Here is a 117013-nt window from a genome sequence, read left to right as displayed (position 1 = left end):
CCTTACGGCACATTACAACAGCTAGTGACCAAATTATGGTAAAGTATAAGGGCGTAATGGTGGGTTGGCTACACCTGTTGATGTAGACACAAACTGTCTTTTATTTACTTTCCCAGAGCTCACTGGCTGCTGGCTCCCTGCTGGCTGTTAGGGGAAGGTGTGCAGGTCTGACACAAGTGTGCTCAGTTTCAGTGGACGACCCGTATGGCTGTGAAACAGAAATACAAAAAGAGAGCGTGTGCTAGCGTTTGAAAAGCGCGGCGAAAACAGGGCCAAAAATGGCGTCCAAATCTTAGGTTGTCGGGGCTCTCTCTATCAAGGAACTCTGCCTGGGTGTGAGGGCACCCACTGCAGGGTTACCTCCCAACAGGGCCGTAGCCAGGACTTACATTTTGGGGCGGCTAGGCGCCCCTATCATGCTTTAGGGGGGGCTGTACAAGATCGAGTGGATCCTGACAAAACTGGGGGAGGCCTGGGTGAAGGTGGCCAGCATAGTGAGCCCAAAATGCTGGGGGGCCTGGGAATTTAAAAGAATTTAACCATATGGGGGAATGGGCAATTTTTGAGGCCTAAGAAATGATATACAGGAAAAAGATATTACTACATTCTATAGTGCAAATTATGATTGGAAAAGACATCACTATTTGCTGAAAAAGATAAAAATAAAAATTATATAAAAAATTCATTACAGATGAATATTTTAGAAAAATGCTTTTGAGTGTGTTATTCACAGAGGCACTTTGCTTAAGCTGGAAAAAAAATCAGATTTAATTGAACATTAGCGGGATCATGAATGTTGGAAATAAGGAAAAAAAATAATGTATTTATGCCATGGTACTGCATCATATTAATTATTGATGCTAGTTTACATATATATATATATATATATATATATATATATATATATATATATATATATATATATATATATATATATATATATATATATATATATATATATATATATATATATATCATTATGACGGCGCGAATTTTTGGTGATGCCAAGAAATCATTCAACTGCTGACATACATCAAAAATCTCTTTTACTATGTCCACTTTCTGACATACATGAACAACAACAAGGTGAAGTTGATGGTTAAAACAGTGTATGTATAATGTATGGGACATATCTCTCTGAACATGATCAGCGATTCGACGTTTTACCCCCGTGTTTGCCTGACATGACAGATGCACCATCACAACACTGTGCCAGTAATAGTTGAAGGTCGAGATCTTTCAATGCCTGCAGAAGCTGCTCAGTAAAATAGTCTGCGTCAAATCTTTCCAACTCATAGAGTCCGAGAAAAGTTTCAGTTGGTGGTCCATGCTTTTTGACAAATCTGATGACAACAGAAAGAAGCTCAACTCCAGCCGAATCTCTGGTCTCATCGCATTTAATTAATGGTGAACAACTCAGTGTCAGTCGTTTTTATGTCCTGTACACTTTTCTCCTTCAGCAACTGTGCCATCATTCCAATCACATCATTTTGAAAATGTGGAGATGTGTGCTTTGCATTTTCTGGAATTAATTTTAGCAAATTTTCCATCAATATTCATGGTGTACTCCATCAATTTCATAAACAATCCTGAATGGAGTCCACCAATGACCTCTTCTCTCCCTCTGAATGGCAATTCATTTGTTGTGAGAAGTTTTATGATTTCAAAAACTCTGGAGATATATAGTTCCGGTTATTTTTTACTTAGGTACCACAGAGAGATTCAGGTGCATTGCCTTCTTTCTCAAACTTTTTACGATTTTCCCACGAAACCACAGCAAGCATATGGGACTTTGATGCAGTGTTTGGAAAACCCTTTTTCTTTGTCTGTTGCGCTTTTCCCGTTTTTTAAACCTGTTGTGAATACCTTATTTCGATCATTACCAGAAAGATACTATCGACAAGGAAAGCAGAGCACGAATCTTTCTCCACAGAATATTCAAGCCAAGACAAGTCAGAGTACCATTAATTTGGTTTGGAACGAACGACTTTGTTTTCCAAACATAGTCTTCGGTGGGTTCACTACTTGAGATTGAGCAGGACTTTGGTCACCAAGATCGGACGGTGCCTGAGATTGAGCTATTCCACTAGAATCAGAGGTAGCCAACAGCTGATTTGAAGAGAAAGAATGCTGCTGAGAAGAGGGAGACTCAGTTGCAGACACTATCGCAGAAGCAACAGCCTCATCAGATGAAACTGTGGCTCTCTTCGTCCTTATCACAAAAGCATCCATTTTAGCTGTAATGGACACAAGATGTCAATTGTAAAACGAGCAATTTTGTTAGAAGACAAATATGCATATTATTGTGCTGGAAGCTTCCCCCGGGGTCTATGGGCTTCTGGAAGACTCCGGAAGGAGCGAGCAAGGGGCGGGGAGCAAGGCTCCGCCCGCGCCCCGCGGGGCACGGTCAGGCGCCAGGCGGGATCGAAGTGTTGCCAACTCACCCAGATTTTTGCTACATGTTCATTCTTGTATGACCGAACATACTGTAACGTTCTAGACTGTACTGCTCGGTATATATATATATATATATATATATATATATATATATATATATATATATATATATATATATATATATATATATATATATATATATATATATATATATATATATGAGAAGAGGGCGAGAGGAGTCAGTCACAGTCATAGTAAGTCATAGTCAGCTAGTAGTCAGTGAAGAGTCAGAGTGAATTGTACTAAGGAGGAATATTAGACTACAGGAGTTGTGCAAGGTGTGTTACATAATCTCCCTCCCACTGAGTCTCCTGACGGCGACACGGAACCCAAGTAACACGTCCGGCATAACATTTGGCGTCAGGAGTGTAGGCATTTTTTTTTCGCCATGGAGACTCGTTCCCAAGCTGCCCAGAGGGACGACGTGTTGACTGAACTCTTGGAGGCCTTGAGACTACAGGGGGAGAAACAAGAAAGAGCACATAAATAACTCAAAGAACAACAAGAAAGAGCACAGCCAACAACAAGAAAGAGCACAGCAACAACAAGAAAGAGCACAGCAACAACAAGAAGGAACACTCCAAGAACTCAAAGAACAACAAGAAAGAGCACAGCAACAATATCGTTTGATAAAGTTCCACACCATAAATTACTTTATAAATCAAAATAAACTTGAATTATAGGTATTGACGGTCAAGTACGCCTTCACGAGTGAGACTCCACCTACGTAGGAGGGGCTTCGGCATCAGCCTAAATAAAATAGACTATTGTATGCAAAGAGGGGAACGGAAGGCAGGAAGGAAGGGGAAAGCGTTAAATGACTCAGTACATATATACAGAGAGGGGCGGAAGGAAGGAAGGAAGGGTTGAGCGCTAAATGACTCGGTAAACACAGCTTCGAGCAGGCCCTTCCGGTAATGCGCTAAGGCGAAGAATAGAAACAGCGTGTCATGATGAGTGCGCGTGAGCGTGCAGGCGTGCTTGTTGGGAAGGAGAATGGGCAGCAGGAAGGCAGTAATTTGTCCCCTTCCCTACCAATGCTTACTTGCAACATGCCAGGATCTAAGGCCCAACAAGCACCGTATCGACCCGAGCGGGTCACCCCTTGCCCTTGGGGATGTGTAACCCGTAAATGATCCCCAAAATGACCCTTGAAGGTAAAGGTCGGTATTTTTAGACGCTTCCGCCTCACATTTCCAAGTTCCGAACATGGGATTAATCGGGTTGTCTTGTGTGTCTTTTCATGTTCATGGTAGAAGGGTCAAACTACCACCAGGGTCATTAAACTACCCCTGGAAATGCCTCAAACGCCTACGAAAGCCTTGTCAGACATGTGGGCATGGGCGCCCAAATACTTGATACTATGGACTTCAGGTCGGTATTCTTAAAAGCTTTCTTCTGTTACACCAATGATTTCTAAAGGTAAAAAAATCGGTTATAAGGACGCTCCTGTGAGTAGAGCAGAAACTTCGTCAAACTATATATATAGTAAAACCAGTTTTGCCAAATCGGTTTGCCGTTGGCTACCGGGGTCTCCCTCCCTACCACTCTGCCACATCTGTCTCCAATTATTGGATTATAGCCTAGATGCGAAGTGTATACAGGCCTCGCCTTTACTCTCTCTCTCTCTCTCTCTCTCTCTCTCTCTCTCTCTCTCTCTCTCTCTCTCTCTCTCTCTCTCTCTCTCTCTCTCGTCCGCTTTCTGCTTATAAGAAAACTTTAGGGTGCATGCACAGAGAACGCTGGTTTTCTCGGGCCAGTAACCAAAGCCGATCGACCTGTTCGGACTCGCGCTGGCTTCTGGCGCTGGTAGGTGATGCTCGCGCGAGAAAAGCAATGTTCTCTGTGCACGCACCCTGATATATTCTGTGCATATTTATTTCTATATTAAGGCTCGAGTTCATAGATTCCACAGAATTAAGAAAATGAAAAACGGTTGACTTTACGTACGACCTGTCAACCACCACCCGGGACCCCAAAATGCTGCGATTCACGCCAACCGCTTCCCGAGCACTTGGTCATGCATGCGATCGAACGGCTACCGGCAGTCGTTCAGTGTGCGTCCAGGTGGCTGGACGGCAACCGCGGTAATTAAGACTCGCACCTGGACCTTGACCTCACACTTGGACCCGTACCAAGAGGGAAGGACGATGCGTACCTAGAATGACAGCTAGCATTTTTGGAACCAAGGTCTGCGGGAGAGACGAAGGGAAGGCAAGGTCTAACCGCATCTTCCCTTTTACCTTCGAGGAAAATTATGTATATTTTCCAAATTTGGCGTGGCAAATAGTTGTGGTTGAGTTAAAACAACCTGAGAAAATATTTTCCTTAATTGGAAAGTTATATTATAGTTGCAGCGAGTATGTTTGTCTTGTTTACAACAACAGCAAGCGCCGTCAAAGCACAGAGGCACCAGCCAGCAGGCGGGAACCTTCGTAGCTCAAATTCTCGAATGATCTTTGGTTTTTCAAATTCTTTGATTGATAGCTCATTTCAGTTAAGACATCTGGCTCTGCAAATGCAAATAAAGGGTATCTTATTATTTACATTTCTGCCCGAAATCGTGCCAAATCTATTCTCCGACTACCCAAAAACTCTTTCATTAATAGAAAATGCCTAAACCTTGCTTTCTCTAACTCTTCCCGTGACTTCTGGCATCTAGCCAAAAACATCTCCTCCAACTTCACTTCTTCATCTTTCCCTCCACTCCTCAGTCCTGACGGCAACACTGCCGTCTCATCTATCTCTAAGGCTGAACTCTTCTCTCAAACTTTTTCTAAAAACTCCACTCTGGACGATTCTGGGCATATTCCTCCTACTCATCCCCCCTCTGACTCCTTTATACCTGTTATAAAGATTCTTCAAAATGATGTTTTCTATGCCCTCTCTGGCCTCAATCCTCAGAAGGCTTATGGACCTGATGGAGTGCCTCCTATTGTCCTTAAAAACTGTGCCTCCGTGCTGTCACCCTGCCTGGTCAAACTCTTTCGCCTCTGCCTGTCAACATCTACCTTTCCTTCTTGCTGGAAGTATGCCTTTATACAGCCTGTGCTTAAGAAGGGTGACCGCTCCAATCCCTCAAACTACCGTCCTATAGCTTTACTTTCATGTCTATCTAAAGCTTTTGAATCAATCCTTAACCGGAAGATTCAAAAGCACCTTTCCACTTCTGACCTTCTATCTGATCGCCAGTATGGGTTCCGCAAGGGGCGTTCTACTGGTGATCTCCTAGCCTTCTTAACTGACTCTTGGTCATCCTCTCTTAGCCGTTTCGGTGAAACTTTTGCTATTGCGCTGGACATATCAAAAGCTTTTGATAGGGTCTGGCACAAATCTTTGCTTTCCAAACTACCCTCCTACGGTTTCTATCCTTCTCTCTGTACCTTTATCTCCAGTTTCCTTTCTGACCGTTCTATTTCTGCCGTGGTAGAGGGTCACTGTTCTTCCCCTAAATCTATTAACAGTGGTGTCCCACAGGGTTCTGTCCTATCTCCCACTCTTTTTCTGTTGTTCATTGATGATCTTCTTTCCAAAACGAACTGTCCTATCCATTCCTACGCCGATGATTCCACTCTGCATTACTCAACTTCTTTTAATAGAAGACCCACCCTGCAGGAACTTAACGACTCAAGGCTGGAGGCTGCAGAACGCTTAGCCTCAGACCTTACTATTATTTCCGATTGGGGCAAGAAGAACCTGGTGTCCTTCAACGCCTCAAAAACACAGTTTCTCCACCTATCCACTCGACACAATCTTCCAAACAACTATCCCTATTCTTTGACAACACCCAGCTATCACCTTCCTCAACACTAAACATCCTCGGTCTATCCTTAACTCAAAATCTCAACTGGAAACTTCATATCTCATCTCTTACTAAATCAGCTTCCTCGAGGCTGGGCGTTCTGTACCGTCTCCGCCAGTTCTTCTCCCCTGCACAGTTGCTGTCCATATACAGGGTCCTTGTCCGCCCTCGTATGGAGTATGCATCTCATGTGTGGGGGGCTCCCTCACACAGCTCTTCTGGACAGAGTGGAGGCTAAGGCTCTTCGTCTCATCAGCTCTCCTCCTCATACTGATAGTCTTCTACCTCTTAAATTCCGCCGCAATGTTGCCTCTCTTTCTATCTTCTATCGATATTTCCACGCTGACTGCTCTTCTGAACTTGCTAACTGCATGCCTCCCCCCTCCGGCCCCCGCTGCACTCGACTTTCTACTCATGCTCATCCCTATACTGTCCAAACCCTTATGCAAGAGTTAACCAGCATCTTCACTCTTTCATCCTCACGCTGGTAAACTCTGTAAAAATATTCCTTCATCTTTATTTCATCCTGCCTACGACTTAACTCTTTCAAGAGGAGGGTATCAGGACACCTCTCCTCCGTATTTGATCTTGCTTTCCACCTCTTTTGTTTCTTTTTAGGAGCAGCGAGTAGCAGGCTTTTTTATTATTGTTTTCTTTTTTGTGTGCCCTTGAACTGCCTCCTTTGTTGTAAAAAAAATAAAATAACGATTAATGGAAAAAAACACATGAAATAGTAAATAATAACTGTTGAAGGCGAAGCTAGGCTATTTCGAATATTAGGCAACCCATGTTATTGATACATGCAACACATCAAAATTCCTAATGTATAGACACTTGCAGAGTCGTATGTCACTTTATATACCTGAATGAGATGAAATATGAGTATCTGAAAGGCTATAGATCGTTCGCGTATGATCAGACTATACTGTTTGATATAGAAGTTGTTTCTTAGTGTCCTTGTATGGTATATTATAGCTGCAAATTAATCTTCTGTTTGCGGTTCATATACGATGGTTTGAGGCCCCCCCTTAGGACATAAATTGCGCCCTTTCAAAGATTCACTGAGATCTGGGGGGGGAAGTATCATTCCTGTGAACACTACTACTGGCCTATTAATCATAATGATAATAATAATAACAATACTACTACTACTACTACTACAATTACTATTACCTACTACTACTACTACTACTACTACTACTATTAATAATAATAATAATAATAATAATAATAATAATAATAATAATAATAATAATAATAATAATAATAATAATAATAATAATAATAATAATAATAATAATAATAATAAAAGAAATAATAAACATACAAAACAAATAAAAGAAATTGCGAACATTATCGTATTTGTATTTGTAAAGAAAAAAAATGCGCGTCAAGCAGCGCCAGATAGATTCGGTGAATTCAAATCCAGTAACAGATCCTACCCTGAAAAAGATATATATATATATAATATGGTATGGTATGGCGCCCATATTATATATCAGCCCCCCCCCCCTTCACGGTTATTATCAGCAGTCACAGTAATGTTATTACCAAGTTATGTTACACATTTCTCTTTCTTAATTCTGTAAATTATTTGGGAAAGCAACAAAGCTATAGGTAACATATGAGAGGAAGAGACAGGTGTTGGGACTGTGTGCAGAGCAGAGGGAAGGAAAGGACCAGCGGGAGCCAACGCCAAAACGGACTCGCCAATCTGGTTTCACTAAAGGGGCCGTATTCTTATCGGGCTCCCATTATGACTGTTTTTCAAGTCCACAGAGAAGATCAATCGGACTTTCATGGGTGATTTTCCCGTTCAAGATGCAGAAGTCAGGTAAAAATATCACCAGCATGATCACAAAACAGTCCATGAAAATCCAAGCAACTTCTGAGAAATAAAAATAAAAATGACGCCTTGAAGTTCGCCTTGCCAAAGAAAAAAAATTATAAGAATTACAGAAACAACTCAATCATGTATTTAAATCCACACTATCTAAATTCCCATAAGTAGAATCCAATGAACTTCGTCAAAAAAGATAAACTTCAGTTCTGCTATTACCATAGCTGGGCGTTATCGCGATAAGTTATCGCGATACTTTATCGCTGATAACAAAATCGGGTTATCGGCCATCCGCTACTTATTTAAATATATATCGGTATCTTCGTTACTTTTGTAACCAAACTGGCGATAATCGCTACTTTTTTCCGACTCAGAAAAAAAACGTTGTCTCCTCCCTACACGTGGCCCGGGCGCCCGGTGTTGTATGAAAAAACTTCGGGGTATGAAATATCTTCGGTGAAGATATTTCATACTTTGATCATCACCATTAAAACACTAGGTTATTTTTTTTTATGTAAGACTCAAAAATCAATATATCAAAAAGAAAAATCATTTAACTTTGGCCCCCAAAATTATTATTCACTGCCTCAAATTTGATATTCCATATTCGTTTGTGAGCATCCCATGGTATTGAAGGCACCCGGTGTTGTGTTATTTGGTGTCCCATCGTCAAATGTTGGCGCTTTTGTTTACAAATACTGGTTTCTCGTGAACTACGCATGTTCAGACCAGTAAGTGTAGCCCTGTAGAGTCTCACAAAGCTTTTTAACACATTAAGACATACAGTACCACCATCCTCGCTGTTTCTAAAACGGCACTCTGTACATATAAATACAACTCGCACAGAGTGTCGTTCTAGAAACAGCGGGGATGGTGGAAGTGGTACTGTATGTCTGATTCAGCCTTCCAGCAACTCTTAATTACGGTTAAAAAGCTTTGTGAGACTGTACAGGTCTACGCTTGCTGGTCTGAGCATGCACAGTTCACTAGAGACCAGTGTTTGTAAACAAAAGCGCCAACATTTGACGGTGGGGACGCCAAATAACACAACACGGTTCAGGCGTTTCTAGTATTACCGTCCATAGGTACGTGTCAACTTGTGGTTTTCAGGTTTTGTAAGTTTTCTAAAATACAAGTAATGAAAATTTGAATTCATCTATGTTTTTTTATTGGAAATAATATAGTATCATTTTCGCCTATCGGACTTATCGCTATCGGAATTGTGGATTAATATCGGGTATCGGTTATCGGTTATCGGTTATCGCCTATATTTGTGTTTCCAGTTAACGAATATCGGTTATCGCCGATAAGGTTTCCCATTATCAGTTATCGGTTATCGGGAATAAGGTTTTCTGTTATCGTGCCCAGCTATGGCTGTTAGTGCCTACCGCCCACAGGGCCACTGGGACCTGCCTGAGCTGGTGGGCTGGTTCATTAACAATAATGTTCTTTCAGCTGTGATAAGTGAGTATCCTGCATTTGCCCCTAGATTGTAGTTCATATGTCCAGTCCCTTATGTCTGCTTCCTTAACTAAATCAAGGCCTTTATTTTTTTAGCACTTGTCCCCTACCATTGTATCTTTTTAGTTTCCTGGTGCTACTTACGCATGTATCCTTAGTTGTATAATCACACTCTGTACTGCCTGGGGGTTGGGATGGCATGCTCCTCCCTTCTCCTTTTCTGTTTACTTGCAACAATGAACTGTCAATCAAAAATACGTCTTACCGAGAAATGAAAAAAAGAAAAATCGACACAAATCTAAGAAAGTAAATATTTATACAAGTCCACATAATTTTCGTTCCTAACAAAACATTTCAGTGTACTTCAAAATATATGTATAAAAAAACACTAACAAACACGGTACTACACATCAACGCAGAGCTAGCGAGCCAACACACACACATTCAATCCCCCCCCCACACGCACACACACACACACACTCAACGGCCACTAACATAACCCTGAAGAAAAAAGAAATAATAAAGGTCTATATTATCAAACTCTTCCAAGCCTTAGGGTCATATTCATTCCGGCGCCCAAGTACATACATTTAACAAGGCTTTCGTGGGATTTGCGGGCATTTCCAGGGGTAGTTTTTTATGACCCTGGTGGTAGTCTGACCCTTCCTCTGTACCGTGAACGTAAAGAAACACCCATGGAGACGCGTTTGACCTCTTATTTTGCTTTTAGAAATGATGGATGCAAGAGAAGGGAGCGTCTAAAAATATCGACCTTAGTCCACATATTTCAAAAGGCTCTCGCAGAAGTTGTCGGGGTTCCCATGGGCGGTTTTCTTAGCCTGGCGGAAGTTTTACAAAGCTTCAGCGCCATGAACGGAACAAACACTCGTGACAACCCAACTTAGCACCTCGATCTCTGGCCCTGAAAAACGCTCGTAACAAGAGCCCCGGACCTAAGTTTATATATATACCAAGTCAAGTCACTCTGCTTCAAAACTGGGAGCGGTACGCGCAGGAGGCGGTTTTGGGGCGGAGCAGCGGGATGACGTCACTTGGAGCCAAAAAAAAAAAAAAAAAAAAAAACGCCAGTTCAGGGGTGACTAAAGTTGGGACCGTATGTGCACTCTGGATGTGCATTCTCGCCTCCTTTCACAGCGCGTTCAGGCAAGCCACTGACGAAGAAATATGTCTTTTTATTGTGCTATTGCGCGACTGTAATTTCAATGACTACAAACGGCGGTGTGGGGTGTGAGGGAGGTCATGTTGAAGTGATTGATTTAAATTAGTCCGCCTTTCCTCGTTTTCTCTAAATCCCTGTTTCTACATTCTCTAGTTTGGCTCCAAGCAGTGTCACGCATAAACCACGCCTCGGCCATGTCTCCTCCCACAAACCTGCGTATGACTTGACTTGGTGTATATAGGCTTAGCCCCGGACGTTTGATAATACGAGTGAGAGATGCAAGTAAAACCACAGAGAACCACCGCCTCGCCATCTCCTCCGAGCAAAGCGGAACTAATCCATCACATTGTACTCGTTTCTGATGAGTCATAATAGAACGCTTAATTGCTCCTAACTTCCTACATGTCCCCCCAACCCGGCCGGACTCCCGCACCTCTCCCCTCGCTGGAGAGTATAAAACACCACCACACCGCCATTCCGTCACTATCCCGTGTCCAACTCTTCAGGTGAGCTGTACACACACACACACACACACACACACACACACACACACACACACACACACACACACACGTGAGGAGAAAAAGGTCGGTACTAGACGTTTCCGCCGCTCAAATAAACTATTCCCAAAGGTCAAAAAGATCAGTCGGGTCCTTTTCAAATATGTTTCTTTAGGTTCATGATACAAAAGAAAGGTCAAACTACCACGAAGGTTATAAAACTACCCCTTTGAAATGCCCCCAAATTCTATGAAATCTATCAATCAATCAGTCAATCTGCTGACTGCTCTTCTGAACTTGCTAACTGCATGCCGCCCCCCCTCCCGTGGCCACGCTGCACTCAACTTTCTACTCAAGCTCATCCCTATATTGTCCAAATCCCTTATGCATAAGTAAACCAGCATCTTCATCTGTTTATCACTTCACCTTGTTATCTATGGAACTGCATTCCTTTCTCTGAATACTTTCTTCTGCCTTCGACTCGACCTCTTATTCTTGTTACTGTTATTGGAGCAGTTCCTAGCGGACTTTTTTTGGTTTGTCCTTGAGCTGCCTCCCTTGCTGTAAAAATAGTCAATGGGGGCATACACCGGAGGGCACGTCGCCTCATCCTCCCTACTACGCCAAGTCCGGGTCCCCGTGCGAGTCTCCATGCAGGCCCCCTTCCCATCCTGAGTACCTCACAAAAGAACATGTTGACATGCTCAAGCCACGAACTCCACTCCTCCACTCAGGATTGTCTCTTATAAGCAGGGCCGGCTTCTGGGTAACGTGCCGCGTGCCTGTATAGCCGGAGTTGCCGTTGACGGACTATACAGGTAATATATACTGAATCAGTCTGAGTAGTCGCCGGTTTGACACAAAGTCATCCCAGTGATGTCCCATGATTCTGCGCAGACATTTATTACCAGAGGCATCAATACGCCTCTCCAAGTTCCCATTTAGTGTTCATGTCTCACAGCCATAGAGTAATACAGGGAGTACAAGGGACTTGAAGATCCGGGTCTTTGTCCTTCTACACAGGTATCGACAACGACATATACTCGTGCTGAGCGAGTCCATAACACCGTGGGCCAAGCCAATCCCCCGTAAGACTTCCTAGCGAGATTCACCGTTATTATGAACTACGCTACCAAGGTATGTGTAAATTCCCGAGACATCAATGTCTTCGCCACACGTATGTATAAACTGCGCTGTTTCATCTAGCAAGCCTCCAAACCTTGGTCTTGGCCCAGGAGACCTTAAATCCTAAGGGCTTCGTCTCCAGCGACTCCGCCAGGATTACTGCATCATCGGTAAAAATGAGGTCAGTGACCCTGGTATTGCCAATGGATGCTCCACAATGACTAGTTCACAACTCTGCCAAGTGCCAAGTTCATGCAAGTGTTGAAAAGCGATGGGGAAAGGACACAGCCCTGCCTCACTCCCGCATTCACGGGAAAGAAGATGGACAAGTCCCTCCCACATTTCACAGCTCTGTCAGTCCCAGAATACAGGCCAGTCAGCAAACCAATAGTCCTTGCAGGAATCCCTCGGAGTGGCAGGAGATCCCAGAGTGCCTCGCGATGCACTGAGTCGCACGCCTTCTTGAGATATCGACATAGGCCGCGAGTATCCCCTGTCGAAACTCAAGTCGGCGCTCCACCTGTACACGAAGCGCTAGGATACGAGCAGTTGTTGACTTGCCAGGCGTAAACCCCAGACTGTTCAGGTCTCTGCAGCCTCAGCAGCTGGCTGTGAATTCGCATCAGCAATAGATGGGCAAGAATACCTTGCCTGGCACACTGAGCAGTGTAATATCACGGTAGTTGTTGCAGTCTTGACTGTATCCTTTCCCTTTCCAGATAGGGACGACCAACCCCTTCTTCCAGTCAGGAGGAATGGTACCAGAATGCCACACGGCACTCAAGACCGCATGCAACCCGCGGATCATGGCCTCACCCCCAGCTCTGAGCAGCTCCGCACTGATATTACAAATGCCAGGTGCCTTTCCACCTCTCAACTTTGCCACAGCCTCTCTGACCTCGGCAAGAGAGGGCGGGTTTTCGTCGATGGGTGGAATGGCATCCGCCACCCGCAACCCAGCAATTGGAAGATGCCCACTTGGAGGGTCCGCCGTGTAGGCTACAACTGCTCAAAGTACTCAGCCCAACGAGCCCTCTGACCATCTATATGTTCGACACAAGGCAGCCATCAGCTGTTCGGATAGCGCTCACCTGAGAGGGAGAGGGAGCGGAGCTTCTTCAAGGCTCAATAAGCGGGTCGAAGGTCATTCGCATTTAAATGGCTCTCGACTTTCTCAGCAAGACACATACCTCTCTTTTTCTTTCCTCTAGAGAGCCCTAGTTCTACGCGACAATTAAGCCCTACATTGGTCCCGATTCCCAGCAAGTCTAGCAGCGCGACTCACCTTGATATTCTCCAGCGTCTCTGCCGAGGCAAACCCACTCCTAGATCTCTGGCGCACTCCATTGCACTCCTTGGAAGTTTGCAGAGTCTCACGTTTGAAGGTATCCCACAGTTCTACAGGGTCCTCAAGAGAGCTGAGCACTGCGAACCGATTTGAGACTGTCACTGCATACTCCTGAGCACATGCCAGGTCCTTCAGCCACTCGAGATGGAACACAGCTAGTAGTGTTGCATCTCGAGATTCTTCTTGACCTGACATGAAGCTTGAGTGTTACAACAACAAACCTAATATCAGTTGCAAAGGATCCAGAAGTTCCAATGAAAACCCCCATGAAAGCCTTATCAAATATGTGTTTGGAGCCGAAATGTTTAACAATACAACCCAGAGAGAGAGAGAGAGAGAGAGAGAAAGTAACACCTTCCCCAGCCCCTTGCAGTAACAATGAAGGCCCTGGCGTGTGCGTCTGTGGTGGTGGTGCTGCTGCTGGCCGGCGTGCAGGCTCATTCCCCCCCTGGCGGCCGTGGCCCAACCTATGCGAGACTGTTCCTTGACTATTTCCGTGAGTATTGGGGAGAGAAAGTCAAGGGGGAGTGATGATGTGATTGGATGGTAACTCGGTCCATATTCTTAAACGTATCATCAGGCTCCCATTACCACTTTTCTCTAAGGCCACAGAATAGATTAACCTGGTTTTCATGAGTGATTTTTCCGCACAAGATGCAGAACTCGGCTAAAACTATCACCAGCATCACAAAACAATCCATGAAAATCTCAGCAGCTTCTAATTGAGGCTTTTCAAACAGAGGAACTGAGGCGCACGACGATATACGTTTAAGAATACGGGCTTAGAATAACATGTTTGAGGTTACCGTCTCCTGCAGGAAAGGTTGGATGATGAGGTTATGAAAGGCTGCTGATAGGTTTATGTGTGTGTGTGTGTTGCCACCACCACTATAGTGAAACCAGATTGGTGAGTCCGTTTTGGTGTTGGCTTCCGCAGGTCCCTGTCTCCTCTCCGCTCTGCCACACAGTCCCAACACCTATTTTCTCCCCCTCATATGTTAGTTATAGGTAACAAACGAAAGGAAGAGATAGGTGTTGGGGCTGTGTGGCAGAGCGGAGAGGAGAAAGGGACCTGCGGGAACCAACGCCGCAAACGGAGTTGCCAAGCTATATCTGGGTTTCACCATATCACCGATACCGCCATGTCGCTCCTCCCCTACACCAGTGTCTGAGTTCTGCGAGGGCATCGAGGACACGTGCCAAGAGAACATATGGGACTGCTTGAGGGACAGCAAGCCCGAGCCGATCCAAACGGAGGAGCAGCTCACCGCCCTCAAGAACAACCTGACAGCCTGCGCAGAGGGTATGAACGACACCGACGCCGACTTCTCCGACCTCACCCTCGGTAAGGCCTGTCCACCGATGCCAGATTATCATACTCGGAGGATCGTATTTACCGGTTTCTGGCCCATAACTGTTGCCAAGAAACACATAAAAGTAACCATTTTAACGATAACTATGTATGAAGGCAGTTATTGGGGTCGAGGAGGCAGTTTTTGGGTCGGAAATCGGCAAACACAGAGGCAACTAGATATTTCCAAGGGCTGAAAAGGAGATCACTCTAAAGCTAATGAGTGTTTCTTCAGATTCAAGGTACAGAAGTCAAGCTACCACTATGCTCATATAACCACCTAAGGAAATGACCGGAGCTCCGACGAAAGCCTTGTTAATCGCTTGGACACCGAGAGGTTTAATATCAATTGACTAGGCTTTCGTAGGAGTTAAGCCAGGTCATTTCCGTGGGTAGTTTTAGAACCCCTCTGGTGTGACCCTTCTTCTGTACCATGAACCTAAACTCATAAAGAAAACGCTCGCTAGAACCCGAGTGACCTTAAATTTTTGGCCTCTGGAAATAGTTGCTGAGGAGTGGAACGGTCTGATAATATTGACCTAACTAACGTGTTTTTCACCTCTTCCCCCTCCCATCCCCGGTGCTGCAGCCACCCTCCAGCAGCGGTCCAGGCGAGGTGAGCTCTTCAACCCTGGCTATGGCGTTAGCAGAGAAAACGTGGGCCCCCTCATCAGGTGCATGATGGAGAAGGACGGCAAGGTGTGTCCCTGATATGTGTGTGTGTGTGTGTGTGTGTGTGTGTGTGTGTGTGTGTGTGTGTGTGTGTGTGTCTCTCTCTCTCTCTCTCTCTCTCTCTCTCTCTCTCTCTCTCTCTCTCTCTCTCTCTCTCTCTCTCTCTCTCTCTCTCTCTCTCTCTCTCTCTCTCTCTCACCACCACCACAATCCCCACTTTTATCTTTGCTATTACTACTACTATTACCTGATACTTCTACTACTACTACTACTACTACTAATAATAATAATAATAATAATAATAATAATAATAATACCACCACCACCACCATCTCTTCACTCACCCACAGCTCGAAACCATCAAGACCTGCACCACCGGAATCTAAGTTCCTTCTGCTGCCGCCAGGAGTCCGCACAAACCCCTTGAAATGACTTCCGATGAATACACAACAGACCCAAGGACCCCCTACAGGACCATGAACTGAAACCCCTGCCTCTCTCTCTCTCTCTCTCTCTCTCTCTCTCTCTCTCTCTCTCTCTCTCTCTCTCTCTCTCTCTCTCTCTCTCTCGTTTATTTTCAATATGCGCAAACTAAAAAACAAAGCAGCGACAAAATTAAGAACCAAAGAAAAAGAAGAAAAAAAAATCTATCAACTGTGTCACCAGCTAATTCAGTAAAGTGAAGTAAAAGAAGATGAAAAAGAAGAAGAAGAAGAAGAAGAAGAAGAAGAAGAAGAAGAAGAAGAAAGCAAAGAAGAATCCATCCTGTGTCACCAACTGCCAAAGGCTATCAGCTACAAACAGATGCACTCACAAACACAACAGTAAAAACAACAACAACAAAAAAAAAATAAACTTCACACAATCAACTCGCAACAAATTCAAATCATTCAGTTTTTTGTTCATTGGCTTTGATCCTATTTGCTAAAATTTCACCTCTTTCAAAATCAATAAACGTTATCTGCTGCTTGTATGTGTTACTCTTTCACTTGATCATCGTCATCGTCTTCATCAACCATTATGAAGCCTCCCCAGCACAAAGGGCGGTATTCTCAGATGCTTACGCCTCTCACATCAACTATTTCCAAAGGCTACAAAGGAGATGCATTGGTTTCTAATGGGTGTTTCTTCACGTTCGCCGTACAGCAGAAGGGTCAACCTACAACCAGAGTCAGGAAACTACCCCTGGAAATGCCCAAAACTCCAATGAATGTCTTGTCAAATGTGTGTGCTTGGGTGACCATATGCTTAAGAATACACACTTTTGACCCTTCATCTTTACCACAAACCTAAAAAGACGCTTAGGAGAACCCGACTGATCTCTTTATGTGGACAGGAAATTGTTGTGAAAGGCGGAATTGTCTGCAAGTACCGACCAGAGAATAGGATCTTTCATGTAGTGTTACGCTAGAGAAGGGAGTGTGTACATATAACAAAGTACACTATAAGTTCCAAATTCTATGACCCCGACACCCTTAACACAAAGAACAATTAAAGTTAAAGGGGATAAAGTAGATATATTGTAGGACCATCCATGTTAGGTTGGAGAGGGGAGTATATACACTAAGTTCCAAATTCCATGACCCCCAACACCCCTAACACAAAGAAGAATAATTGTAATTACGAAAAAATGATTGGATGCGCATCAGGCAACACCGCTCGCTTCAAGGCCGCGTGTACTACAAGCATAGTTCTCAAAGTTCAACAAAACACTATGAAGCTTCCGACGATAAGTTTTCATTTTCGATTACTCTGAACCATAATTTACAATTCCTCATGCCTTACTGATTATAGAATCAAGGAATAATTACCTAGAAGAAAGTAACTTACTTTCTTGTATAATGATTTTGGTTGGAATGCGGACAAATGTCCATAAAGACCCTTTAACATCTATTTAAAAATACGAAGACTTGTCAAATTATTCCTCTTTACTGTCAATGAACAATGTTATATACACAAACAAAAATAAAGGGCGTATAAGCCCTCAAAAGAGCTTTCGTATATATACGTACTAAACACTTCCTTAAGAGGTACGAATATATACGTACTAAACACTGTACAGGTTAAAAATAATCCGTACGTCGTACATATCTGACGTTGTATGGGTTAAAAATTATAAAATACAAATACTTGCGCCATTATTTGCTTTAATATAGAGAAGAAAATAACATAGTACTCTTGGTATTATTCTAGATTAGCACCACTCTTAAAGACCGTTTTATGTCCGAAATCGTAATGATCCATGCGCGTTCTGGATATTACTGATTTAGTAACTAGTTTCTGTGGTGTAGTGTGAGGCAGCTATGAGGTTCAGTCTGCTCAGGAAGCCCTCGTGAAACAACAACAATGGACTTGGAAATTTTCAAGGCATCCCCACCATATTTAAGCTGTTGACGCAGTAAAATGGTATGAACGGTAACTAAGACTTTAACAAATGTGAAGCAAATGAAGTATCCTATGCACTCCGCATGCTATTTTTTGGGTGTATTAGAAGCAGTAGTAAGCTAGATTAACCGAATACCAGGTAAACTTGAAATGGATAAGCTTGGGTATGATTCTAAATAAATACTGTTACGCCACCCCCCTACCACACACCATCCACGGGCAGGCAGGCGGCGTGATCCCCACCAGAACAGCCACACGGGCACCAGTCACTCACAGCGGCCCACACAGAACACCGAGGGGAGGAGAGAACGGGGCAGGGCACAAAGGATACACGTTCAACACTAAGTTCTAGTTTAATGACAGGTTCCTCACACAGTACAGCAACTTTCAAGGCACAGAACAGTTAGTTAATCAGGCACAGTACAGGGGCACGGCAGACACGCACACCGGATGCACACAGCTCGCGAGCGGAGCAGCTCAACACTCTCTCAAGCCCAGACACGCGTCTTCTCCCCTACAACTCCTCAGCCACCCTTGCTCCCCCACTGCTCGACTCAGCACTTCCTGCCCGGCGGCCCGGCGGCCCCGGGCCCCCTCTGTCTCTCTTGTCCCAACAAGTAGAGTTGCACCATGCTGAGCTAACATTGCATCATGCTACAATTTCATCACATTACACATACAATCATTCACATACAGCACATTCGTAACACTATCTCCTCCTTCAGAAGGCAGTCGACCCGGCTGCCCCAACATTCAACAAACAAAACACATGAAATAAATCAAACTAATCAGTCCCCTGGGACATCACTAAAGTCTCTTAACCATCCCGGCCGACGCCTCTCTCGCCGAGGGCGCCGCTGGGATGCGGGCGGCGGTAGGCAGGCGGTGGCACCCAGAGCGGCGTCGTCGGCCCCAGGTACTTGCTCAGGGTCGTCACTGACATCTGCCGCTTCGCCCGCACCGCCCATGTTCTCGTTCGCCCCTTGGTCGACCTCTGACACGTCCTCGTCGCTGCTGCTGGGGCTTACGTCCTCTCCTGCGCCGGTCGTATGTCTCCTTCATGGCCTGGCCTGCCACCTTGAGCTTGCCCCGTACGCGTCGGTGCACCTCAGCCAGGCTTTCCTGCAGTGCCGCTGCGAAGCCAGAGGTGACGGTGGGCAAGCTCACGTCGGGAGGCCGCCCCGTGGCCAAATCCACCGGTAGCCTGAGCTCCCGGCCGAACACTGAACACAGAAAAATACATGCAATACACATAAATCAGTCTGTCCTCCATAGTCTCTTCTCGCGCCCCCAAGGGGCTCCGCCTGTCAGCCACGCCGTCGACCAGCCGCCAGTCCTCAGTGGGCTCTTCCACGCCATCCACTCCACGTGACGCTCGGGACAGTCGACACCGGCTCCTGGCCTCCACCCTCGGGGCAAGGTGCCCTCGCTCAGCCGTGACTACCTCCCCACGCAGCCATGCTCGAAAACCTCCTGGGAGCAAAGGGCACCTCTCCGGTCACCCTCTCCAGCTCCCGTCCGAGGCCACCACGAGCCTTACTGGCCTGCGTCAGGTAGTCGAGGCCCAGCAAGCACGGCTCGTCTCGATCGGCGACATCCATCGGCCGGCGCTCCACAGCGCTGCCTACGCCGATACGAGCCTCCACTGGCCCCTCCAGCAGCACACACTACCCCGGGTCAGGCCACGCCGAGCACTCCTCAGCCCCCGGTGTCCACTGTCACGCGTCGTGGCTACAACCGCTAAGCCTCCCACTGGCAACACGCTGGTCGGGCGGCGGCAGCTTACTCAGGGCGGGGCCCGAGGGCGGGAGACGGCTGGAAGTCGGCTCCCTTCTCCAGCCCGTCCGCGCTTTCCGCCCGCGCCGCGTTCCTGGGCCTGGGGCAGGCGCTCGAGCGGTGGCCAGACTGGCCACAGTCCTTGCAGCGAGGCTGGTGGGCATCGGGGCTCGGCCGGTCAAGGGAACGCGTCCTTCGCTCCCCCAGGCACCGACTGCAACTATGCCCCCTCTTGCCACAGCCCCCGCACGAGCCACGGAGACCCTCCGGGCTCACCTTCATCGACGCTGCCTTCATCTTCACCTTCGCCATCCGGCCCCGGAGGTCATGGCAGGGCGGGGCGGCCGCCGCTAGGCCGCTGATCGTCGTCAATGCCCCGAACTCCAAGGCCCTCGTCAGCGCGTCGTCGGTCCACGGCAGGGGGTGGGAGTCCTCGCCAGTCTCGTCCCTCAGCGCCCGGCAATCCGCACAGAAGCGCTGCGTGCCGTCCTTCTTCATATCCAGGACGACTGCTGAGGGCCACGGACTGTCTGTCCGCTCCATCACCCCCTGCGCCGCCAGCTCGTTGACGGCGCGCTGCAATTCCTCCCGCCTGGCCGGCACGACACGTCGGGGCGGGCTCCTGGTGGGCGCACCATTTCCCGTGCTGATGCCATGCTTCACCAACCCCGTGCAGCCCAGTAAGTCCAATCCACCCCCGCTGAACACTTCCGCGCACCGAGCCAGGGTGTGGCGCACCTTCGTCTGCGCCTCCGTCAGGTGAGCGGCGCTCCGGTGCGCCGAATCCTCCAGGAAGTTGGGCAGCGGCCTCACAGCGGCCGACTCCGCACTCCCAGACGCCTCCTCTTGTTGCTCCACCTCTACACAGGTGCCCAGCTTGGCACCAGCGGGTACTTTCCGAGCCTCGTCGGAGGAGTTAGCCACCAGCACCGTGACTGACTCCTCCCCCGCTCCTTCGAGACTCCGTCCGGCTGCCACACCATCAGGCAGCTGCAGGCCCTCCGTGGACTCCACCGTGCCTTCCGCTGGCATCGCGTCCGACCGGCAACACAGGACCCTGGCCTCCGTCCCCGGGGCAAGGTGCAGTCGCTCCGCCGCGACTACCTCTGCACAGCCGACCTTCAGGAGCAAAGGCGCCTGTCCGCGCAGCCTCTCCAGCTCCCGTCCAAGGTCGGCACAGGCCTCGCCCTGCGTCAGGTAGTCGAGGCCCAGCACGCACGGCTCGTCTCGATCGGCGACGTCCATCGGCCGGCGCTCCACAGCGCTGCCTACACCGATGCGAGCCTCCACTGGGCCCTCAGACTGCACGCAGTGCCCCGTGACGCCACACAGCCTCTGTGGCGCGTCCTGGAGTCGCATAGCGGCCAACATGTCAGGCCGCCCCAAGGTCCTCTCGGCGCTCCCCACCAAGCGGCCGGGCCCGTCCACTGAGCCCCGTAGCGCTGTTGTCAGCTGCAGCGCCTTCTCATCCTCGCCCCAGCTCTGGGCAGCAGCTGGCATCTTGAACTGGGCCTCCCATGCCAACTTCCCGTCGTGCTCCGCTGGCTTAAGCCTCCCTGAGCACGGTGAGGCCGAGGGGCCGCAGAGAGGAGCGGGCGGACCACGTGGGCTGCAAGCCGGCCGGCATGGCGGAGAGGGAGGCGGTGAGAGAGGCAACGAGGCAGGGTTAATGGGTCCGACTCCAGCACCAGCTGGACCCAAGGGAGCAGCTCCGACGGCTCCCCAGCCTCCTGCAGCCTCCACCGGCTCCGCCACGACGCCACCGGGCTTCAGGGGCCCTTGCCAGGGACCCCACGCGGAGCCCCGCCAGTCCGCCACCCGTGCACCCGCCGCCAGCACACGTGACCTGCGAGCCGGCTGGCATGGAGGAGAGGGTGGGGGTGAGGGAGGCAACGAGGCGGGGGCTCCCCAACCTCCTGCGGCAGCTACTGGTTCCGCCACGACGCTACCAGGCTCCAGGAGTCCTTGCCAGGGGCCCCTGATAGGCCCCAGCAGGACCGCCGCCCCGGCGCTTCCTGCCAGAACTGAGCCTTCTTCCTCCGCGTGCGACGGTGCCACCTCTCGCAGCTGCCTCTCCGCCTCCCTCAGGCCTCGGACCTCGCCTTCCTGGGTCCGCACCTCCTCCAGCCGTTCACTCCTCGCGCTGTCGCAGCCCTGGTCGGTGTACTGCTGGGTTTCCACCTTCAGCGACGAGAAACAGCTCTGGAGGACCTCGGCAAGATGGCGGGCCTGCTCGTGTGCCCTCTCTTCTGCCCTCTGAGCCTGCTCGCGAGCCCTCTCTTCTGCCCTCTGAGCCTGCTCGCATGCCCTCTCGTCTGCCCTCTGATCCAAATCCTGCCTCATACTGGCCAGCATGGCAGCGAACAATTCCATCTGGCCCGGCTTCACCTCACCCGGGTCAGCCTCGGCCTTGCCCGTCTCCTCACCCTCACGGCGATCACTGGGGGACGCCATGACACTCGGCGCGCTTCACTGTTCACTTATCCCACTCCTTTGACACCAAATGTTACGCCACCCCCCTACCACACACCATCCACGGGCAGGCAGGCGGCGTGATCCCCACCAGAACAGCCACACGGGCACCAGTCACTCACAGCGGCCCACACAGAACACCGAGGGGAGGAGAGAACGGGGCAGGGCACAAAGGATACACGTTCAACACTAAGTTCTAGTTTAATGACAGGTTCCTCACACAGTACAGCAACTTTCAAGGCACAGAACAGTTAGTTAATCAGGCACAGTACAGGGGCACGGCAGACACGCACACCGGATGCACACAGCTCGCGAGCGGAGCAGCTCAACACTCTCTCAAGCCCAGACACGCGTCTTCTCCCCTACAACTCCTCAGCCACCCTTGCTCCCCCACTGCTCGACTCAGCACTTCCTGCCCGGCGGCCCGGCGGCCCCGGGCCCCCTCTGTCTCTCTTGTCCCAACAAGTAGAGTTGCACCATGCTGAGCTAACATTGCATCATGCTACAATTTCATCACATTACACATACAATCATTCACATACAGCACATTCGTAACAATACCAAGCCGTCACCAGAGCCCCTAAAAAGCTTGGGGCATAATGCTGAATTAATACTGTACCAAGCCGTTACCTGAACCCCAAAAGCTTGTAATACATAAGCTTGTAATGGATAAACCGGTAAAGATTCCCAAATGAACACCTCTCTCTGACGGTAAAGATTCATTTTAGTACCGTGCCAGTATCTCATTATCTACTTAGTGAAAAATCACCATCTCTTCATATATCTTTTCTACAAACCTTCAATTAACAGTCATGGAAACGCTTTGAAATCAATTCAAGGACTTTTTTACTCTTGTAAATAGGGATGTTTACGAACGCGCGTCGCCTCCTCTGGCGGCGACCTGCAGCCGCCGCAGCCGTAAAGTACCTCCTGCAGAGGGTTTAGGGTCGGGGAGCATATTTAAACTCCTCCAACCGAACTTTACGACCTACTAACGGGGGGGCTGCGCCCCCCTCGACCCCCCTTCTAGTCAGGGGGGGGCGTAGGACCCCCCACCCAAATGTATATGTGACTTATTTCAGGAGGTATTTCTCGCAACACCGGCTGTGGGCTGCGCCCGTCGCCAGAGGAGGCGACGCGCTTTCGTAAACATTATCCCCTATTTGCAAGAGTAAAAAAAAAGTCCTTGAATTGGATTTTCGAAGCGTTTTCATGACTGTTGAAGGTTTTTAGAAAAGATACGTGAAAAGCTACTGATGTTTCATAAGGTAGGTAATGAGATACTGGCACGGTACTAAAACGAATCTTAACCGATAAACCTGCGCACTACGCAAGCTTGGGTGTAATTCTGAAATATTACCGAGCCGTGAGGCGCGCCCAGGGAAGGGTGTTCGGGGGTCACCGCCGCTCACAGTGCCTCTCTTCCTTCCGTCCCTCGTGCCCTGCGGTGCCTCCTCTGCCGCCCTCCTGACATAGCGTCCCGGGGCTCTCCAGCAGGGACTCACGGAACACTTTCACCCCCGCTTTCTCCGCGGCCACGAGCACCTTGATCTCGGTCTGGGGCAGCGTTTCTCTGACCGTAGTCTGCCACGGGAGGACTTTATCACTTTACCCCCGGGCTGACAGATCTCTCTCTCTCTCTCTCTCTCTCTCTCTCTCTCTCTCTCTCTCTCTCTCTCTCTCTCTCTCTCTCTCTCTTATCGCTTGATAAAGTTCCACACCATAAATTACTTTATAAGTCAAAATAAACTTGAATTATAGGTATTGACGGTCAAGTGCGCCTTCACGAGTGAGACTCCACCTACGTAGGAGGGGCTTCAGCATCAGCCTAAATAAAATAGACTATTGTATACAAAGAGGGGAACGGAAGGCAGGAAGGAAGGGGAAAGCGTTAAATGACTCAGTACATATATACAGAGAGGGGCGGAAGGAAGGAAGGAAGGGTTGAGCGCTAAATGACTCGGTAAACACAGCTTCGAGCAGGCCCTTCCGGTAATGCGCTAAGGCGAAGAATTGAAACAGCGTGTCATGATGAGTGCGCGTGAGCGTGCAGGCGTGCTTGTTGGGAAGGAGAATGGGCAGCAGGAAGGCAGTAATTTGTCCCCTTCCCTACCAGTGCTTACTTGCAACATGCCAGGATCTAAGGCCCAACAAGCACCGTGCCGACCCGAGCGGGTCACCCCTTGCCCTTGGGGATGTGTAACCCGTAAATGATCCCCAAAATGACCCTTGAAGGTAAAGGTCGGTATTTTTAGACGCTTCCGGCTCACATTTCGAAGTTCCGAACATGGGATTAATCGGGTTGTCTTATGTGTCTTTTCATGTTCATGGTAGAAGGGTCAAACTACCACCAGGGTCATTAAACTACCCCTGGAAATGCCTCAAACGCCTACGAAAGCCTTGTCAGACATGTGGGCATGGGCGCCCAAATACTTGATACTATGGACTTCAGGTCGGTATTCTTAAAAGCTTTCTTCTGTTACACCAATGATTTCTAAAGGTAAAAAAATCGGTTATAAGGACGCTCCTGTGAGTAGAGCAGAAACTTCGTCAAACTATATATATAGTAAAACCAGTTTTGCCAAATCGGTTTGCCGTTGGCTACCGGGGTCTCCCTCCCTACCACTCTGCCACATCTGTCTCCAATCATTGGATTATAGCCTAGATGCGAAGTGTATACAGGCCTCGCCTTTACTCTCTCTCTCTCTCTCTCTCTCTCTCTCTCTCTCTCTCTCTCTCTCTCTCTCTCTCTCGTCCGCTTTCTGCTTATAAGAAAACTTTAGGGTGCATGCACAGAGAACGCTGGTTTTCTCGGGCCAGTAACCAAAGCCGATCGACCTGTTCGGACTCGCGCTGGCTTCTGGCGCTGGTAGGTGATGCTCGCGCGAGAAAAGCAATGTTCTCTGTGCACGCACCCTGATATATTCTGTGCATATTTATTTCTATATTAAGGCTCGAGTTCATAGATTCCACAGAATTAAGAAAATGAAAAACGGTTGACTTTACGTACGACCTGTCAACCACCACCCGGGACCCCAAAATGCTGCGATTCACGCCAACCGCTTCCCGAGCACTTGGTCATGCATGCGATCGAACGGCTACCGGCAGTCGTCCAGTGTGCGTCCAGGTGGCTGGACGGCAACCGCGATAATTAAGACTCGCACCTGGACCTTGACCTCACACTTGGACCCGTACCAAGAGGGAAGGACGATGCGTACCTAGAATGACAGCTAGCATTTTTGGAACCAAGGTCTGCGGGAGAGACGAAGGGAAGGCAAGGTCTAACCGCATCTTCCCTTTTACCTTCGAGGAAAATTATGTATATTTTCCAAATTTGGCGTGGCAAATAGTTGTGGTTGAGTTAAAACAACCTGAGAAAATATTTTCCTTAATTGGAAAGTTATATTATAGTTGCAGCGAGTATGTTTGTCATGTTTACAACAACAGCAAGCGCCTTCAAAGCACAGAGACACCAGCCAGCAGGCGGGAACCTTCGTAGCTCAAATTCTCGAATGATCTTTGGTTTTTCAAATTCTTTGATTGATAGCTCATTTCAGTTAAGACATCTGGCTCTGCAAATGCAAATAAAGGGTATCTTATTATTTACATTTCTGCCCGAAATCGTGCCAAATCTATTCTCCGACTAACCAAAAACTCTTTCACTAATAGAAAATGCCTAAACCTTGCTTTCTCTAACTCTTCCCATGACTTCTGGCATCTAGCCAAAAACATCTCCTCCAACTTCGCTTCTTCATCTTTCCCTCCACTCCTCAGTCCTGACGGCAACACTGCCGTCTCATCTATCTCTAAGGCTGAACTCTTCTCTCAAACTTTTTCTAAAAACTCCACTCTGGACGATTCTGGGCATATTCCTCCTACTCATCCCCCCTCTGACTCCTTTATGCCTGTTATAAAGATTCTTCAAAATGATGTTTTCTATGCCCTCTCTGGCCTCAATCCTCAGAAGGCTTATGGACCTGATGGAGTGCCTCCTATTGTCCTTAAAATCTGTGCCTCCGTGCTGTCACCCTGCCTGGTCAAACTCTTTCGCCTCTGCCTGTCAACATCTACCTTTCCTTCTTGCTGGAAGTATGCCTTTATACAGCCTGTGCTTAAGAAGGGTGACCGCTCCAATCCCTCAAACTACCGTCCTATAGCTTTACTTTCTTGTCTATCTAAAGCTTTTGAATCAATCCTTAACCGGAAGATTCAAGCACCTTTCCACTTGACCTTCTATCTGATCGCCAGTATGGGTTCCGCAAGGGGCGTTCTACTGGTGATCTCCTAATTCTTCTTAACTGACCCTTGGTCATCCTCTTAGCCGTTTCAGTGAAACTTTTGCTATTGCGCTGGACATATCAAAAGCTTTTGATAGGGTCTGGCACAAATCTTTGCTTTCCAAACTACCCTCCTACGGTTTCTATCCTTCTCTCTGTACCTTTATCTCCAGTTTCCTTTCTGACCGTTCTATTTCTGCCGTGGTAGAGGGTCACTGTTCTTCCCCTAAATCTATTAACAGTGGTGTCCCACAGGGTTCTGTCCTATCTCCTCTTTTCTGTTGTTCATTGATGATCTTCTTTCCAAAACGAACTGTCCTATCCATTCCTACGCCGATGATTCCACTCTGCATTACTCAACTTCTTTTAATAGAAGACCCACCCTACAGGAACTTAACGACTCAAGGCTGGAGGCTGCAGAACGCCTAGCCTCAGACCTTACTATTAATTTAGATTGGGGCAAGAAGAAACTGGTCTCCTTCAACGCCTCAAAAAAACATAATCTCCACATATCCACTCGACACAATCTTCCAAACAACTATCCCCTATTCTTTGACAACACCCAGCTATCACCTTCCTCAACACTAAACATCCTCGGTCTATCCTTAACTCAAAATCTCAACTGGAAACTTCATATCTCATCTCTTACTAAATCAGCTTCCTCGAGGCTGGGCGTTCTGTACCGTCTCCGCCAGTTCTTCTCCCCTGCACAGTTGCTGTCCATATACAGTGGCCTTGTACGCCCTCGTATGGAGTATGCATATCATGTGGGGGGCTCCACTCACAGCTCTTCTGGACAGAGTGGAGGCTAAGGCTCTTCGTCTCATAAGCTCTCCTCCTCATACTGATAGTCTTCTACCTCTTAAATTCCGCCGCAATGTTGCCTCTCTTTCTATCTTCTATCGATATTTCCACGCTGACTGCTCTTCTGAACTTGCTAACTGCATGCCTTCCCCCCTCCCGCGACCCCGCTGCACTCGACTTTCTACTCATGCTCATCCCTATACTGTCCAAACCCCTTATGCAAGAGTTAACCAGCATCTTCACTCTTTCATCCCTCACGCTGGTAAACTCTGGAACAATCTTCCTTCATCTGTATTTCATCCTGCCTACGACTTAACTCTTTCAAGAGGAGGGTATCAGGACACCTCTCCTCCCGTATTTGATCTTGCTTTCGGCCACCTCCTTTGTTTCTTTTTTAGGAGCAGCGAGTAGCGGGCTTTTTTTTATTATTGTTTTCTTTTTTGTGTGTGCCCTTGAGCTGCCTCCTTTGTTGTAAAAAAAAAATAAAAAAAAATAACGATTAATAATGGAAAAAAACACATGAAATAGTAAATAATAACTGTTGAAGGCGAAGCTAGGCTATTTCGAATATTAGGCAACCCATGTTATTGATACATGCAACACATCAAAATTCCTAATGTATAGACACTTGCAGAGTCGTATGTCACTTTATATACCTGAATGAGATGAAATATGAGTATCTGAAAGGCTATAGATCGTTCGCGTATGATCAGACTATACTGTTTGATATAGAAGTTGTTTCTTAGTGTCCTAATGTCCTTGTATGGTATATTATAGCTGCAAATTAATCTTCTGTTTGCGGTTCATATACGATGGTTTGAGGCCCCCCCTTAGGACATAAATTGCGCCCTTTCAAAGATTCACTGAGGTCTGGGGGGGGAAGTATCATTCCTGTGAACACTACTACTGGCCTATTAATCATAATGATAATAATAATAACAATACTACTACTACTACTACTACAATTACTATTACCTACTACTACTACTACTACTACTATTAATAATAATAATAATAATAATAATAATAATAATAATAATAATAATAATAATAATAATAATAATAATAATAATAATAATAATAATAATAAAATAAATAATAAACATACAAAACAAATAAAAGAAATTGCGAACATTATCGTATTTGTATTTGTAAAGAAAAAAAAATGCGCGTCAAGCAGCGCCAGATGGATTCGGTGGATTCAAATCCAGTAACAGATCCTACCCTGAAAAAGATATATATATATATATATATATATATATATATATATATATATATATATATATATATATATATATATATATATATATATATATATATATATATATATATATATATATCTATATATATATATATATATTTATATATATATATATATATATATATATATATATATATATATATATATATATATATATATATATATATATATATATAATATGGTATGGTATGGCGCCCATATTGTATCAGCCCCCCCTTCACGGTTATTATCAGCAGTCACAGTAATGTTATTACCAAGTTATGTTACACATTTCTTTCTTAATTCTGTAAATTATTTGGGAAAGCAACAAAGCTATAGGTAACATATGAGAGGAAGAGACAGGTGTTGGGACTGTGTGCAGAGCAGAGGAAGGAAAGGACCAGCGGGAGCCAACGCCAAAACAGACTCATAATCTGGTTTCACTAAAGGGGCAGTATTCTTATCTGTCTCCCATTATGACTGTTTTTCAAGTCCACAGAGAAGATCAATCGGACTTTCATGGGTGATTTTCCCGTTCAAGATGCAGAAGTCAGGTAAAAATATCACCAGCATGATCACAAAACAGTCCATGAAAATCCCAGCAACTTCTGAGAAATAAAAATAAAAATGACGCCTTGAAGTTCGCCTTGCCAAAGAAAAAAATATATAAGAATTACAGAAACAACTCAATCATGTATTTAAATCCACAATATCTAAATTCCCATAAGTAGAATCCAATGAACTTCGTCAAAAAAGATAAACTTCAGTTCTGCTATTACCATAGCTGGGCGTTATCGCGATAAGTTATCGCGATACTTTATCGCTGATAACAAAATCGGGTTATCGGCCATCCGCTACTTATTTAAATAGATATCGGTATCTTCTTTAATTTTGTCACCAAACTGGCGATAATATCTACTTTTTTCCGAATCAGAAAAAAAACGTTGTCTCCTCCCTACACGTGGCCCGGGCGCCCGGTGTTGTATGAAAAAACTTCGGGGTATGAAATATCTTCGGTGAAGATATTTCATACTTTGATCATCACCATTAAAACACTAGGTTATTTTTTTTAATGTAAGACTCAAAAATCAATATATCAAAAAGAAAAATCATTTAACTTTGGCCCCCAAAATTATTATTCACTGCCTCAAATTTGATATTCCATATTCGTTTGTGAGCATGCCATGGTATTGAAGGCACCCGGTGTTGTGTTATTTGGTGTCCCATCGTCAAATGTTGGCGCTTTTGTTTACAAATACTGGTCTCTCGTGAACTACGCATGTTCAGACCAGTAAGTGTAGCCCTGTAGAGCCTCACAAAGCTTTTTAACACATTAAGACATACAGTACCACCATCCTCGCTGTTTCTAAAACGGCACTCTGTACATATAAATACAACTCGCACAGAGTGTCGTTCTAGAAACAGCGGGGATGGTGGAAGTGGTACTGTATGTCTGATTCAGCCTTCCAGCAACTCTTAATTACGGTTAAAAAGCTTTGTGAGACTGTACAGGTCTACGCTTGCTGGTCTGAGCATGCACAGTTCACGAGAGACCAGTGTTTGTAAACATAAGCGCCAACATTTGACGGTGGGGACATAAATAACAACAATTCAAACGTTCTAGTATTACCGTCCATAGGTACGTGTCAACTTGTGGTTTTCAGGTTTTGTAAGTTTTCTCAAATACAAGTAATGAAAATTTGAATTCATCTATGTTTTTATTGGAAATAATATAGTATCATTTTCGCCTATCGGACTTATCGCTATCGGAATTGTGGATTAATATCGGGTATCGGTTATCGGTTATCGGTTATCGCCTATATTTGTGTTTCCAGTTAACGAATATCGGTTATCGCCGATAAGGTTTCCCATTATCAGTTATCGGTTATCGGGAATAAGGTTTTCTGTTATCGTGCCCAGCTATGGCTGTTAGTGCCTACCGCCCACAGGGCCACTGGGACCTGCCTGAGCTGGTGGGCTGGTTCATTAACAATAATGTTCTTTCAGCTGTGATAAGTGAGTATCCTGCATTTGCCCCTAGATTGTAGTTCATATGTCCAGTCCCTTATGTCTGCTTCCTTAACTAAATCAAGGCCTTTATTTTTTTAGCACTTGTCCCCTACCATTGTATCTTTTTAGTTTCCTGGTGCTACTTCCACATGTATCCTTAGTTGTATAATCACACTCTGTACTGCCTGGGGGTTGGAATGGAATGCTCCTCCCTTCTCCTTTTCTGTTTACTTGCAACAATAAACTGTCAATCAAAAATACGTCTTACCGAGAAATGAAAAAAAGAAAAATCGACACAAATCTAAGAAAGTAAATATTTATACAAGTCCACATCATTTTCGTTCCTAACAAAACATTTCAGTGTACTTCAAAATATATGTATAAAAAAACCCACTAACAACAACGGTACTACACATCAACGCAGAGCTAGCAAGCCAACACACACACACATTCACTCCCCCCCGCCGCCCCCCCCCCACACACACACACGCACACACACACACACACACACTCAACGGCCACTAACATAACCCTGAAGAAAAAAGAAATAATAAAGGTCGATATTATCAAACTCTTCCAAGCCTTAGGGTCATATTCATTCCGGCGCCCAAGTACATACATTTAACAAGGCTTTCGTGGGATTTGCGGGCATTTCCAGGGGTAGTTTTTTTTATGACCCTGGTGGTAGTCTGACCCTTCCTCTGTACCGTGAACGTAAAGAAACACCCATGGAGACGCGTTTGACCTCTTATTTTGCCTTTAGAAATGATGGATGCAAGAGAAGGGAGCGTCTAACAATACCGACCTTAGTCCACATATTTCAAAAGGCTCTCGCAGAAGTTGTCGGGGTTCCCATGGGCGGTTTTCTAAGCCTGGCGGAAGTTTTACAAAGCTTCAGCGCCATGAACGGAACAAACACTCGTGACAACCCAACTTAGCACCTCTCTGGCCCTGAAAAACGCTCGTAACAAGAGCCCCGGACCTAAGTTTATATATATACCAAGTCAAGTCACTCTGCTTCAAAACTGGGAGCGTACGCGCAGGAGGCGGTTTTGGGGCGGAACAGCGGGATGACGTCACTTGGAGCCAAAAAAAAATAAAAAAATAAAAATAAATAAATAAACCGCCAGTTCAGGGGTTACTAAAGTTGGGGCCGTTTGTGCACTCTGGATGTGCATTCTCGCCTCCTTTCACAGCGCGTTCAGGCAAGCCACTGACGAAGAAATATGTCTTTTTATTGTGCTATTGCGCGACTGTGATTTCAATGACTACAAACGGCGGTGTGGGGTGTGAGGGAGGTCATGTTGAAGTGATTGATTTAAATTAGTCCGCCTTTCCTCGTTTTCTCTAAATCCCTGTTTCTACATTCTCTAGTTTGGCTCCAAGCAGTGTCACGCATAAACCACGCCTCGGCCATGTCTCCTCCCACAAACCTGCGTATGACTTGACTTGGTGTATATAGGCTTAGCCCCGGACGTTTGATAATACGAGTGAGAGATGCAAGTAAAACCACAGAGAACCACCGCCTCGCCATCTCCTCCGAGCAAAGCGGAACTAATCCATCACATTGTACTCGTTTCTGATGAGTCATAATAGAACGCTTAATTGCTCCTAACTTCCTACATGTCCCCCCAACCCGGCCGGACTCCCGCACCTCTCCCCTCGCTGGAGAGTATAAAACACCACCACACCGCCATTCCGTCACTATCCCGTGTCCAACTCTTCAGGTGAGCTGTACACACACACACACACACACACACACACACACACACACACACACGTGAGGAGAAAAAGGTCGGTACTAGACGTTTCCGCCGCTCAAATAAACTATTCCCAAAGGTCAAAAAGAAGATCAGTCGGGTCCTTTTCAAATATGTTTCTTTAGGTTCATGATACAAAAGAAAGGTCAAACTACCACGAAGGTTATAAAACTATCCCCTTGAAATGCCCCCAAATTCTATGAAATCTATCAATCAATCAGTCAATCTGCTGACTGCTCTTCTGAACTTGCTAACTGCATGCCACCCCCCCTCCCGTGGCCCCGCTGCACTCGACTTTCTACTCAAGCTCATCCCTATATTGTCCAAATCCCTTATGCATAAGTAAACCAGCATCTTCATCTTTTTTATCACTTCCCCTTGTAAACTCTGGAACAGCCTTCCTTTCTCTGTATACTTTCTTCTGCCTTCGACTCGACCTCTTATTCTTGTTACTGTTATTGGAGCAGTTCCTAGCGGACTTTTTTTGGTTTGTCCTTGAGCTGCCTCCCTTGCTGTAAAAATAGTCAATGGGGGCATACACCGGAGGGCACGTCGCCTCATCCTCCCTACTACGCCAAGTCCGGGTCCCCGTGCGAGTCTCCATGCAGGTCCCCTTCCCATCCTGAGTACCTCACAAAAGAACATGTTGACATACTCAAGCCACGAACTCCACTCCTCCACTCAGGATTGTCTCTTATAAGCAGGGCCGGCTTCTGGGTAACGTGCCGCGCGGCACGTTACCCAGAAGCCGGCTATACAGGCACGCGCGTGCCTGTATAGCCGGAGTTGCCGTTGACGGACTATACAGGTAATATATATTGAATCAGTCTGAGTAGTCGCCGATTTGACACAAAGTCATCCCAGTGATGTCCCATGATTCTGCGCAGACATTTATTACCAGAGGCATCAATACGCCTCTCCAAGTTCCCATTTAGTGTTCATGTCTCACAGCCATAGAGTAATACAGGGAGTACAAGGGACTTGAAGATCCGGATCTTTGTCCTACTACACAGGTATCGACAACGCCATATACTCGTGCTGAGCGAGTCCATAACACCGTAGGCCAAGCCAATCCTCCGTAAGACATCCTGGCGAGATCCACCGTTATTATGAACTACGCTACCAAGGTATGTGTAAATTCCTGAGACATCAATGTCTTCGCCACACGTATGTATAAACTGCACTGTTTCATCTAGCAAGCCTCCAAACCTTGGTCTTGGCCCAGGAGACCTTAAATCCTAAGGGCTTCGTCTCCAGCGACTCCGCCAGGATTACTGCATCATTGGTAAAAATGAGGTTAGTGACCCTGGTATTGCCAATGGATGCTCCACAATGACTAGTTCACAACTCTGCCAAGTGCCAAGTTCATGCAAGTGTTGAAAAGCGATGGGGAAAGGACACAGCCCTGCCTCACTCCCGCATTCACGGGAAAGAAGATGGACAAGTCCCTCCCATATTTCACAGCTCTGTCAGTCCCAGAATACAGGCCAGTCAGCAAACCAATAGTCCTTGCAGGAATCCCTCGGAGTGGCAGGAGATCCCAGAGTGCCTCGCGATGCACTGAGTCGCACGCCTTCTTGAGATATCGACATAGGCCGCGAGTATCCCCTGTCGAAACTCAAGTCGGTGCTCCACCAGTACACGAAGCGCTAGGACGCGGGCAGTTGTTGACTTGCCAGGCGTAAACCCAGACTGTTCAGGTCTCTGCAGCCTCAGCAGCTGGCTGCGAATTCGCATCAGCAATAGATGGGCAAGTATACATTGCCTGGCACACTGAGCAGTGTAATATCACGGTAGTTGTAGCAGTCTTGACTGTATCCTTTCCCTTTCCAGATAGGGACGACCAACCCCTTCTTCCAGCAGGAGGAATGGTACCAGAATGCCACACGGCACTCAAGACCGCATGCAACCCGCGGATCATGGCCTCACCCCCAGCTTTGAGCAGCTCCGCACTGATATTACAGATGCCAGGTGCCTTTCCACCTCTCAACTTTGCCACAGCCTCTCTGACCTCGGCAAGAGAGGGCGGGTTTTCGTCGATGGGTGGGATGGCATCCGCCACCCGCAACCCAGCAATTGGAAGATGCCCACTTGGAGGGTCCGCCGTGTAGGCTACAACTGCTCAAAGTACTCAGCCCAACGAGCCCTCTGACCATCTATGTTCGACACAAGGCACCCATCAGCTGTTCGGATAGCGCTCACCTGAGAGGGAGAGGGAGCGGAGCTTCTTTAAGGCTCAATAAGCGGGTCGAAGGTCATTCGCATTTAAATGGCTCTCGACTTTTTCAGCGAGACACTTGACATACCTCTCTTTTTCTTTCCTCTAGAGAGCCCTAGTTCTACGCGACAATTAAGCCCTACGTACATTGGTCCCGATTCCCAGCAAGTCTAGCAGCGCGACTCACCTTGATATTCTCCAGTGTCTCTGCCGAGGCAAATCCACTCCTTGGAAGCTTGCAGAGTCTCACGTTTGAAGGTATCCCACAGTTCTACAGGGTCCTCAAGAGAGCTGACCACTGCGAACCGATTTGAGACTGTCACTGCATACTCCTGAGCACATGCCAGGTCCTTCAGCCACTCGAGATGGAACACAGCTAGTAGTGTTGCATCTCGAGATTCTTCTTGACCTGACATGAAGCTTGAGTGTTGCAACAACAAACCTATGATCAGTTGCAAAGAATCCAGAAGTTCTAATGAAAACCCCCATGAAAGCCTTATCAAATATGTGTTTGGAGCCGAAATGTTTAACAATACAACCCAGAGAGAGAGAGAGAGAGAGAGAGAGAGAGAAAGTAACACCTTCCCCGTTCCCCCGCCCCTTGCAGTAACAATGAAGGCCCTGGCGTGTGCGTCTGTGGTGGTGGTGCTGCTGCTGGCCGGCGTGCAGACTCATTCCCCCCCTGGCGGCCGTGGCCCTCCCTATGCGAGACTGTTCCTTGACTATTTCCGTGAGTATTGGGGAGAGAAAGTCGAGGGGGAGTGATGATGTGATTGGATGGTATCTAGGTCCATATTCTTAAACGTATCATCAGGCTCCTATTACCCCTATTTTCCAAGGCCACAGAATAGATTAACCTGGTTTTCAAGGGGTGATTTTTCCGCACAAGATGCAGAAGTCGGGCAAAACTATCACTAGCATCACAAAACAATCCATGAAAATCTCAGCAGCTTCTAATTGAGGCTTTTCAAACAGAGCAACTGAGGCGCGCGACGATATACGTTTAAGAATACGGGCTTAGAATAACATGTTTGAGGTTACCGTCTCCTGCAGGAAAGGTTGGACGATGAGGTAATGAAAGGCTGCTGATAAATTTGTGTGTGTGTGTGTGTGTGTGTGTGTTTCCACCACCACTATAGTGAAACCAAATTGGTGAGTCCGTTTTGGTGTTGGCTTCCGCAGGTCCCTGTCTCCTCTCCGCTCTGCCACACAGTCCCAACACCTATTTTCTCCCCATCATATGTTAGCTATAGGTAACATACGAAGGGAAGATAGGTGTTGGGGCCGTGTGGCAGAGCGGAGACGAGAAAGGGACCTGCGGGAACCAACGCCACAAACGGAGTTGCTAAGCTATATCTGGGTTTCACCATATCACCGATACCGCCATGTCGCTCCTCCCCTACACCAGTGTCTGAGTTCTGCGAGGGCATCGAGGACACGTGCCAAGAGAACATATGGGACTGCTTGAGGGACAACAAGCCCGAGCCGATCCAAACGGAGGAGCAGCTCACCGCCCTCAAGAACAACCTGACAGCCTGCGCAGAGGGTATGAACGACACCGACGCCGACTTCTCCGACCTCACCCTCGGTAAGGCCTGTCCACCGATGCCAGATTATCGTACTCGGAGGATCGTATTTACCGGTTTCTGGCCCATAACTGTTGCCAAGAAGCACATAAAAGTAACCATTTTAACGATAACTATGTATGAAGGCAGTTATTGGGGTCGAGGAGGCAGTTTTTGGGTCGGAAATCGGCAAACAGAGGCAACTAGATATTTCCAAGGGCTGAAAAGGAGATCACTCTAAAGCTAATGAGTGTTTCTTCAGATTCAAGGTACAGAAGTCAAGCTACCACTATGCTCACATAACCACCTAAGGAAATGACCGGAGCTCCGACGAAAGCCTTGTTAATTGCTTGGGCACCGAAAGGTTTAATATCAACTGACTAGGCTTTCGTAGAAGTTAAGCCAGGTCATTTTCGTGGGTAGTTTTAGAACCCCTCTGGTATGACCCTTCTTCTGTACCATGAACCTAAACTCATAAAGAAAACGCTCGCTAGAACCCGAGTGACCTTAAATTTTTTGGCCTCTGGAAAGTTGCTGAGGAGTGGAACGGTCTGATAATATTGACCTAACTAACGCGTTTTTCACCTCTTCCCCCCCCCCCTCCCCGGTGCTGCAGCCACCCTCCAGCAGCGGTCCAGGCTAGGTGAGCTCTTCAACCCTGGCTATGGCGTTAGCAGTGAAAACGTGGGCCCCCTCATCAGGTGCATGATGGAGAAGGACGGCAAGGTGTGTCCCTGATATATGTGTGTGTGTGTGTGTGTGTGTGTGTGTGTGTGTGTGTGTGTGTGTGTGTGTGTCTCTCTCTCTCTCTCTCTCTCTCTCTCTCTCTCTCTCTCTCTCTCTCTCTCTCTCTCTCTCTCACCACCACCACAAACCCCACTTATATATTTGCTATAACTACTACTATTACCTGATACTCCTACTACTACTAATAATAATAATAATAATAATAATAATAATAATACCACCACCACCACCATCTCTTCACTCACCCACAGCTCGAAACCATCAAGACCTGCACCACCGGAATCTAAGTTCCTTCTGCTGCCGCCAGGAGTCCGCACAAACCCCTTGAAGGACTTCCGATGAATACACAACAGACCCAAGGACCCCCTACAGGACCATGAACTGAAACCCCTGCCTCTCTCTCTCTCTCTCTCTCTCGTTTACTTTCAATAAGCGCAAACTAAAAAACAAAGCAGCGACAAAATTAAGAACCAAAGAAAAAGAAGAAAAAAAATTCATCAACTGTGTCACCAGCTAATTCAATAAAGTGAAGTAGAAGAAGATGAAAAAGAAGAAGAAGAAGAAGAAGAAGAAGAAGAAAGCAAAGAAGAATCCATCCTGTGTCACCAACTGCCAAAGGCTATCAGCTACAAACAGATGCACTCACAAACACAACAGTAAAAACAACAAAAAAATAAATAAATAAATAAACTTCACACAATCAACTCGCAACAAATTCAAATCATTCAGTTTTTTGTTCATTGGCTTTGATCCTATTTGCTAAAATTTCACCTCTTTCAAAATCAATAAACGTTATCTGCTGCTTGTATGTGTTTCTCTTTCACTTGATCATCGTCATCGTCTTCATCAACCATTATGAAGCCTCCCCAGCACAAAGGGCGGTATTCTCAGATGCTTACGCCTCTCACATCAACTATTTCCAAAGGCTACAAAGGAGATGCATTGGTTTCTAATGGGTGTTTCTTCACGTTCGCCGTACAGCAGAAGGGTCAACCTACAACCAGAGTCAGGAAACTACCCCTGGAAATGCCCAAAACTCCAATGAATGTCTTGTCAAATGTGTGTGCTTGGGTGACCATATGCTTAAGAATACACACTTTTGACCCTTCATCTTTACCACAAACCTAAAAAGACGCTTAGGAGAACCCGACTGATCTCTTTATGTGGACAGGAAATTGTTGTGAAAGGCGGAATTGTCTGCAAGTACCGACCAGAGAATAGGATCTTTCATGTAGTGTTACGTTAGAGAAGGGAGTGTGTACATATAACAAAGTACACTATAAGTTCCAAATTCTATGACCCCGACACCCTTAACACAAAGAACAATTAAAGTTAAAGGGGATAAAGTAGATATATTGTAGGACCATCCATGTTAGGTTGGAGAGGGGAGTATATACACTGTAAGTTCCAAATTCCATGACCCCCAACACCCCTAACACAAAGAATAATAATTGTAATTACGAAAAAATGATTGGATGCGCATCAGGCAACACCGCTCGCTTCAAGGCCGCGTGTACTACAAACATAGTTCTCAAAGTTCAACAAGACACTATGAAGCTTCCGACGATTAGTTTTCATTTTCGATTACTCTGAACCATAATTTACAATTCCTCATCCCTTACTGATTATAGATTCAAGGAATAATTACCTAGAAGAAAGTAGCTTACTTTCTTGAATAATGATTTTGGTTGGAATGCGGACAAATGTCCAGAAAGGCCCTTTAACATCCATTTAAAAATACGAAGACTTGTCAAATTATTCCTCTTTACTGTCAATGAACAATGTTACATACACAAACAAAAATAAAGGGCGTATAAGTCGTCAAAAGAGCTTGCGTATATATACGTACTAAACACTACCTTAAGAGGTTCGTATATATACGTACTAAACACTGTACAGGTTAAAAATAATGCGTACGTCGTACATATCTGACGCTGTATGGGTTAAAAATTATAAAATACAAATAATTGCGCCATTATTTGCTTTAATATAGAGAAGAAAATAACATAGAACTCTTGTTATTATTCTAGATTGGCACCACTCTTAAAGACCGTTTTATGTCCGAAATCGTAATGATCCATGCGCGTTCTGGATGTTACTGATTTAGGAACTAGTTTCTGTGGTGTAGTGTGAGGCAGCTATGAGGTTCAGTCTGCTCAGGAAGCCCTCGTGAAACAACAACAATTGACTTGGAAATTTTCAAGGCATCCCCACCATATTTAAGCTGTAGACGCAGTAAAATGGTATGAACGGTAACTAAGACTTTAACAAATGTGAAGCAAATGAAGTATCCTATGCACTCCGCATGCTATTTTTTGGGTGTATTAGAAGCAGTAGTAAGCTAGATTAACCGAATACCAGGTAAACTTGAAATGGATAAGCTTGGGTATGATTCTAAATAAATACCAAGCCGTCACCAGAGCCCCTAAAAAGCTTGGGGCATAATGCTGAATTAATACTGTACCAAGCCGTTACCTGAACCCCAAAAGCTTGTAATACATAAGCTTGTAATGGATAAACCGGTAAAGATTCCCAAATGAACACCTCTCTCTGACGGTAAAGATTCATTTTAGTACCGTGCCAGTATCTCATTATCTACTTAGTGAAAAATCACCATCTCTTCATATATCTTTTCTACAAACCTTCAATTAACAGTCATGGAAACGCTTTGAAAATCCAATTCAAGGACTTTTTTTTACTCTTGTAAATAGGGGATGTTTACGAACGCGCGTCGCCTCCTCTGGCGGCGGCCGCGGCGACCCTGCAGCCGCCGCAGCCGTAAAGTACCTCGCAGAGGGTTTAGGGTCGGGGAGCATATTTAAACTACTCCAACCGAACTTTACGACCTACTAACGGGGGGGCTGCGCCCCCCTCGACCCCCCTTCTAGTCAGGGGGGGGCGTAGGACCCCCCACCCAAATGTATATGTGACTTATTTCAGCGAGGAGGTATTTCTCGCAACACCGGCTGCAGGGTCGCCGCGCCCGTCGCCAGAGGAGGCGACGCGCTTTCGTAAACATTATCCCCTATTTGCAAGAGTAAAAAAAAAGTCCTTGAATTGGATTTTCGAAGCGTTTTTATGACTGTTGAAGGTTTGTAGAAAAGATACGTGAAAAGCTACTGATGTTTCATAAGGTAGGTAATGAGATACTGGCACGGTACTAAAACGAATCTTAACCGATAAACCTGCGCACTACGCAAGCTTGGGTGTAATTCTGAAATATTACGGAGCCGTGAGGCGCGCCCAGGGAAGGGTGTTCGGGGGTCACCGCCGCTCACAGTGCCTCTCTTCCTTCCGTCCCTCGTGCCCTGCGGTGCCTCCTCTGCCGCCCTCCTGACACAGCGTCCCGGGGCTCTCCAGCAAGGACTCTCTTCTTCTTCTTCTTCTTTTGACCTGTGCCGCTTTGTATCGCTTCTTAGGTCCTCCTTTTTTCGTTCCGCTTTTCTTCTTTTTCACTTCTACACACTTTTCTTTTCAGTATACATCACTTTCTTAAGCACTTCATCCTGAAACTTAGGTTTCCTGTCCTTTCCTTTTCCAGATTTATTTGCCTATGTGCTTTGCTATTTTCCACTAGTACACTTTTCACTCCACTTTTACTGTTCAGATCTTTTTTTCCAAACACATGCCAAGAAAATTTTTGTGTGAGGTATTAATTTCACTGCTTCCTCCTTACTGCCATATAGTCCTAACACGGTACTTACTCCTCCGTCTTCCTCCTCCAATCTGCTGTGCCACTCCTCTTCCCCAATAATTTCCACTACTGAAGCCAATAGCCTTTGCCTCTCCATACCTGTCACAGGCCACTATCAGGTGCTCTATTGTTTCCTTTTCCCCTATACACAAGCTACAGTTTTGGTCCTGCTCGTCTCTGCTTCTCCCCTTTACTTCTAGAGTTCCAGACTCACGGAACACTTTCACCCCCGCTTTCTCCGCGGCCACGAGCACCTTGGTCTCGGTCTGGGGCAGCGTTTCTCTGACCGTAGTCTGCCACGGGAGGACTTTATCACTTTACCCCCGGGCTGACAGAGCTCTTTCTCTCTCTCTCTCTCTCTCTCTCTCTCTCTCTCTCTCTCTCTCTCTCTCTCTCTCTCTCTCACAGACACCCTCTCTCTCTCTCTCTCTCTCTCTCTCTCTCTCTCTCTCTCTCTCTCTCTCTCTCTCTCTCTCTCTCTCTCTCTCTCTCTCTCTCTCTCTCTCTCTCTCTCTCTCTCTCTCTCACAGACTCTCTCTCTCTCTCTCTCTCTCTCTCTCTCTCTCTCTCTCTCTCTCTCTCTCTCTCTCTCTCTCTCTCTCTCTCTCTCTCTCTCTCTCTCTCTCTCTCTTGAATATGGAATATAAATCTATAACTTTGGGGTAGACGTAGCTCCTGAGGTAAACTACTGGAGAGGAATTCTGTGGATACGTGACAGGTAATACAATAGTCACTCTTGCTAGTTTTCTATAGAGCGCGTCGTTTCTCACGCGTACGAAACAGGTACCGTCATCACAAGCACGACTGTCAACAGGCAGATATGAAAAGGTTTCCCTCTCCTGTGTGTAATACTTTGAAGGTATGTTTCAAATACTCTTACTTTATATCTTATGTAGCCTACTCATTATGTTCATAGTCACAGTATTAAGAGTTCCGCACCACAGGAAGTGTCCATGCAATAATGTTTTGTGTGGGGTACGTTTAGTGGTCATGAATGACACAACATTACATGAGCATTTCAGCATCATCTCAGTCATTTAGTTTGATTTTTTTGTGCACAATAATATCTACTTCAGCACCTGAACTGTAGCAAACCAATCTGCATTATGTCTCCCTATATAATATATGTAGCTATACATTCACGTGTAATTTTATTTACCACATTTGTAACTATGTAGAGAGAGAGAGGTGTGTGTGTGTGTGTGTGTGTGTGTGTGTGTGTGTGTGTGTGTGTGTGTGTGTGTGTGTGTGTGTGTGGTGTGTGTGTGTGTGTGTGTGTGTGTGTGTGTGTGTGTGTGTGTGTGTGTGTGTGTGTGTGTGTGTGTGTGTGTGTGTGTGTGTGTGTGTGTGTGTGTGTGTGTGTGTGTGTGTGTGTGTGTGTGTGTGTGTGTGGAGAGAGGTGTGTGTGTGTGTGTGTGTGTGTGTGTGTGTGTGTGTGTGTGTGTGTGTGTGTGTGTGTGTGTGTGAGAGAGGGTGTGTGTGTGTGTGTGTGTGTGTGTGTGTGTGTGTGTGTGTGAGAGAGAGAGAGAGAGAGAGAGAGAGAGAGAGAGAGAGAGAGAGAGAGAGAGAGAGCGTGTGTGATTGTTAATAAAATATCATGAAGTTACCCATAAAATTCGTTTTCTCTACACACGCGTGACTTAAGCCCCGCCCCCACACTCCAAATCGTTTGGGAAAAAAAATTTCGCCCCCGGGCTGACAGAGCTCTCTCTCTCTCTCTCTCTCTCTCTCTCTCTCTCTCTCTCTCTCTCTCTTATCGCTTGATAAAGTTCCACACCATAAATTACTTTATAAATCAAAATAAACTTGAATTATAGGTATTGACGGTCAAGTACTCCTTCACGAGTGAGACTCCACCTACGTAGGAGGGGCTTCGGCATCAGCCTAAATAAAATAGACTATTGTATACAAAGACGGGAACGGAAGGCAGGAAGGAAGGGGAAAGCGTTAAATGACTCAGTACATATATACAGAGAGGGGCGGAAGGAAGGAAAGAAGGGTTGAGCGCTAAATGACAGCTTCGAGCAGGCCCTTCCGGTAATGCGCTAAGGCGAAGAATTGAAACAGCGTGTCATGATGAGTGCGCGTGAGCGTGCAGGCGTGCTTGTTGGGAAGGAGAATGGGCAGCAGGAAGGCAGTAATTTGTCCCCTTCCCTACCAGTGCTTACGTGCAACATGCCAGGATCTAAGACCCAACAAGCACCGTGCCGACCCGAGCGGGTCACCCCTTGCCCTTGGGGATGTGTAACCCGTAAATGATCCCCAAAATGACCCTTGAAGGTAAAGGTCGGTATTTTTAGACGCTTCCGCCTCACATTTCCAAGTTCCGAACATGAGATTAATCGGGTTGTCTTGTGTGTCTTTTCATGTTCATGGTAGAAGGGTCAAACTACCACCAGGGTCATTAAACTACCCCTGGAAATGCCTCAAACGCCTACGAAAGCCTTGTCAGACATGTGGGCATGGGCGCCCAAATACTTGATACTATGGACTTCAGGTCGGTATTCTTAAAAGCTTTCTTCTGTTACACCAATGATTTCTAAAGGTAAAAAAATCGGTTATAAGGACGCTCCTGTGAGTAGAGCAGAAACTTCGTCAAACTATATATATAGTAAAACCAGTTCTGCCAAATCGGTTTGCCGTTGGCTACCGGGGTCTCCCTCCCTACCACTCTGCCACATCTGTCTCAAATTATTTGTTTATAGCCTAGATTCGATGTGTATACAGGCCTCGCCTTTTCTCTCTCTCTCTCTCTCTCTCTCTCTCTCTCTCTCTCTCTCTCTCTCTCTCTCTCTCTCTCTCTCTCTCGTCCGCTTTCTGCTTATAAGAAAACTTTAGGGTGCATGCACAGAGAACGCTGGTTTTCTCGGGCCAGTAACCAAAGCCGATCGACCTGTTCGGACTCGCGCTGGCTTCTGGCGCTGGTAGGTGATGCTCGCGCGAGAAAAGCAATGTTCTCCGTGCACGCACCCTGATATATTCTGTGCATATTTATTTCTATATTAAGGCTCGAGTTCATAGATTCCACAGAATTAAGAAAATGAAAAACGGTTGACTTTACGTACGACCTGTCAACCACCACCCGGGACCCCAAAATGCTGCGATTCACGCCAACCGCTTCCCGAGCACTTGGTCATGCATGCGATCGAACGGCTACCGGCAGTCGTCCAGTGTGCGTCCAGGTGGCTGGACGGCAACCGCGGTAATTAAGACTCGCACCTGGACCTTGACCTCACACTTGGACCCGTACCAAGAGGGAAGGACGATGCGTACCTAGAATGACAGCTAGCAGTTTTGGAACCAAGGTCTGCGGGAGACGAAGGGAAGGCAAGGTCTAACCGCATCTTCCCTTTTACCTTCGAGGAAAATTATGTATATTTTCCAAATTTGGCGTGGCAAATAGTTGTGGTTGAGTTAAAACAACCTGACAAAATATTTTCCTTAATTGGAAAGTTATATTATAGTTGCAGCGAGTATGTTTGTCTTGTTTACAACAACAGCAAGCGCCTTCAAAGCACAGAGACACCAGCCAGCAGGCGGGAACCTTCGTAGCTCAAATTCTCGAATGATCTTTGGTTTTTCAAATTCTTTGATTGATAGCTCATTTCAGTTAAGACATCTGGCTCTGCAAATGCAAATAAAGGGTATCTTATTATTTACATTTCTACCCGAAATCGTGCCAAATCTATTCTCCGACTACCCAAAAACTCTTTCATTAATAGAAAATGCCTAAACCTTGCTTTCTCTAACTCTTCCCGTGACTTCTGGCATCTAGCCAAAAACATCTCCTCCAACTTCACTTCTTCATCTTTCCCTCCACTCCTCAGTCCTGACGGCAACACTGCCGTCTCATCTATCTCTAAGGCTGAACTCTTCTCTCAAACTTTTTCTAAAAACTCCACTCTGGACGATTCTGGGCATATTCCTCCTACTCATCCCCCCTCTGACTCCTTTATGCCTGTTATAAAGATTCTTCAAAATGATGTTTTCTATGCCCTCTCTGGCCTCAATCCTCAGAAGGCTTATGGACCTGATGGAGTGCCTCCTATTGTCCTTAAAAACTGTGCCTCCGTGCTGTCACCCTGCCTGGTCAAACTCTTTCGCCTCTGCCTGTCAACATCTACCTTTCCTTCTTGCTGGAAGTATGCCTTTATACAGCCTGTGCTTAAGAAGGGTGACCGCTCCAATCCCTCAAACTACCGTCCTATAGCTTTACTTTCATGTCTATCTAAAGCTTTTGAATCAATCCTTAACCGGAAGATTCAAAAGCACCTTTCCACTTCTGACCTTCTATCTGATCGCCAGTATGGGTTCCGCAAGGGTCGGTCTACTGTTGATCTCCTAACCTTCTTAACTGACTTTTGGTCATCCTCTCTTAGCCGTTTCGGTGAAACTTGCTGTTGCGCTAGACATATCATAAGCCTTTGATAGGGTCCAGCACAAATCTTTGCTTTCCAAACTACCCTCATATGGTTTCTATCCTCTCTCTGTACCTTTATCTCCAGTTTCCTCTCTGACCGATCTATCACTGCTTTAGTAGACAGTCACGGTTCTACCCCTAAACCTATCAACAGTGGTGTCCCACAGGGCTCTGTCCCATCTCCCACTCTCCAATCTTCTTTCCAAAACGAACTGTCCTATCCATTCTAACGCCGATGATTCCACTCTGCATTACTCAACTTCTTTTAATAGAAGACCCACCCTACAGGAACTTAACGACTCAAGGCTGGAGGCTGCAGAACGCTTAGCCTCAGACCTTACTATTATTTCCGATTGGGGCAAGAAGAACCTGGTGTCCTTCAACGCCTCTAAAACACAGTTTCTCCACCTATCCACTCGACACAATCTTCCAAACAACTATCCCCTATTCTTTGACAACACCCAGCTATCACCTTCCTCAACACTAAACATCCTCGGTCTATCCTTAACTCAAAATCTCAACTGGAAACTTCATATCTAATCTCTTACTAAATCAGCTTCCTCGAGGCTGGGCGTTCTGTACCGTCTCCGCCAGTTCTTCTCCCCTGCACAGTTGCTGTCCATATACAGGGGCCTTGTCCGCCCTCGTATGGAGTATGCATCTCATGTGTGGGGGGGCTCCACTCACACAGCTCTTCTGGACAGAGTGGAGGCTAAGGCTCTTCGTCTCATCAGCTCTCCTCCTCATACTGATAGTCTTCTACCTCTTAAATTCCGCCGCAATGTTGCCTCTCTTTCTATCTTCTATCGATATTTCCACGCTGACTGCTCTTCTGAACTTGCTAACTGCATGCCTCCCCCCCTCCCGCGGCCCCGCTGCACTCGACTTTCTACTCATGCTCATCCCTATACTGTCCAAACCCCTTATGCAAGAGTTAACCAGCATCTTCACTCTTTCATCCCTCACGCTGGTAAACTCTGGAACAATCTTCCTTCATCTGTATTTCATCCTGCCTACGACTTAACTCTTTCAAGAGGAGGGTATCAGGACACCTCTCCTCCCGTATTTGATCTTGCTTTCGGCCACCTCTTTTGTTTCTTTTTTAGGAGCAGCGAGTAGCGGGCTTTTTTTATTATTGTTTTCTTTTTTGTGTGTGCCCTTGAGCTGCCTCCTTTGTTGTAAAAAAAAAAAAAAAAAATAACGATTAATAATGGAAAAAAACACATGAAATAGTAAATAATAACTGTTGAAGGCGAAGCTAGGCTATTTCGAATATTAGGCAACCCATGTTATTGATACATGCAACACATCAAAATTCCTAATGTATAGACACTTGCAGAGTCGTATGTCACTTTATATACCTGAATGAGATGAAATATGAGTATCTGAAAGGCTATAGATCGTTCGCATATGATCAGACTATACTGTTTGATATAGAAGTTGTTTCTTAGTGTCCTTGTATGGTATATTATAGCTGCAAATTAATCTTCTGTTTGCGGTTCATATACGATGGTTTGAGGCCCCCCCTTAGGACATAAACTGCGCCCTTTCAAAGATTCACTGAGATCTGGGGGGGGAAGTATCATTCCTGTGAACACTACTACTGGCCTATTAATCATAATGATAATAATAATAACAATACTACTACTACTACTACTACAATTACTATTACCTACTACTACTACTACTACTACTACTACTACTATTAATAATAATAATAATAATAATAATAATAATAATAATAATAATAATAATAATAATAATAATAATAATAATAATAATAAAAGAAATAATAAACATACAAAACAAATAAAAGAAATTGCGAACATTATCGTATTTGTATTTGTAAAGAAAAAAAATGCGCGTCAAGCAGCGCCAGATAGATTCGGTGAATTCAAATCCAGTAACAGATCCTACCCTGAAAAAGATATATATATAATATGGTATGGTATGGCGCCCATATTATATATCAGCCCACCCCTTCCCCCTTTCACGTTTTTTTTTTTTTTTCTTTTTTACGTTGTTGCCTATTGCGCCTATTAGGCATCTTCCCGGTGGGGCCTGATGGTCGGCCCAAGGCTTCTTCCAGGTGGGGCCTGATGGTCGGCCCAGCCCGTTCTGGCGCAGGCGAGTGTTTTATAGTGGCGCCATCTTGCATTGGCTCATGCTGCCCCCCGGAACTCGTACTTGATTCGCTTGGACGGCTTCCTCTAGAGTCCGGGTTGATGGGTGGTCTTCAGGACAGCATGTGGGTAGTTTTAAGCCACTCGGCGGTTATTATCAGCAGTCACAGTAATGTTATTACCAAGTTATGTTACACATTTCTCTTTCTTAATTCTGTAAATTATTTGGGACAGCAACAAAGCTATAGGTAACATATGAGAGGAAGAGACAGGTGTTGGGACTGTGTGCAGAGCAGAGGGAAGGAAAGGACCAGCGGGAGCCAACGCCAAAACGGACTCGCCAATCTGGTTTCACTAAAGGGGCCGTATTCTTATCGGGCTCCCATTATGACTGTTTTTCAAGTCCACAGAGAAGATCAATCGGACTTTCATGGGTGATTTTCCCGTTCAAGATGCAGAAGTCAGGTAAAAATATCACCAGCATGATCACAAAACAGTCCATGAAAATCCAAGCAACTTCTAAGAAATAAAAATAAAAATGACGCCTTGAAGTTCGCCTTGCCAAAGAAAAAAATTTATAAGAATTACAGAAACAACTCAATCATGTATTTAAATCCACAATATCTAAATTCCCATAAGTAGAATCCAATGAACTTCGTCAAAAAAGATAAACTTCAGTTCTGCTATTACCATAGCTGGGCATTATCGCGATAAGTTATCGCGATACTTTATCGCTGATAACAAAATCGGGTTATCGGCCATCCGCTACTTATTTAAATATATATCGGTATCTTCGTTACTTTTGTAACCAAACTGGCGATAATCGCAACTTTTTTCCGACTCAGAAAAAAAAAGTTGTCTCCTCCCTACACGTGGCCCGGGCGCCCGGTGTTGTATGAAAAAACTTCGGGGTATGAAATATCTTCGGTGAAGATATTTCATACTTTGATCATCACCATTAAAACACTAGGTTATTTTTTTTTATGTAAGACTCAAAAATCAATATATCAAAAAGAAAAATCATTTAACTTTGGCCCCCAAAATTATTATTCACTGCCTCAAATTTGATATTCCATATTCGTTTGTGAGCATGACATGGTATTGAAGGCACCCGGTGTTGTGTTATTTGGTGTCCCATCGTCAAATGTTGGCGCTTTTGTTTACAAATACTGGTCTCTCGTGAACTACGCATGTTCAGACCAGTAAGTGTAGCCCTGAAGAGTCTGACAAAGCTTTTTAACACATTAAGACATACAGTACCACCATCCTCGCTGTTTCTAAAATGGCACTCTGTACATATAAATACAACTCGCACAGAGTGTCGTTCTAGAAACAGCGGGGATGGTGGAAGTGGTACTGTATGTCTGATTCAGCCTTCCAGCAACTCTTAATTACGGTTAAAAAGCTTTGTGAGACTGTACAGGTCTACGCTTGCTGGTCTGAGCATGCACAGTTCACTAGAGACCAGTGTTTGTAAACAAAAGCGCCAACATTTGACGGTGGGGACGCCAAATAACACAACACGGTTCAGGCGTTTCTAGTATTACCGTCCATAGGTACGTGTCAACTTGTGGTTTTCAGGTTTTGTAAGTTTTCTCAAATACAAGTAATGAAAATTTGAATTCATCTATGTTTTTTTATTGGAAATAATATAGTATCATTTTCGCCTATCGGACTTATCGCTATCGGAATTGTGGATTAATGTCGGGTATCGATTATCGGTTATCGGTTATCGCCTATATTTGTGTTTCCAGTTAACGAATATCGGTTATCGCCGATAAGGTTTCCCATTATCAGTTATCGGTTATCGGGAATAAGGTTTTCTGTTATCGTGCCCAGCTATGGCTGTTAGTGCCTACCGCCCACAGGGCCACTGGGACCTGCCTGAGCTGGTGGGCTGGTTCATTAACAATAATGTTCTTTCAGCTGTGATAAGTGAGTATCCTGCATTTGCCCCTAGATTGTAGTTCATATGTCCAGTCCCTTATGTCTGCTTCCTTAACTAAATCAAGGCCTTTATTTTTTTAGCACTTGTCCACTACCATTGTATCTTTTTAGTTTCCTGGTGCTACTTACGCATGTATCCTTAGTTGTATAATCACACTCTGTACTGCCTGGGGGTTGGGATGGCATGCTCCTCCCTTCTCCTTTGCTGTTTACTTGCAACAATGAACTGTCAATCAAAAATACATCTTACCGAGAAATGAAAAAAAGAAAAATCGACATATGTATAAAAAAACCCACTAACAACAACGGTACTACACATCAACGCAGAGCTAGCGAGCCAACACACACACACATTCACTCCCCCCGCCCCCCCCCCCCACACACGCACACACACACACACACACTCAACGGCCACTAACATAACCCTGAAGAAAAAATAAATAATAAAGGTCTATATTATCAAACTCTTCCAAGCCTTAGGTTCATATTCATTCCGGCGCCCAAGTACATACATTTAACAAGGCTTTCGTGGGATTTGCGGGCATTTCCAGGGGTAGTTTTTTATGACCCTGGTGGTAGTCTGACCCTTCCTCTGTACCGTGAACGTAAAGAAACACCCATGGAGACGCGTTTGACCTCTTATTTTGCTTTTAGAAATGATGGATGCAAGAGAAGGGAGCGTCTAACAATATCGACCTTAGTCCACATATTTCAAAAGGCTCTCGCAGAAGTTGTCGGGGTTCCCATGGGCGGTTTTCTTAGCCTGGCGGAAGTTTTTTTTTTTTTTTTTTTTTTTTTTTACAGCAGAGGAGACAGCTCAAGGGCACAAAAAAGTAAACATTAATAAAAAAAAAAAGCCCGCTACTCGCTGCTCCTAAAAAGAATCCAAAGAGGTGGCCGAAAGATAAGTCAGTTTCGGGAGGAGAGGTGTCCTGATACCCTCCTCTTGAAAGAGTTCAAGTCGTAGGCAGGAGGAAATACAGATGAAGGAAGATTGTTCCAGAGTTTACCAGCGTGAGGGATGAAAGAGTGAAGATGCTGGTTAACTCTTGCATAAGGGGTTTGGACAGTATAGGGATGAGCATGAATAGAAAGTCGAGTGCAGCGGGGCCGCGGGAGGGGGGGAGGCATGCAGTTAGCAAGTTCAGAAGAGCAGTCAGCGTGGAAATATCGATAGAAGATAGAAAGAGAGGCAACATTGCGGCGGAATTTAAGAGGTAGAAGACTATCAGTATGAGGAGGAGAGCTGATGAGACGAAGAGCCTTTGCCTCCACTCTGTCCAGAAGAGCTGTGTGAGTGGAGCCCCACACATGAGATGCATACTCCATACGAGGGCGGACAAGGCCCCTGTATATGGACAGCAACTGTGCAGGGGAGAAGAACTGGCGGAGACGGTACAGAACGCCCAGCCTCGAGGAAGCTGATTTAGTAAGAGATGAGATATGAAGTTTCCAGTTGAGATTTTGAGTTAAGGATAGACCGAGGATGTTTAGTGTTGAGGAAGGTGATAGCTGGGTGTTGTCAAAGAATAGGGGATAGTTGTTTGGAAGATTGTGTCGAGTGGATAGGTGGAGAAACTGTGTTTTGAGGCGTTGAAGGACACCAGGTTCTTCTTGCCCCAATCGGAAATAATAGTAAGGTCTGAGGCTAAGCGTTCTGCAGCCTCCAGCCTTGAGTCGTTAAATTGGGTCTTCTATTAAAAGAAGTTGAATAATGCAGAGTGGAATCATCGGCGTAGGAATGGATAGGACAGTTCGTTTTGGAAAGAAGATCATCAATGAACAACAGAAAAGAGTGGAGATAGGACAGAACCCTGTGGGACACCACTGTTAATAGATTTAGGGAAGAACAGTGACCGTCTACCACGGCAGAAATAGAACGGTCAGAAAGGAAACTGGAGATAAAGGTACAGAGAGAAGGATAGAAACCGTAGGAGGGTAGTTTAGAAAGCAAAGATTTGTGCCAGACCCTATCAAAAGCTTTTGATATGTCCAGCGCAATAGCAAAAGTTTCACCGAAACGGCTAAGAGAGGATGACCAAGAGTCAGTTAAGAAGGCTAGGAGATCACCAGTAGAACGCCCCTTGCGGAACCCATACTGGCGATCAGATAGAAGGTCAGAAGTGGAAAGGTGCTTTTGAATCTTCCGGTTAAGGATTGATTCAAAAGCTTTAGATAGACAAGAAAGTAAAGCAATAGGACGGTAGTTTGAGGGATTGGAGCGGTCAACCTTCTTAGGTACAGGCTGTGTGAAGGCATACTTCCAGCAAGAAGGAAAGGTAGATGTTGACAGGCAGAGGCGAAAGAGTTTGACCAGGCAGGGTGACAGCACGGAGGCACAGTTTTAAGGACAATAGGAGGCACTCCATCAGGTCCATAAGCCTTCTGAGGATTGAGGCCAGAGAGGGCATAGAAAACATCATTTTGAAGAATCTTTATAACAGGCATAAAGGAGTCAGAGGGGGGATGAGTAGGAGGAATATGCCCAGAATCGTCCACAGTGGAGTTTTTAGAAAAAGTTTGAGAGAAGAGTTCAGCCTTAGAGATAGATGAGACGGCAGTGTTGCCGTCAGGACTGAGGAGTGGAGGGAAAGATGAAGAAGTGAAGTTGGAGGAGATGTTTTTGGCTAGATGCCAGAAGTCACGGGAAGAGTTAGAGAAAGCAAGGTTTTGACATTTTCTATTAATGAAAGAATTTTTTGGTTAGTCGGAGAATAGATTTGGCACGATTTCGGGCAGAAATGTAAAGTTCATAATTAGCATTAGTTTGAAGGATCTGGTATCTTTTGTGAGCTACCTCTCTATCTTTGACAGCACGAGAACAAGCGTGATTAAACCAAGGCTTTTTAGCGTGAGGAGTAGAGAAAGAACGAGGAATGTATGCCTACATTCCAGAGACAATCACCTCTGTGATGCGCTGAGCACACACAGAGGGGTCTCTATCATGGAAGCAATAATCATTCCACGGGAAATCGGAAAAGTACATCCTCAGGTCGTCCCACCGAGCTGAAGCAAAATGCCAGAAGCATCGCCTCTTCGGTGGGTCCAGAGGATGTACAGGAGCGATAGGACAGGATGCAGAAATAAGATTGTGATCGGAGGAGCCCAACGGAGAGAACAGTTTGACAGAATAAGCAGAAGGGTTTGAGGTAAGGAAGAGGTCTAGAATGTTGGGCCGATCTCCAAGACGGTCAGGAATACGTGTAGGGTGCTGGACCAACTGCTCTAGGTCGTTGAGGATAGCAAAGTTGTAGGCTTGTTCACCAGGATGGTCAGTGAAAGAGGATGAAAGCCAAAGCTGGTGGTGAACATTGAAATCTCCTAGGATGGAGATTTCAGCGAAGGGAGAGTGGGTCAAGATGTGCTCCACTTTAGAATTCAAATAGTCAAAGAATTTTACATAGTTGGTAGAGTTAGGTGAGAGATAAACAGCACAGATGTATTTAGTAATAGAATGACAGTGAAGCCTTAACCAGATGGTGGAAAATTCAGAAGAGTCAAGGTCGTGGGCACGAGAGCAAGTGATGTCGTTGCGCACGTAGGCGCAACATCCAGCTTTGGATTGAAATTTAGGATAGAGATAGTAGGAGGGAACAGAGTAGAGATTGCTGTCAGTAGCCTCAGAAACCTGTGTTTCGGTAAGGAAGAGAAGGTGAGGTTTAGAGGAGGAGAGATGATGTTCCACAGAATGAAAATTAGAGCGAAGACCGCGAATGCTGCAGAAATTGAGAAGAAAGAGGTTCGAGGAGTTATCAAGACACCTCTCGGGTCGGCAGCCAGAAGGGGAGTCCTCCCTGGGGGAATTTGTGGTCCCCCCCCCAGGCGGGGACTCCGAGGCATTGCTTAATTGAGCCATTTTGAATTTTGAATTTTGGAAAAAGGTGTATATTATGTTATGTGAATGTAGTGTGGTGTGGATAAAGAGAGGATCTGTCTTTAGAGAGCATGCTGAACTACTCTCCGGTGTTGGTGAGACAATAGGGAAACGGTTAGTGAGGACATGGGAAGGGTCTTTGGAGGGCTTCAGCTCCCTTCTCACCTCCCATATATACCTCACCGGGAGTGGCTTGCGCCCGTTCGGTAGGTGTCTTCCTACCTACTCCAGATTACAAAGCTTCAGCGCCATGAACGGAACAAACACTCGTGACAACCCAACTTAGCACCTCGATCTCTGGCCCTGAAAAACGCTCGTAACAAGAGCCCCGGACCTAAGTCTATATATACCAAGTCAAGTCACTCTGCTTCAAAACTGGGAGCGTACGCGCAGGAGGCGGTTTTGGGGCGGAACAGCGGGATGACGTCACTTGGAGCAAAAAAAAAAAAAAAAAAAACGCCAGTTCAGGGGTGACTAAAGTTGGGACCGTATGTGCACTCTGGATGTGCATTCTCGCCTCCTTTCACAGCGCGTTCAGGCAAGCCACTGACGAAGAAATATGTCTTTTTATTGTGCTATTGCGCGACTGTAATTTCAATGACTACAAACGGCGGTGTGGGGTGTGAGGGAGGTCATGTTGAAGTGATTGATTTAAATTAGTCCGCCTTTCCTCGTTTTCTCTAAATCCCTGTTTTTACATTCTCTAGTTTGGCTCCAAGCAGTGTCACGCATAAACCACGCCTCGGCCATGTCTCCTCCCACAAACCTGCGTATGACTTGACTTGGTGTATATAGGCTTAGCCCCGGACGTTTGATAATACGAGTGAGAGATGCAAGTAAAACCACAGAGAACCACCGCCTCGCCATCTCCTCCGAGCAAAGCGGAACTAATCCATCACATTGTACTCGTTTCTGATGAGTCATAATAGAACGCTTAATTGCTCCAAACTTCCTACATGTCCCCCCAACCCGGCCGGACTCTCCCACCTCTCCCCTCGCTGGAGAGTATAAAACACCACCACACCGCCATTCCGTCACTATCCCGTGTCCAACTCTTTAGGTGAGCTGTACACACACACACACACACACACACACACACACGTGAGGAGAAAAAGGTCGGTACTAGACGTTTCCGCCGCTCAAATAAACTATTCCCAAAGGTCAAAAAGAAGATCAGTCGGGTCCTTTTCAAATATGTTTCTTTAGGTTCATGATACAAAAGAAAGGTCAAACTACCACGAAGGTTATAAAACTACCCCCTTGAAATGCCCCCAAATTCTATGAAATCTATCAATCAATCAGTCAATCTGCTGACTGCTCTTCTGAACTTGCTAACTGCATGCCGCCCCCCCCTCCCGTGGCCACGCTGCACTCAACTTTCTACTCAAGCTCATCCCTATATTGTCCAAATCCCTTATGCATAAGTAAACCAGCATCTTCATCTTTTTTATCACTTCCCCTTGTAAACTCTGGAACAGCCTTCCTTTCTCTGTATACTTTCTTCTGCCTTCGACTCGACCTCTTATTCTTGTTACTGTTATTGGAGCAGTTCCTAGCGGACTTTTTTTGGTTTGTCCTTGAGCTGCCTCCCTTGCTGTAAAAATAATCAATGGGGGCATACGCCGGAGGGCACGTCGCCTCATCCACCCTACTACGCCAAGTCCGGGGTTTCCCCGTGCGAGTCTCCATGCAGGCCCCCTTCCCATCCTGAGTACCTCACAAAAGAACATGTTGACATGCTCAAGCCACGAACTCCACTCCTCCACTCAGGATTGTCTCTTATAAGCAGGGCCGGCTTCTGGGTAACGTGCCGCGTGCCTGTATAGCCGGAGTTGCCGTTGACGGACTATACAGGTAATATATACTGAATCAGTCTGAGTAGTCGCCGGTTTGACACAAAGTCATCCCAGTGATGTCCCATGATTCTGCGTAGACATTTATTACCAAAGGCATCAATCCGCCTCTCCAAGTTCCCATTTAGTGTTCATGTCTCACAGCCATAGAGTAATACAGGGAGTACAAGGGACTTGAAGATCCGGGTCTTTGTCCTTCTACACAGGTATCGCCAACGCCATATACTCGTGCTGAGCGAGTCCATAACACCGTGGGCCAAACCAATCCCCCGTAAGACTTCCTAGCGAGATTCGCCGTTATTATGAACTACGCTACCAACTACTAAGGTATGTGTAAATTCCCGAGACATCAGTGTCTTCGCCACACGTATGTATAAACTGCACTGTTTCATCTAGCAAGCCTCCAAACCTTGGTCTTGGCCCAGGAGACCTTAAATCCTAAGGGCTTCGTCTCCAGCGACTCCGCCAGGATTACTGCATCATTGGTAAAAATGAGGTTAGTGACCCTGGTATTGCCAATGGATGCTCCACAATGACTAGTTCACAACTCTGCCAAGTGCCAAGTTCATGCAAGTGTTGAAAAGCGATGGGGAAAGGACACAGCCCTGCCTCACTCCCACATTCACGGGAAAGAAGATGGACAAGTCCCTCCCATATTTCACAGCTCTGTCAGTCCCAGAATACAGGCCAGTCAGCAAACCAATAGTCCTTGCAGGAATCCCTCGGAGTGGCAGGAGATCCCAGAGTGCCTCGCGATGCACTGAGTCGCACGCCTTCTTGAGATATCGACATAGGCCGCGAGTATCCCCTGTCGAAACTCAAGTCGGCGCTCCACCAGTACACGAAGCGCTAGGACACGGGCAGTTGTTGATTTGCCAGGCGTAAACCCAGACTGTTCAGGTCTCTGCAGCCTCAGCAGCTGGCTGCGAATTCGCATCAGCAATAGATGGGCAAGTATACAATGCCTGGCACACTGAGCAGTGTAATATCACGGTAGTTGTTGCAGTCTTGACTGTATCCTTTCCCTTTCCAGATAGGGACGACCAACCCCTTCTTCCAGTCAGGAGGAATGGTACCAGAATGCCACACGGCACTCAAGACCGCATGCAACCCGCGGATCATGGCCTCACCCCCAGCTTTGAGCAGCTCCGCACTGATGTTACAGATGCCAGGTGCCTTTCCACCTCTCAACTTTGCCACAGCCTCTCTGACCTCGGCAAGAGAGGGCGGGTTTTCGTCGATGGGTGGAATGGCATCCGCCACCCGCAACCCAGCAATTGGAAGATGCCCACTTGGAGGCTCCGCCGTGTAGGCTACAACTGCTCAAAGTACTCAGCCTGACGAGCCCTCTGACCATCCATGTTCGACACAAGGCAGCCATCAGCTGTTCGGATAGCGCTCACCTGAGAGGGAGAAGGAGCGGAGCTTCTTCAAGGCTCAATAAGTGGGTCGAAGGTCATTCGCATTTAAATGGCTCTCGACTTTCTCAGCGAGACACTTGACATACCTCTCTTTTTCTTTCCTCTGGAGCCCTAGTTCTACGCGACAATTAAGCCCTACATTGGTCCCGATTCCCAGCAAGTCTAGCAGCGCGACTCACCTTGATATTCTCCAGCGTCTCTGCCGAGGCAAATCCACTCCTAGATCTCTGGCGCACTCCATTGCACTCCTTGGAAGTTTGCAGAGTCTCACGTTTGAAGGTATCCCACAGTTCTACAGGGTCCTCAAGAGAGCTGAGCACTGCGAACCGATTTGAGACTGTCACTGCATACTCCTGAGCACATGCCAGGTCCTTCAGCCACTCGAGATGGAACACAGCTAGTAGTGTTGCATCTCGAGATTCTTCTTGACCTGACATGAAGCTTGAGTGTTGCAACAACAAACCTATGATCAGTTGCAAAGAATCCATAAGTTCCAATGAAAACCCCCATGAAAGCCTTATCAAATATGTGTTTGGAGCCGAAATGTTTAACAATACAACCCAGAGAGAGAGAGAGAGAGAGAGAGAGAGAGAGAGAGAGAGAGAGAGAGAGAGAGAGAGAGAGAGAGAGAGAGAGAGAGAGAGAGAGAGAGAGAGAGAGAGAAAGTAACACCTTCCCCGTTCCCCTGCCCCTTGCAGTAACAATGAAGGCCCTGGCGTGTGCGTCTGTGGTGGTGGTGCTGCTGCTGGCCGGCGTGCAGACTCATTCCCACCCTGGCGGCCATGGCCCTCCCTATGCGAGACTGTTCTTTGACTATTTCCGTGAGTATTGGGGAGAGAAAGTCGAGGGGGAGTGATGATGTGATTGGATGGTATCTTGGTCCATATTCTTAAACGTATCATCAGGCTCCCTTTACCCCTATACTCCAAGGCCACAGAATAGATTAACCTGGTTTTCAAGGGGTGATTTTTCCGCACAAGATGCAGAAGTCGGCTAAAACTATCACCAGCATCACAAAACAATCCATGAAAATCTCAGCAGCTTCTAATTGAGGCTTTTCAAACAGAGCAACTGAGGCGCACGACGATATACGTTTAAGAATACGGGCTTAGAATAACATGTTTGAGGTTACCGTCTCCTGCAGGAAAGGTTGGATGATGAGGTTATGAAAGGCTGCTGATAGGTTTGTGTGTGTGTGTGTGTGTGTGTGTGTGTTGCCACCACCACTATAGTGAAACCAGATTGGTGAGTCCGTTTTGGTGTTGGCTTCCGAAGGTCCCTGTCTCCTCTCCGCTCTGCCACACAGCCCCAACACCTATTTTCTCCCCCTCATATGTTAGCTATAGGTAACAAACGAAAGGAAGAGATAGGTGTTGGGGCTGTGTGGCAGAGCGGAGAGGAGAAAGGGACCTGCGGGAACCAACGCCACAAACGGAGTTGCCAAGCTATATCTGGGTTTCACCATATCACCGATACCGCCATGTCGCTCCTCCCCTACACCAGTGTCTGAGTTCTGCGAGGGCATCGAGGACACGTGCCAAGAGAACATATGGGACTGCTTGAGGGACAACAAGCCCGAGCCGATCCAAACGGAGGAGCAGCTCACCGCCCTCAAGAACAACCTGACAGCCTGCGCAGAGGGTATGAACGACACCGACGCCGACTTCTCCGACCTCACCCTCGGTAAGGCCTGTCCACCGATGCCAGATTATCGTACTCGGAGGATCGTATTTACCGGTTTCTGGCCCATAACTGTTGCCAAGAAGCACATAAAAGTAACCATTTTAATGATAACTATGTATGAAGGCAGTTATTGGGGTCGAGGAGGCAGTTTTTGGGTCGGAAATCGGCAAACACAGAGGCAACTAGATATTTCCAAGGGCTGAAAAGGAGATCAATCTAAAGCTAATGAGTGTTTCTTCAGATTCAAGGTACATAAGTCAAGCTACCACTATGCTCATATAACCACCTAAGGAAATGACCGGAGCTCCGACGAAAGCCTTGTTAATTGCTTGGACACCGAGAGGTTTAATATCAATTGACTAGGCTTTCGTAGGAGTTAAGCCAGGTCATTTCCGTGGGTAGTTTTAGAACCCCTCTGGTGTGACCCTTCTTCTGTACCATGAACCTAAACTCATAAAGAAAACGCTCGCTAGAACCCGAGTGACCTTAAATTTTTGGCTTCTGGAAATAGTTGCTGAGGAGTGGAACGGTCTGATAATATTGACCTAACTAACGCGTTTTTCACCTTTTCCCCCCCCCCTCCCCGGTGCTGCAGCCACCCTCCAGCAGCGGTCCAGGCGAGGTGAGCTCTTAAACCCTGGCTATGGCGTTAGCAGAGAAAACGTGGGCCCCCTCATCAGGTGCATGATGGAGAAGGACGGCAAGGTGTGTCCCTGATATATGTGTGTGTGTGTGTGTGTGTGTGTGTGTGTATGTGTCTCTCTCTCTCTCTCTCTCTATCACCACCACAATCCCCACTTTTATCTTTGCTATTACTACTACTATTACCTGATAATTCTACTACTACTACTAATAATAATAATAATAATAATAATAATAATAATAATAATACCACCACCACCACCATCTCTTCACTCACCCACAGCTCGAAACCATCAAGACCTGCACCACCGGAATCTAAGTTCCTTCTGCTGCCGCCAGGAGTCCGCACAAACCCCTTGAAGGACTTCCGATGAATACACAACAGACCCAAGGACCCCCTACAGGACCATGAACTGAAACCCCTGCCTCTCTCTCTCTCTCTCTCTCTCTCTCCTTTAAAGTAGACAAGAGCCAGGTCCTTCAAGTTGGAACGATGAATAAGAAGTTTGATAACTAAATGCGCGGCGTTAAACTCAAAGCGTTCAATGCGTCAAGGACTTGGGGTCAAAATCGCGTCAAACCACACATTCTCACAGCAAGCCATCGATGCAGCAAATACCGCGATCAGAATGTTGGGCTTCATTAAAAGAAACTTTTTATTTAAGAATAAAGATGTAATACTCCCGCTCTACAACAGTTTAGTCAGACCCCACTTGGAATATGCGGTACAGTTTTGGTCTCCCCACCATGCAAAGGATATTGCTAAATTAGAAGGTGTTCAGCGTCGGGCAACGAAAATTATCCCTTCCTTGCGCAACAAATCCTACGAAGAAAGGCTTTCTACCCTTAACATGTTCTCTCTTGAGAAACGTCGCCTCCGAGGAAAACTGATCGAATGTTTTAAAATACTTAATGGTTTCACGAATGTAGACAGATCAACATTGTTTATGATCGATGACACTTTGCGCACGAGGAACAATGGCGTAAAACTCAGATGTAGACAAGTAAATTCAGACTGCACCAAATTTTTCTTCACCAACGTTGTAGTGCGAGAATGGAATAAGCTCCCATCATCAGTGGTCCAGTGTAACACGATTGACTCCTTCAAAAATAAGCTCGACCGTCACTTCCTTCAACTTAATATCAACTAGAGTAGAAATGCAACGTTTTGGAGTCTTCTGATTAATGTAAAATCACTTAGGTTTAAGGACAGACCACCAAGTCTGGACCATGGGGTCTGTGTGGTCTGATTTTCTATGTAAATCTATGTAAATCTCTCTCTCTCTCTCTCTCTCTCTCTCTCTCTCTCTCTCTCTCTCTCTCTCTCTCTCTCTCTCTCTCTCTCTCTCTCTCTCTCTCTCTCTCTCTCTCTCTCTCGTTTACTTTCATTAAGCGCAAACTAAAAAACAAAGCAGCGACAAAATTAAGAACCAAAGAAAAAGAAGAAAAAAAATCCATCAACTGTGTCACCAGCTAATTCAATAAAGTGAAGTAAAAGAAGATGAAAAAGAAGAAGAAGAAGAAGAAGAAGAAAGCAAAGAAGAATCCATCCTGTGTCACCAACTGCCAAAGGCTATCAGCTACAAACAGATGCACTCACAAACACAACAGTAAAAACAACAATAAAATAAATAAATAAATAAACTTCACACAATCAACTCGCAACAAATTCAAATCATTCAGTTTTTTGTTCATTGGCTTTGATCCTATTTGCTAAAATTTCACCTCTTTCAAAATCAATAAACGTTATCTGCTGCTTGTATGTGTTTCTCTTTCACTTGATCATCGTCATCGTCTTCATCAACCATTATGAAGCCTTCCCAGCACAAAAGGGCGGTATTCTCAGATGCTTACGCCTCTCACATCAACTATTTCCAAAGGCTACAAAGGAGATGCATCTGTTTCTAATGGGTGTTTCTTCACGTTCGCCGTACAGCAGAAGGGTCAACCTACAACCAGAGTCAGGAAACTACCCCTGGAAATGCCCAAAACTCCAATGAATGTCTTGTCAAATGTGTGTGCTTGGGTGACCATATGCTTAAGAATACACACTTTTGACCCTTCATCTTTACCACAAACCTAAAAAGACGCTTAGGAGAACCCGACTGATCTCTTTATGTGGACAGGAAATTGTTGTGAAAGGCGGAATTGTCTGCAAGTACCGACCAGAGAATAGGATCTTTCATGTAGTGTTACGTTAGAGAAGGGAGTGTGTACATATAACAAAGTACACTATAAGTTCCAAATTCTATGACCCCGACACCCTTAACACAAAGAACAATTAAAGTTAAAGGGGATAAAGTAGATATATTGTAGGACCATCCATGTTAGGTTGGAGAGGGGAGTATATACACTGTAAGTTCCAAATTCCATGACCCCCAACACCCCTAACACAAAGAATAATAATTGTAATTACGAAAAAATGATTGGATGCGCATCAGGCAACACCGCTCGCTTCAAGGCCGCGTGTACTACAAACATAGTTCTCAAAGTTCAACAAGACACTATGAAGCTTCCGACGATTAGTTTTCATTTTCGATTACTCTGAACCATAATTTACAATTCCTCATCCCTTACTGATTATAGATTCAAGGAATAATTACCTAGAAGAAAGTAGCTTACTTTCTTGAATAATGATTTTGGTTGGAATGCGGACAAATGTCCAGAAAGGCCCTTTAACATCCATTTAAAAATACGAAGACTTGTCAAATTATTCCTCTTTACTGTCAATGAACAATGTTACATACACAAACAAAAATAAAGGGCGTATAAGTCCTCAAAAGAGCTTGCGTATATATACGTACTAAACACTACCTTAAGAGGTTCGTATATATACGTACTAAACACTGTACAGGTTAAAAATAATGCGTACGTCGTACATATCTGACGCTGTATGGGTTAAAAATTATAAAATACAAATAATTGCGCCATTATTTGCTTTAATATAGAGAAGAAAATAACATAGAACTCTTGTTATTATTCTAGATTGGCACCATTCTTAAAGACCGTTTTATGTCCGAAATCGTAATGATCCATGCGCGTTCTGGATGTTACTGATTTAGGAACTAGTTTCTGTGGTGTAGTGTAGGGCAGCTATGAGGTTCAGTCTGCTCAGGAAGCCCTCGTGAAACAACAACAATGGACTTGGAAATTTTCAAGGCATCCCCACCATATTTAAGCTGTTGACGCAGTAAAATGGTATGAACGGTAACTAAGACTTTAACAAATGTGAAGCAAATGAAGTATCCTATGCACTCCGCATGCTATTTTTTGGGTGTATTAGAAGCAGTAGTAAGCTAGATTAACCGAATACCAGGTAAACTTGAAATGGATAAGCTTGGGTATGATTCTAAATAAATACCAAGCCGTCACCAGAGCCCCTAAAAAGCTTGGGGCATAATGCTGAATTAATACTGTACCAAGCCGTTACCTGAACCCCAAAAGCTTGTAATACATAAGCTTGTAATGGATAAACCGGTAAAGATTCCCAAATGAACACCTCTCTCTGACGGTAAAGATTCATTTTAGTACCGTGCCAGTATCTCATTATCTACTTAGTGAAAAATCACCATCTCTTCATATATCTTTTCTACAAACCTTCAATTAACAGTCATGGAAACGCTTTGAAAATCCAATTCAAGGACTTTTTTTTACTCTTGTAAATAGGGGATGTTTACGAACGCGCGTCGCCACCTCTGCCGCCCTCCCGACACAGCGTCCCGGGGCTCTCCAGCAGGGACTCTCTTCTTCTTCTTCTTCTTTTGACCTGTGCCGCTTTGTATCGCTTCTTAGGTCCTCCTTTTTTCGTTCCGCTTTTCTTCTTTTTCACTTCTACACACTTTTCTTTTCAGTATACATCACTTTCTTAAGCACTTCATCCTGAAACTTAGGTTTCCTGTCCTTTCCTTTTCCAGATTTATTTGCCTATGTGCTTTGCTATTTTCCACTAGTACACTTTTCACTCCACTTTTACTGTTCAGATCTTTTTTTCCAAACACATGCCAAGAAAATTTTTGTGTGAGGTATTAATTTCACTGCTTCCTCCTTACTGCCATATAGTCCTAACACGGTACTTACTCCTCCGTCTTCCTCCTCCAATCTGCTGTGCCACTCCTCTTCCCCAATAATTTCCACTACTGAAGCCAATAGCCTTTGCCTCTCCATACCTGTCACAGGCCACTATCAGGTGCTCTATTGTTTCCTTTTCCCCTATACACAAGCTACAGTTTTGGTCCTGCTCGTCTCTGCTTCTCCCCTTTACTTCTAGAGTTCCAGACTCACGGAACACTTTCACCCCCGCTTTCTCCGCGGCCACGAGCACCTTGGTCTCGGTCTGGGGCAGCGTTTCTCTGACCGTAGTCTGCCACGGGAGGACTTTATCACTTTACCCCCGGGCTGACAGAGCTCTTTCTCTCTCTCTCTCTCTCTCTCTCTCTCTCTCTCTCTCTTATCGCTTGATAAAGTTCCACACCATAAATTACTTTATAAATCAAAATAAACTTGAATTATAGGTATTGACGGTCAAGTACTCCTTCACGAGTGAGACTCCACCTACGTAGGAGGGGCTTCGGCATCAGCCTAAATAAAATAGACTATTGTATACAAAGACGGGAACGGAAGGCAGGAAGGAAGGGGAAAGCGTTAAATGACTCAGTACATATATACAGAGAGGGGCGGAAGGAAGGAAAGAAGGGTTGAGCGCTAAATGACAGCTTCGAGCAGGCCCTTCCGGTAATGCGCTAAGGCGAAGAATTGAAACAGCGTGTCATGATGAGTGCGCGTGAGCGTGCAGGCGTGCTTGTTGGGAAGGAGAATGGGCAGCAGGAAGGCAGTAATTTGTCCCCTTCCCTACCAGTGCTTACTTGCAACATGCCAGGATCTAATGCCCAACAAGCACCGTGTCCACCCGAGCGGGTCACCCCTTGCCCTTGGGGATGTGTAACCCGTAAATGATCCCCAAAATGACCCTTGAAGGTAAAGGTCGGTATTTTTAGACGCTTCCGCCTCACATTTCCAAGTTCCGAACATGAGATTAATCGGGTTGTCTTGTGTGTCTTTTCATGTTCATGGTAGAAGGGTCAAACTACCACCAGGGTCATTAAACTACCCCTGGAAATGCCTCAAACGCCTACGAAAGCCTTGTCAGACATGTGGGCATGGGCGCCCAAATACTTGATACTATGGACTTCAGGTCGGTATTCTTAAAAGCTTTCTTCTGTTACACCAATGATTTCTAAAGGTAAAAAAATCGGTTATAAGGACGCTCCTGTGAGTAGAGCAGAAACTTCGTCAAACTATATATATAGTAAAACCAGTTCTGCCAAATCGGTTTGCCGTTGGCTACCGGGGTCTCCCTCCCTACCACTCTGCCACATCTGTCTCCAATTATTGGATTATAGCCTAGATGCGAAGTGTATACAGGCCTCGCCTTTACTCTCTCTCTCTCTCTCTCTCTCTCTCTCTCTCTCTCTCTCTCTCTCTCGTCCGCTTTCTGCTTATAAGAAAACTTTAGGGTGCATGCACAGAGAACGCTGGTTTTCTCGGGCCAGTAACCAAAGCCGATCGACCTGTTCGGACTCGCGCTGGCTTCTGGCGCTGGTAGGTGATGCTCGCGCGAGAAAAGCAATGTTCTCCGTGCACGCACCCTGATATATTCTGTGCATATTTATTTCTATATTAAGGCTCGAGTTCATAGATTCCACAGAATTAAGAAAATGAAAAACGGTTGACTTTACGTACGACCTGTCAACCACCACCCGGGACCCCAAAATGCTGCGATTCACGCCAACCGCTTCCCGAGCACTTGGTCATGCATGCGATCGAACGGCTACCGGCAGTCGTCCAGTGTGCGTCCAGGTGGCTGGACGGCAACCGCGGTAATTAAGACTCGCACCTGGACCTTGACCTCACACTTGGACCCGTACCAAGAGGGAAGGACGATGCGTACCTAGAATGACAGCTAGCATTTTTGGAACCAAGGTCTGCGGGAGAGACGAAGGGAAGGTAAGGTCTAACCGCATCTTCCCTTTTACCTTCGAGGAAAATTATGTATATTTTCCAAATTTGGCGTGGCAAATAGTTGTGGTTGAGTTAAAACAACCTGAGAAAATATTTTCCTTAATTGGAAAGTTATATTATACAGTAGTTGCAGCGAGTATGTTTGTCATGTTTACAACAACAGCAAGCGCCTTCAAAGCACAGAGACACCAGCCAGCAGGCGGGAACCTTCGTAGCTCAAATTCTCGAATGATCTTTGGTTTTTCAAATTCTTTGATTGATAGCTCATTTCAGTTAAGACATTTGGCTCTGCAAATGCAAATAAAGGGTATCTTATTATTTACATTTCTGCCCGAAATCGTGCCAAATCTATTCTCCGACTACCCAAAAACTCTTTCATTAATAGAAAATGCCTAAACCTTGCTTTCTCTAACTCTTCCCGTGACTTCTGGCATCTAGCCAAAAACATCTCCTCCAACTTCACTTCTTCATCATTCCCTCCACTCCTCAGTCCTGACGGCAACACTGCCGTCTCATCTATCTCTAAGGCTGAACTCTTCTCTCAAACTTTTTCTAAAAACTCCACTGTGGACGATTCTGGGCATATTCCTCCTACTCATCCCCCCTCTGACTCCTTTATGCCTGTTATAAAGATTCTTCAAAATGATGTTTTCTATGCCCTCTCTGGCCTCAATCCTCAGAAGGCTTATGGACCTGATGGAGTGCCTCCTATTGTCCTTAAAAACTGTGCCTCCGTGCTGTCACCCTGCCTGGTCAAACTCTTTCGCCTCTGCCTGTCAACATCTACCTTTCCTTCTTGCTGGAAGTATGCCTTTATACAGCCTGTGCTTAAGAAGGGTGACCGCTCCAATCCCTCAAACTACCGTCCTATAGCTTTACTTTCTTGTCTATCTAAAGCTTTTGAATCAATCCTTAACCGGAAGATTCAAAAGCACCTTTCCACTTCTGACCTTCTATCTGATCGCCAGTATGGGTTCCGCAAGGGGCGTTCTACTGGTGATCTCCTAGCCTTCTTAACTGACTCTTGGTCATCCTCTCTTAGCCGTTTCGGTGAAACTTTTGCTATTGCGCTGGACATATCAAAAGCTTTTGATAGGGTCTGGCACAAATCTTTGCTTTCCAAACTACCCTCCTACGGTTTCTATCCTTCTCTCTGTACCTTTATCTCCAGTTTCCTTTCTGACCGTTCTATTTCTGCCGTGGTAGACGGTCACTGTTCTTCCCCTAAATCTATTAACAGTGGTGTCCCACAGGGTTCTGTCCTATCTCCCACTCTTTTTCTGTTGTTCATTGATGATCTTCTTTCCAAAACGAACTGTCCTATCCATTCCTACGCCGATGATTCCACTCTGCATTACTCAACTTCTTTTAATAGAAGACCCACCCTACAGGAACTTAACGACTCAAGGCTGGAGGCTGCAGAACGCTTAGCCTCAGACCTTACTATTATTTCCGATTGGGGCAAGAAGAACCTGGTGTCCTTCAACGCCTCAAAAACACAGTTTCTCCACCTATTCACTCGACACAATCTTCCAAACAACTATCCCCTATTCTTTGACAACACCCAGCTATCACCTTCCTCAACACTAAACATCCTCGGTCTATCCTTAACTCAAAATCTCAACTGGAAACTTCATATCTCATCTCTTACTAAATCAGCTTCCTCGAGGCTGGGCGTTCTGTACCGTCTCCGCCAGTTCTTCTCCCCTGCACAGTTGCTGTCCATATACAGGGGCCTTGTCCGCCCTCGTATGGAGTATGCATCTCATGTGTGGGGGGGCTCCACTCACACAGCTCTTCTGGACAGAGTGGAGGCTAAGGCTCTTCGTCTCATCAGCTCTCCTCCTCATACTGATAGTCTTCTACCTCTTAAATTCCGCCGCAATGTTGCCTCTCTTTCTATCTTCTATCGATATTTCCACGCTGACTGCTCTTCTGAACTTGCTAACTGCATGCCTCCCCCCCTCCCGCGGCCCCGCTGCACTCGACTTTCTACTCATGCTCATCCCTATACTGTCCAAACCCCTTATGCAAGAGTTAACCAGCATCTTCATTCTTTCATCCCTCACGCTGGTAAACTCTGGAACAATCTTCCTTCATCTGTATTTCATCCTGCCTACGACTTAACTCTTTCAAGAGGAGGGTATCAGGACACCTCTCCTCCCGTATTTGATCTTGCTTTCGGCCACCTCTTTTGTTTCTTTTTTAGGAGCAGCGAGTAGCGGGCTTTTTTATTATTGTTTTCTTTTTTTGTGTGCCCTTGAGCTGCCTCCTTTGTTGTAAAAAAAAAAAAATAATAACGATTAATAATGGAAAAAAACACATGAAATAGTAAATAATAACTGTTGAAGGCGAAGCTAGGCTATTTCGAATATTAGGCAACCCATGTTATTGATACATGCAACACATCAAAATTCCTAATGTATAGACACTTGCAGAGTCGTATGTCACTTTATATACCTGAATGAGATGAAATATGAGTATCTGAAAGGCTATAGATCGTTCGCGTATGATCAGACTATACTGTTTGATATAGAAGTTGTTTCTTAGTGTCCTTGTATGGTATATTATAGCTGCAAATTAATCTTCTGTTTGCGGTTCATATACGATGGTTTGAGGCCCCCCCTTAGGACATAAACTGCGCCCTTTCAAAGATTCACTGAGATCTGGGGGGGGAAGTATCATTCCTGTGAACACTACTACTGGCCTATTAATCATAATGATAATAATAATAACAATACTACTACTACTACTACTACAATTACTATTACCTACTACCACTACTACTACTACTACTATTAATAATGATAATAATAATAATAATAATAATAATAATAATAATAATAATAATAATAATAATAATAATAATAATAATAATAATAATAATAATAAAAGAAATAATAAACATACAAAACAAATAAAAGAAATTGCGAACATTATCGTATTTGTATTTGTAAAGAAAAAAAATGCGCGTCAAGCAGCGCCAGATGGATTCGGTGGATTCAAATCCAGTAACAGATCCTACCCTGAAAGATATATATATATATATATATATATATATATATATATATATATATATATATATATATATATATATATATATATATATATATATAATATGGTATGGTATGCCCATATTATATATCAGCCCCCCTTTCACGGTTATTATCAGCAGTCACAGTAATGTTATTACCAAGTTATGTTACACATTTCTCTTTCTTAATTCTGTAAATTATTTGGGAAAGCAACAAAGCTATAGGTAACATATGAGAGGAAGAGACAGGTGTTGGGACTGTGTGCAGAGCAGAGGGAAGGAAAGGACCAGCGGGAGCCAACGCCAAAACGGACTCGCCAATCTGGTTTCACTAAAGGGGCCGTATTCTTATCGGGCTCCCATTATGACTGTTTTTCAAGTCCACAGAGAAGATCAATCGGACTTTCATGGGTGATTTTCCCGTTCAAGATGCAGAAGTCAGGTAAAAATATCACCAGCATGATCACAAAACAGTCCATGAAAATCCCAGCAACTTCTGAGAAATAAAAATAAAAATGACGCCTTGAAGTTCGCCTTGCCAAAGAAAAAAATATATAAGAATTACAGAAACAACTCAATCATGTATTTAAATCCACAATATCTAAATTCCCATAAGTAGAATCCAATGAACTTCGTCAAAAAAGATAAACTTCAGTTCTGCTATTACCATAGCTGGGCGTTATCGCGATAAGTTATCGCGATACTTTATCGCTGATAACAAAATCGGGTTATCGGCCATCCGCTACTTATTTAAATATATATCGGTATCTTCGTTACTTTTGTAACCAAACTGGCGATAATCGCTACTTTTTTCCGACTCAGAAAAAAAACGTTGTCTCCTCCCTACACGTGGCCCGGGCGCCCGGTGTTGTATTAAAAAACTTCGGGGTATGAAATATCTTCGGTGAAGATATTTCATACTTAGATCATCAACATTAAAACACTAGGTTACTTTTTTTATGTTAGATTCAAAAATCAATATATCAAAAAGAAAAGTCATTTAACTTTGCCCAAAAATGATTATTCACTGCCTCAAATTTGATATTCCATATTCGTTTTTGAGCATGCCATGGTATTGAAGGCACCCGGTGTTGTGTTATTTGGTGTCCCATCGTCAAATGTTGGCGCTTTTGTTTACAAATACTGGTCTCTCGTGAACTACGCATGTTCAGACCAGTAAGTGTAGCCTAGAGTCTCACAAAGCTTTTAACACATTAAGATACAGTACCACCATCCTCGCTGTTTCTAAAACGGCACTCTGTACATATAAATACAACTCGCACAGAGTGTCGTTCTAGAAACAGCGGGGATGGTGGAAGTGGTACTGTATGTCTGATTCAGCCTTCCAGCAACTCTTAATTACGGTTAAAAAGCTTTGTGAGACTGTACAGGTCTACGCTTGCTGGTCTGAGCATGCACAGTTCACGAGAGACCAGTGTTTGTAAACAAAAGCGCCAACATTTGACGGTGGGGACGCCAAATAACACAACACGGTTCAGGCGTTTCTAGTATTACCGTCCATAGGTACGTGTCAACTTGTGGTTTTCAGGTTTTGTAAGTTTTCTAAAATACAAGTAATGAAAATTTGAATTCATCTATGTTTTTTTATTGGAAATAATATAGTATCATTTTCGCCTATCGGACTTATCGCTATCGGAATTGTGGATTAATATCGGGTATCGGTTATCGGTTATCGGTTATCGCCTATATTTGTGTTTCCAGTTAACGAATATCGGTTATCGCCGATAAGGTTTCCCATTATCAGTTATCGGTTATCGGGAATAAGGTTTTCTGTTATCGTGCCCAGCTATGGCTGTTAGTGCCTACCGCCCACAGGGCCACTGGGACCTGCCTGAGCTGGTGGGCTGGTTCATTAACAATAATGTTCTTTCAGCTGTGATAAGTGAGTATCCTGCATTTGCCCCTAGATTGTAGTTCATATGTCCAGTCCCTTATGTCTGCTTCCTTAACTAAATCAAGGCCTTTATTTTTTTAGCACTTGTCCCCTACCATTGTATCTTTTTAGTTTCCTGGTGCTACTTCCACATGTATCCTTAGTTGTATAATCACTCTGTACTGCCTGGGGGTTGGGATGGCATGCTCCTCCCTTCTCCTTTGCTGTTTACTTGCAACAATGAACTGTCAATCAAAAATACGTCTTACCGAGAAATGAAAAAAAGAAAAATCGACACAAATCTAAGAAAGTAAATATTTATACAAGTCCACATAATTTTCGTTCCTAACAAAACATTTCAGTGTACTTCAAAATATATGTATAAAAAAACACTAACAAACACGGTACTACACATCAACGCAGAGCTAGCAAGCCAACACACACACACATTCACTCCCCCCCGCCCCCCCCACACACGCACACACACACACACACTCAACGGCCACTAACATAACCCTGAAGAAAAAAGAAATAATAAAGGTCTATATTATCAAACTCTTCCAAGCCTTAGGGTCATATTCATTCCGGCGCCCAAGTACATACATTTAACAAGGCTTTCGTGGGATTTGCGGGCATTTCCAGGGGTAGTTTTTTATGACCCTGGTGGTAGTCTGACCCTTCCTCTGTACCGTGAACGTAAAGAAACACCCATGGAGACGCGTTTGACCTCTTATTTTGCCTTTAGAAATGATGGATGCAAGAGAAGGGAGCGTCTAACAATACCGACCTTAGTCCACATATTTCAAAAGGCTCTCGCAGAAGTTGTCGGGGTTCCCATGGGCGGTTTTCTTAGCCTGGCGGAAGTTTTACAAAGCTTCAGCGCCATGAACGGAACAAACACTCGTGAGAACCCAACTTAGCACCTCTCTGGCCCTGAAAAACGTTCGTAACAAGAGCCCCGGACCTAAGTCTATATATACCAAGTCAAGTCACTCTGCTTCAAAACTGCGACCGGTACGCGCAGGAGGCGGTTTTGGGGCGGAGCAGCAGTTGACGTCACTTCAAGCCCCCCCCAAAAAATACCCGCCAGCTCAGGGGTGACTAAAGTTGGGACCGTATGTGCACTCTGGATGTGCATTCTCGCCTTCTTTCACAGTGCGTTCAGGCAAGCCACTGACGAAAAAAATATGTCTTTTTATTGTGTTATTGCGTGACTGTAATTTCAATGACTACAAAGGGGTGTGAGGGAGGTCATGTTGAAGTGATTGATTTAAATTAGTCCGTCTTTCCTCGTTTTCCCTAAATCCCAGTTTCTACATTCTCTAGTTTGGCTCCAAGCAGTGTCGCGCATAAACCACGCCTCGGCCATGTCTCCTCCCACAAACCTGCGTATGACTTGACTTGGTGTATATAGGCTTAGCCCCGGACGTTTGATAATACGAGTGAGAGATGCAAGTAAAACCACAGAGAACCACCCCCTCGCCATCTCCTCCGAGCAAAGCGGAACTAATCCATCACATTGTACTCGTTTCTGATGAGTCATAATAGAACGCTTAATTGCTCCAAACTTCCTACATGTCCCCCCAACCCGGCCGGACTCTCCCACCTCTCCCCTCGCTGGAGAGTATAAAACACCACCACACCGCCATTCCGTCACTATCCCGTGTCCAACTCTTCAGGTGAGCTGTACACACACACACACACACACACACACACACACACACACACACACACACACGTGAGGAGAAAAAGGTCGGTACTAGACGTTTCCGCCGCTCAAATAAACTATTCCCAAAGGTCAAAAAGAAGATCAGTCGGGTCCTTTTCAAATATGTTTCTTTAGGTTCATGATACAAAAGAAAGGTCAAACTACCACGAAGGTTATAAAACTACCCCCTTGAAATGACCCAAAATTCTATGAAATCTATCAATCAATCAGTCAATCTGCTGACTGCTCTTCTGAACTTGCTAACTGCATGTCACCCCCCCTCCCGTGGCCCCGCTGCACTCGACTTTCTACTCAAGCTCATCCCTATATTGTCCAATGACTTCCTAGCGAGATTCACCGTTATTATGAACTACGCTACCAAGGTATGTGTAAATTCCCGAGACATCAATGTCTTCGCCACACGTATGTACAGACTGCACTGTTTCATCTAGCAAGCCTCCAAACCTTGGTCTTGGCCCAGGAGACCTTAAATCCTAAGGGCTTCGTCTCCAGCGACTCCGCCAGGATTACTGCATCATCGGTAAAAATGAGGTCAGTGACCCTGGTATTGCCAATGGATGCTCCACAATGACTAGTTCACAACTCTGCCAAGTGCCAAGTTCATGCAAGTGTTGAAAAGCGATGGTGAAAGGACACAGCCCTGCCTCACTCCCGCATTCACGGGAAAGAAGATGGACAAGTCCCTCCCACATTTCACAGCTCTGTCAGTCCCAGAATACAGGCCAGTCAGCAAACCAATAGTCCTTGCAGGAATCCCTCGGAGTGGCAGGAGATCCCAGAGTGCCTCGCGATGCACTGAGTCGCACGCCTTCTTGAGATATCGACATAGGCCGCGAGTATCCCCTGTCGAAACTCAAGTCGGCGCTCCACCAGTACACAGTACGAAGCGCTAGGAGCCTAGGATACGGGCAGTTGTTGACTTGCCAGGCGTAAACCCCAGACTGTTCAGGTCTCTGCAGCCTCAGCAGCTGGCTGCGAATTCGCATCAGCAATAGATGGGCAAGTATACCTTGCCTGGCACACTGAGCAGTGTAATATCACGGTAGTTGTAGCAGTCTTGAATGTATCCTTTCCCTTTCCAGATAGGGACGACCAACCCCTTCTTCCAGTCAGGAGGAATGATACCAGAATGCCACACGGCACTCAAGACCACATACAATCCGCGGATCATTTCCTAACCTCTAGCTTTGAGCAGCTTAACACTGATGTTACAGATGGCAGGTGCCTTTCCACCCCTCAACTTTGCTACAGCCTCTCTGACCTCGGCAAGAGAGGGCGGGCTTTCGTCGATGGGGGGATCGGCATCCGCCACGTGCAACCCAGCAATTGGAAGATGCCCACTTGGAGGCTCCGCCGTGTAGGCTACAACTGCTCAAAGTACTCAGCCCAACGAGCCCTCTGACCATCTATGTTCGACACAAGGCAGCCATCAGCCGTTCGGATAGCGCTCACCTGAGAGGGAGAGGGAGCGGAGCTTCTTCAAGGCTCAATAAGCGGGTCGAAGGTCATTCGCATTTAAATGGCTCTCGACTTTCTCAGCGAGACACTTGACATACCTCTCTTTTTCTTTCCTCTAGAGAGCCCTAGTTCTACGCGACAATTAAGCCCTACATTGGTCCCGATTCCCAGCAAGTCTAGAAGCGCGACTCACCTTGATATTCTCCAGCGTCTCTGCCGAGGCAAATCCACTCCTAGATCTCTGGCGCACTCCATTGCACTCCTTGGAAGTTTGCAGTCTCACGCTTGAAGGTATCCCACAGTTCTACAGGGTCCTCAAGAGAGCTGAGCACTGCGAACCGATTTGAGACTGTCACTGCATACTCCTGAGCACATGCCAGGTCCTTCAGCCACTCGAGATGGAACACAGCTAGTAGTGTTGTATCTCGAGATTCTTCTTGACCTGACATGAAGCTTGAGTGTTGCAACAACAAACCTATGATCAGTTGCAAAGAATCCATAAGTTCCAATGAAAACCCCCATGAAAGCCTTATCAAATATGTGTTTGGAGCCGAAATGTTTAACAATACAACCCAGAGAGAGAGAGAGAGAAAGTAACACCTTCCCCGTTCCCCAGCCCCTTGCAGTAACAATGAAGGCCCTGGCGTGTGCGTCTGTGGTGGTGGTGCTGCTGCTGGCCGGCGTGCAGGCTCATTCCCCCCCTGGCGGCCGTGGCCCAACCTATGCGAGACTGTTCCTTGACTATTTCCGTGAGTATTGGGGAGAGAAAGTCGAGGGGGAGTGATGATGTGATTGGATGGTAACTCGGTCCATATTCTTAAACGTATCATCAGGCTCCCGTTACCACTTTTCTCTAAGGCCACAGAATAGATTAACCTGGTTTTCATGAGTGATTTTTCCGCACAAGATGCAGAACTCGGCTAAAACTATCACCAGCATCACAAAACAATCCATGAAAATCTCAGCAGCTTCTAATTGAGGCTTTTCAAACAGAGCAACTGAGGCGCACGACGATATACGTTTAAGAATACGGGCTTAGAATAACATGTTTGAGGTTACCGTCTCCTGCAGGAAAGGTTGGATGATGAGGTTATGAAAGGCTGCTGATAGGTTTATGTGTGTGTGTGTGTGTGTGTGTGTGTGTTGCCACCACCACTATAGTGAAACCAGATTGGTGAGTCCGTTTTGGTGTTGGCTCAGGTCCTATCCTCTCCGCTCTGCCACACACAGTCCCAACACCTATTTTCTCCCCTCATATGTTAGCTATAGGTAACATACGAAAGGAAGAGATAGGTGTTGGGGCTGTGTGGCAGCAGAGAGGAGAAAGGACCTGGAACCAACGCCGCAAACGGAGTTGCCAAGCTATATCTGGGTTTCACCATATCACCGATACCGCCATGTCGCTCCTCCCCTACACCAGTGTCTGAGTTCTGCGAGGGCATCGAGGACACGTGCCAAGAGAACATATGGGACTGCTTGAGGGACAGCAAGCCCGAGCCGATCCAAACGGAGGAGCAGCTCACCGCCCTCAAGAACAACCTGACAGCCTGCGCAGAGGGTATGAACGACACCGACGCCGACTTCTCCGACCTCACCCTCGGTAAGGCCTGTCCACCGATGCCAGATTATCATACTCGGAGGATCGTATTTACCGGTTTCTGGCCCATAACTGTTGCCAAGAAGCACATAAAAGTAACCATTTTAACGATAACTATGTATGAAGGCAGTTATTGGGGTCGAGGAGGCAGTTTTTGGGTCGGAAATCGGCAAACACAGAGGCAACTAGATATTTCCAAGGGCTGAAAAGGAGATCAATCTAAAGCTAATGAGTGTTTCTTCAGATTCAAGGTACAGAAGTCAAGCTACCACTATGCTCATATAACCACCTAAGGAAATGACCGGAGCTCCGACGAAAGCCTTGTTAATTGCTTGGACACCGAGAGGTTTAATATCAATTGACTAGGCTTTCGTAGGAGTTAAGCCAGGTCATTTCCGTGGGTAGTTTTAGAACCCCTCTGGTGTGACCCTTCTTCTGTACCATGAACCTAAACTCATAAAGAAAACGCTCGCTAGAACCCGAGTGACCTTAAATTTTTGGCTTCTGGAAATAGTTGCTGAGGAGTGGAACGGTCTGATAATATTGACCTAACTAACGCGTTTTTCACCTCTTCCCCCTCCCATCCCCGGTGCTGCAGCCACCCTCAAGCAGCGGTCCAGGCTAGGTGAGCTCTTCAACCCTGGCTATGGCGTTAGCAGTGAAAACGTGGGCCCCCTCATCAGGTGCATGATGGAGAAGGACGGCAAGGTGTGTCCCTGATGTGTGTGTGTGTCTCTCTCTCTCTCTCTCTCTCTCTCACCACCACCAGTCCCCACTTTTATCTTTGCTATTACTACTACTATTACCTGATACTTCTACTACTACTAATAATAATAATATTAATAATACCACCACCACCACCACCATCTCTTCACTCACCCACAGCTCGAAACCATCAAGACCTGCACCACCGGAATCTAAGTTCCTTCTGCTGCCGCCAGGAGTCCGCACAAACCCCTTGAAGGACTTCCGATGAATACACAACAGACCCAAGGATCCCCTACAGGACCATGAACTGAAACCCCTGCCTCTCTCTCTCTCTCTCTCTCTCTCTCTCTCTCGTTTACTTTCAATAAGCGCAAACTAAAAAACAAAGCAGCGACAAAATTAAGAACCAAAGAAAAAGAAGAAAAAAAATCCATCAACTGTGTCACCAGCTAATTCAATAAAGTGAAGTAGAAGAAGATGAAAAAGAAGAAGAAGAAGAAGAAGGCGAAGAAGAATCCATCTTGTGTCACCAACTGGCAAAGGCTACCAGCTACAGATGCACTAACAAACACAACAGTAAAAACAACAACAAAAATAAATAAACTTCACACAATCAACTCGCAACAAATTCAAGTCGTGAAGTTTTTTGTTCATTGACCTTGATCCTATTCGCTAAAATCACACCTCTTTCAAAATCAATAAACGTTATCTGCTGCTTGTATGTGTTTCTCTTTCACTTGATCATCGTCAACGTCTTCATCAACCATTATGAAGCCTCCCCAGCACAAAGGGCGGTATTCTCAGATGCTTACGCCTCTCACATCAACTATTTCCAAAGGCTACAAAGGAGATGCATTGGTTTCTAATGGGTGTTTCTTCACGTTCGCCGTACAGCAGAAGGGTCAACCTACAACCAGAGTCGGGAAACTACCCCTGGAAATGCCCCAAACTCCTATGAATGTCTTGTCAAATGTGTGTGCTTGGGTGACCATATGCTTAAGAATACACACTTTTGACCCTTCATCTTTACCACAAATCTAAAAAGACGCTTAGGAGAACCTGACTGATCTCTTTATGTGGACAGGAAATTGTTGTGAAAGGCGGAATTGTCTGCAAGTACCGACCAGAGAGTAGGATCTTTCATGTAGAGTTACGTTAGAGAAGGGTGTGTGTACATATAACAAAGTACACTATAAATTCCAAATTCTATGACCCCGACACCCTTAACACAAAGAACAATTAAAGTTAAAGGGGATAAAGTAGATATATTGTAGGACCATCCATGTTAGGTTGGAGAGGGGAGTATATACACTGTAAGTTCCAAATTCCATGACCCCTAACACAAAGAATAATAAAAGATAAACGGGACAAAGTAAAAGATATATTGTAGGACCATCCATGACAGGTCAGAAAGGGAAGAGTATACACATAACAAAATGCTAAAAAATTATAGAATGTCTGTGAGTAATGGCCTCTTAAGTGTTTGAGAATATGGGACAGGCCTCAATTGGAGTATGCGGTGCAGTTTTGGTCTCGTTACCCTGCCCAGCAAACTCTCAAGCAATCACTAGACTCTTAAAACTACCCAGAAGAGAAAAGAACCAAATCTTAAGATATATTCAGCCGACAGGAGATGTGGAATATGCTGTGCTAAGAGGAGGATGAATGTGAGGTTTGTAATCACTAGGAATTAAAAAACACAGACCAAGTGGTTTCTCCAGATTTACAGAACAAAAGTAAAGTGGACTACTCTGCACAATGTCTGGCAACTCTGTACAGTATAAGGGTCAGGGTGGCAGCAGAGGCCCACCAGCACTGACCCCTGCAGCACACCACTGTAGCCAGACACTGTTACTCTGCACACTGTTCAATACTAAGTAGCACGGACTCAGCACTGACCCTGCAGCACACCACTGTAGCCAGACACTGTTACTCTGCACACTGCTCAGTACAAAGATCAGGTTAGGGACCCAGCACTGACCCCTGCAGCACACCACTGTAGCCAGACACTACACATTGCCTGGGTAGGAACCTGGCTAAGAAGCATACTGAATCCAAGGTGCATATTCTTAAGCATATTGGGTTACTAGTATGACAAGTTCCCAAGGCCACAGAGAAGATTTACTGGGTTTTCATAGATAATTTTCCCATTCATGATGCAGAAATCTCGTAAAACTATCACTAGGATCACCAAACAGCCCGTGAACATCCCAGTAACTTCTACGAGGATTTTTAAACAGGCGAACTGAGGTGCTGATAGGTTTAATAATACTGGGCAAGGGTAATGTGAAGCTGTTGGCAGCCCTACTGGCACAACAAAGCCACCTTCAAACTTCACTCCATGGAAAAAAAAAATACTAAGTAATGTTGAAGCTTCTATTTGGTTCCTGAGGCAGCCAAGTCATCCTTCCCCCAGCTCTCCCTCACCCCAGGATGGCCTGCATAATACTCTACACAGGCTCACATGCTCCACACTTGACCCCTTCTGCTCTCAAGCCCATATTCTTACATGTCTTGGCACCTCAGTTTGCCCATTTGAAAAGCCTCTCGTAGAAGTTGCTGGGATTATCGTGGACTGTTTTGCATTTCTAGGGATAGTTTTAAACGACTTCTGAGCCATGAGCAGGCAGACCCATGAAAACCCAGTTGATCTTCTCTATGGCCTCGGGATATAGTTGTACAGGAACCTGATGATACGTTTAAGAAAGTGGACCTGAGCCAGACCCATGTTGTGCACCTCTACCTCTCACCCACACCATCCATCTTGTTAACCCACAGACTCTTCTCAAACAACCCACTGCCTCAGCATGTGTCCTTGACTTGTTTCTAATTGCTGACCATGGTACCAATAGGCTTTCTTCGGGGGAACTGGTGAGAAGGGAGAGGCTTAACTGGGGAGGGGAGAGCTAACTGGGAAGGAAGGGGAGGGCTTACTGGAGAGGGGAGGGGTTACTGGGAAGGAAGGGGAGGGGTTACTGGGAAGGAAGGAGAGGGGTTACTGGGAAGGAAGGGGAGGGGTTACTGGGAAGGAAGGGAAGGGGTTACTGGGAAGGAAGGGGAGGGGTTACTGGGAAGGAAGGGGAGGGGTTACTGGGAAGGAAGGGTAGGGGTTACTGTGAAGGAAGGGGAGGGGTTACTGTGAAGGAAGGGAAGGGGTTGCTGGGAAGGAAGGGAAGGGGTTACTGGGAAGGAAGGGGAGGGGTTACTGTGAAGGAAGGGAAGGGGTTACTGGGAAGGAAGGGGAGGGGTTACTGTGAAGGAAGGGGAGGGGTTACTGGGAAGGAAGGGAAGGGGTTACTGGGAAGGAAGGGGAGGGGTTACTGGGAAGGAAGGGGTTACTGGGAAGGAAGGGGAGGGGTTACTGGGAAGGAAGGGAAGGGGTTACTGGGAAGGAAGGGAAGGGGTTACTGGGAAGGAAGGGAAGGGGTTACTGTGAAGGAAGGGGAGGGGTTACTGGGAAGGAAGGGAAGGGGTTACTGGGAAGGAAGGGAAGGGGTTACTGGGAAGGAAGGGGAGGGGTTACTGTGAAGGAAGGGGAGGGGTTACTGGGAAGGAAGGGGAGGGGTTACTGGGAAGGAAGGGAAGGGGTTACTGTGAAGGAAGGGGAGGGGTTACTGGGAAGGAGAGGGCTTATTTCCCTACTGCTTAAACAAATAACAGCTTCCACCAACCACATGCAGCTGGGGATGAAAATAATGAACTCATCACATTCACAAAATCACTATTTGTTACAAGTCAGTACTTTTGTTTCTTTATGCTACACACGGCCCTCCACCACCACCTCAGCTACCACCTACACTCCCACACACAGCAAAACTTCAGCACAACACAACACCTCAGAAATGGGTCTCCATGTGCTGGGCAATATCTATTTTCATCTTGAAGTGCTTCCCACACACTCACATTTGAACTCTCTCAGGCCAGTGTCTGAAGGCGTGCTGCTCCAATACAGACTTTGCACCAAATTTTTTCCCGCACTGTTGACACTCATGAGGTCTATCACCAGTGTGTGTAAGGCTGTGCTTGTTGAGGTGACTCTTCTGAGTGAATCTTTCACCGCAAACTGTACATTCATAAGGTCTTTCACCAGTGTGTGTATGAGTGTGAACTTTGAGATAACTCTTCCTAATAAATCTCTTACCACAAACCTCACATTCATGAGGTCTTTCACCAGTGTGTGTGTAGTTGTGTAGGTTTAGGGCACTCTTCTGAGTGAATCTTTCACCACAAACTTTACATTCATGAGGTTTTTCGCCAGTGTGTGTAAGGTTGTGTCTGTTGAGGTTACCCACTGTACTGAACCTTTTGCCACAGTCATGGCATTCATGAGGTTTTTCAACAGTGTGTGTAAGGGTGTGCGTGTTGAGGTGACTCCTCTGTGTAAACCTTTTTTCACACACTTCACATTCATGATGTCTTTCACCAGTGTGTGTAAGAGTGTGTGTGTTGAGGTGATACTTCAGTGCAAACCTTTTTCCACAAACCTCACATTCATGAGGTGTTTCGCCAGTGTGTGTAAGGGTGTGTGTGTTGAGATTACTCTTCTGTGTAAACCTTTTACCACATTCATGGCATTCATAAGGTCTTTCACCAGAGTGTGTAAGGGTGTGTCTGTTCAGGGCACTTTGGTATCTAAACCTTTTGCCACACTCATGGCATTCATGAGGTCCTTCACAAGTGTGTGTCAGTGTATTTGCTGAGGTCGTCCTTCCCTGGGAGTCATTCCCCATACTCAGGTCACTCATGGTGTCCCTCACCAGTGTGTGCAAATCTATTCACACTCAAACTTTCCCTTTCCTTTATGGCTGGAAATGCCAGCAGCAAGGTGTTGTTGTTATTGGTAGTAATGGTGGTGGTTCTTCTGGTCCTCACAGCAGTGGCAGTGTTCCTGGTGGTCCCGACACTCAGGCTGCTGCCTGGCCTTGTAGCTTCCTCTGCCCACCACTCCTGGGGTGAGGAGTCAGCAGGTCTTGCAGGAACCTCAGGGAAGCTGCAGCAGCCAGCAAGCGTCATGTGCTGTCCCTTGGTGCTTCACTCCTCTCCTCAGACCCTCACTGTGGCCGTTAGGACACATAGGGTCGTGTGCTGACCCTTGGCACTGTGCTCCTCCCAGCGAGGTCGACAACACTTCCTGGTACATAAGAGAAAAGGTGTTAATGTAATGCTTTGTTCCAACAAGGTACATGGCCTCCTAACAGCCCACTGCAGGAAGGACATCCTCCATGCCTGTTCCATCAAGGTACAGTCACTCAAGACTTGAAAGTTCGGAGACAGGCCAGCACCATAAAACCCAGAAAGGGTCAGATACTGACAGATGCCTTAGTCCCTGGGATTAAGAGAGGGTCAGAGGTCTGGACAGCCTTGCTCCACCTCCACCCCTCCACACACACAGTGACATTCTTTGTTATTGTATTATTATTATTATTATTATTATTATTATTATTATTATTATTATTATTATTTGAGCATCATATCTTCCCCCATCTAAAACACAGGAAAGCACTCCCATGGGGGAATCAACTGTCTCTCTCTCTCTCTCTCCCCCCCCCCCCCTAACTCATATAAGAAATTTTGTTATGGTGTTTGTATAGTAATATCAGGATAAATAAAGAGGATATTAAGAAAGTGCGAGCCTGCTTTGATTCTTGTACTGATATGAATGACTTTTATTTTAACTGGTGTGTGTGTGTGTGTGTGTGTGTACTTGATGATCTGTCTATCTATCTATCTACCTATCCACATGATGGGATCATTTTTGTAATGGTGTTCATATACAGTCGTCCCTCAAATAGTATGGTTTCCAAAGGTACGGTTTCGGTTTTAAACGGATTGTCATGGAATAATTTTTTTTAGGATTTTAAAATTTCCCGCTCGTCACACCAAGTAGCCATGGCGTGAGTGGCAACACTGTTCTACCAAAACACCTGCTGAAAGGACCCCAAAGCATTTGAGAAAGGTGTTCACCTTGCAGAAGAATTCAGATTTAGGAGAAGTTACATTTTGGGAAGAGTTACGTTGCGGTAGGGAGAGCATACCACGTGAATGAGAGCAGTGTTCGCTGTATCTATCATAGTGAAAAGAAATTCTTGCCGCATTAACTGCCCGTGCTCCAAGAGTGGAGATAAAGGCTGTCCTTTTACTAAGCCTCGTCGTTGCTATGGTAGCGGCATCTAACTCACAGCAAAATGTCATACGCTGATCTTCCTGGCGAAGTTTAACATGCATTACTAGCTGTCGTGGCTGACGAACTCCTTACAAAAGAGGATGAAAAGGAAGCTGCAGTGGTTATGGTGGCACAGAGAGGTGAAATGCAATGGAAACACTTATGTGTTTATTTAGGCCGCCATGTTTTTTTTATTTTTTTTTTTTTTTACGTTATTGCCTAGTGCGCCGGTAGGCATCTTCCAGGTGGGGCCTGATGGTCGGCCCAGCCCGTTCTGGCGCAGGCGAGTGTTTATAGTGGCGCCATCTTGCATTGGCTCATGCTGCCCCCCGGAACTCGTTCTTGATTCGCTTGGACGGCTTCCTCTAGAGTCCGGGTTGATGGGTGGTCTTCAGGACAGCATGTGGGTAGTTTTAAGCCACTCGGCGGTGACTGAAAAATCCGAGTGGTAGCGTGAGGATTCGAACCCGCGTCATCCATCACGCGAATGTGGGTCCAGTACGCTACCACTGCCACCGCCTACCCCACGCTGCTTGCTGATGACATCATCACAGCACGAAGGTGCTCAACCTCTCAAAGCCAGGAGCCAGTGGACATGCCGAGTTGGCAACTCGTCCTGCTGTGTCACCCGTTTGAGAGCACTCGGGACATTCCGAGAGTCCCAATTCCCTATCTCAAACACAGCCCAGGGAGTGTTTCTATGGGGAGCATTAATTTTATACGGATTTTCAAATAATACGGGGGTCCTGGGTCCCTAGCCCCCGTACTGTTTGAGGGACGACTGTATATAGTATTTCAGAATAATCAAATTTCTGATTCTTGTATCAAAGGAAGGTCTATCCATCTATCCATATCTCTGATGTCCTGCTCCCTCACTCCAGGGAAGTGCCTCCATCTCTCCCTGTTCTGGCACTCCCTATCAACACATTCAATCCTGCTACTTCCAACTCTCTCGCTCCAATACCCACTCACCCTATTGATCCACTTCACAGGTGGTCTTCCCCTGACACCCCCTCCCTCAATCCTTCCCTCATACACTCTCTTCATGAATTCATTCTCCCCCATTCTCATCAGGTGTTCAAACCATCTCAATGCACCATGCTTCACCCACTCCACCACTTCACTCCTTTCACTGTCGCACCCATGCCAAACCACTCCAAGGAAGGTGACTGCAAAAAATTTACATTTTTTTATCCAAAACTCGATTTCCATTTATTATAAAACACTTTTGTTACCCTTGAAATGCCTGGTGTATTCTGTGAAAACGGGTTGATACCATTATTCCTTATATACCGTATTTGACGGCTTACAAGACACACTTTTCCAAAAAAATGTCCCTGAAAGTCACCCTGTGTCTTATAAGGTCAAGGTTCAGCTTTGGGTCACTGGCTAGTGAGGTGTTAGTGCAGCAATGGCACTTAAATTAAACTGCAAACGTAAACAAGGTGGCGATCGCTTTTACAGCAACAACGGCAACTCTTTTTTAAAGTAACAGTGTATAACAGTAGTACTTACCACTACTTCATATAAAATAACACCAGTCAGGAAGAAAATTAAGTGACATTTATGCTTGCACCTAAACAAACTAATGGACGGTTGTACACCAAGCCTGACAACATGCGCAGACACGCTACATTTCCTTACTAGACAGGCATCATTGAGGTAGAACAGACCTTCTTCATAAAACTGTTTAACTTTGTTTGATTAATAAACAAACAATATGTGGATAATATTGATGATATATTGAGAAGATAGGTTATTATTGGATATTTACAAGTGCCTATTTCTCCATTTTGCGGCCTATGGTGATGACCATTTCCTGAGCTTCTTATGGGTAACCCTGCCAAGTGGGGGTAGACATAGAATTCACGAGGTTACTGTTGTGTTACTGTTGCGCCACAGACCATTTTAAAACATCACTGAATGATAGGTAAGAACTTCCCGGTATGAAAACATCAACGTCATCGTTGGAAACAAGAAAGTGAAACAATGCCATTTGTCAATATTTTGTAGAGAAGGATGTTTCAACCCTTTCATTGCTAAACGCTTGCAGCAGGCATTAGGCGTATTTGCTGGTGGTGCTAAACGCCCACTGCAACCTCCACCCACACTCAAATCGCCCGCGTATGAGTGTTCCAGCACTATTCTCACAACACAGGATTGCCAATTGAGTGGATTCTTCACTAAATTAAGTGGAAAATCATATCAGCCCAGCGCGGCAAATGTACAGACGAGTAACTGGTGGATGTTCTTGCCCAATACAGCGGCATTTTTGCATAGCTTCACCTGTCACCTGACTGATTCTTTGACCAAATAGTTGTAAATATTGCAGTTGGCAATACTCCCTTGCCAGAATCTGAAGAAAAGATGTTCGCAGTTCCCTCAATACGGCTGATCATCCGGCACGCACCGACGTAAGTGTTAACATTCAACACTCCCTGAACATGCATGTATGTTCGCAAGAGAGACATACATAACTGACTCCTATAGATCTGGACCTCCTTTTTCCAATGGTGTTTTTGGTTTTTAGCTGTGATGAATAATTTTTGAGATACAGAAGTTAAAAGAGACCCCCCCATTGGGCTCCCCGACTGCGCCTGAGGGGATAGTCGCGTCCACACCGCGCGCAAGGAAAGGGTTAAGAAACTCCATTGCACGCAATGATGCTAAGTAGCTGTAGCTAGAACTGTGGATCCCGTAACTGTGACTAAATTAACGCGTGTTGTCCTTGATGTGACAAAATGAGAAATAGTGTTTGTTCATCCCAATCATATGGACAAGATAGAGCGCTCTGGTGGATTACCGGAGGGAGGAGAAAAAGTCTCAAGAATGGAGGGTCATTCAAGGCCATATATCGCCAGATGACGCCTTAGGGTTGCAAACTTGCCACACTTTCCTTAAAATATGGAATGCCATTTGTTCCGTATTTGGCTGTCTGAATGCTTAAGCAGATAAAATTCAGTATTTTTTAAATTTAGTGAGTGCATTTTTCGGTGAACCACAAAACCAGTCCATAAAATGATGTTTGTTAAGAGTCGTCCTCAAATACGTGTAAAATACGCGTCGTAACGTCTCTCCCCCTTCCTCTTGCCTTCATTAGCAGCGGGCAGCGGCTGTCAGTCATGGCAGGCCAGAGAAATTTTAGGGTTGCCATCAGTTCCTTAAAATATGGATTCGTTCTGTATTGGAGGAAGGGATGTTGCGTTCCTTATTTGTTTTAGATCAAGGTGGCAGCCCTAACTGAGGCTCTCTTCCCATTGTTTTCTGCTCTGAGCAGTCTCGTCTTGCAGCGAACAAAGGAAACCCACGCTCATGTCTTCAACTTGTACAAAGAGACATGCCAGTCCTCGCCAAACAACCGACTTGGTCAGGTAGGCTGACATATGCCAATAGAGTCGGTCTATCGGCATCCTCCCTTCCCCTTCATGAGCCATCACCCGGCAAGGGTTTGTGGTCCCTCCTCGAAGGGAAGTACACACTTGACCATGCCGGCCTCCATATAGCCTGTGTCCCCACCCGAGGGGGGTGGCGACGAAAAAATAAATAAATAAATAAATAAATAAATAAATATATATATATATATATATATATATATATATATATATATATATATATATATATATATATATATATATATATACATATATAATAAAATAAAATAAAAATAAAAAAAGGAACAAACAGGAAACTCATATACCAAGTCACCACTCATATATCAAGTTGTTGTTTTTTTGGCTCAGAATATATATATATATATATATATATATATATATATATATATATATATATATATATATATATATATATATATATATATATATATATATATATATATATATATATATATATATATATATATATATATATATATATATATATATATATATATATATAAATATATATATATATATATATATATATATATATATATATATATATATATATATATATATATATATATATATATATATATATATATATATATATATATATATATATATATATATATATATATATATATATATATATATACAGGTAACTCGATTTACGCGAGTATTGTGTCCTTGAAGAGGTCGCGTAAATCAAAAAACAATGTAAATCAAACAAGAGGTAGGTTTCTATCGAAAAATAAATGTTCACTTCATTTAGTGGAGAGAGAGAGAGAGAGAGAGAGAATATCCATATCACCGAGATATCCACTCAGGCACTCAGTCTCAGTCTCACTCGTGTGAGGAAAAAATGAGGGACACCATGAGCTGGTTAGTATTGGTACCGGTAACAGTCTGGTACCGAACTGTACCAGAGATAGTTGGTACCTTTAGTACCAGTACTGGTACTGGTACTTGCCCACCCCTATTGTTGAGTAGCGTGGCAGCGTGGTACTGTATTGTTGTTCAAGTGGCTGGGAAGAACTGAGCTCAGATGTGTATTGCATGCCGTGTGAGTCCAGTTGTGTGAGACATCTGGTGGCCACTCCATAAAATATCGTGTATAAGTGAAATAACGTGTAAATTAACCCCGCTTTATTTAAAAAACGCATAAACCAAACATGCGTAAATCGAGTTACCTGTGTATATATATACAGTGGTACCTTGGAATACGAGTTTAATTCGTTCCAAGACCGAGCTCGTAAACCAATTTACTCGTATTCTAAACGACTTTTCCTATTGAAATTAATGGAGTTCCACTTAATTGCTCCAGGCCCAAAATTTTGAAAAAATTAAATATAGGTATATTTTTTTTAATTACACAAACAATACAACAGATGTAGAACTACCGCATTGCATAGCAAGCTGAGACACACGAACACCCCTTTCAGACTTTTCAATGATCTCTTTCTTATCTTCTATTGTTATTGATCCTTTTTTCCTTCTCTCACTGCCTTCAGTGGCACCTGTCTTCCTCTTGGGCACCATTGTGTGTTATGGGTGAAAATACTCAAAGAAGTGATCAGAAAGCACGCCAGTTCACCCGCCCAACCTCAGACAAACACTGACTGTGTACATGTGCTCGGGCCGACCAATCAACTTGGGCGGCTGCCATGAGTTTGCAGTCTCCGCGAGTTATTTTCAATAGAGTCTCAGTCGTATGGTTGCCATTTGCTCACTATTGGTCGTATTGTAGTTTATTGCTCGAACTCTATATCGATTTTTTACGAGTTGTTATGCTCAGATTCTAATTTACTCAGACACTAAGTTACTCGTATTCGAGGTTCCACTGTATGTATGTATATATATATATATATATATATATATATATATATATATATATATATATATATATATATATATATATATATATATATATATATATATATATATATATATATATATATATATATATATATATATATATATATATATATATATATATATATATATATATATATATATATATATATATATATATATATATATATATATATATATATATATATATATATATATATATATATATATATATATATATATATATATATATAGTAGAGCCTCACTAAGCGTGAGATCAATTAGTGCTAACTGCAATTAGTGAGCCACCATCTACCAAGAAAATAATTAATTAGCACAAAGCCTCAGTTAGCGAGAGCAGCCACCATGACTGAATTTTGAATTGCGCTAAGTCCATGATGCGGGTGGCATAAGCCATGAGAGCCCTTACTTTAGCAGACGACGCCATGTTGATACAGGGCAAGTGCTTTGTTTAAGTTGTGCGGCACAAGCCGCAAGAGCCCTTACTTTAGCAGACGACGCCATGTTGATACAGGGCAAGTGATTTGTTTAAGTTGTGCGGCACAAGCCGCAAGAGCCCTTACTTTAGCAGACGACGCCATGTTGATACAGGGCAAGTGCTTTGTTTACGTTGTGGATGTGGATACGGGCAACTGACCTTGGCCGTGTGTGAAGCACACCCAGAAAATTTGGATTTGCCGGTTGCCCAAGCTGCCGCCAACGCGGTGGGAAGAAAAGGGCTCAGTGTGACACCAGGTTACGGTGAACCGATAACTCGCTCCCGTATGGGCACACAGGCGTTGCCAGTAGCCACAACGGTTAGAAGAAAACGGCCAGTGTGATACTGCCTTAAGGCAGCGAGGCCGTTTACCGGGTGAGCACCAGCGATGACGTCATCGGACTCCCAGAGAATCACAAGCGTGTTTTCAGAGCTCAGCCAATTGTAGGTTTTTTTTTTTTAATGTGAGTGATTATTTTGAGTAATTATCTAACCCAAAATTCAGACCCATGTGTGTACCAAATAATTTTTTTCATATTGGTTACTTTATTCAATTAGCGCAAATTCAGTTAGCGCAACCGCGTTCACCCACCTAATTCTCGCGCTAAATGGGGCTCTACTGTATAAATATATATGCACACACACACTCCAATCCTCAGTCTGCTTTGTGAAGAGTTTGTGTTTATCTTGGCATATGATACTACTCATCACAAGACTGATCCCAGGCAGTTTGGCAATGTAATGCTTCTTCCACAACACACTCTCATCAGTTTCCTCTAGTCTATTTCATTCTTTAGCTTGATACCTTTTTTTCTTCTAAGTTGGCTACCTCATTGCTATCTGATTTTCTCTCTCTCTCTCTCTCTCTCCTGAGGAAAGCAAAAGTACAACATTGGGAGGTTATGTCATGTATGAATGTAGACGTATGATTAAGAAAATATGGATAAGATATGGAATATGGAAATATTAAAATGTGAGGTATTTATACTAAAATACTATACAATACCATACAGTATCGAATACTTCACGCTTATATTAATAATAATTATTATTACTATATTATTATTATTATTATTATTATTATTATTATAACAGTATCACTATCAATAATAGTAATATAATAATAATAATAATAATAACAATAATAATAATAATAATAATAATAATAATAATAAAAAATAGCAATAAAAATAATGGGTGAAGGATGATGAAGATATTAACCCCTTAGTGACGCATTTAAGGCCACATAATTTTTTTAACTTGGGCATAAGCATGACGCCACCGGCAGAAAACGAGAAGCTCTCTGGAAATTGAACGGCACACGTAACTATGTATTTATTAATCCTAAGTGACTAACTGGCACCTCTTTTGTCCCTTACACGACTCCATGCTAAAAATTGTCTATAATTCCTGCCTACGCATCACGGCGTCTGCAGAGCGATTATGTTCCCTCAGCCGATCTGTTTTGGCAGTCTTCCTTTAGTTTCTGCTCGCTGTGTGCGTGCTCAGCGTAGTCTTGACACCTCAATGATTTGCCTGGTGTTCTAGATGAACCAATATCTTGTTCACAGGAGTGTTCAAAGGAGTGGGAAGTGGAATTTGGAATTTTTGGGGAATCATGGAATTCCAGCCAAATCGTCTGTCCAAATCATAATCTGATTTCACAGTTGAGTTATATGGATGATTTTCTACAACTTTTATTCAATGATATTCATTCCAGAATGAAAAACTACAAAAAACAGTTTTTTGAGTTTCACCACAACTTGGGCTTGGGCTGTCTGTAGGCAGCAAATTTTCAGGTCAAAGATTATAAACTATATTTTTCATACTCCATCATGATAAAATGAGCAACTTTTCTTCCATAAATTTTCCTGTACGCCGCACCAGTAAAAACTTGGAATTTGGGGGAATCATGGAATTCCAGCCAAACGGTCAGTACAAATCATAATCTGATTTCACAGTTGAGTTATACGGATGATTTTCTACAACTTTTATTCAATGATATTCATTCCAGAATGAAAAACTACAAAAATAATTTTTTTGAGTTTCACGGTAACTTTGGCTCTCTGTAGGCAGTAAATTTCCTGATCAAAGATTATAAACTATATTTTTCAGAGGCCATCACGATAAAATTAGCAACTTTTCTTCAAAAATATTTCCTGTATGTTGCACCAGTAAAAAGTTGGAATTTTTCAGGAATCATGGAATTCCAGCCAAACGGTCAGTTCAAATCATAATCTGATTTTGCATTTGAGTTATATGGATGATTTTCTACAACTTTTATTCAATAAGATTCATTCTAGAATGAAAAAAACTACAAAAATTTACCAAAATTATTTACTGAGTTTCACCACAACTTTGGCTCTCTGCAGGCAGTAAATTTCCAGGTCAAAGATTATAAACTATATTTTTCAGACTCCATTGTGATAAAATGAGCAACTTTTCATTCATATTTTTTTTCTGTATGTCGCACCAGTAAAAAGTTGGAATTTTTTGAGAATCATGGAATTCCAGCCAAATGCAACAACCTAGAAAGAAACAGATTTCACAGCAGGGTGCGCCAGATAATTTTCTGTAAAACATCTTTCATGACTTTTTCTCAGTTTCGAAGTGTATTTTTCGATGACTTTTGCGTCATGGGAGATCACCCGAGAAAAACTTTTGCAGTGATGAGGGGTTAATAATAAAATAATAATAATAGTAATAACAATGACAATAATAATAATAATAATAATAATAATAATAATAATAATAATAATAATAATAATAATAATAATAATAAAAAAAATAATAATAATAGCAATAATAATGGTTGTACATTTTTATATTCCATATTTCTCTCTTACCGTGTGTTTGTAATCGTATATGATCTAAATATATAAGACACGTAGCCTCCCAACACTAATTCTGATTTCCACAGGAGAGAGAGAGAGAGAGAGAGAGAGAGAGAGAGAGAGAGAGAGAGAGAGAGAGAGAGAGAGAGAGAGAGAGAGAGAGAGAGAGAGAGAGAGAGAGAGAGAGAGAGAGAGAGAGAGAGAGAGAGAGAGAGAGAGAGAGAGAGAGAGAGAGAGAGAGAGAGAGAGAGAGAGAGAGAGAGAGAGAGAGAGAGAGAGAGAGAGAGAGAGAGAGAGAGAGAGAGAGAGAGAGAGAGAGAGAGAGAGAGAGAGAGAGAGAGAGAGAGAGAGAGAGAGAGAGAGAGAGAGAGAGAGAGAGAGAGAGAGAGAGAGAGAGAGAGAGAGAGAGAGAGAGAGAGAGAGAGAGAGAGAGAGAGAGAGAGAGAGAGAGAGAGAGAGAGAGAGAGAGAGAGAGAGAGAGAGAGAGAGAGAGAGAGAGAGAGAGAGAGAGAGAGAGAGAGAGAGAGAGAGAGAGAGAGAGAGAGAGAGAGAGAGAGAGAGAGAGAGAGAGAGAGAGAGAGAGAGAGAGAGAGAGAGAGAGAGAGAGAGAGAGAGAGAGAGAGAGAAAGAGAGAGAGAGAGAGAGAGAGAGAGAGAGAGATTTACATAGATTTACATAGAAAATCAGACCACACAGACCCCATGGTCCAGACTTGGTGGTCTGTCCTTAAACCTAAGTGATTTTACATTAATCAGAAGACTCCAAAACGTTGCATTTCTACTCTAGTTGATATTAAGTTGAAGGAAGTGACGGTCGAGCTTATTTTTGAAGGAGTCAATCGTGTTACACTGGACCACTGACGGTGGAAGCTTATTCCATTCTCGCACTACAACGTTGGTGAAGAAAAATTTGGTGCAGTCTGAATTTACTTGTTTACATCTGAGTTTTACGCCATTGTTCCTCGTGAGCAAAGTGTCATCGATCATAAACAATGTTGATCTGTCTACATTCGTGAAACCATTAAGTATTTTAAAACATTCGATCAGTTTTCCTCGGAGGCTACGTTTCTCAAGAGAGAACATGTTAAGGGTAGAAAGCCTTTCTTCGTAGGATTTGTTGCGCAAGGAAGGGATCATTTTCGTGTCTGACGCTGAACACCTTCTAATTTAGCAATATCCTTTGCATGGTGGGGAGACCAAACTGTACCGCATATTCCAAGTGGGGTCTGAATAAACTTGTGTAGAGCGTTAGTATTACATCTTTATTCTTGAATACAAAGTTTCTTTTAATGAAGCCCAACATTCTGTTCGCTTTATTAGCTTCATCGATGCATTGCTGTGAGAATTTGAGGTTTGACGCGATTTTGACCCCCAAGTCTTTGACGATTGAACGCTTTTGAGTTTAACGCCGCTGCATTTCAGATTCGAACTTCTTATTCCTCGCTCCAACTTGAAGGACCTGGCACTTGTTCACGTTAAAGGGCATCTCCCATCTATCCGACTGTTGAAATTTTGTGCAAATCCTCTTGAGGCTTTGCCTGTCTTCCAGTGAGAACCGAGTTGCCAATCTTTGTGTCGCCTGCAAATTTACTAATGCGGTTATTGAGTCCAACATCCACGCCGTTGATGTAAATAATGAAGAGCACTGGGCCAAGGATCGAGCCCTGAGGGACGCCACTAGTGACAGGCGCCCACTCTGAGTTAAATCCGCCGATCACTACTCTTTGTTGTCTGTTGCTCAACCAATTCGCGATCCATTGGTTTACTTGACCAATACCTATTTGCTTTAATTTGTAAAGTAATTTATGATGCGGACTTTATCAAACGCTTGAAATCAAGATAGACTACGCCCAGTGATTTGGTTACGCCATAAACAGTGAAGAGGTCGTTATAAAAGGTTAATAGGTTTGATAGGCAGGATCTTTTGTTTCGAAGCCATGTTGCAGTCCCCAATCAATGAGTGGCTTTCAAGGTAACTCACAATTTTGTCTCTAATTATGCCCTCAAGTAGCTTACCTACAACCGGGTTAGACTAATGGGCCTGTAATTACCTGGTACTTTTTTGTCTCCTTTCTTGAAAATCGTGTCACGTTAGCCTTTTTCCAATCTGAATGGACGATGCCTTGTCGCAAGGACATATTGAATACGGTTGTGAGGGAGGAGAGTATTTCGCTTCTCGTTTCTTTCAGCAGAGTTGATATACTTTGTCAGGTCCAGGACTTTTATTTGTTTTAAGTGAATGGAGAGCTTTAAGGACTTCATCGGTTGTTATTTCAAAATTAGGCAATGCATGCTCGAGATTTACAATAGTACTGGTGTTGGTGGTAGCAGAGGAAGACTGTTAGTATTAAACACCGAGGAAAAGTAATTGTTTAAGAGGTTTGCAATGTGTTGGCTGTCAGTCACTAGTGCACCGTCGCTGTTTGTTAAAGGTCCAATACCACTTTTGATCGCTTTTCTGTTGTTTATGTAACTGAAGAAAGATTTCGGGTTATTTTACAGTTGGCTGCAATATTTTCTTCATGTTCACGCTTTGCCTGACCTACTAGTCTTTTTACTCGCCGCCTGGCATCATTATAGAGTCTAATGTTCTCGGTCGTGCTTTTGTTCTTTCTTTAACCTGTAAAACAATTTTCTCATTGACTGATTGTTTAATTTCGCTATTAAACCACGGTGGGCTTTATTAGTGTTAATTCGCTTCGCACAAGGGGACGAATGTGTTCTGCTGAGTGAGTAAGTGATGTTTAAGGCTTAGCCAGGCTTCCTCTACGTTGCCGTCCTCTGATAGTTGTATTTCTGTTAGTTTTTGTCGGATTTCTACGAAGTTAGCTCTTTTGAAATTGGGCACCTTTACTTTATTTTCAGTCACTGATGATTGAGCTTTAATGTCGACGCGCACTAATTTATGATCGCAAGAAGTCGACGCGCACTAATTTATGATCGCAAGAGAGAGAGAGGGGGGGGGGGGGGGGAGAGTGTAAAATGTAAAAAAATAAAATAAAGTAAGCTTGAAGGAAAAAAAAAAGATAAAATAGGAAGTTAAAGATGGCGAGAAAATAGAGAAAAAATAGAGAAAGAACGAATGAATGAACCCAGTATGAGATAAGGATAGAAAAAGAAAAAATGAAAGCAAGAAGGGAGCTTCGAAATAAAATGAAAGACACACAAAGAGCAATACAGAGTGAGAGAAGTCATAAGGAAAGGAAATTAACCCGGTAGATGCGTCGATCATGTTTCTTAAAAGACCCCTCTAAGTGAATTAATGAGAAAAAATCACACTCACACACACCATTATATCATATGTATCAATGTATATGTGGTCAAATGCATATATATATACATTTTAGGGTGTTTATGTCAAGGCAAGAATTTGGCCCGTCGCTGGTACACAGTAAAGCCACATATTTGGCCCGTCGCTGCTACCAGGTTAAAGAGAAAGAAAGATTGGGAAGGAAAGAAGTGAAGAGGGAGGTGATGAATAAAATGGGAATACAGTCGTCCCTCAAATAGTACAGTTTCCAATAGTACGGTTTCGGTTTTATATGGATTGTCATGGAAGAATTTTTTTAGGATTTTTAAATTTTCCGCTCTTCGCACCAAGTAGCCATGGCGTGAGTGGCAACACTGTTCTACCATGACACCTGCTGAAAGCACCCCAAAGCGTTCAAGATAGGTGTTCACCTTGCAGAAGAATTCAAATTTAGGAGAAGTTACGTTTTGGGATAAGTTACGTTGCCGTAGCGAGAAGATACCACTTATATGTGTTTGTTTGGGCAGCCATATTTGCTGATGACATAATCACAGCATGAAGGTGCTCCACCTCTCAAGGCCGGGAGCCAGCAGCCGTGCCGAGTTGGCAACTCGTGCTGCCGCTGCACGCATTTGAGAGCACTCGGGATGTTCCGAGAGTCCCAATTCCCTCTCTCAAACACAGCCCAGGAGTGTTTCTAAGGAGGGGGCACTAAGTTTATACGGATTTTCGAATTGTACGGGGATCCTGGGTCCCTAACCCCCGTACTATTTGAGGGACGACTGTATATGAAGAAATGAGAGAAAATAAAGGAAGGCGGAAATAAGAATCAAAAGAAAAAAAAATAATGAAAATGAAACAGGAAATAGAGAAAGTTTACAAAAAAAAGGACACAAGAGAAAAAGAGTAAAAAAGAGAAACAGTAAGAATAAGAGTTAAAAAATAGATGTGGAAGAAACAAACACTGAAATACTGAAGAAAGAAAATGATACTTGAGAGAAGATTTACGAAAGAAAGGAAGATTGACATAAGGACAAAGAAAGCTAAAGAGATAAAGAAAGCAGGAAAAAATAATAATAATAATGATAATAATAGGAGTAATTACTGAGAATAAAATCATTAATAAATCAAGTAATAATAATAATAATAATAATAATAATAATAATAATAAAAAAGGTTAGGTCAGGTTAGATTGGGTTAGGCTAGGTTAGGTTGGGTCAGGTTAGACTTAGTTAGACTAGGTTACAACACAGCTGTATTGCTTTGCTGTCTGACCATCACTTTCTGTTTATTGGATCTTGGCAGCAGGACACTGGCAGGGTTGGGTTAGATAAGATTTAGTTAGGTTAGAGAAGGCTAAGTTAGTTAAATCCCATCAACTTCACTACAGCCGGGCCAAAACAGCACCCTGCGCTGTATCCGGGATCGCCGCGCGCGCCAAATTTCAAATGTCGCTATTGATTATAACAAGTTTTCAGCCATAAACTCAACATAATCATCATAGATTATATATGAAAACATGCAGAATTAAATGGTGCACATAAAGAAACATATATAAGTTAATTGATCATTTTGAGATGTAAGCATAAATATAGAGATAAAATAACTTGTATATTGGCTAAAGCAAGCCAGGACACAGCATGCGCATCCTCGGATATGGTACGGGGCACGCAAGGATGCAGTATGCGCGTTCTCGTTTTGAAGGGGTTAAACCTCTCAGAAAACTATAGGAAAGGGTAGAGATGAAAAATGTAAAAAAAAGCTGTGAAATGTGTATGGGAACCCGTGCGGCCATGGGCAGCATGAACCTGTGGCTCACCGCCAAAGCCGCCACCAGTGACAACAGCACAGCTTGAAGCCTATCACATATTTAGTGTAATTTACACCACCTCACATCACAAGCTAGCAAATCAAAACTAACCTAACCTAACTTTACCTATCATAACCTGTCTAATGGGGGCTTCACCCTCTCAACCCCCTTCTATTTTCCGTAAGTCATTTGTTACTGCACAGCATTCAGGAACCAAAAAAGAATCCATGTTGTGAGTATTACCTTTGCCAGAGGTTGATACCCTCTCTTCAATATTACCCAAGGAAAGGAAAAACAAGGTCTGCAATTTGACAGGTGAGAATTGTCGAGCTTGAGAATGACCTCGACCAAAATAATACCATCCTGAAACAATTACACAGCAATGAGTTAGTCTCCAGTGAACATGGGCTACTGGTGTGGTGGTGATGGGCTACTGGTGTGGTGGTGATGGGCTACTGGTGTGGTGGTGATGGGCTACTGGTGTGGTGGTGATGGGCTACTGGTGTGGTGGTGATGGGCTACTGGTGTGGTGGTGATGGGCTACTGGTGTGGTGGTGATGGGCTACTGGTGTGGTGGTGATGGGCTACTGGTGTGGTGGTGATGGGCTACTGGTGTGGTGGTGATGGGCTACTGGTGTGGTGGTGATGGGCTACTGGTGTGGTGGTGATGGGCTAATGGTGTGGTGGTGTTGGGCTACTGGTGGTGGTCATGGGCTACTGGTGTGGTGGTGATGGGCTACTGGTGTGGTGGTGATGGTCATACTTTTGCATGGGCGGTGAATGGGTGTGCTCGGAGGCTGGGGGGGTGTGCAAGGTACTGTGTGGTGTGCCTGGCGTTCTGAGGGTGTGCGGGGGGTGTTCCTGGGCGTACTGAGGGTGTGCTGGGGGTGTTCCTGGGCGTGCTGTGGGCGTGCTGGGGGTGTTCCTGGGCGTGCTGTGGGCGTGCTGGGGGTGTTCCTGGGCGTGCTGTGGGCGTGCTGGGGGTGTTCCTGGGCGTACTGAGGGTGTGCTGGGGGTGTTCCTGGGCGTGCTGTGGGCGTGCTGGGGGTGTTCCTGGGCGTGCTGTGGGCGTGCTGGGGGTGTTCCTGGGCGTGCTGTGGGCGTGCTGGGGGCGTGCCTGGTCCTGGCGACACTCACTGGCTCACCCGACACCCGCCGCGGCCACCACACACCCTCCGCGGCCTCCTCCACCTCCTCTTCCTTCCACCTGTACCGCCTCGTGGGTCCTCCTCCTCCTGCTGGTGCTCTCCTGACACTCTGCTCTTCAGTCCAGGTAGTCCAGGGGTGGCGTGGGCTAGCCCGTGACGGTGTGTGCCTGGCTGGGGCCGCTGGGCTGACTCCTCTTCCTCTTCCTCTTCTTCTGACCTGCTCATCTTTGTATCTCTTCTCCACGGTCCATCTCGGCGGTGTTTCTTATTTAATTCATGCACAAAAGATTGATTGATTGATTGATTGATTGATAGTTTATTGTTGTAGGTAAAACAACACAGGAGAAGGGAGGAACATGCCATCCCAACCCCCAGGCAGGACAGTGTGATATTATACAATTATAAGGATATTCCTCTCTTCTCCTGTGTTGTTTTACTTGCAACAATTCATAAACTATCAATCAATCAATCAGGATACATGTGTAATTAAGTAGCACCAGGAAACTCAAAAGATACAATGGTAGGGGACAGGAGCTAAAAAAATAAAGGCCTAGATTTGCACAAAAGAAGATTGATTGATAGTTTATTGCAAGTAAAACAACACAGGAGAAGGGAGGAGCATGCCATCCCAACCCCCAGGCAGGACAGAATGTGATTATACAACTATTAATACATGTGTAATTAAGTAGCACCAGGAAACTAAAAAGATACACTGGTAGGAAGGAAAGCACAACAAGGGAGGGGGCGGTACCTCCCCCTGGACAATATAAGATAATAAGATCATAAAATGTGGGGACGGAGAACATTGCCCGAGCACTAGATGGGAATGAATACAGAGACAAAATAAGATTGACTGATAGTTTATTGTTGCAAGTAAAACAACACAGGAGAAGGGAGGAACATGCCATCCCAACCCCCAGGCAGGACAGAGTGTGATTATACAACTATTAATACATGTGTAATTAAGTAGCACCAGGAAACTAAAAAAATACAATGGTAGGGGACAAGAGCTAAAAAAATAAAGGCCTTGATTTGCACAAAAGAAGATTGCTTGATAGTTTATTGTTGCAAGTAAAACAACACAGGAGAAGAGAGGAACATGCCATCCCAACCCCCAGGCAGTAAAGAGTGTGATTATACAACTATTAATACATGTGTAATTAAGTAGCACCAGGAAACTGAAAAGATACACTGGTAGGAAGGAAAGCACAACAAGGGAGGGGGCGGTACCTCCCCCTGGACAATAAGACAATAAAATGTGGGGACGGAGAACATTGCCCAAGCACTAGATGGGAATGAATACAGAGACAAAATAAGATTGATTGATAATTTATTGTTACAAGTAAAACAACACAGGAGAAGGGATCGAGGAGCATGCCATCCCATCCCCCAGGCAGGACAGAGTGTGATTATACAACTATTAATACATGTGTAGGTAGCACCAGGAAACTAAAAAGATACAATGGTTGGAAGGAATGCACAGCTTGACCTTTGTGTCGGCGCTTCCCTGATGCTGTTCCAAGTCTTCTTATGCTGCTGTTTCCATTATGTTCTTGATTGATTGATTGATTGATAGTTTTCGTTGGCTTTCTCTTAAATTTTCACTATTTCCTTGGATTCCTGTATCTTTAATTCGTTGAAGATTAATTGTCCTATGATATTTTCTTCATTTTCTATGCATGGTCTTTGCAGTAAAATTGTCCTCTTTCTTATTTCTGCATATCCTGGGCACCATAACAGAAAATGCATTAAATCACAACAAGGCACAATAAAGGAGGGGGGCGGTACCATGCCGGCCTCCCCCTGGACAAGAAGAAAAGAAGAAACTTGGGCAGACAATTAACACGCTGGGAACAAAATTAATATCAAGAGGAAGAACTAACACCCTATAGGCTTCTCCTTTGTTGTGAAAAATCAACAATAAACTTTTCAATCTATAGGATATCAGTCAATTTGTTTACCTGCAACAATAAACTATAATTAAAAGACACGTACAACAACGCCAATCAACAATCAAGAATCAAGAATATAAGGTTCATAATTAAGTGGGCCATTATTAAGTACGTATATCTACACAAGACTTTCTTTTTTATGGAATCACACCCCCGCCCACCCCCGCCCACACACACGCAGGCTACACGTACGGCCTGCCAAAAACGTACATGGACCCAGAAAAACGCACAGTCACAAAAACACACACACACACACACACACACACACACACACACACACACGTTCACGCACGCACACAGGCTGCCAAAAAACGTACATGGACCCAGAAAAACGATCAGTCACCCAAACACGTACACGCACGCACACAGGCTACCAAAAACGTACATATGGACCCAGAATAAAACGCACACACTCATGCACCCAAACACGCACACAAACACGGCACGCACGCACACAGGTTACCAAAGACGTACATGGACCCAGAAAAAAACGCACACAGTCACCCAAACATGCACACACAAACACGTACACAAACGCACACAGGCTACCAAAAACGTACATGGACCCAGAAAAAAACGCACACAGTCACCCAAACATGCACACACAAACACGTACGCAAACGCACACAGGCTACCAAAAACGTACATGGACCCAGAAAAAAACGCACACAGTCACCCAAACATGCACACAAACACGTACACAAACGCACACAGGCTACCAAAAACGTACATGGACCCAGAAAAAAACGCACACAGTCACCCAAACATGCACACACAAACACGTACACAAACGCACACAGGCTACCAAAAACGTACATGGACCCAGAAAAACGTACGTACAGTCACCCAAACACGCACACTAATTAACACGTACACGCACGCACACAGGCTGCCAAAAAATGTACATGGACCCAGAAAAACGCACACAATCACCTGAGCACGCACACAATTAAACACGTACACGCACGCACACAGGCTGCCAAAAACGTACATGTACCCAGAAAACGCACATATAGTTTCCCAAACATGTACACGCACGCACACAAGCTGCCAAAAACGTACATATGGACCCAGAAAACGCACAATAGTCACCCAAACACGTACACGCACGCACACAGGCTGTCAAAAACGTACATATGGACCCAGAAAAACGCGTACAGTCACCCAAACACGCACACAAACACGTATACACGCACGCACACAGGCAACCAAAAACGTACATTGACCCAGAAAACGCACATAGTCACCCAAACACACACGCACACACACAAACGTACGTACACGCACGCACATAGGCTACCAATTAAAAACGTACATGGACTCAGAAAACGCACACAGTCACCCAAACACGCACACAAACACATACACGCACGCACACAGGCTACCAAAAACTTATATGGACCCAGAAAAAAACGCACACAGTCACCCAAACACACACACAAACACGTACATGCACGCACACAAGCTACCAAAAACGTACATGGACCCAGAAAAAAACGCACACAGTCACCCAAACACACACACAAACACGTACACGTACGCGCACAGGCTACCAAAAACGTACATGGACCCAGAAAAACGCACAGTCACCCAAACACGTACGCACACAATTTAAACACGTACACGCGCGCACACAGGTTACCAAAAACGTACATGGACCCAGAAAAAAACGCACACAGACACAGTTACCCAAACACACACACACAAACACAGCATGCACGCACGCACACAGGCTACCAAAAACGTACATGGACCCAGAAAAAAACGCACACAGTCACCCAAACACGCACGTACACAAACACGTACACACACGCACACAGGCTACCAAAAACGTACATGGACCCAGAAAAAAACGCAGTCACCCAAACACGCACGTACACAAACACGTACACGCGCGCACACAGGCTACCAAAAACGTACATGGACCCAGAAAAAAACGCACACAGTCACCCAAACACGCACGTACACAAACACGTACACACACGCACACAGGCTACCAATTAAAAACGTACATGGACTCAGAAAACGCACACAGTCACCCAAACACGCACACAAACACGTACACGCACGCACAGCTAGGTTACCAAAAACGTACATGGACCCAGAAAAACGCACACATGCAGTCACCCAAACACGCACACAAACACGTATACACGCACGCACACAGGCAACCAAAAACATACATGGACACAGAAAACGCACATAGTTACCCAAACACACACACACACACACACACACACACACACACACAAACGTACGTACACGCACGCACATAGGCTACCAATTAAAAACGTACATGGACTCAGAAAACGCACAGTCACCCATACAGGCACACAAACACGTACACGCACGCACACAGGCTACCAAAAACTTATATGGACCCAGAAAAAAACGCACACAGTCACCCAAACACACACACAAACACGTACACGCACGCGCACAGGCTACCAAAAACGTGCATGGACCCAGAAAAACGCACAGTCACCCAAACACGTACGCACACAATTTAAACACGTACACGCGCGCACACAGGTTACCAAAAACGTACATGGACCCAGAAAAAAACGCACACAGTCACCCAAACACGTACACACACGCACACAGGCTACCAAAAACGTACATGGACCCAGAAAAAAACGCAGTCACCCAAACACGCACGTACACAAACACGTACACACACGCACACAGGCTACTAAAAACGTACATGGACCCAGAAAAAAACGCAGTCACCCAAACACGCACGTACACAAACACGTACACACACGCACACAGGCTACTAAAAACGTACATGGACCCAGAAAAAAACGCACAGTCACCCAAGCACGCACACAAACACGTACACGCACGCACACATGCTGCCAAAAACGTACATATGGACCCAGAAAACGCACATATTATAGTCACCCAAACACGTACACGCACGCATACAAGCTGCCAAAAAACGTACATGGACCCAGAAAACGCACATATAGCCTAGTCACCCAAACACGTACACGCACGCACACAGGCTGCCAAAAAACGTACATGGACCCAGAAAACGCACATAGTCACCCAAACACGTACACGCACGCACACATGCTGCCAAAAACGTACAAATGGACTCAGAAAACGCACATAGTCACCCAAACACGTACACGCACGCACACAGGCTGCCCAAAACGTACATATGGACCCAGAAAACGCACACAAATACACACACAGGCTGCCAAAAACGTACATATGGACCCAGAAAACGCACACAAATACACACACAGGCTGCCAAAAACGTACATATGGACCCAGAAAACGCACATATAGTCACCCAAACACGCACACAGGCTGCCAAAAACGTACATATGGACCCAGAAAACGCACATATAGTCACCCAAACACGCACACAGGCTGACAAAAACGTACATATGGACCCAGAAAAAAACGTACATGGACTTATTTCCCTTTCTTCCCTTCCTTTCCTCCCTCATTATCTCTCTCTCTCTCTCTCTCTCTCTCTCTCTCTCTCCCACACACACAAATAATTATACAACATTCATTTCATTCATATATTTATTTTGCAACATAATACAAAGACATAATAATAATAATAATAATAATAATAATAATAATAATAATGATGAATAAGACTTATGTAGCTTCTTATCTCCTCTTCCTCCTCTCTTCCTTTTCCAATATCCTCCTCCTCCTCCTCCTTTCTCTTCATTTCCCTCCATCCTTCCTTCCTTCCCTTCTCTCTGTTTCCTCCATCCTTCCTCTCCTTCCCTTTCCTTCCATCCATTTTTCTCTCCTCCTCCTCCTTCCTCTCCTTCCTTTTCTTCTCTCTTCTTTCCTCCTTCGCCTCCTCCTCCATATATCTCCTTCTTCATTGATCTCTTCCTCTTCGTCGTCCTCTCTCCCTCGTTCTTTACCTCTTCCTCCTCCTCCTCCTCCTCATCTCTTCTTTCTATCCCATTCTTCCTTTTTCTACCTCCTCCTCTTCCTCCTTCTTCTTCTCAGCGTCCCTCCAACTGCTTGTCTCTCGTCATCACTGTGTCGTCAAACTTGATCATAAAAGTGGTTCCCTTGTGCAGTGTCAGCCACCTTGGCCGGGTTGTCGGGGAGAGAGAGAGAGAGGAGGAGAGAGTGAGTGTGAGTGGTGGGTGGGTGAATAAATGGGTGAGAGAGAGAGAGAGAGAGAGAGAGAGAGAGAGAGAGAGAGAGAGAAGGAAAGGAAAGGGGAGAGAGAGAGAGAGAGAGAGAGAGAGAGAGAGAGAGAGAGAGAGAGAGAGAGAGAGAGAGAGAGAGAGAGAGAGAGAGAGAGAGAGAGAAAATACACACACACAATTTCCTATTCTGTGGCTCTGTCACTAACCTAACCATTCTCTCTCTCTCTCTCTCTCTCTCTCTCTCTCTCTGTTCTTCCATCCATTCTTTCTCTCCCTTCCCTCCTTCATTCTCCTCCTCCTCCTCCTTCTTCTTCCTTTTCTTCTCTTTCATCATCTATTCCCTGTATTTCCCTACCTTCTTTTCCCTCCTCCTCCTCCTCCTCCTTCTCTCTCTCCTCTTCATCTCTTCCTACATTCTTCTTATTATTATTATTTCCTCTCTTCCTGTCCTTCATCTTTTTTTATGGACAGTTTCTTAATTTATTTTAGTTTTTTTCTATCTATCTATCTATCTATCTACCCTCCTTCCTTCCTTCCTTCCTTTCTTTCTTTCTGCAACAACAACTTCAACAACAACAACAACAGCAGCAGTGTTTTCCACAAAAGCCACTCAGTCAGCCAGTAGAGGATGACAGCAGCTACGAAAGCGGGCGGCACAAGGTTGATGTTGCTCTTGTTGTCGCGGCACCGAGACAAAGCGGTTGACCAGCGGCTCCTTCTCGATCAGGTAGAAAATCCGCTCATCGTCCGTTGCCCTGTCGAGCTTGTCCGCCTCCTTGCCGAAGAGAGACTGCGGAGGGAGGGAGAGGAGGAGAGGTTAGAGGAGGAGGAGGAGGAGGAGGAGGAGGAGGAGAGAGAGAGAGAGAGAGAGAGAGAGAGAGAGAGAGAGAGAGAGAGAGAGAGAGAGAGAGAGAGAGAGAGAGAGAGAGAGAGAGAGAGAGAGAGAGAGAGAGAGAGAGAGAGAGAGAGAGATTTATATAGAAAATCAGACCACACAGACCCCATGGTCCAGACTAGGTGGTCTGTCCTTAAACCTAAGTGATTCTACATTAATCAGAAGGCTCCAAAACGATGCATTTTAACTCTAGTTGATATTAAGTTGATGGAAGTGACGGTCGAGCTTGTTTTCGAAGGAGTCAATCGTGTTACACTGGACCACTGATGGTGGGAGTTTATTCCATTCTCGCACTACAATGTTGGTGAAGAAAAATTTGGTGCAGTCTGAATTTACTTGTCTACATTTGAGTTTTACGCCATTGTTCCTCGTGCGCAAAGTGTCATCGATCATAAACAATGTTGATCTGTCTACATTCGTGAAACCATTAAGTATTTTAAAACATTCGATCAGTTTTCCTTGGAAGTGACGTTTCTCAAGAGAGAGCATGTTAAGGGTGGAAAGCCTTTCTTCGAAGGATTTGTTGCGCAAGGAAGGGATCATTTTTGTTGCCCGACGCTGAACACCTTCTAATTTAGCAATATCCTTTGCATGGTGGGGAGAGCAAAACTGCACTGCATATTCCAAGTGGGGTCTGACTAAACTATTGTAGGGTGGAAGTTTTACATCTTTATTCTTGAATAAAAAGTTTCTTTTAATGAAGCCCAACATTCTGTTCGCTTTATTTGCTGCATCGATGCATTGTGGAGAATTTGAGGTTTGACGCGATTTTGACCCCCAGGTCCTTAACGCATTGAACGCTTGTGAGTTTAACGCCGCGTATTTCGTAATCAAACTTCTTATTTTTTGTTCCAACTTGAAGGACCTGGCACTTGTCTACGTTAAAGGGCATCTCCCATTTATCCGACCAAGCTGAAATTTTGTGCAAATCCTCTTGGAGGCTTTGCCTGTCTTCGTCAGTGAGAACCGAGTTACCAATCTTTGTGTCGTCTGCAAATTTACTAATGCGATTATTGAGTCTGACATCCACGTCGTTGATGTAAATAATGAAGAGAGAGAGAGAGAGAGAGAGAGAGAGAGAGAGAGAGAGAGAGATGGTAGGAGGAGGAGGAGGAGGAGGAGGAGGAGGAGAGATGTAATGAGTGACAGTGTGTGTGTGTGTGTGTGTGTCTCTCTCTCTCTCTCTCTCTCTCTCTCTCTCTCTCTTCCTTTCCTTCCATTCATTTCTTCAACCTCTCCTTTCCTTCCTCCTCTATTCCTTTCTCTTTCTCTCTTCCTCCTCCTTCTTCTTCCATCCTCTCCTGTCTTCCTTTCTCTCTCCTTCCTTCCCTCCTCTCGCTTCTCTCCCTCCACACACACACACACACACACACACACACACACACTCACTAACCTTCCACATGGTCCCTTTAACAAACAGTAGCGTGCTGAGTAGCTTGGTCTCCCTCTTGTAGTTCCGTTCCCTCACAAACAGAAGCTCAACCATCCTGACACCGACGTGCTGACCAAGTTCCGAGAGCCTGTGAGAGAGAGGGGGGGAGGGGGAGGGGGAGGAGAGAAGGAAGAAGAGAGGGAGAGGGGGGACAGACAGTTAGGAAGGAAGGAATGAAAGGAAGGGAAGGGAAGAGAGAGAGAGAGAGAGAGAGAGAGAGAGAGAGAGAGAGAGAGAGAGAGAGAGAGAGAGAGAGAGAGAGAGAGAGAGAGAGAGAGAGAGAGAGAGAGAGAGAGAGAGAGAGAGAGAGAGAGAGAGAGAGAGAGATTACTTTGATATGCAGAGACTTGAATGATTATAATGCGCACACACACACACACACACACACACACACACACACACACATTCATATTAATTATTCTTCCTTTTTTTCTTTCTCTCATTTTCTTTTTGTTTACTTTTCCTTTCTGCATTTCTCTAGCGGGTTGTGGAGTACTAATTAGGGAATATGTTCCCGAAATTGACACTTGGGCTGAGACTGAACACTCTTATAGACTAAGCGACAACATCTCCTCAACCCAGGCCGAACTGTGCGCTGTGCTGTGTGGCTTGGAGGAGATCAAGAAAGGAAAGGGTGATGTGCGATTTTATGTTGACAGTATGGGAGCCCTGGAGTCGCTAAGCAGCAGTGGCCCTGTGTTCAGAGATATAGTAAGCCAGTGTAGGAATGCTGTACATGACATGAGTCGCGCAGGGCGAGGGGTAACTTTCACTTGGCTGCCCTCGCATGCTGGGATAACGTATCATGACAGGGTGGACGAAGTGGCTAAAAATGAAACAAAAAAAGGTAACATAGACATACATTGTATTAAAACGTACACACAGATTTAGAAAACATCAATACGACACAATGATAAGCAATATAACAGCTAAGTCCACAGCAATGCCCAGCATTACTATGTCCCACTACCTGGACGTTAACAATAACACAGAGTTAACTTATGGGAAACACACCAGCACGTGGAAAGAGTCGCTCTGTACACGCTTACGACTTGGTTACAAGTATTACTGGGAGATTGGGGTTGCCTGCACAGACCAAGACACTAACTGTAAGCTGTGTGATGAGCCTCGCGGCCACACCCTGACCCATTACATGATGGAATGTCCTCGTCAAGTGTACAGAACCACCAACATACACTGTGTCACTAGTCAGATAATTTGGATGTTCCAACACGGGAAAATATATGAAATGATGAACAAATGTAAAAACATAAAAAACATTATCAAAAACATGTGAGAATTAACACTTAAGGGAAATATAATTAAGTAAATATATATGTATATTATATGTAGTAACAGTAACACTAAGGATGCAGCAACTTAAACTTTTGTACATTGCCACTCTTGATTACCAGTTAGGATTAGGTTAAGGCTGCACACGCGTCAATAATCTTTTGAGAAAATTGTGTACTGTATATGTATATATTTATCTCAATAAACTGTATCAAATCAAATCTCTCTCTCTCTCTCTCTCTCTCTCTCTCTCTCTCTCTCTCTCTCTCTCTCTCTCACACACACACACAAGTTCATATTAATTTTTCTTCCTTTTTTCTTTTCATTTTCTTATTGTTTACTTTCTCTCTCTCTCTCTCTCTCTCTCTCTCTCTCTCTCTCTCTCTCTCTCTCTCTCTCTCTCTCTCTCTCTCTCTCTCTCTCTCACACACACACACACAAGTTCATATTAATTTTTCTTCCTTTTTTTCTTTTTCATTTTCTTATTGTTTACTTTTCCTCTCTCTCTCTCTCTCTCTCACACACACACACACAAGTTCATATTAATTTTTCTTCCTTTTTTTCTTTTTCATTTTCTTATTGTTTACTTTTCCTTTCTGCATCTCTCTCTCTCTCTCTCTCTCTCTCTCTCTCTCTCTCTCTCTCTCTCTCTCTCTCTCTCTCTCTCTCTCTCTCTCTCACACACACACACGTTAGTATTAATTTTTCTTCCTTTTTTCTTTTGCTCATTTTCTTTTTTGTTTACTTTTCCTTTCTGCATCTCTCTCTCTCTCTCTCTCTCTCTCTCTCTCTCTCTCTCTCTCTCTCTCTCTCTCTCACACACACACACAAGTTCATATTAATTTTTTCTTCCTTTTTTTCTTTTTCATTTTCTTATTGTTTACTTTTCTCTCTCTCTCTCTCTCTCTCTCTCTCTCTCTCTCTCTCTCTCTCTCTCTCTCTCACACACAAACAAGTTCATATTAATTTTTCTTCCTTTTTTTTTTTTCATTTTCTTATTGTTTACTTTTCCTTTCTGCATCTCTCTCTCTCTCTCTCTCTCTCTCTCTCTCTCTCTCTCTCTCTCACACACACACACACACACACACACACACACACACACACATACAGATATGGAGGCGGGAAAGCGTGAGTGTAGCTCTTTTCCGGTATGTCACAACTAGGTAAATACACACACACATACACACACACACACACACACACACTCACTTCTGGTGCAGGTCCGCCACACTCTGGACCCTGTTGTGTGAGTACTGGACCATCTCGGAGAACAGCAGGGCAAAGGCTGTGGCGCTCACCTCCGTCTTGCCGCGGCTCAGCGACTGGGGGAGGAGTGGAAGGTTAGGTTAAGATGCTAGGTTAGGTTAGACTTCGTTAGTTAAGTCAGGTTGGGTCAGATTGTGTTAGGTTAGGTTGTTAGATTGGGTTAGGTTAGGTTGTTAGATTGGGTTAGGTTAGGTTGTTAGATTGGGTTAGGTTAGGTCGTTAGATTGGGTTAGATTGCATTAGGTTAGGTTGTTAGATTGGGTTAGGTTAGGTTGTTAGATTGGGTTAGATTAGGTTGTTAGATTGGGTTAGATTACATTGGGTTAGGTTAGGTTGTTAGATTGGGTTAGGTTAGGTTGTTAGATTGAGTTAGGTTAGGTTGTTAGATTGGGTTAGGTTAGGTTGTTAGATTGGGTTAGATTAGGTTGTTAGATTGGGTTAGATTGTGTTGGGTTAGGTTGTTAGATTGGGTTAGATTGTGTTAGGTTGGGTTAGATTTCTGTCTCTTCTATTTTGACTGAACTGGGATATGTCTCTATCACTGTGGCCGCCAAGTCTGAGGTGCACATTATCACGCTCTGGCCGCCTGCTGTATTTACCTAGTTGTTGTTTTACAGGGCCTGGGCTTACGCTCGTCTGGTCCCGTCTCCATATCTGTACTCATCTAGTTTTTCCTTAACCCGTCTGCTGCGATTGGAACAAATTAGGCTTTCACTGGTAGCCTGGTAACATACACTCCCAGGTCTTTCTCTTCCTCTGTGGTGGATAGTGGAGTGTTTCCCATGTGGTATTGGTGTGCTGGATATCCCTTCACTGGTAGCCTGGTAACATACACTCCCATGTCTTTCTCTGCCTCTGTGGTGGATAGTTGAGTGTTTCCTATGTGGTCTTGGTGTGCTGGCTATCCTTCACTGGTAGCCTGGCAACATACACTCCATGTCTTTCTCTCTGCCTCTGTGGTGGATAGTGGAGTGTTTCCCATGTGGTATTGGTGTGCTGGATATCCCTTCACTGGTAGCCTGATAACATACACCCCAGGTCTTTCTCTGCCTCTGTGGTGGATAGTGGAGTGTTTCCCATGGTATTGGTGTGCTGGATATCCTTCACTGGTAGCCTGGTAACATACACTCCCAGGTCTTTCTCTGCCTCTGTGGTGGATAGTGGAGTGTTTCCCATGTGGTATTGGTGTGCTGGATAGCCCTTCACTGGTAGCCTGGTAACATACACTCCCATGTCTTTCTCTGCCTCTGTGGTGGATAGTGGAGTGTTTCCCATGTGGTATTGGTGTGCTGGATATCCCTTCACTGGTAGCCTGATAACATACACTCCCAGGTCTTTCTCTGCCTCTGTGGTGGATAGTGGAGTGTTTCCCATGTGGTATTGGTGTGCTGGATATCCCTTCACTGGTAGCCTGATAACATATACTCCCATGTCTTTCTCTGCCTCTGTGGTGGATAGTGGAGTGTTTCCCATGTGGTATTGGTGTGCTGGATATCCCTTCACTGGTAGCCTGATAACATATACTCCCATGTCTTTCTCTGCCTCCGTGGTGGATAGTGGAGTGTTTCCCATGTGGTATTGGTGTGCTGGATATCCCCTCCCAAGGTGCAGGACCACATTTTTCTTCACTGAATTGTAGCAGACACTTTTTGATCCATTCCTGTAGCTTGGTGATGTCTTCTTGTAGGAAATCGACAGTCAACGGGTTAAAGTTGTGCACACTCTTCGCTGATACTACTTCCTCACTTAGTCTATTCCAAAACTCTATGCTTCTTTGCGGGAAGCCACGGCATGTCCGAGTTTGTGTATCTCTCTTACAGAACAGCTGTCAGTAGTGACGGTGCAGCAGCAGCCACTGGGGTGGGTAAAGGTAGAAGTGGGTGCATGCGTTACAGCTGTGCGTTGCTGCGGTGCTCATCCCCTAACCCTTGATCCTTGAGCCTGTAGGGGCCGGCAATCCACCACCCCGGGACACAGCCCAGTGTGAAATCTAAGACTGCCACAGTTTACCTTCCCCAGGTGTCCCCAGGTACACATTTATCCACCAGCCACAGAGGGAGGATGAACAGCTGGGTGACCTGCAAGCTGACAGCCCGGGCCGGGATTCCAACCCAGGCCTGTGGAGTCATAGCCAGGCACGCTGACCACTAGGCCACAGAGGCATGCTGGGCCGGATGCTTACTCCTAAAGGCTGGGTTGTTCACAGACCACTTCTTGATAAGACTAGCGCCTTTATTGGCTGTGGCAAGATTATTTCACTGTCCTTTGGCCTCTTGAGACACTGGTAGCCTCCTTGAGACATGAAAACTGCAAGGCTTGGCAATTATCACACACTTATTTCCTAATCATACATGTAACACAAGGGTATCAGGACACCCCTTCTCCTGAAATTGACCTCTCTTTCGGCCACCTATTTTGATTCTTTTTATAGGAGCAGCGAGTAGTGGGCTTTTTTTTATTATCGTTTCGTTTTTTTGTGCCCTTGAGCTGTCTCCTTTGTTTAAAAAAAAAAAAGGGCATCACCAAACACAATTCAAAACAACTTGCCTGCAACTTAGGAACACAGTGGCCTCGTAATGAAGGAGATAATCACAAAGTATAAACAGGCTTGACGCAACACACACTGGCTTCTGAGCATGGCAGGGAATGTACAGGGTGACCGCGGGACCCAAAAATGCCACCTCCAAGCTCCGAGGCAAACTATTCTGTATGTCCACGTCAACAACAGAAATAATGCCACGAATAATAATAATAACAATAGTAATAATTGTAATATATGATCTAGTCGTTACAATTGGTACTATGCAGGCAGCAAATGAATATACTGTCAATTGCGACGGACAGTTAAGTTTTTTCTCAGTGGAGGGCAGCACCACGGCTATCTAATAATTATAATAAGCAATCTAATATATCAACAAAACAGGTGTGACAAATGCATGAACAGTATTGATATATGACTTAGAATTGAGGGTATTGGCAACTATTGTCTGCATATTATATTCCGACGCCATGTTGCTTCTCTTTCTATCTTCTATCGATATTTTCACGCTGACTGCTCTTCTGAACTTGTTAACTGCATGCCTTCCCCCCCTCCCATGGCCCCATTGCACACGACTTTCTACTTATGCTCATCCCTATACTGTCCAAATCCCTTATGCAAGAGTTAACCAGTATCTTCACTCTTTCATCCCTATACTGTCCAAATCCCTTATGCAAGAGTTAACTGGCATCTTCACTCTTTCATCCCTATACTGTCCAAATCCCTTATGCAAGAGTTAACTGGCATCTTCACTCTTTCATTCCTGTACTGTCCAAATCCCTTATGCAAGAGATATCCAGCATCTTCACTCTTTCATCCCTATACTGTCCAAATCCCTTATGCAAAAGTTAACCAGCATCTTCACTCTTTCATCCCTATACTGTTCAAATCCCTTATGCAAGAGTTAATCAGCATCTTCACTCTTTCATCCCTATGCTGTCCAAATCCCTTATGCAAGAGTTAACCAGCATCTTCACTCTTTCATCCCTATACTGTTCAAACCCCTTATGCAAGAGTTAATCAGCATCTTCACTCTCTCATCCCTATACTGTCCAAACCCCTTATGCAAGAGTTAACCAGCGTCTTCACTCTTTCATCCCTATACTGTCCAAATCCTTTATGCAAGAGATATCCAGCATCTTCACTCTTTCATCCCTATACTGTCCAAATCCCTTATGCAAGAGATATCCAGCATCTTCACTCTTTCATCCCTATACTGTCCAAATCCTTTATGCAAGAGATATCCAGCATCTTCACTCTTTCATCCCTATACTGTCCAAATCCCTTATGCAAGAGATATCCAGCATCTTCACTCTTTCATCCCTATACTGTCCAAATCCCTTATGCAAGAGTTAACCAGCATCTTCACTATTTCATCCCTATACTGTCCAAATCCCTTATGCAAGAGTTAACCAGCATCTTCACTATTTCATCCCTATACTGTCCAAATCCCTTATGCAAGAGTTAACTGGCATCTTCACTCTTTCATTCCTGTACTGTCCAAATCCCTTATGCAAGAGATATCCAGCATCTTCACTCTTTCATCCCTATACTGTCCAAATCCCTTATGCAAGAGTTAACCAGCATCTTCACTCTTTCATCCCTATACTGTCCAAATCCCTTATGCAAGAGTTAACCAGCATCTTCACTCTTTCATCCCTTACACTATTAACCTCTGAAACAGCCTTCCTTCATCTGTATTTCCTCCTGCCTGTGACTTTAACTCTTTCATGAGGAGAGTATCAGAACACCTCTCAACCTGAAATTGACCTCTCTTTTGGCCACTCTTCTGAACTCTTTTTTAAAGGGGCAGTGAGTAGTAGCTTTTTTTCTTCTCATTATTGTTTATTTGCCCTTGAGCCGCTTCCTCTAATATACATAATTGACACCTCAGACTCGGCACGATAACTGACACCTAGACTCGGAAGGCCAGGCGACTATAGTATTCAGTGTTACTGCTACACTGAATGACTTGCTTTTATATTTATCTTCAAATTATAATGATGTTGAAATATATTAGTCTGAAAAGAGCAAGAAATATAGCAGAGCGGGTTGTGCCTTGCCCCTAAAATAGACAGATTCAAAGAGGGAGGGAAGGGGAGGGAAAAATTCTGCACAGGAGGGAGGGAAAATTCTGCACAGGGAGGGGAGGGAAAAATTCTGCACAGGGAGGGGAGGGAAAAATTCTGCACAGGGAGGGGAGGGAAAAATTCTGCACAGGGAGGGGAGGGAAAAATACAGCACAGGGAGGGGAGGGAAAAATACAGCACAGGGAGGGGAGGGAAAAATACAGCACAGGGAGGGGAAGGGGAGGGAAAAATACTGCACAGGGAGGTAATAGATGGATAGATGGATAGATATAGTCCGTTTCATTCCGTCTGTCCACTCGTGAACGTAGATGTGGCACCTGCGCATTGTTAGTTCATGATTGTGTGAAGATCAACTTTATATTTTCAGTGATATATTTGGATGTTTGTGTATGCAAGAAACCCTCAAGCCATCTCATATGAACCGCAAGCAGAAGATTTGCATCAATAATATACCATACAAAGACACGAAGGAACAACTTGTATATTAAACAGTATAGTCTGATCATACTCAAATGACCTAAAGCCTTTCAGACACCCATATTTCATCTCATTCAGGCACATAAAGTGACATACGACTCTGCAAGTGTCTATACATAAGGAATTTTGATGTGTTGCATGAAAATAACATGGGTAGCCTGATATTCTAAATAGCCTAGCATCACATTAAACAGTTATTTTTTTACTATATTATGTTATTTTGATTATTAATCTTTATTTACAAGCAGAGCCAGATGTCTTTTAATACACCTGAAATGAGCTACCAATCAATGAATTAGAAAAAACCACAGATTGTTCGAGCATGATGTGACTATGTTGTTTGATACAAGCTTGTCTTTTCCTGCGCTTGTTAGATTATCGATGCAAATGACTGAGTTGTTTTTTGTATACATAAACATTCAAATATATTACGTATTAAAAAATAAGCTTGAATGTCTATCACAACAGTTCATTTTCACGCATTCACGAACTGGAAATGTGCAGGTGACACATCCGTCAAAATTCCCACTTTGTTGGTGGACAAACGGAATGAAACAGACATTAGATAGATAGATCAGTATATAGATTCTTACCTTATCAAGAATAGACGGCCTCTGTTTGCTGCCACTCATCTTGTTGACTTGTGTGTGCCTCTCTCTCTCTCTCACTGAAGGAAGACTAGGAGGAGTAGAGATTCTTGCAGCTGAAACACATAAATAAAATCAATACTCATTACTTTATTATTATTATTATTATATTATTTAGTGTATCACAAGACCTAATCTAACCTAGCAATACCTCTTAACAGGGGAGGGGAGGGTGGCTGTCTCCCTTATTATGCGTATTATCATAACCTTATTTTAACATCTAGCGTGATAATGGGTGTAAAACTAGACAAACATGTGCTGGCTTCTGTTGTCGCATATGTATTTCAATATTATTCTATCAGTATTTTAAGCTCTAGCATGAAGAAGGGTGTTAAATCTTACTTTCCCTTCCTTCTTTTCCACTGTTTCTCTCTATCATCTTCCTTTCATCTCTCTCTTTCTGTGTCTTTTCCATTGTTCCTTTTCCGTATCTTTCTTTCACCTTTCCTCTTTTTTAGCAAGACATATACCTGCTGCTTCTGTTGATGTACACGCAACACAACCTAACCTAAACTCAATATCCTCAACACAAGGTCCTACCACACGTCCCTCACACAACACCAAAGGCAACTCTCGCAACACACAGAGCATCATGAGGAACCTGGTCCACTGCTATGTCCCGATGTGTATTCAACTAACTTTCATACCTCCCGGAAATCAATAGTAAAGAGAGATCAAAATAACCACGATATGTATTCAACCAGTGAACCCTACACTATGGACAGGAAACTTGCCCCAGCCCTGTCATTAAGCCGCGAATTTAGGAAAATCAACCACTTTGGTGCGAATCGCCATAACTCCCTAATTTCTGGGGCTACAGAAATGTTTTTGGTATCAATCAACGGCAAAATGAAAGGGCTATATTGTTGAATAAGCGACCGGGGTCAAAAACCGACTCGAAAGGGTAAAAAATCTAATAAATTCGCTTAAAAAAATTTCTCTAATCCCAGTAGTATCATCGCTAGAGCTCAAAACGTAAACCCTTTTGAGAGCGATTTTAATGAACTCCAAACACTTTGCTGTTTTTGTCTAGTGTGGCCTTGCTATTACCTCTAGAAGGCTGTAATTTGACATGTAGCCCCTCTTGGCAATCTAGTTTGACCAGCTCAACTCAAAGTTTGTCGTCGAGCCGTCACAAAATAGCCTGTTTTTCGGCCCTTTTGCTGCGATTTAGACACGTCCTAGTTTTTTGCTTATAACTTTTTTATTTATTTAGTGTTTCCAATTTTTTTTCTGATTATTAATCTGTATTAACAGAGCTTTCATTTGCCACCTATCATGCCTTCCTAGCTTCAGTAGTTTTTGCTTGAGCTCAACCAGAAGTCGCGACAAGCCTGTCTGCAGAGTGTATGAGGTCGGCTGTATCAAAGCTCTGAGGGTGAAGAGCACTAGTAAAATAGTCATAAAACACCTAAATACGGAAATTTTGTTTTGAAATTTAAACTGACTTAGTTACATCATGTTCTCTTAATTTCCCAAGTTTGGAGTCAATCGGATAATAAACATGAATTAATGAAAGAAGCACCCTTACGTGTGTTTGTGTTTTTATAATAATTAATACAATTTCACACAAACACTGATTCCATTGAATTTGTCTAGCTGAAAACTTTCTATTGATGTATGATGATAGTGCTGTGTGTGTTTTTCATTGTTGCTTGACTTTGAAGGCCTGTAGCTCAAAACTAGGTAATTGGATTGTTCGCCCCTTGAGCACTAGACGCCTCATACGGTAAACATCTATCATGGTCATGTTACGGCTGCGGCACAAACGCTGCCTCACAACACGCAAAGGAGCTTAAAAATTATGTGGAAGATAAGAAAACACTGAAAATAGAACACGGCAGTAAGGGAAAGATGTGGTGAGTATTTATCTACTTCAACACCCACCGTTAGAGTTGACCACTACTACTACTACTACTACTACTGTTACTACTACTACTACTACTTCTCCTCCTCCTCCTACTACTACTACTACTGCTTCTACTACTACTACTACTACTACTACTACTACTACTACTACTACTACTATTACTGCCGGTCCTCCATATTAATCCCCACAACCAATATTATTTCTCCTTTTTCTCTTTTTTTTCTCTCCTTCCTTCCTTTCTCTTTTCCCTCTCTCCTTCCACCTTTTCCATCTCTTTCTTCCTTCTCTTTTTCCTCCCCCCTCTCTCTATGCTACTCTTTTCTTCCTCTGTCTTTCTTTTCCTCCTCTTTAGTGTATAAAACCAATATTAACCTTAAATGGCGAAGAGGAAGGGGCGGAGGACTCTCTCTCTCTCTCTCTCTCTCTGTTGATATTCTCCTTCGGTGTTGCCAAGTGTGAAATCACTCCCGCTAAATCATTATAAAACGGCAAAACACAGCCTTAAACACCTATATACTCCTCTTATTTCACGCGCCATGCTGTATTTTATCTTTACTGGGGCATTTCCATAGGCCTACAAGCCATTATGATTAAATTAAGCTATTGTGGAAATTATTGGTAGATGTGGTAACGCTGTAATGCGCTTCCACGAGGGTCATGGTCTTGGCTCCCGTCTGGTGTGTTTTGTTTACTTTCTTGACTTTTTACGGGGTAGCAAAATGGAGAGAGAGAGAGAGAGAGAGAGAGAGAGAGAGAGAGAGAGAGAGAGAGAGAGAGAGAGAGAGAGAGAGAGAGAGAGAGAGAGAGAGAGAGAGAGAGAGAGAGAGAGAGAGAGAGAGAGAGAGAGAGAGAGAGAGAGAGAGAGAGAGAGAGAGAGAGAGAGAGAGAGAGAGAGAGAGAGAGAGAGAGAGAGAGAGAGATTTGATTGATAGTTTATTGTTGCAGGTAAACAACAAGGGAGAAGGGAGGAACATGAGAGAGAGAGAGAGAGAGAGAGAGAGAGAGAGAGAGAGAGAGAGAGAGAGAGAGAGAGAGAGAGAGAGAGAGAGAGAGAGAGAGAGAGAGAGAGAGAGAGAGAGAGAGAGAAAGAGAGAGAGAGAGATGGATGGGAAAGGAGGAAAACAGTGGAGGAAAAGGAAGAAGAAAAGACAGATGGAAAAATGGGAGGGAAAAAGGAGGGAACAGATGAAAAGGAGGAAGGAAAGAGGGAAAAGGAGAAGGAAAAGAGAAAAGGAAAAAGAGATGGAAAAGTAGGGAAGAAAAGAGGGAAAAGGAGGAAGAAAAGGAGGAAAATAGGAATAGAAACTTAAGAGGAGGAAAGGAGAAAGAAAATATTGATGATTGATTGATACTATAGTTTATTGTTGCGAGTAAACAGAAAAGAGATTGATTGATTGATTGATAGTTTATTGTTTGCGAGTAAGAAGCAGAAAGAGAAAACATGAGAAGGAAAAGATATGATCGAGGAAGAGGAGAAAGGAAAAGAAAGGAAATGTCTGTGAAAAAGAAAAGATTAAGGGAAAGGAGGAATGAAAAGGACAATTAAAATGTGGAATAAAGGAGGAATTAAGAAAACCTGGATAAAAAAAAGAAATAGGAAAGAAAAAGTAGACAAAGAAAACAGTACGGCAACAAAAATTTAAACTTAGAGATAATGAAAATAAGTAAAAATAAGACGAAGAACGTTGTCACTAATATTAAACGTTGTCAACATTGCGTGAAAACGTTTCCTGCTTGCTTGATAACTCTCATCCGCAAAATAACTCGCAGAGGGATGTCCAGCGTCCTTATTTCGATATTTAACTCCCCGCCATTGTTTATTTCTCCTGTTCCGCCTCCAGTACACGGCATAAACATCAGAGCAATACTTTTTAATCAAGGGAATGCTTTATATCAAAACGAACAGGTGCCAGATTACAAGAAAGAATTACCCCCACGTTGATAATCACCCAGTTCCTGCTTGTTATATGTGTGTTATTAGTCTGGTGAGTGGCAACTTTCTGGCGGGAATATAAACCACCACAGGGATGGGCAAACTAGAACAAAGAGAGAGGTGAAGTGAATTAATGTGTTTTCTGCTGTGAGCAATGCATAGTGGACAGTATGGCGATTTATTTCAGCAGGGGAGGTATTTCTCGACACACCGTCCAGATCCAGATTATCGTACTCAGGCGTAGTATTTACGGGTATCTGACGCCTACAACTATTGCCAAAAACACCCAGGAATTAACTAATTTAACGATAATCATAAGTGGATCTCGTTATCGTGGGTCCAGTAGACGGTTTTAGGGTCCGGAAATCGGCAAATATGAGGATGAGTACGACAATCTGGCAACGTTGAGGTCCCCGGATAGTCCCCCCCACGACCCGGCGTCTGTTTATGGCTTACTACCTCCA

At 44.6% G+C, this 117013-nt stretch overlaps 4 protein-coding genes across 8 annotated transcripts; 2 read left to right on the top strand and 2 right to left on the bottom strand.

Annotated features, from left to right (window-relative positions):
- The first annotated feature begins 11233 nt into the window (after positions 1–11233).
- On the top strand, positions 11234–37794 carry LOC126988380 (uncharacterized). 3 transcript variants are annotated; one of them, XM_050846448.1, is made up of 5 exons: positions 11234–11246; positions 14077–14209; positions 14879–15058; positions 15654–15763; positions 37242–37794. In XM_050846448.1, the coding sequence occupies exons 2-5, from the start codon at positions 14092–14094 to the stop codon at positions 37275–37277; spliced, it is 444 nt and encodes a 147-aa protein (XP_050702405.1). In that variant the 5' UTR covers positions 11234–11246; positions 14077–14091; the 3' UTR covers positions 37278–37794. The 3 variants fall into 3 exon arrangements, with proteins under 3 accessions (XP_050702405.1, XP_050702404.1, XP_050702402.1); XM_050846447.1 differs by lacking the exons at positions 11234–11246; positions 14879–15058; positions 15654–15763 and adding exons at positions 12094–12377; positions 36087–36266; positions 36860–36969; XM_050846445.1 differs by lacking the exons at positions 11234–11246; positions 37242–37794 and adding an exon at positions 16087–16705.
- A 19194-nt stretch (positions 37795–56988) lies between these two features.
- On the top strand, positions 56989–75803 carry LOC126988379 (uncharacterized). Of its 3 annotated transcripts, none has more exons than XM_050846442.1 (4): positions 56989–57143; positions 57826–58005; positions 58601–58710; positions 58931–59079. In XM_050846442.1, the coding sequence occupies exons 1-4, from the start codon at positions 57026–57028 to the stop codon at positions 58964–58966; spliced, it is 444 nt and encodes a 147-aa protein (XP_050702399.1). In that variant the 5' UTR covers positions 56989–57025; the 3' UTR covers positions 58967–59079. The 3 variants fall into 3 exon arrangements, with proteins under 3 accessions (XP_050702399.1, XP_050702400.1, XP_050702401.1); XM_050846443.1 differs by lacking the exons at positions 57826–58005; positions 58601–58710; positions 58931–59079 and adding exons at positions 74201–74380; positions 74976–75085; positions 75263–75803 and having other exon boundaries at positions 57004–57143; XM_050846444.1 differs by lacking the exons at positions 56989–57143; positions 57826–58005; positions 58601–58710; positions 58931–59079 and adding exons at positions 73393–73529; positions 74201–74380; positions 74976–75085; positions 75263–75803.
- A 647-nt stretch (positions 75804–76450) lies between these two features.
- Positions 76451–80448, bottom strand: LOC126988377 (zinc finger protein 239-like). The gene has a single exon (XM_050846441.1). The coding sequence runs from the start codon at positions 79828–79830 to the stop codon at positions 78985–78987; it is 846 nt and encodes a 281-aa protein (XP_050702398.1). The 5' UTR covers positions 79831–80448; the 3' UTR covers positions 76451–78984.
- A 22269-nt stretch (positions 80449–102717) lies between these two features.
- LOC126988320 (trafficking protein particle complex subunit 5-like) lies at positions 102718–115054 on the bottom strand. The gene is made up of 5 exons (XM_050846376.1): positions 114989–115054; positions 112693–112802; positions 106937–107049; positions 104396–104522; positions 102718–102897 (listed from the first exon to the last, which is right to left on the bottom strand). Exons 2-5 carry the CDS (start codon positions 112729–112731, stop codon positions 102718–102720), a joined length of 459 nt encoding a protein of 152 aa, XP_050702333.1. The 5' UTR covers positions 112732–112802; positions 114989–115054.
- Positions 115055–117013: the final 1959 nt, after the last annotated feature.

The sequence above is a fragment of the Eriocheir sinensis genome, chromosome 69 (assembly GCF_024679095.1).
Source record: "Eriocheir sinensis breed Jianghai 21 chromosome 69, ASM2467909v1, whole genome shotgun sequence".
Lineage (NCBI taxonomy): Eukaryota > Metazoa > Arthropoda > Malacostraca > Decapoda > Varunidae > Eriocheir > Eriocheir sinensis.
The sequence above is the reverse complement of the archived record's forward strand: the minus strand, read 5'-3'. Positions and strand labels throughout refer to the sequence as shown.

Coding starts and splice junctions, on each gene's coding strand:
- LOC126988320 (XM_050846376.1), bottom strand. CDS start 112,731: ATGAGTGGCAGCAAACAGAGGCCGTCTATTCTTGATAAG. Junction 107,050..112,692: donor GGCCGTCTATTCTTGATAAG/GTAAGAATCTAT, acceptor CTCCTCCCCCAG/TCGCTGAGCCGCGGCAAGAC. Junction 102,898..104,395: donor TTAAAGGGACCATGTGGAAG/GTTAGTGAGTGT, acceptor CTCCCTCCGCAG/TCTCTCTTCGGCAAGGAGGC.
- LOC126988380 (XM_050846447.1), top strand. Junction 14,210..36,086: donor ACTGTTCCTTGACTATTTCC/GTGAGTATTGGG, acceptor CCCCTACACCAG/TGTCTGAGTTCTGCGAGGGC. Junction 36,970..37,241: donor TGATGGAGAAGGACGGCAAG/GTGTGTCCCTGA, acceptor ACTCACCCACAG/CTCGAAACCATCAAGACCTG.
- LOC126988377 (XM_050846441.1), bottom strand. CDS start 79,830: ATGAGTGACCTGAGTATGGGGAATGACTCCCAGGGAAGGACGACCTCA.
- LOC126988379 (XM_050846443.1), top strand. CDS start 57,026: ATGAAGGCCCTGGCGTGTGCGTCTGTGGTGGTGGTGCTGCTGCTGGCC. Junction 57,144..74,200: donor ACTGTTCTTTGACTATTTCC/GTGAGTATTGGG, acceptor CCCCTACACCAG/TGTCTGAGTTCTGCGAGGGC. Junction 74,381..74,975: donor CTTCTCCGACCTCACCCTCG/GTAAGGCCTGTC, acceptor CCGGTGCTGCAG/CCACCCTCAAGCAGCGGTCC.